The sequence below is a fragment of the Epinephelus fuscoguttatus genome, linkage group LG4 (assembly GCF_011397635.1).
Source record: "Epinephelus fuscoguttatus linkage group LG4, E.fuscoguttatus.final_Chr_v1".
NCBI lineage: Eukaryota > Metazoa > Chordata > Actinopteri > Perciformes > Serranidae > Epinephelus > Epinephelus fuscoguttatus.
Genome location: NC_064755.1, coordinates 41,527,338 through 41,671,516, shown reverse-complemented (window position 1 = coordinate 41,671,516; position 144,179 = coordinate 41,527,338). Strand labels below are relative to the sequence as shown.

The window sequence follows — 144,179 nt, the reverse complement described above, 5'->3', positions numbered from 1 at the left end:
GCAAATGTCACAGCATAAAGAATAGACATGAGTCAGATTTCCTTGGCTATAAAAAGTTGGCAGGGCCATTTAATTCAAAAATACTTTTTATCTTTCAGGGGACAATTTATGGACCAAATAACATGATTGTGTTAAAAGACTTCCATCCCCCTCGTGACCATGACACCTGGCCAAAATCATTTCTCTTTTCCTGGAAACTCTCTGCAGGAATGTGAGGTTTTCTCTCTTTTTAAAAGCAGTGGTGTCCTCAGAGTTTCCATTAGCTCTGACCATCCCATTAGCTCTCTCCAGGGAGACGCGGTATGTCGTAAACATCACCCCCTGCGTGACTGATGACATCATCGCCTTTCTTATCTGTCCGTCCCCTCCCTTGGCCTTCAGTCAAAACCTCACATCGTAATTATTACTTTGCTGAATCCATTTCACAGTGGAGACGAACACCCCCTGCAGACAGTAAACAAACAAGTGGGCTACTTTCATGATGCATCATCACAAAAGTTGATTGCTCCACAAAATTGGTCGCTGCCAACAGTAAACAGCAATTACTGCACCCACGCCTTTTTATCTCTTTCATACATATAATTCAAGAAGTTCTTCCCCACAAAAGCTTCATTTCTATTAATGTGTCTGTAAATATGAGTCTCAATGGCCTCTGAGCAGTTTATTATTGATTTGATATCATTTTGGAATCATCACAACACTGAAGTGACAGAGACAGTTAGAGGAGTTGGATAAACAGATACGGGAGACAAAGCCAACTGTCCAGGAGACGTAAACACTTCCTCTGACGGCCTGTACACAGCACAAAGGAGGAGTTTTAACTTTGGACTGATGATGCCAAACCCCCTTTGACAGTAGAACAATACGAGCCAGTTGCCTGCTGCTGAACAATGTGTTTAAAACATAACCCTTTCCTGTTGCCAGAAAATCTACTTATAGTCGCCTGAAACCTGTTTGTCACAATGAGAGAGCAAAGAACTGAAGCTGGAATGTAATCGCCCACTCTGATAAGGTGACAACGAAACAGATTAATCTTAAGAAACTTTCTGGCAGAGAAACTCAGTCGTACAGAGAGAAGTTTGGTTTCACTTTTACCTCTGTGTGTTTGGCCTCAGTGTTGTTTTGGAATGTGCCACAGCTTGCTTACAGCACTATCAGTGTGATAAAATGTTCCGGTGAGATTTCTACTTGAAGTGTTGTCACACTTTCACAATGTCAGATATCTGCATTTTATGCAGGAACACACTGTATATGTTGTTCCAGTTGCATGTCGGCCAATTGCATTATGCTTTCCACAGTAATGGCAGTTGATGTCTTCGGCCTTGTCTAAACATTACAGGTATTTTTGAAAACTGATCTTTTTCCCCTCCGTTTAAAAAATAATTCTGCCCACACAACCTTTGTTTTACAAAATGTCTCTGTGCACGCTACGATGCAAAAATGACTCCAAATGCTCATATATGTGTAACGAACACAAAGTTACAGGAGTGAGGCTGAGGAAAAGAAACACGGTGAGGACGTTCTTTAAAGGGAAATTTCGGTTTATTTCAGCCTGTCTCCTATCGTCCTAAATTTGTTTCAAGTGACTAGTGACATAAAAATAATAGTTAGCATGTTAGCCGTTAGCCTAGATACAGCCGGGGCGCATAGTAGCGTCAGACCTGTTAAAACGTAAGTGAACAGGCAACCTTCAAGTGCAAAGTTAGTCCACTAAACAAGCTTTTTTTTCCACAAAGACCGCCTCATATCGTTAGGATAAATGTCAGAGAACATATAGAAAATGACATGTAAACGTGTTGTCTTACCTAACCTTTAAATATTGTTAAAGAATCCCAGAGAACAGACGCGTGAAGCTCCGTGCTCGTCCTCTCCGCCTCTGCAGTCTTTACGCACCAAACTGCAAGTCTTTTTTGTGTGAATCAGAGACGTGTTGTGGGAGACATAGTATTATTTCAAGTTGAGTTTTGTTTTTTAAAGACATGTGGAAATGGGAAAGTAATTTGGCGTTTTTCTCTGCTCGGGAAGCTGAAGAGGGAGGGGCAGAGGTTTAAGATGTCAAATGCAGTTCAATCAGGAGAGACACGTTTTTATGGTAAAAGAATATTTATTAACATGTGAACGAATAAATAAGATTGTGGAAAGATTAGACCCCGTAGAGATGGTTTGATTTAAGGAGGGTGATGAATCCATAGTCGAATAGGGAACGCCTACTCCCAGGGATCTAGACGCTGGTGGTGGTCGCGGTGGTGAAGATGAGATGAGAGGAAGATGGAGGGTGCCGGTGATCTGGATGAGTAGAGGAATGAGTCTTTGAGAGCTTGTCCTGGACTCTGGATACGATGGCTGGAGGAGACCGGGGTGGAGGAGGGTGCAAAGATTCTGCCTAAAATGATGGCTGACAGCAGCAGAAGAGAGAGCAGATTTAAAATTTTGCAGTGGCATCCTGATTGGCTGTGTGCATCACTTTTCGTAGGTTTGCGAACAGTGTATGGGAACAGCTTACCTTGTGTGCTTTAAATACAAAAACAGGAACACATGCTTAAAAACATGACTCCATAGCACTACTAGTGGTCAAAAAGGACAAACTGCAATTTCGTTGCTAGAGGCAGATTTTATTTTATTACTGTCAAACTGGTTTAAGATCTGCTATATTTCGTTATATTTAACCATTTGTTTGAACCAACTGTTTGATAAGACACCATATGATGGGATATCTGATTTCTGCTGTTGGAGAAACATAATCTCTTTCCAGTAATGCATCAAACCAGACGCTGCCTTGAGACTGCAGCTACTGATGTTGGACAAACCAGCAAAATAAGGAAGATCTCAACATGTTGTCCAGTTCATCCAGTTCAAAAAAGGTTTGGCTCTGTGCCTGTGAAATCAAATCACTAATGAGATTGTTCGCCACATGTGTTTTCACCTCTCACTCTCACATTGTCTTTGCTCTGCTGTATTTGGCTGGAGTGCTGCGCTTTGGGATATGATGTCACGACAGACGTAGGGAGCACCTGTCAATTTACGCACAAAGCTGGGGAGCAAGCAGATAGGTTCACGACCTCTGCCAGCCCTTATGTGGAAGTATCTGGATGCTGAGATGCTCCTGCCGCCTCTTTAGGTACATAAAACCCCTGTATGTAACCACTGAGGCAGAGTGAAGCACCTCTCTGCAGCGTCAGGCGTTATTAAAGTGTGGCTCCTGCAGTCCTCCTTCAGTCTATTTCACACACTCCAACACTGCAGACACACTCCCTCAGCAATCAGAGGAAGCTGGTAGCAGAGGTGCTTTGATTCGAACAGGAAACACCCTCCATTGTTCTTCACTGGTAGCTCACCCACACCCACTGACTGGCCTCACATTAAAACGTCACTTTTACACCATCTTTCATCGCTCTGACAGGCTTCTGTGTTTTAATATAGCCTTCGTTTTCCCATTTCACATTCCATTTCCATTTTAGGTATTTAGCTGACACCATGAAAACACACCAGCTTTACAGAGATGCTGCAGCACCAGGTCAGCCATTTAAAAATGTCCATTAATGCAAATTTGGCTGTGGTGAGATCTACATTCAAGGTGTTTCTTTTTATCCATCAGGAATTGCAGTTTTTAGTATTAAAATCATTTATTTTTTCTCCACAACAGACAATAATCTTTGTGTTGTTCAGAGGACGGCACAGCAAAATCCATTCATCACAAAATGGTTGTGCTGAAAACCTGGTAATTTATACTTGTGCGTCAGCTCTCTGCAGAGCCTACACATGTGGCCTACACTGTAGTGAGCATTTATACTTGTGCGGCAGTGTGTCTGTGTCACTCTGCAGTTACACCTCCAAAACAGTTGCCTTTGCTGGACATGTTTTTCCCAGAAATACAACATGCTAACGTTATTAGCACAAGCCTATGGCATTTTACATTGTGTTAATTAGCCTAGCAGCTAGCAGAGATTGCCTCTACTCATATGACGCCAGGATAAATCACACACAAGACTTACAATGTTATTTTGTGGAGACTTTATTGTCATCACAATTTATTATTTCTTATCGGTGAAATGAAAGTAAATAAAAGCTTCATTTCCACTGAGGGGAATAGTTTTCATAGACAAGAGGTCTGCGTCGCTGCAACGTGTAGTTACCCTTGTGGAGATATGCATGCCACGCTACAGCATAGTTTACACTGTAGGTTACTGCGTATGTGCAGCATTGATTCAACACATAAGTATAAATCACAATTTATGGGGCTAATAGCAAGCTGCAAAGAACATCGCCAGGCTTTGAAGCTAATTTTACATAACGGCCAAACTTGAATTTCAACTTCAGGGTCAGTCACGTGATGCCACGGGGACCAAAAAGACTTTTCCCCAAACACTTACATTGTGAAAAAAAAACATCTGAAAATCAGAGGATGTATTTTTTTAATGTCACAACTCGTGTGAAATGATTCCATTCACTTTAGCGATTGGATCCATTCAGTCCAGCAACATTTTTACGGTCTAGAAGAGCCGCACAATCAAATAATTTTTCTCCCCATTCAAATTAGCGGAGCACTAAACCGAAAGTTAACCATTCAACCATAAGTCTCCAGTGTGCCAGCTCTATGGGCCCCACAGTGCAAAGATCTGGGGAGTTTTATAACTGCAGAAGTCAAAAGGTAAGGTAGTCGTAATGCTCTCTATTCTCCATGTTAGAGATATGCTGTGGATATTTTACATTACTTAGCATAAATAGAATTAAGATGAACACTCAACATCACTTCAAGTCTTCCTCAGTCGGTTTTCTTTATGCAAAAACTCAATCTTTCACATAATTTAATATGCTGGGAAGGAATATGGTGTATATTTGCATTCCACACTTGTCTTTAGGTTGAAATCAGTAAACTACATCTTGAAGACATCCTCCAGAGGTCCGGCCAATCAAGCAGCTTGATTCATCACATGAAGATTGCAAAGGACAGAGTGCCCACGCTGAGAATTGATTTACACACCACAAAACCCTCTACAGTTCATGTACAGTAAGTGGGTGAGTACGCTTCATGGAAATTCAGCTTGTGTAAAATCTTAATCAACTGGAGGCGGCAGTAGATTTACAGAAGCAGACATGATGAAGATGGAGCTGGTTAACATTCAGTTTTCTCTTTTGTTTGTCCATAAATAGCTGTCAGGTCGTCGAGCTTTAAAAATCATTTGACAGTATTTTACATATTCTGTATCTCGTTCCAGTTTTCACTGAGTATATGGAATATTCAAACACCAAGAATCATTTTTGTGGTTGAACCATCCATCAAACGAAAATATTCTATGTGCTGAAGTCTTGTGCATTATTTTATTGCATATCCCAAAAATCTAAAATAGCTGGCAACACTGGAAACTTAAGGATCGCCACTAAAACTTGAAATGCAGTTCTGTGGGTGTGATGGACGTTTTGAGTGCACAGCATGAGACTGAATAATGCCTGACTCACTGGCAGGTCAGTGCAGTTCAAGGGTTTTTATCACTCACTTACACATGCTGTGCACTGAAATATAAAAATGAGGTACAAAGGGTTAAAATCTGGAGAAGTGGGATAAATTTGATCAAGGACTGTTGAGCTGTAAAACAGCTTCCTAACTGAGGCACCCTTGATCGACACATCAGTCCAGCTAATTGTGTTTGCACAGTAAGAGCTTTTAGTTTTAAGGTTGCAGTTTGACCTTTTGCCGACCTCACGCTGAATGACTTTTCAAGCCATTTCACTGCTGCAGACAAATTTCCAATGTTGGAGTAAAATCATGACAGTTTTTCTAGAACTGTGGGGCCCTCCTGTGAGCTCCATCATTTGGTGTAAGATGGTCATAAACTCAGTCTGAGCTGTCTCCAGTCAGCCCTTTTCTCATATTGATTTTACGATACAATCAAACATGTTTCAAATTGTGAGTTTGTAGTCTTGGCTCATGACAGTAGTGATGTTCAATGACATGAACATGAAATTAGTGGAGTTGTGGAGTGAACAAAAGTCAGTGTTTAATTTGGTGTGTATCTGCTCACCAGCCAGCACTTATATTAGTGAGAAATCTTAATTTTTTATAGCAGATAACCTCTCATTCCCATGGCTTTTTCCCCACTAAAATTGTGCAGCTCACCAACAGAGGCTGGTGGAGAGTTGAAGCAACAAAATCCAAAATATAAAGGTTATATGCAAATACAGTTTTATATTCTTGGATTATATTGATGCTGAATTTACAAGAATATTGTTGACATATTTTTTTTCACTGGACAGGTAAGGAATTAAGGGGGCAGCAGTACCCCTGGGTTGGGAGCCAGAGGGTTCAAGTCCCCAGTTCACTTCCTGGGCACTGCTCAGGGCTCCTGTCCGTGGCAGCCCCTTTGCTCTGACATCTCTTCATTTAATGCATGTATAGGTCATGTTTGTGCATGTCTGTATTTCAGGCCTGTGTGTATGTGACAGAGTGAAAACAATGAATTTGCCATTTGGAATTATTGAAGTATATCTTCTTCTTAATGTCATATTTCTTAAAGGGAGTTTGGCTTAATATTTCCCGCAGGAACAGGATGGGAAATAATCTCTTGCAAAATGTGGCTCTGCAGGTCTTTGCAAAATCTTATACTGCGTGACTTAAAACTCACATTGTCTTGAGATGTGAGAGTAGTATTTTTCAAAGTCTGACCAGCTGACCTGGTGGGAATAAAAGCAAAAAGGTACACCACAAAGTCAGAGACTTTAGCTTCAGTCCTCTGACGTCTGTCAGTGCGTTCAAACCTGAGCAATGGTCACGGGTCTCTTTTATACATCCTACCACTGACTGGCTCATCAGCCACACCTGGAGGCCCTGCTGGAGTTGAGTTACCTCCAGAGTAGGTTAACTGAAGCAGCAGGAGGAGTCAATCAGCACAAAATGAGGGGGTGAAGCAAAGAACATAGAGAGAGGAAAAAAGTGGAGGCATAAAAATTTAAACAAACAACATTCCTTTAATGAAGAGGATTCCTCGGTGACTCTTCACACACTCTCACACCTTCATTTCACATTCTCCACATCTCAGCTAAGATTTGTCACTGTTGATTTCTTAAAAACAAACAGCATGCGGTTCATGCCTGAATATTGACACTTGTGGACAGACATCTGTCTCGATAGAGATGACAGAGCTGCATGTTTGTTTCTGGTGGGAATGATCACTGTGGGAATGTAAGGTGGCAATATAAGACACGAGGAAATGACTCACTTTAAATAGCTGCTCAGAACAAAACAGTAAAAATCTCAGTCACAGATTTACATCATAAAAAGCGAAGTAAACTAGTACACTGCTTATTGTACTGGCTCAGTGGATGGACCAGTGTGTGCTTTGTCAAAATGATGTCGGCCTAATTAACACACAATTTTGAAACTGCAATCCACCAAAACTGGTCCAGTGTTGCAAAAATAAATCATATTGAGAACAGGTGAGTACATGCAACATGTTCAGAACTAGAATTATCACTTTGTGGTTGTATGACTCCGCCCACCAGTCCAGTGTCTCTGACAGTCTCCATCCATGTCAGTGAAAACACGGATGCTTCACACACAGAAGATCTATACAATCAGCACAGTGTCAAGATTAGAGTCACCAATTCAGTATCTGACCAAATGTCTCCCCTTCTGTTCCTGAGATATGACGTTAAAACATGATGATGTCACAGCAAAGTTGACCGTCATCATTTTATCCTGTTAGAAATTTGTGTGAGGTCTTGTCAGAATTAGTGGAAGAACTCCTAGTCGAAGTGAACGTTAGTGCCAAATTGGATCACAACAAGACTGAGATGGATTCAAGGTGACAGTGACTTGACTTTTGACCTCTGACCACCAAAATCCACTTAGTTTATCAGAGTCTGTGGAAATGTTTGTGCCAAAATTGAATAAATTCCCTCAAGGTGTTCATTAGAAATCACGTTCACAAGAATGAGATGGATGCAAGGTCACTGTGATCTTGACTGTTCACCTCTGACCACCAAAATGTGACTCCCTGAGTCCAAGTGGAAGTTTGTGCCAAATTAGAAGAAATTCCCTCACGGCATTCTTAAGATATTGAGATACTGCGTTCACGAGAATAAGACAGACAAAGTCACAATAACCTTTGAAGCCCTAAGTCTGATCAGACCATTCTTGAGTCCAGACGGCCATTTGTGTCAAATTTGAGGAAATTCCCTCAAGGTGTTCTTAAATATGTCGTTCACAAGAATGGGAATGACAGACAACTCAAAAACATAATGATCTGGCCTCAGCTATCAACGGCACAGAGTCATAAAGAGGCAGACAGAGTTATCTCACAAACTTTTATTTTAATAGCAGTAGAATTATGATCATGTTCATGATGCCACTGTGTTGACATCATGTCAGAAAGCTGCATCAGGGAAAACTCAGCATATTTCATTTTCCTTGAGCAGACTCCCAAAATTTCCACCATCTCAGGAATGCAGAGACATTTTCCCAAATATTAAACTGCACAGAGACACATCCCCGACATGCCTGAGGGCCCTGCCCGGGGCCACAGCAGGTCGTGTGATAGTTTTGTCTAAAGGAGTCTTAATCTTAGCGCGGCTGAGGAGTATCTGGTATCTGGTTCAAGGCTGCGCCGTCTATAGGGGTGAGAAGGGAGGTCTTGTTTTGACACCGTGGGATAGCTCGCTTTGTTCTTACTTATCTCCCCCCTCTGTAGCTAACCCCCCCTACACAGTGTTTCCCTGTGATGTCTGGGTGTGAGATAGCAGACCTTAAAAACACACTCTGCTCAGCTGAGGGGGCAGCAGACTCTTCCTCTGGGGAGTGATTGGTAAGAATATGCTGCTCAGTGTTTGGTCACCTCACAGCTTTTTGACACTTGGTGATAAATGTGATACAGGGAAAAGAAAAGGAAAATACCAAAAAATGAACATATTGTGATTGTTTTGAATATGATTTACTGAGTCACACTAATAGATGTCACAAATGTAAAACTTTTAGAGCGGGTTGTACATTTCAGTTTTCCATTTTCACCTAATTATCTGGGGCCAGGTCACAGGGGCAGCAGGCAGAGCAGCACCCGAGACGTCCCTCTTCCCAGCTCCTCCTGGAGGATCCCGAGGCGTTCCCAGACCAGATGAGATATATAATCCCTCCAGTCTGTTCTGGGTCTGCCCCGGGGCCTCCTACCAGTAGGACATGCCTGGAACACCTCTAACAGGACACGCCCAAGAAGATCCTGATCAGATGTTGAACCACCTCAGCTGACCCCTTTTGATGAGAGGAAGCAGTGGCTCTACTCTGAGCTCCTCCCCCTATCTCTAAGGCTGAGCCCAGACACCCTACAGAGGAAACTCATTTCAGACGCTTGTATCTGTGATCTCACTAAAGTGAAAACAGGCATTTCAGTTGTTCCCCCATTACTCCCTGGTTCAAAGGGAGCAACCCAAAGGAGGCAACAAAGTGAATTTAAATGTAAAGTTTACTGCAGATGAAACGAACAAAGGAGGGAAGTGGTGAACAGCGACAGGTTTTTACTGTAAAAACAAGAATTTTATAACTGAGCCACTGCCTGATCTGAGAGGCGTGGCCTCCTGTTTGGGCTGATCCTGAACTTAATTAAAGTTAGTCTTATGACTCAACATGAACTCATCCAGAGATGGTGGTAGGTTTTCAATGTAGTGAGTTCCCAGGACCCACAGGGGGTCATTTGAGCGGGTCCCCAATAAAATCTGCGTTTCTTGGCGAACTGTAGTTTTAAACTCGTGTCTGATGTGATGTGGTTATAATTATGGTTACGTATATCTCAAAATTCAACAACACATTTCTTTAGGCCTACAACAACAATAACTGAAAGTTGAATTGTTAAAGAATAACATTATTCATTTCCATATAATCTAAAGCCACAGGGAGCCACAGGGAGCCACAGGAGAGGGGCCTCAGAGCCACATGTGGCTCCGGAGCCGCAGGTTGTCCGCCCCTGGAATAGCAGCCTCTGACAGTGAGGGAGACAGATCAGCTGAATCTTTGGATCAGCAAACTAAACTGCAGGCTTAGCTGAAGCCTGTGGTGCAGGAGCAGTCTTTAAAAGATCATCTTCAGTTAAAGGAGCTTTAAGGAAGTCTCGATACTTTATTTAGGGCCTTATCCTCAGGAGCAGGGTCCGGAATTAACTTATTGACTCACTACTGATTGATAGATGACAAAATCCACTGGCCAAGTTTTTTTGCAGCCAATATACTAAACCGCCTTTCTGTGTCACATACACATTTGTTTTAATACATTTCATTGAGATAATATGTTGAATACAAACTTAAAGTCGAGGACGGAGCAAAATTTCAAGCAAAATGATTAATATTTTTAGCAACTCATCAGCTCAGCCTCAACATGTGACTAAGTTCCTTCTGCAATAACGAGTTTGCCGTCTTGGTTCAGACTACAGAGCCTCCGTGTTAATATATTTAGATACCAGCATAAGTGTGAGCACAGCTCACAACCACTGGCTACACATCAGCCACACCGTATTGCAACAGTGATATCTGAGCCGATCAGCTGATGTCCCGTGCCATCAACAGTGCTGCAAAGCTAGGAGCGCTCGAGAAGATCAGCTCTTGGCACCGTTCAGACGTGTGTAACAACACACCTGTAGCGTGCGTCTGTGAAACTACGACTCTGACAGAAGTGGTGCGCCCCTAAATGACACCAAACATGGCAGAGTGTCTCAGCATAGTTTTTTTTATACGTGACTATTTTGGATCAAACATTTGCCGGAAGGCTAAATGTGGCACACAGCCCTCAGAGATTTACTTGTCAAATAGAAAAACTGCCACATTTGGCGCTTGGCAGGTGTTTATTTTGGACCCTGCTCAGGAGTAATCTTGATATATAATAATGTGCAAGTTTCAGCAGCTGATTTTTTTAAAATGATTTAGCAGCTCCTCAGAAGGAGCCTCAGTGAAGTAATGAAGGGCGGCCATATTTAAGGCCTCTCCTCCACTGAACCACAACTAAGGTCCAGAAACTAAAGGACACTAAATCAAACCTGTGTGCCTCATGCACATAATCAAAAGTGTCCATACAAACAGCTGCTCTAATGCTCTCTATTTAATGACCATTGAAGCTACAGTCACAAAAACAGGCTCAGATCGAACCCATCAAACCACAAACACAACACCAAAATGGCTCCCATATGGAGACTGCAGACGACCACCAGTGTCACCACAGAGATCCTCAACCTCGGGGAAATCTGACCGACCAACGGTTAAGTTAAAAACTGAAACCTGACAAACCAAAAGCTGCACAGCATCAATTCAGACAACTTGCCAAGTATCTAACTTCACTAATCTCCCACAGTACCACAGTGAGCCAGTGCTTGAGCGCACAAACAGAAGTGATCCCCTGGTGTATCTGCCTAACTTTCACTAAGCCTAAATATCTTCTGGAGTGTGCCGGGCTCGGGGCGACTTTGAAAGCAGAGCGTCAGTAACCCCAACCACATGGCCGAGGCTCTGACATGCTTATCCCCGCCAGAGAACCAGGTCTTCACCCGGGATTACTCCGAAAACAAAAAGGCAAAAAAACAAATGAGTGACCGAAGGAAGGACGAATGACTCAGTCCAGCTGGTCACTCCCTAACTAACCAGGGAGATCACTGAAAAACCAAACCAAAGGGAGCAAGAGGAGTTAACAAAGTGGACTTAATTAAGTAAAGATCATTGCAGATAAAACTAATGGAAGAGAAGAACAAAGGAGGCATGTGCTGGTGGAGGACAGCAGTGCTACTGGCAAGGAGGAGAAGGAGTGGGCGTGGCCTGGTGGGGCATTTATCAGATACCAGGGGTCACATGATCACATGGAGGGAGGTTCTCAGGAAGACCTGCAACACAGAGAACAAAAATCAGCTCATATGTATCACTTCAAAACCCCCCTTCTTACAGTGCTGCTGTCACAAAGTCGACTGGATCGCTTTCAGTTCTCCTCAGAGCCGAACAGCCACAAACAACACAGGACACACTGCGTTTAGTTTTCAACAGGTGCCTCTGTTGTTCCAACGTTCCCACTGCTGCGGAGAACTTACACCGACTATCTTTACATGCACAAAATATTCCCTTATTCTGAAAAAGACAATATTCCTGCTAAACTTGAAGACAACAGCAGATGAAGCGCTCATGTGGATTGCAGTATCATGGTATCCAGGAAGGTGCTCTTTGATCAGGAAGTGCAGTACATCTTGAAAAAACAGAACCCAAGGCAACTCTTCTCTGGTGCAAAAGTTAAAAGGCCTTTATTAAATGGCTAGTTCATGATGAAAATTAAAATCACCAACATGTTTCGGCCATGCTCACTGGCCTTCATCAGGGCATAAAGCTGCAGGGTTCACAGGTGGCCTAAATGAGGCCCTACTCAGACATTGGGTGGAGCCAATCAGCATATAAGCATATATGCCTATATTTATATATATATTTTATATATATATTTACACATATGTTTTTGCAGTAAGTGTGCCTCTTTGATTCTACCATTTAAAAAATGCAGTCATTAGCAACCCGAGAAGGTTAGTGGTGCGTTTGTTTTGTACTCGGAGGTCAGAAATTCCCAGTTCCCTGTCGGAAGATTAAACTCAAATGCACCCTGAGATTGGATTTCCAACTCGGAAACTCGGAGCAACCGCATCAGCCCCAACTTACGAATTCAAGATGGCTGCCGGTCACATACATTGGGTAAACACTCTGCTAAAGTACTGTTTATAGGAATTTTATCTTATTTGTTTCACATTAGGTCAGCCTCATCTGCGGCTGTCATCAGTTGGAGTGCATGATGGTTTTGAAGCTGTCTCTACTCCGAAAGTGCAAGGGCAACAAAGGCTTTCTTGCAGGCGTCCATGTTTTTTCCGATTTTTTTCCGTCGTCAACTAGAATGCAAAAACTGTTGTCAACTCAGAGGTGACGTCATTCCCACTTCCGACTTCCGACCTCCGAGTACAAAACGAACGCAGCATAAACCCTCAGTTATACTCCAGAGATTTGGAGATGGATGAAGATGGATTTTAATCTCCATTTTTTTATAGACAGAGAAGAAAAACATGAAAAATCTAAACCTCAATTTAGAGTTTTGTGAAGACAAAATAGACAGATACACTATGACTTGATCTTGAAGTTTATATTTTTACAAATATTATTATCATTTATACACATATATTTTATATTCCTTTGTTTATATATTTTCTAACATTTTTACTACTTATATTATCATCTTGATATTTTTATTTGTATAATTCATTTATTTTGTGTGTGTATTTTTTATAGGCCTATTTCAGTGCTTTTATTCATATTTTTACATTTTTTTTAATATTTTGATATATATTTTTATTTTCAAACTTTTGCTAATATATAATAATTTTCCATTTTTCATTTTTTATTTTTATTCTTTGGTTGTATTGGTATATGTTTTCATGTTGGTATACATACTTTTTACTTCTAATTCTTACCTGTGTTTCTATAGTTCTCTATGCTTGGCATCAGAGCGACTGTAACAAACCACAATTTCTACTTTGGAATTAATAAAGTATTTTTGATTGTGATTCTGATAATGAATATGATACTTTTTGGTGCATCCTAAAAAAAAAAAACAGATTCCAGAGAATTAAACCAACTGTGAGTACAGGAAAAACTCTCAAAATTACAAACTAACTAAAGAACTCTCAAAGTAAAAATCTGCATTTATGAACTGCAGACAGATTTGCTGTTTGACGCAGGACTGAAACAACTGTACTTGTATTTTTAAGGTCTGTTGTGAGGAGGAGCTGCTTTCAGGAGCATTTGCAGAAAGCTATTAACCTGAAACAAATTCCACTTGATCCGCGAGTACACAATCCTTCCTCTCATTTCAGAGCCAATATGACGGAGCTAATATATTGTTTCAATCCTGAAATTGTCAAAACCTTGCATGTATCTATTACAGTCCATACCATCCACTTTATCTTATGAGCGCTGGCCCCTCCACCCCCTCCCCACCATACAGTACCTGGGTGTATTGTTTCCCGGAGAGCCCATGTGATTTGCTGTGCAGAGCTCCAGATTATATTTCAGCCTGAGGCTTTGGAGTGGCTATACATCTTGGGAGAGCGAGAGTTGGCTCCACAGGAGGACGGCCAAACAAGTAACCACCGACCGGCTCACCTTCTAATCCTATTGAATGGCAGTAAGAGGTGAGAAACTCTATCGCACATAAAAAGACAGAGGCCTCATTTTACACGCTCTGCACCGAGATCCCAGCTTCCCACAGCCCGTCGACAACAGGAATTAATGGGTTTGTAGCTTTGTGCAACGTTTGGCCATAACACCCTGAGATTTGCATGAGAGGCTCTACTCTCAAAGATGGAGAGCACGACTTAGTACCCTATTTCCCTTGGCTGCGCTGAGCAGAGGATTAGTTCAACTCCTACTTTTATAATGGAGTTTGATACAGTTTGCTAGGTTTGACTCACAACAGCCACAACAATGTTCCGAGTAAAGCAGCGTCCCGATTCTTTACTTCATGATGTGGCCTTAAGTTTATTGTTTGTTCAAGTGATTGAATTAAATGTTAATTTGCTTCATTTTTGAGTCTGCTGTCGATGGAGTGCACACATGGGATGGAAGAGAGGCTAAAAGCTGTAAAAAATAAAACTCATAATAGAATTCATTGAGACTTTTGGAGAAATGTTTAACTTCTAATGAAGCACTGATGTAGTGATTTGCAGGTCAGAAGACATCTGCACATCTTCAGCTCAAATCTGGTTTTTAACAGAGCATCTTTATAATTGTGCAATACAAGTTTTGCCTCTTTAAGTGGAGTGTTCAGCTGCAGTAACTGTGAAAGCTTCACGACTGGCATGAATACTAACATGGCATCAGGAGCTAAATTTGTTTGATTTGAGTGTGCTAATAATGAACACTGTTCTTGCAAATGTAATAAAAAGAAGGAACTCCTCTCTGCTGCAGGAAATCTAATTAATTGTGGGTACAGGTGTGACAGCTCCAGGAACATCCAAAAAAAGAAGACATATCTGGAGAGCCTTGAGAAAGTTATTTTTGCCTCTGGGTAAACACTCACATGGTGAGTGACAATCAAAAATTTGGGGTGTGCTCAACATATTGTCATAGAACGGTTCGTATGATATCATATGAATTTGTGCCCCATGAATGATGTACAGTTACGTAATTAATATTAAGTTACAGAAGTTAGGTTTAGACAGGAAGTTCCTGTGGTTAGGGTTAGGAAAAAAAAACATGGTCAGGATGTACCTTAAAATTTCACATAGATCCAAACACAAGACTCCAGGAGAAAGTCCTGTGAGAAAGTTTGTTTTTTTGTGGCCCATCCACCACCCCAACCTGCCTCCCTACAAGCGCTCAGGCAAGCCTCCTTGTTTACTGTCGTCAGCGCATTGGTCACATAATCGCAGCCTTTCGAAATATGTGGGATATGTATGAATTTAGGTGCATTGCTTTTCGTCACAGGAAGCCAATCTTACAAAGGAGGACCACACTTGTTTGTTTGCTATGGAAGCTAACGTTAGCTAATGTGCTAAAAAGTTAGCGTACCAGAGAAATCCAATATTCCTCTTAATCCCTCCCCAGTTTCTGATGAGGTGGACATGATAACCCTTAACACACATAACGTTATTCATCCCTACAACAGGAAATACTTTTTCCCTAACCTGATATGAAGTGTGCGCTGCACATGTGAGCATTTTTGATGATGGCCTCCGTCCAGTCCTTTGGTCTTATCACATTTGACTATAGTTGTCTTTGTTTTTGTTGCCGGGCAGTGGCGGCTGGTTTTGAGCCATGACTCCTTCTTTACCTCCAGGTAACAAACTGACGTCATCGTGACATCGGCCCTGAAAGGGTCTATAATAAAAGAAAAGCTCAGAAACAGCTACAAAACCAACTTTGTTTTGAGACTTTTTTTTCTTAACTGCAGTTTCCAAAGTCAGGAATTAACTTGAATAGATAAATAAACGGATTAAAGTCCATGACAACTGGACCGGCTACATTGTTCTTGTGATTGTTTGAAGCCTGTGTTCTTCACAGTAAATGTCATGATTAGTGTGGTATCAGTAGGCTTCATGTGATTGTGACAGGAAATCAAACTAAGTATATTGTTGCTCTACGTAACTCTCCCAAACTTTACTGTTCATGTTAAACTGCAGTTTTGAGTCTGTTTTTTTATTTTCTAGACTTCTCACTGAGGTTTGAACAATGATCATCATCCCACTATGGCTGAGCATCTCTGCCTCCACTGAGAGGCACTGAGAACTGTCTTCCTCCTATACATCTCTTCACGCTCCGACAACAGCGCGTCTTTCTAATTAGTCGACTGTGCAATATAAGTTTTAAAATTGCCTCTGCGAGTGGAGTTCTTGACTGCGGTGACTCTCTGTGCTTCTCAGGGATGTGTGCAGTGTGTCTTCATAACGCACGACTGGCACGCTAAAACTGTATCCAGGAGCTTATTACTTCCACCTTATTAGCAACCTGAGAAAGCGCATGCAGTTCTTGTAGGAGAAAATTGATACTAAGTGGTGGGATTAACTCGGTGTTATGGTGACAAATTAGTTTTGGCTTTGTCTTTCTTCAACTCCATCCTCTCTGAATGATCAGGTCTGAGAAGCAGAAAATATGTTGGAGCTGCGTGAATGTGTGAAATGGGCATTGTGTGCTTTACCATGTGAACATGCGTCATGAATCAGTGGGGAATCGGCCCAAGCGCATCACACAACTGGTGTACAGGTCCGGACATATTCAAGGATTCTGATTTGCCTCTGGGGAGTTGAACTACTCGTTTATCAGCAATGCCAGCCAAGAGAGAATTTCTTCACTCTGCTCTTCCTCACTGTGGCTTTCAGGTCTTTAAAGGTTTAACTCTCTTCCGACTGGCATGTGGTTTGTTAACTTTTGCCTGGAACCAAATGTTCGATCACACCAAAGGCTTTCAGACGGGCCATAAATCACTGACAGACGTTCAGTCTGCTGCAAATAAGCTTCAAAAACTGCTCAAACCTGAAGTGCCTGTGTTTGTATATGGTGTCTGATCAATGTATCAGAGGTAGGAACAAGTCATTATTTTGCAAGTAAGTCTCAAGTCTTTGTACTCAAGCCCTGAGTCAAATCATAAGACTGTGGACTGTGTTATTCATGCTTCTTTAGACAGCAGAAAGTGGAGAGGTGAAGGGAAATAAGGGGGTAGAGAGGAGGGATGACATGCAACAAGTTAGCCGTATTTGTTCTATGATCAGTGGGCGGGACCAGGCTACTGTTGCGCAAGTCACAAGTAAATCTCAAAGTCTGCATTCAAGTCCCAAGTCCTAAAATTTGAGTTTTAAAGTCCTAAACAAGTCATAATGTACTCTTCACCAAATGTACTGCCATTATAACAACAGAGTCACAATATATTACATTTAAAACAATCATAAAAGCTTTTTAAAATCTGTAGTATGTCAAAAAGCGTTGAGCTAATGGGGAACTGCCCATTGGTCCGACCATATTAAACCCATTGTTCCGAAGTCCGTTTCGAAATCATCATGATGCCCTGTGGTTAAGGTCTGGTTAGGTTTAGGCACAAAAACCACTTGGTTAGGGTCAGGAAAAGATCATGGTGTGGGTTAAAATGAAAAAGAAAGTGACAAACACATAAGCCGTGAGCCTGCTCCGCCTCAAGCCTTTCCCAGCTGACCCAGAGCCAGTTGCAGCGCACCATCAAGGCAGAAATACGCCCGCCGGGAGCCGTTCAGCACCGCGGACCGTCGGACTAATGGGCTGTCAGACAAATGACATGGACCCAGCTAGTGTTAGCTAAGGATGATCTAACCAGTTAATATTAGTCTTAACATACAGTTCTTCGGGCTTCAAATGCTGAATGAAGTTGAATGAAGTTGAATGAAAACAGGGGATGGAAACAGTTATGTTCGAATTAAGTCTGACGTAGCGCACCTCTCTCCATGGTGATATCTACACTCCGGGTCGGGAAGACGGTAATGCATTTACAAGCTGGTTGCCAACCGCCAGAAAACGTAGAAGAAGAAGAATGCGAGACTTTTTGCTTCCGGTTCTGCGGAAAACTCGTGTGAGTTTGCAGTTTTCACCAAAGTCCGTACATTTAATGGAAACACACAGGATTCGTATTTCTTTTACTGCGCATTTCCCAGTGATTCAAATCACTTTTGGATGGAAACATAGCTAGTGTTAGTTTGTAATGCAGCCAGATGTTTGCAGCACCAGTCGGCTGGACAGCACCTATCCTGGCAGTATGATATGCTGCTAAACGTCGTCAGGTTGAAACGCTGCCAGTAACGAAATAACCTAAGGAGCAGGAAAGTCCCTATAGGGCGGCAGCAGTATGATTCACCACCAGGCAGCGTCAGTCTGTAATGCAGCCACACGTAACCTTCTACAGTGTTATCTATAGTGTTCATGGTTCTCACCTGCCACCTGACTAGATGCTGTCGGATCAGTTCAAACCACAGACTGTACATAACTGACTCTTTATACAGTCGTTGGTTCAAACAAAGTGGATCTGGAGACTTAGACGTCGACTTGCAGGGAATGAATAGCTTGAATGTTAGTTAATCCAGGAAATGATTCAGTGACACTTTTTAATATCATACTTTTTAATCTTTGGGCCTGGCTGGGGGAGGTATCAAGTATGTTCAGGTCAAAAGACTCAAGGTCAAATGTGAAGTCACAAGTCATTGGCTTTAAAGTTCAAGTCAAGCTGCAAGTCTTTTGGGATTTTGAGTCTTACCAAATTTATGACTCGAATCTGAGTCAAGTCCAAGTCATGTAACTCGAGTCCACACCTCTGCAATGTGCTGCACTCACATTTGTGGTTAGTGGGTGTTGGTTTCACAGACTGGAAGCCTGTAATTTGTTGCTGTGACTCAAAGAGCAACACTGTGAGTGCTCAGCCAAAATGGCGCTGTAATAGAATATGTTTTCATGCCCTTTACATTGTCCCGAGCTGTTGGCTAAACTGCCTGCTTTTGTTTCCTTGACAAAGACTCAAGATCTGACTGTAGAATAACAGCTCCACAGACTCACTTTCCTCCCTCTGGACGAATTACAGTCATTTTTCATCAGTTTTCAGTTCTGAGCTCAGCAAATTTCTGAGCACTGCGACCAGGTCATGTACATTTGAAATGCTCTGCCCTTTTAGACAGCAAACTCTGTGCATGTCAAGTTTCACTGAGAGGCGACTGACTACCAACTACAACCTCCACATTAAACCTAATCAGAAGACTCCATTACCTGCAGCAACAAACCTGATGCACGCGGAGCAGACAATTATTTCAGGTGTTTTTTTGTTTCAGCTTCAGTGGCAGCTTCAGCGACACACGACTGCACATTTCTTTCAGCTGTTGGAGCATTAAATCACCTCAGTCCTCACCTGCAGAGCTTTACTGTGCATTTTAAAAGCACAGTAGGAATTCAGAAGTTAAAGGCACATCTCTGATGTTGTGAGCTCATCACATGCGTTTGTCAAATCATTAACTCACACTTGTAATTTTAAGTGAGGCCTTTATTCTTAATTTACAACAGGATGTATGATACAATCTTTAATCTGTTTGCTCTCACGTAAGACTTCTTTTATTTCATAGAGGTGTTTATTTGTGACAAGATTCTTTCAAGTCAAGCATTCAGTAAGTGAAAATAAGACAACCCTAATTGTAAAAAATAATCTTGGGGAAATGTTCACAACTCAGGTCTCTGTTATAAAAGTTTAGTTAGGTGTGTGTGTGTGTGTGTGTGTGTGTGTGTGTGTGTGTGTGTGTTATGTAAGTACGTGGATGTCAAACAGTATTTATAGTAAATGTTGTGGATTGAAAAAATACATTCCTCGGTGTGTGCTGTATTGATTTCCAAAGCTGAGCTCTACTGCTCATGAAGATGCACCGGGCTTTCAGCTGACTCCAATGTAAAGCCATGATGCTGGGAGCAACAGACCTAATATAAAGAACGAGAAAGTCTGTTTAAGGCGGGAGGAAGAGGAGGATGATGGGTCAAACAAAACAAGACTTTCACCCAGAAGACAGCAGTTTGTGTCCCATGTGAAACAAAAAGTCAGTCTTGTTTTGACATAATGTGCAACACATTCTCACTCCACACGTCCACGATTGCTCATGGACTTTCCACATCCACATATGGCGTCCAAGGTACCCTGGGTGTGTTGGTTGTTGACGTTCTGGGACACCGTGTCAACTTCAGCCTGTTACATGCATTGTCTGTTTTCAAAATACACTTCTGTTTCCACAGGAAATGTACAGTTTGCATACAGTCTCTTTCAAAATAAAAGCACTACATCACTACAACAGCACCAACTTTTTTTTCCTTCAGTAACAAACACTCGTGGTTATGTTTAGCCAACACACACACGTGGTTGGGTTTAGGAAAAAAGAACAGAATGATTCAGTGTCTGTTGGCATCAGAGGGAAATCTGAGCAAAGGTACCGCCCGTTGGTATTTGCCCAACGGACATATCCTTTCGCATGGCAAATGCAGTCATACGCTCTGGCTGGAATTATTATGGCTGAAAATCGAAGTCAGCCAAAACACTAAAATCTATCCTCGTCCATAAAATCCTCTGCACTCATATTTTGGGATGCCATTTTCACTGCTGCAAAGGTTGGCATATTTGCAATATAAGCGAGGAGAACAAGGATGTTCTGTTTCTGAGCAGCACTTAAAGCAGACCCACCTGCAGCCTGCAGTTCTTCCTGCCTCCAACTACCTCACTGTCAAAAGACGATACTGAATGCAGGACACATTTACCATCAGCACTGATCGGAAATCCATAGAGACGTGGTGAATTTCCCCTTTAACACTGTATTTACACTGTTTTATTCAGAGTTCTTTCTTTCTTGAGCAAATCCAGAAAATGTGCTTATTTCACCGAATTATATGAGATTACCGATGAATCACTGTAAATCAGGCTGAACGCCTCTCAGCTGAAGGATACAGGGAAACTGTGGGCAACAAAAAAAACACAATTATATCATCAGTAATTTAAAGCCTAAACCAAAATCAACTGGCAGTTCAGTTTTGTTTAATTAACAAGATATGGATAGAAAATGATCGTATGTTTGGCCACAGGTGACTTCTGTGGTCAGGTCATTATAATCCGAGCCCAATGAAGGCAACTTTTTTGCTTTGAGAAATAAAAGCTTAGACTGACTTGGCACCAGAGCTCAGTGAGGGACGTGTCTCTCATCAGATCCTAATTACTTAAATAGATTTAACAGGCCAACTCAAAGGGAATGGAGGTTCTTTTTTTTTAACAAAGAGCTCCTGAGCTCGCAGGTTTGTGTCCATGCTCATGAAGGCCGCAAGTAAATCAGAGCAGCAATCAGGCAATGTGTTTCCACAGATATTAGGTTAATTAAAGCACACAGATGTGCGTTATGCAAAGTGTTGCTGCTAATTCATTTAATTGTTTGCTGAGTAGTAAAGGCAGGGGAGGAAACACTTTATGTGATTATGTTGTAATTTTCAGTGTGTGTCAAGACTGAAAGGGTGTTAATTCACAGCTTGGTTACCGTCATCATTTCATCTCCCCTGCAGGAGCCTGTGTGTCATACATGTTGAGTCTGAACATGTTCGCTCATATAGTGAATTCCCAGTAAGAGAAGAGGAACATGTTCAACAACACTCAGCTGAACCGTCCAGCACTGACTCAAACTGATGAGATCTGCCTTGGTGTTTTGGTGCATAACAGTAAGAGAAAATAAAATATTAAAGAACCAGAAAGCAACAGCCGTGGATGAGTGATATCCCTTATCCACTAAATTCACTCTGGTTCTTGAACCAGTTCCATTCAGGACTCTTGGAAGCTCGGTGCAATCCAGTGAATGAACCCTTGTTTCCAACATTTTGATCACAACCATTACAATCATGGACGTGTCATCACATCAGAGAGCTTCACCCAACACAAGTTAACAGTAACATCAAGATGGCCAATCGCATTGATTACCTGCAAACATTTACCGGTTACAGCATTATGACCAAAAATAAATTTCCTCAAAAGCTGTTTCTCACCTGGAACCAAAATAGATGTTTTTTTCTTGACCTGAAGGGCGAACCGTGACGTGACGATTTACAAGTCCTAAACAAGTCATAATGAGATGAGAAAATCACCTTTAGTGGTGGTATGGTATGGCGCACCAGTTTGTAACATGGGCAGGCGTAACCTTTTTGCGGTACTGCCGTACTACGTACGTATTGATTGAATCGCTGCCGGTAACGATGAAATATAAGGAGCTGGAAAGTCTCTATGAGGCAGCTGCGTCCAACAAACCCTGAACTTTCACCCAGGAGCCTGGTGTTTGCTTCCCGTATGAATGTGGAGCCAAACCATGATGTTTTTTTGTAAACCTGATCACATGCTTTTGTAGATGTTCTGGTGTTGGTAGCGGCATCCTGGAACATCAACAGCAGATGCAGGAGAACACCTGGGCCTCCAGTTTCGCAGACCGGGCGAGGCGGAGGCGCAGCGCACCTGCGCTTCGCCAACTGGGTGTGGCCAGGCGGATTTTGCAAGTTTGGCACACCGTGCGCGCTGGCGCAGCTACTCCTCTATCCCAACTCCGTCCCTCCTACCTGCGCAAGTCGGAAAGAGGGAGGAGAGAAGGCGTGGAGTGGGTTTTACACAGCCCATTCACATCACACCAATCAAATGAGCCCCTCTCCTCACCCTTAAATGCGCCGTGCGAAGGCGTAATGAGAGTTTACTCAATTCGCCATGGCAGAAGAGAGCAGCAGCGTCAGACGGCCAAACTTCTCCCAGGAGGAAACTGATGTTTTGGTCCGGGAGGTCCAAGCTCGCAGTGTCCGAATATACGGAACTGTGAGCAGACCTCCACAGGTTTCCATTATGCGTGCCAGACGTGCCAAACGGTGCCAATCCCCTTTGATCTGACATCAGATGTTACGGGACAGTCGATATAGAGATACATTTATGTGCTGATTGCAGATAGTTGCATTGAATAGTGGTTTTGTGGGTATTTATTGCATTGTTAATGTGCCTGATATTCTGGAAACCTGCCTGTGAGGTTTTGGTGACGTGTGCGCACTGTCCGCCAGTCAGCCAAACTTCAACTTACACCGGCTGCGCTCCGCCTGCGCTGACAGTAGACCTGGTTTCAGATGGCGAGCTTTTAGCGCACCTTCGGCGAAGCCTTTTGGCACAAAACTGTCACTGCGCCAAGCTGGATCTGTTGACACCTCCCCCTGCTGCGCCACCACACCCATCTCAGCGCACCTCAGTCTGCCAAACTACCAAACTGAGCGCGCCTCTGGTTGCACTGCTCGAAACTAGCTCTGCGCGGGGTTCACCACCCTGCGCCGCGCCGGGAAACTAGAGGCCCTTGTGTGTAATATGTGGACATGGAAGGGGATGTTTGATGACTTGGGTTGAGAACATGTTAGCCTGTCCATCCAGGAAGAGGGATCCCTCCTCTGTTGCTTTTCCTTAAGTTTCTTCCATTTATTTCCTGTTAAAGAGAAATACAAGACCTCTGACCTCAATCGAGGGTCTGAGGTCAGAGGGTCTTGTATGCTGTACATACTGTAAAGCCCCCTGAGGCACACTGTAATTGGTGATACTGGGCTGTACAAATGAAACTGATTTAACTTGGACGTACTTGTTTTCACCGTTTTAAGCGTAAATTGATTTCCATTAATTTCAGGAGTAAATTAAATTTGTTCTAACTCTCAGCAGCCACTTGCCTCAGTTGCTTCATATCCATAATGTAATTTTGGCCCCAATTACATTATGGATATGAGTTAACAAGGCGAGGACTTTTAAATCAGTCTACACTCAATCTGATTTGGTGTAAAATTCTAATGTAACACTGACCAAAAAATACTGTAGATTCAATGTTCACTGTGATTTATGACACAGTTTAAGCAGGTTTAAATATGAATTAATTTTAATACTGCACAGAAATGATTGAAAACCAATGGTTATTCAGCCAAAAGGAGTTTGTAAAGTTACAGCACATAATTCTCAATAAAGAGCTTGAACTTGCAACACACTGCTGTCCTGTCATTACCTTCATCTCACAGTGTAAAAGTGTTACTTCATCCTCAGTCTAACTGCTGTCTTTCAGACAGTTCTGCAGCTTTCACAGTCTCTGTAAAGCACAGATTCCTCTGCAGTTGGATAGAAACTTCTCTTGGCTCCAGCTTCCAGTCTTTAAGATGCAATTGAGATGTTTTGAAAACAGTGAGGTCGGCCAGAGGATCCTGAGATGAGATATAAACCACATAAACCTCTCACTCCCTCCCTCTGTGCCATCAGGTTTCAAAAGCTGCTCCTGAATGATTTCCAAGAGGTTTATAAGGCAGCTCCATAAATCTGTCACAGAGTGAAAGCGCCGCTGAAGCAGCTGTGCAACAATGGCCACATTTATATTTTACTTTTCACGCTGGCATACATTTCAGCCTGTCTGCTCCAGTGGGGACTGAATCTGTTCTTCATGCACCATTATCTATCTGAGCAGAAACTCGAGGGAGAGTCATTTTAAACAATACAGACACAAAGCTAATTAAATTAAATAATTACAAAGACACTTCACGTGACCAATGTGCTGACAGCAGTAAACAAGGAAGCAGTCCCGGGCGCTTGTAAGGAGGCAAGTTGGGAAGGTGGATGGTCACAAAAACTGAACTTTCCCCCGGGACTTTCCGGCCGGGGTCATGTGTTTCAGATCTGTTTGAACTTTTAAGGTTCTCTGTTTCTTTTCTGAGACCTAACCACACTAACTTTTACTGCCTAAACCGACTGTATTATGACTCCCATTGCCTGCCTGTGGCGCTCGGCCCCAAAATAAATCTCTTTGGGACTATTTTCAGCAGTGGATGAAAACATATTTGGTGATCTTGTTTATTAACAGCCTCGTTGTCAGTATAAATGCTGGTGCTGTACATTTCTGCAAATCACAGAATTTAAACATCTGTATATTTTTATGTTGCAGATATGTTGGATCTTTACCTTTCTTTATATGTCAACAACGCTGCAGTAATGTGTGGTTATGTTTAGGCACAAAAACCACTTGATTAAAGCAGCTGTGCAGAACTTTTTACCATTCATAAAACTGTCCCTAGTTCGTATCACCCCCCCTTGAAGATCCGCATATTTATTTGAACCCAGCAGCGACAAAAAAGCCTTTCTCTACATGGCTATTTAGCGTAGCCTCGGTTGGGTCGGACACAGCGGAAGTCAGCAAACCAGAATACAGCACCCGGAGGTGGAAGTAAGTCTGCACGCCTGCAGCGGCCCGCAGCCATTAAACCACAGAAGAAGGAGCCGTGTTTACAGAGTGTTCTTCGAGTAAGCGGTACGCAACGGGCATTGCTGAACACATAACAGTTTTACCAGATGTATCTATAAGGACTTGGTTGTACTTTCGATGTCATGGCGGATAAAGAAGGAGCTCCATCTCAAAGCAAAAGAACAGAAGAACAGAAGAAGGCTAAACGGGACAGTGATAGGGCTCGAGCCCAAACGCGTGTAAACCTCGGTCGGGCATTCACCAAGTGGAGAGAGCTGAGAGAACTGAAAGGTTTTAAAACTGATCCCAAGTTGGCCCTTTTCCTAATCGACAGGTATGTAGTTTTTGTTTTTATTTAGAGAATATACCGCAACTTGTTAGATGTTGTTTCACTTCAATATATGACAACATGGAAGTTATAAGCAAGCTAAATGTAACGTTAGCTGATGTGAACCACTTTTGTCTAGTAACGTTACAACAAAATTATCTGTGACTGTGACCATGAACACAAATATACAGCAGGCAGTTGTCTTCAGTTTATAAGAAATTCAGAGCAACACCAGAACATTTATGATTTTCCTCTCGCTCTCCAAAACAAATGCATGCGGTAATTGCCGGTTGCAGTTGAGATTTTACGACACCAGGCTGTGGGTGTCATACCGCTTCGACCAAAGGGGGCGCTATAATCAATGAAAACGTAAAGTTCTGCACAGCTGCTTTAAGGTCATTGATGTAATGTGACCCTGACCACTTGTGTTAGGATAAATAATGTTCCACTGACTTGAATTGAATCATTTTACTTTAACCAAAATGATTTGCTATGACCTCAAAAAGCTTCATTTAAGTTGAACCAATATAATTTATATTATATTGATAGGGTGGGGGATAGGGTGAGGAGCTCGGACATCTGGGAGGGACTCGGAGTAGAGCTGCTGCTCCTCCACATTGAGAGGAGCCAGTTGAGGTGGTTCGGGCATCTGGTAAGGATACCTTCCTTCGGGCATGTCCAACCGGGAGGAGACCTCGTGGCCGCCCCAGGACACGCTGGAGAGATTACATCACCCGGCTGTCCTGGAAACGCCTTGGGGTTCCCGCGGAATAGCTGACGGAAGTGGCCCAGATAAGCGGAGGGCGACAAGTACGAGTACGAGTACAATATAATTTAGTTGTGTTGATATTGAGTGGTCTAAGTATTTTATGTACAATACTCTAACCTATTTATTTTAATTCCATCCTACTCAAAAATGTCACAAATTGTTTTTGAAACATAATTTTTTATGCAGATAAACTTCGTTGTATTGAGCCTTATCCACCAACCCCATGAAACATTTTTAGAGTGTAAGTATGAAGTATCCTGTGTTGGTGCCACATTGCTTGCTAAAAAACACCCACTGTGCTGCTAAAAATATTTCCAATGTCTCGTTAAAAAACAACTGGTTTTGTAGTTTGTTGGTCTTGAACAGTCATCTGCAGCTTGGCAAATTTTAAAGTCAGCTGAGATACATGTAATCAAAATGTACAAATGTTATGTATGCATGATTTGCAGAAATGTATAATACCAACATATTCTTTTTGGTGACTGGGCTGTGAGTGGTTTCAAGTGTGGGATTGGTGCAAAATAAACCACAGTGTGTGTTCATGATATAGAAGGAACATGTCATCTACTGTAGAGCATCAGTGTGGTTAATTGATGTGTTTTTATCTGTTTTTGACGATATTTGAGCTCTATGGAACACAGGAACACAACTTTGTTGGTCTAACTTTTTTGGAGCTTTAGAGGTGGCCTTATAAATCTGCTGTTTGAGACATAAACATATTGAGATACTTCAGTGAGAGGGACGCCGCTGTCAGTCTCTCAGGGCTCAAATGATGTTAAAATGTATATGTGACTGTGGAGGAGGTGATATTAAATATGGTGAGAATTTACTGTATTTATCATCTGTTGGTGACATCTAAAGCAAAGGTTCCTCCGGACCAGCCAGTATTCATTAAAGCTGAGACAAGAAGCGTCAGTGAGCTCTCAGTGAAACTGATCACCAGCAGCTGTCAGACAGAACCCATGACGACACCATTATGAACCACAAACAAACAGAATAATTGAGTTGTTTGATAGTGAAACCGTGGAAACTAAGCATCATCTTATCATCAATAGAAATGCATATTTCCATAGAAAGGTCAGCGTGGAACAGACGGACCAGACCGAACAACCATGGTTATCAGAAGTGTCACACTGAGAACCTTTCAGTCGTTCTGATGTGCCGTGTGATGATAAACTCTGGACTTTAAACCCGCAGATGATCCCGCCAGTCACACTGAAAGCTCATTTTCTTTTATTTGTATCAATCTTTTTTACCGACAACATATATTGGCAATACTTGCCAAACATCATAACAGCAACATCTCCTTCCACAGAGCAAAACAAGGGATGGTCAACACTTCGTCCAACTCGAAGTAAATTGGGTAAGTCACAGAGCCTTTAGTGCACTGTCACAAAACAACCTTCACTTCCTGCACTGACGACGCTGTCCTTGTCAGGAACACATCAGGACGCACTAGACATATGGTTGAATGCGTCCCAGACCACCTCTGCAAGTGTCTGATCAGATCACAATGTGTCTTGGTGGCCGTTTGCACTTACATTTAGCGCTGTCCACCTATGATCGGATCACCCAAAGTGCACGTTGACACCAGGAGTAAACAAGCTCACGCAGAGGGAGCGTCACTTCATTCTCTGCTCAGGGCACCTGTATTTGTTTGCCGATATATTAATGATCTGAATGTCTTTTATAGAACCTTTATATATAAGCTTTAAAAGGTTAAAGTTTTGAAGGTTAAAGTATCGAAAGAGGTCGCAGATCATTAAAATATAGTGTGGGCATTTCATGTCACATTCAGGGGGCCGCACTGAGTGTCTCTGAGAGCAGCCACTGGCCTGCAGGCCTTAAGGGCTGAAGAATAACTGCTGGGTCAGGTAATCATTTCCTGTGGGTTTGTCTCTATGAACAGCCCCTTTCACAATTCACATATACTAATTTAAGGCATTGTTAAAGGATTTGATGAGCACAGTCTGATGATGAGAGCACATTCTAGCTCCGACTCCGTCACATATCAAAAGTTTGGTTGTGGGCTTTCCGCATGGACATATGATGTCACAAAGAGTCTTTGTATTTGATGTATAGAACTTGGTATCTTTGGTTTGCCACACCATTCTTTGCAGCTTCTGATGTATAATAAAGGAAATAATAAACATTTTCTGAACTTCTAGGAGTTGGAACAACATTGCAACAAAATACTGTTACAGGGATTTAAAATCTGTGTGATCCAGACTGAGGCCTGCATGACTTCTCTTCTGTGCTGTACTCTTCAGTGGCTGAAACTGTGAATCATCCTCCCTCTGTGATCTTTATCTGAACAAAGTGCTTCTATGAATCATCACCAATAGTGACGTCCACCGGTGACAGAATCATCTCTGCAATGTTAAAGGTCCCTCTCCATCCTAAACTCCATGATTATGGCCACAAAATATCTAGACTCATCGATGTCTGAAAACACACATCAGAGTTTTATGACACATTGTCACAGGCATGATTATCATTTGTATGGTAATGGAATGGTGGAAAGTATGACTCAAGTAAAGCACAACCTCCTGAAAATTACTATTTAGAGGTAGAAAGATCATCAGTTTATAAAATGTGATGCTTTGCTGTAGATTATACTACGAACACTAAGAGATTAACTATTAAAAAACAGCCTCTTAAAGGTCCAGTGTGTCGGATTCAGGGGGATATATTGGCAAAAATATAATCAGTGTGTTTTCTTTAGTGTATAATCACCTGAAAATAAATAAATAATGTTTCCATTTATATCTACATAAGGAGCAGGTCTTTGTCTACCATCATGTTGCACTGCCATGTTTCTACAGTAGCCTAGAATAGACAAACCAAACAGTGACTCCAGATAGAGACATTCACATTCTTATGTTTTTCACATTTTTGCGTCGGACACCTTAGGAGCCGTAAACCTGCTGCATTTTTTGCACCCTAAAATTCATTGTTTTTAATGTAGCCGTGCGACTGGTGTGCTGAAATGCCGGAGTGACGGAGTCGCGGCACGCAGGGGTTACTTAGCGCCTGTTTTTCAGGGTGTGGTGGCTGCGACCGAACTTTTGGAACGCAGCAGCATGCACCCCATGCCATGGGACAAAGACCAACCAATCACAGCCGACAGATATCTTTCCCTTCTTCAGTAAATATCAGTCTGTGATAAATATGGAAGAGAAGTTAATCATGTTAGTGCAGAGCTGTCAGAGCTTTACATCTGTCCCACAGACAACAGGCCTACACACAAATAGCACCTGGAAGATCAGCTCTGCACTCAGGGTTGAAGGTAAATAGGCTATACGGTGCCAGTTATGGTCGCTTAGCAACCTCAGATGCAACCTGGTGCCACGCTCTTGAAAGCTGGCACAGAAAAGGCACTAGAGTATTGCACTAGCACTCGACCATGCATTTCCCAGGCGATTAAAGACATGGCATGTGTACAGCCTTTAAGTTAGAAGCCTCTCTGCAACAAGTAGCATCAGAAAAACACTTAAATTTATTATGTGAAACTGTTTTGTTCAGTATTTTTTACTGGTTTAAATCACCTGGTTTGTTTGTTTTAGAGAGGAAGAGACCTCTGTGGATAATTCAGCTCCTGCTAAAAACCTCCTAAACATCTGGATCTTAAGTTATCAGAGGAAAAACATGAGCACACATTAGCGTGTGCTAGCTAAACAGTCCGTCTTCGACATGCCCCACGGCATCAGAGAAACACTAAATTGTTACATTAAACTGCGTTAGTCAGTTTAAGTAAACGTAAGTGTTCCAAGCTGGTTGCAATCTGCAATCATCACCGCCAGACACCACTTAATCCCCCTGAATCTGACACACCAGACCTGTAAGAAGTGAAATTAGCTCTATCCCGACCAACTGCAATAAATAAGTCCCCATCTCCACCAAACCCTTTCAGTGCAGTACCTCTGGAACCAGCAGTAAACCTTCAGACATGGTACCTAGACCCTCGGTCTGTTCAGACAGTCCTCTTAAATGTGGGCGGGGTTGTTGTCACTCACTGCTCTGTCCAGCACTCGCTGTATTTCCTCATCAGCGGTGACACAGATGGAAGTCTGCACCTGGTTTATCGTCCACAGAACGAGGCTGCACACCCACATTTTCAGAACAAAATAGAACAGGCTGCAGTGAGAGTCTCTCTCCATGAGATATTTAAAAATAGCAGCTTTGTGCATTTAGTCCTTCTCAGGCAAGCTCAGGGGTTTAGTGTTGCTGTAGCCCACAGGAAGTGAGGATTAGAATATATGACCTTCACATGATCCGCTCCAAATTAATCTATATTTTTTTTAAGTCTTGAAGATCCACTCATTAAATTAGATTAAATTAGATAAAATGTTAGTAGTTGTTAAGACCTCACAAATTCAAATGTAAGATTATTTGTTGACTTTTAAGACCTTATTTGTTGTGACACTGAATTTAAGGACCTTTTAAGAGACTTTTTAAGGATCTGTTTGACTTGTTGGTCATGGGAAATTTACTTTTCGTGTATTAAAACCATGCTTTATTCATATATATTTAATAATGCATTTCAATATATTTGCTTACTTTGCAGGAAAATAATCTCTGCAGTTCATATACTGTAAATCATGATGCATATACAGCACTTCTGAATGTAAAAACTAGTGTAACACTGAGCAGTGTGTTTCAATTTATTGTAATGTTTTACAAAGAGTATTCCATTTATATAGATATAATTTTATTGATCATATTTTCTACTCTATTTTGTATCCCCACAGAAATGTGACTGAGTGTTTTTGGCTGCTCTGATTTTAAAAGCCTTAACTCAGAGTCTCCCAGCAGCACTGTGCACGGCTGTCATCTTTGTTCAGTTAAATAATACCCATCCTCTCTTTACACACACAAGACCACAAGCAGCAGCTCGTTACCTGAGGGGTCGGCCTCAGACAAGAATGGAGCTTTTCAAGGATCACTGCAAAGCCACTCAGATCAAGAAAGGCAACACAGCCGCGGTGATTGCCGGATGCTTTGAGTGTATCACACACTGTTCCCTCAAGTAGCCTGGGAGATCTCTTATAATGGTTTTTCTCCATCTCGGAGTCTTTGACCTGAATGTGAAGCGAAGAAGCAGATTTTAATTTCCCAAAGACGGCCTGCGGTATTAAAGCAACAGGTTGAGCTCCTGAGGTTTTTAATGCATTTATATAAAGGTTTAGATTCATGAAGAATTAGCGCTCTGCTCTCTGACATGTTGATGCACATCGTGTTTTTATTTTCCCTGTTTGGCATGAAACATCCCAGCTGTCGCTTCACCTCTAAATCTATAAATCTATTCCTTGGATTGATTCCCAATTTACTGTAGATTATTCAGAATTTAAAGAAGTAGATTGTTTTTTCTGTTAAAGGATTTCTGTCATGACTTTGGCCCAATCCCAAAACACCCCTCGTCTCCACCTCTTCACCCTGACCCCTCCGTATTGCTTGTTCATGTCTCGGGGTAAAGTGTCCTGATTCTTATTGGGTCAGAGGATCAGGGTGAAGGTTTGAGGCAACACAGCCTCCAAACTGAGGTTTTTCAGATGCACTCAACACAAGTGTTAGAGAAATCATCAGCAAGATGGCTGTACAAGCAAGGTACTCACGTAAATATACGGAGGTTAGGTTTAGGTCATAAAAGTTACTGTGTTTAGGTTTAGGAAAAGAAACACAGTGACAACATACCTCAAAATGACTTAAAGTTTAATCTTCCTTTACTGCCATTAATATATTGGTCATGTGATCACAGCCTTTCAAAATACGTGGGATATGTACAAATTTGGGTACATTGCTTTTTATAGGAAAACATACGTAAAATTTGTGAGAACAGCCTCAACCCTTACTAACTTGAAATTAAAAGTCGTCACATATCACCATTTTGTCAGAGGACCTTCACATCTACATATTATGCACCAGGTATCCTCCTGCCTCTGCTCTAGATGTTCCAGGATGCCGCTACCAACACAGGAATGTCAACACAAGCACATGGTTAGGTTTAGAAAAAACATCATCTCACTCTAGAAGCAAACACAGGCTCTTGGATGAAAGTCCGGGATTTGTTGGACCCGTCCACCCATCCCATCCACCCTATAGGGACTTTCCAGCTCCTTATATTACATCCTTAGCGGCAGTACTTCAAACTGACGCTATCCTGTGGTGTATCATACCACCATGAAAGGTAGCCTTTAGCGTCAGCAGGGGCACCGCCAGGGATTTTGGGCCCCATGAAAAGAATTTTTACCAGGCCCTATACACAGCTGGCTGGGAGGCCGCCGAAAATTTTTGATGCTATTTTACATAAAACTATGCATTTTGATGGTATTTTTGACTATCATTCCCACATTTGTGAAAAAAGAACAATCTCTTCCTCCACTTCTACATTCAGGGCTGCCCCTGACCAAACTGGGGCCCTAAGCGAAATTTTATTTGGAGGCCCCCATCCCAAATGTATTATAGGTACAAAATGACCGTACAACAACTTGCCATTTAACTTGACAACCTTTATTGGCAATAACAAATGTACTGTAGATACAGTAATTTGGCTGTATGAGTCAAATAAAATAAAAAATTCAACCTGAAATAATTAAATAAATAAATATTAAATAAAAATAACTTCAAACTGAAATAAATAAATAAACAAATCTGAGTCACAAATAGCCATCAATCAAAAGAAAGTAACTTCCACCACCTCAATCCCTCTCCCCTCTCTGGGAGCATCCGACCTCCCGGCACGCACATACCCCCGAGGCTCGGGTCTCCCCCTCCGTGGAGCCCGTCCACCCTTCCGTCCCCGCACATACTCCTGAGGCTCTTTTGGGCGACATGTCGACAACTCTTCACCTGCTGCAGCTCTGCAAGTGCCTGCCAGCGCACCCCTCTTATTGTTCAGATGTCGAGCGCTGTCAATCATTGCAGCAACGTATGGGCGGTCAGGTCTCTTCTCTCCTTCCTCGAGCTGATTCTATGCACGCCTCACGGTAGCGCATGTGCGCATCCATTGCGCATATGCGCAAATGCGTCCCCTCGCGCAAAATGTGGCCCCCCATGGAAGATGAGGCCCTACGCACAGCGTGTGTTCTGCGTTTAGGGAGGGGCGGCCCTGTCTACATTCCTCCTTGACAAAAGAGGATCCTGGACCTGGCTCTGTAGAGTGTACGTTATAGGGCTGACCCAAAACATTCGAAGCTTCGTTCGATGGCACGGGATTCGATTGTGAAAAAAAAAAATGAAATATTTGGCCTTTTTTTTTCTCCCGTTTTTTGGGGGGACCTTGAACGCAACACCATCTCCAAAAAGGAAATCGAAAGCCCAACATGCAATGAATGGAGACCTGTTATCCAGACGACTAAATTCTTTCAACAATGTGAAAATAATGATAAAATAGATTTTATTGATGTAAAATAATATGCTGATGGTGACATTTTCCACCAGTCCGCTGCGCTCTGAGTCTGGTGTCAGTGACACATGCTGCTCTGAGTCGTGCATCTGTCTGCTTGCGCTGCAGTGCGCGCCAAGGGTTTTAATTTTTAGTGTTAAATTAAAAGTTAAACACTACTTATCAGCAACCAGAAGTGTTTATTCTGTTTATTTTTATCTTAATTCTAGGGTTGCAAGAAACTACCTTTTCGCCATAATTTGAAAGTTATTAGTTAGTTTTCGCTCAGCAAAAAAAAAAAAAAAAGTTGTTTGCTTGCTCATCCCTAACTAAAATAATCACCTTCTTCTGAGTATTAACTTTGTCCCTGGACTATAAGCTGCTTATGGACCAGGGACAAAGTTAATATTCCATAACGTTCCACCACATGAACCACTAACAAACCCACCTTGCTTTTTGAAATACTGGGTGACATACTGTCGACCCTTTGCTTCTTTCTCCTCTCTTAGCTTCCTTTCTTTCTTTCCGTTTTTGGCTACCTGATTTTTGAGGTGTATTGCCGTCTCCACCTCCTTACCCGCTGTCTGTGACAAATTACAGCGCACTGCAGCTGATCCAGTCGGACTGAACCATTTTATGTAAATAGAGGGGGGGGGGAGATTGTAAATAAAATATATTTGTGATTATAAGTTAGTTAATAACTTAGTGTTATATTATTTTTTGTCAGTATTATAATTTTATTAGGGGCCTCTCTGGGCCCCTCTTAATCATGGGCCCCTAGAATCCTTCTCCTTTTTCCCCCCTTATCGGCGCCCCAGAGCCTCAGATGCCGAAATCACAAAAAAAGTGGTGGTATTTGATGCCTTCAGAATGAGAATGAGTTGAAAATATAACAGTCACATCAGTGGGTTATTGTCACATTGCACACATATGTCACAAAGCAGCATGCGAGTCTGGAAGATGAAACATGGAAATATTCCCATGAACTTGATTTTGTCAGGAGGACAGATTCCAAGAATAGTGTTGTTCCACGTAGTCATACTGAAACTCTTTCCACTGTGAGAAACACAACCTCAAACCTCCGGTCTGAAACACAGTCAGGCGTTCAGCTGAGGAGAAGCACCATGTTCTCCCGCAAACGATGAACCAAGCAACTATTAATATCATTCCAAAACCAGGACGGGAGGGTAATCTTCCATCTGAATATCGACCTTTTAGTTTAACTAATGAAATAATTATCAAAGTCTTAAATAATCATAAAGCCAAGATACTCCCGAATATGATTCACTACAATTAAGCTGGCTTTACACCAAACAGAAGTCTTAAAACCAACATTAATACCTGTACATCACTGTCACAATACGCCCAGGAACAAAAGTTAGATTTGACACTTGTGGCAGTCAATGCAGAGAAAGATTTTGTCCTACTGAAATGGGCCTATTTTTTTTTAAATTATTAGAAATGTTTGAATTTGATGGCGAAATAATTTCCACACTGAAAACAATCTATAAGTCACCAGGGATATGTTAACGGAACTTTATCTGAGACATTTAGATTATAAAGAGGCACTAGACAAGGATGCCCGTTATCTCCGTCCTTATTTGTGTTAGCAATCGAACCTTTGGCCCAGAAAATCAGACAAACAGAAGAAGTGAGCGGCCTGAACATCGATAAAGAAGTATATAAACCAAGTTTATTTGCTGATGATGTGATGTTATATATAACTAATACTTAAAACGTCTCTTCCAAAGGTAACAGACATCAGAGAGGACTTCTCTAAAATATCAGGTTATAAGACGGATAGTGAGAAACCTGAATTGATTCAAATAAGTAAAGGAACTTATATTCCAGAAGAGTTTAAGAATCTTTAATGGAAAAAAAGGAGAACATGCAAACTCCACGCAGAAGAGCTCATCCACCCAAGGTTCAAACCACAACCCTCTTGCTGTGAGGCGAGAGTGCTAACCACTGCACCACCTTAATCTGATTTAACTTGATTTAAAAAAAACCTTCTCAAGGAACCTATTTGTCACTGTTCAGGCGTGGGAATTATAAGTGTGTGACACATCTAAAGCCCCGATTGGCCGCCAGTGTGACAGATGATAACAATCATAAGGGGAAAGCTGTGAGTGGGACGAAGGATCGCTTTATTTTTCAGATCAAATGACAACAACGCACCAGAGAAGACGACCTACCACCGAAAGAAATGAGAAAAACTGTCAGTAGACGGAATCACTACCTGCCTTATTTATCTTATTTTTATTATCTTATGTCATGATAAGACACGTTAAAGAAGCTGTTGTGCACAGATATAAATACAGGTGTCCTTTGGGCACAAAAAGTTTGAAAACCACTGCTTCAAGAGAAAACTTGAGGTGTTTTGTGCAGCAGGTCTCTGGACCTCTGCTCACTTTCTTTCATTCAGTTTAATTTAAGATCCTATCATACTGTTTGTTTGTTTCTGCATTTGACTTTGAGATAAACCCTATCAGAGCAGAAACACTATCTGAGTTAATATCACAACACTGAGCTGTATCTGTGCTGCTCTCAGTCGCACTGTTTGAGTTGCACATTCTGAGCATGCCATTTAAAAGTCAGTTACTGTTCTCCCAGTGTTGACGTATGGCAACAGTGAACTCCATAGAAGGACATCTAATCTCTCACCTCTCACTTGAGGTTTCTGTTAACACGTCTAGTACCGGTTCCTGCATACCTCAGATTCCACAGGGCTCAAAGTATTTACCTCAGACCATTTTCCTGGCTAAATATTACCTGGATGTGGTTATCTTAACTGTGCTCTGAGTGACAAAAATTTAAAGAGGGACTTCCAGACACCTTTTATTTGCTAAAGAAGGACTTCCTCTGTAGTGGAACATTTTGGCTGACTGCATGAAGAGAATATTTCTAGTTTTTCAGATGACATGAAGGACAGTTTGTCCTTGCAGACCGACTCTATGTGTGTTTTTTTCTTCTCTTTAGCGTGAGAGCATTTAGTGGGTTTTGAGGAGCTCATTCATCCCTTCCTGTGGCGACTAAGCTCATTCCTTACAAACTGAAAAGAAGCACTGAATGTGGTGGGAGAATGTTCAAGTGTTTATACCCACACATCCCCCCCTGGGCCTTCTTACAGTTCTTACAGCTAAATCTATTTCAAAAGCTTACGTAAGCCAAGCCGTGGCCGCCGTGCCAAGTCCCATCAAACCTGTGGGGGTGCCCGGTGTGTGAATAAAAATTCAGAGAGGAGACGGTGAATATGTTTGACCTTTTGTGAGGCGCGCGGTGAGGGCCTGCCTCCCGAGCTCTCCGGGGCATTAACCTTATCTCAGAGTCACATAATAGCCTATTGACTGCTGCCCGTATCTATCCTGTGGCTTCAAGTTCAATGGCTGCTGATGTCTTTTTCTCTGGGAGGACTTTCTCTGGTGCAGAGTGGCATCAACAGCACAAAGAGTAGGAGTTCATTTCTTACCGGGGACGCCACATTTCTGCATTCATGATGTGAGAATGAACCACATTTTACATTTTATACTACACTTAAATCTGATTTCATTTTGATATCTGCTATTTAAACTTAAATATCACATTCTTTCTCTTACAAAAGAAAAACTGGAATTCAAAGAAATAAAACACACCCGTGCTGAATTCCAAACACGCGGGGGTTTGCAGATACAACCTACATTGGTCTGGCATGATCATCCACATATTAAACAAAACATTCTCACTCCCAAGTCTTCAAATACTGACACCTGTTCAGTGGCCCTACACGTTTTCGAAGTGAACTTAGAACACAGATTAAAAAGACTTCATTTTAAGGTTTATTTCCTGAAGTTTAGGCATCAAAACAGGCAGTTCTCATAAACTCTTTGTCTGTTCCTATGAAAAGTAATGCATCTAAATTTTGACATATCCCACGTAATCATGAACCAGGAATACTTGCACAACCCAAGTATTCTGGAAGGCTGCAATCATGGGACCAGTCACAGAAACCCAGACTTCCCCAAGGACTTTCCCATGGAACTTGGAGTCATTTTAAGGTATGTTCTTATCACGTTTCTTTTCCAAAACCTAACCAAAGTAACTTGTCTTGCTAAACTTGACCTCCATAACTTTACGTTAATCAGATAACTTTATGTTACGAACGTATCATCGTTCGATGGGCGATATTCATAGGACACCAAACAGACTGTTGAGTCTGCAGTTTTGTGGGATATCATACAATAGTAACAGAATAACTGTGACCATTTCACAACTTCAACCATGTGTTTAAAACTGCGACTGTTAACAGTCATAAATGCTAAATTTGGCAATAACAGCAGTGTGCAATGTTTCTGTGCATAACAATTTTTGTCAGATGACAGATTAAAAAAAGACATGGGAATAATACAGATTTAGTGTGCAACGGCTTTTTCATGTTAAAATTACTTATCTAGACTCTGGGAAAGTTTTAGGAAAGTATAAAACCTTCATGAATTTAAACTTTGTAATACAAAGTTTAATAATTGACCTTATTTGAAGTAAAAGATGTTTTATAATAGTCTTCCTATGAAGAACGTCCTTTTTTGGACAACAGGGGATTTTTGGTTGCAGTACTGCAAATGGCCATTGGAGCAAACTGGCAGCAAGGCCGAGTGGTTGCACTGCATCCAGCTCTCTCAGGTCCATGACTGGCAGCATATGGTGGATTTTGACATTACAGAGTCAGTTTATGATCCGTCTTTACTCGTCACTACTGTCCTGCTACATGTTAGCATGTCACAGATGAACATCACAATGACACTCCCACAAAAACACAAAGACATGCTGATTAGTGCGGAAAGCATAAAGCAAAGTCAGATTTAGTGTTAATTTTGTTGACAAAAATTTTTCAACAACAACCTTTTTTTTCCATGACAAAAATAAGATGATGATAAGCTAAAAATAGATCTTGACAAAGGACAAAATCTATGTTTATTTTCGTTGATGAGATGTGATGAAAATGTTTGTGGTGGATCAGAGTGGAGGGCAATGAAAGCTGAGGATGGCCGTGCTTGTATCTTCAACTTGTTGACTAAAACATTTTAAAACATTGACTAAAACGTTTTCAACTTACATCAACGAAAACGTTTTGAATTTTTGTCGACTAAAACCATGAAGGATAAAAAATAACTGTAATGTGACTGAAACTAATAAACATTTTCATCTGAAGATTCAGACTAAATCTAAAATAGCTGTCAAAATGAAAACTGGTCTAATCAATGGATGGATTGAATAACCTTCCACCCAGGCAGCTATCAGTTTCCGGTTTTAGAAGGTTATTAGGAAAACCAACTGTTTCGGACCATGAACATTTGGCTGCCTCCATTTTTCTTGAGGTTACATCACAGGTTTATCACAAGCCATTTTGTCATCTTGGTGGTTTATTTCAGAACGCTCCAAGATCCAACTATGATCAGGCTTTTGTGGAAATCAAAACAGTTCAACCCATCAAATAATATAATTAGGGGAGAAAATTAGTAGAAGTTATTAAGCAGTGTAACATCACACTGAATTTTCCAAATGGGTGAGCCGAATGTTTCTGATCACATGTGCTCAGTGTTATCTCGTCTATCTGCCTTTCATCTTCTGCTCTGACATTTTCTTGGCTGCTCTTCTGTTATGCGCTCTGCAACATTAGAAAGTGCCACTTACGCATAATATTGTGTGTTTATCTTTGATTGTGTTATAATAGGATGTAAATCCAAGAACCAGTTTGAGCCAATTTAGTTTGCCTCGTGGCTACAGAACCATTTTACCACATAAATACCACAAATACTCCATAATTGCCTCATTTTGCCCACAGGCTCGTCTTCGCTCCACTACAACAAAATGACTTGGATTAAAGTTTCTTTCGGAGTTTGATACTAGTTCGTGTCACTTCTCAGACAGAGACACATCCACGTACAGAAGCCTGCATGCACCCCCCCATATCTGATTGCATATACAGTTGCATTATATGCTGGTGAGTGGGCAGTTCATGTTGTTCTCGTGTTTTACATGACACCACTGTTTGTCTCAATTTAAGATCCATGTCAACACCTTAATCCCAAAAGTCTTTTAATCCAGAATAAATAGTATAAAGAAGTATTCTCCTTATTTTCTGAATTAAAAAAAAAACTGTTAAGTCCAGGGAAATTAACCCTGAGGGCAGCCCAGTGGTCAGAATAAATGTTGGCCTTGTACATTTCTTCAAACCACAGATACTTTACATTTGCACATTATTTAATGTTGAAACTTTATGTTTCTTTACATTTTAAAAACGCTGTGGTTAACGTGGTTAGGTTTGACACAAAACACAGTTGGTTATGGTTTGGAAAAGATCATGTTTGGCCTAAAGTACCCGCTTTTGGTGGCACAATCCCAGGTAGAAACACAGCAATGTCTTAGTAAAAAGCAACCACTTTTTGTGGCACTACACGGACAGGAAACACAGCAATGTCTGGGTTTAGAAACACTGGCTTTTGTGGGACTACACTTGCAGGAAAAACAGCGATGTCTTGGTAAAAAAACATTTTTTTGCTGCACTCCCCCCAGTGGAAAACTGCAACAGTTTGCTAAAAAACACTCATGTCCTGTGGATAAAGTGCTGCTGGAGAAACAGTGACATGTCACTAAAACACAACTGTTTTTGTTGTTTGTTGGTCTCAAACAGGGTCTGCAGCTTAGGAGGCTTCTTGCCTCAGTCACATGCCATCCATCATCTCCTTCACCTCCTGATGACAAAGTCAGCTCACATACTACACACATATTTATATGATGCGTATGAAACATACAAATATAACGTATCTGTGGTTTGCCAAGATTTTCTTCTGGCGAGCGATCAGCTGAGCGATGATGGTCGTCTTCACCATAATCACAGACATGAATGAATCTGACTGAACTGAATCTGAACTGACGCCATCCATGTGCTTTTTTCCCCCAAACGCTTTATACTACCGCTCTACTAATGATCAGTAATGTGTGGACATTATTTGAGGAGCTGACCGGTCGTCTGTGAATCTCATGCTGAATCTTAATGGGCTGCTTTCTGCTGCTGTGGCTCCATGACGAGGAGGATCCTCTGGAGACCAGCGCTGCAGCTGAGGCCCAGCAGGTCTGGCATGGAATCGGTGCATGTGAACATGTGTCAAGAAATAATACTGCAGCCTTTAAAATGATAATCCACCACAACATTTTCATCTTAGATGAATCACTGGTGGCAAAGCAGCTCAGGAGGAAACAAACAAACTTTTAAACAGCGGCCATTGTCTCGTGTGTCTTTGATGAGAAAAACTGATTGGTCTGGAATAACTGTACTGTGGATTACAGAGCTTGGGATTCACTGGAGAAAAATATAAATGACAAAATCAACTGGTCCTATTTAGCGCTTAGAGGTATTCACTTAATTCCTTTCTTATTAATCAACTATAAATCACATTTGTTATTATTGGGGTTTTTTTTACAGGTAAAGGCAAAGTGATGGAGCTGTTTGCCCAGTGTAAGTCACATTTAGCATATTTATAAAATTCAGTATGTTAAATGAGCATATGTATGCAGGTATAGTTTATGAATAGCCAACTGCCTATGAGCTTAAATTAAAGAGAAAGAAAACTTGCAGTATAAAAACTCGTCGTTTACAGACAGTATATTTTAATGTTTACTTTTATTATTTTAAACTAAAAAGTGGGCGACAAGTACATACAGTAATTAGTAAACTAATAATATCCATACATATAAGTTTGCCTGTGATATACTTCACAGAATACTTTCATAAACTAAAAAGTAGGCTTGAAGTATGTAACTAGTACCTATTTAGTGTAGCTCCCAGTATCGTTGCAGTTGCAGTTGCAAACTTAGGTGTAAAGTATTTGTGTACTCAAAGTTTACTACTCTTACACTTCGAGTATACTATGAAGTGTACTTTTATAAACTAGATAACTATGGGGTGCCGTTTGTAAAGTGTCTCACGCTGAAAATAACATCAACATTTTGCCACATTTAGCTTCAAACAATGTTTAAAAAAGTATTGTGATTTTTTTAACGTCACCTTTTACCACATTTACAGCAATATTTGTTAACTTAGAAATATATTAAATAGTTAAATCTAAATATTAAATGTGGCACCTAAATGTTAAATGTTAAATCTAAATATTAAATCTAAATCTAAATGCTAAATCTAAATCTAAATATTAAATATAAATCTAAATCTAAATGTTAAATCTAAATGCTAAATATAAATATAAATATAAATGTTAAATCTAAATATTAAATCTAAATCTAAATCTAAATGTTAAATCTAAATGTTTTGGGTGAAACTAAATATTTAGCTAATATGCAAATTCACACTGCCGGTCACCGGAAGTACCAAAATAAAAGCTCGAGATGGTCAGACTGTTTATAGAATCAAATAAAGACTTAAAACCAATTTATCGGGGGAAATGGACACTTGAACATACATTAGCGTGATAATAACTACCTAAAATAACAAGAAACGTGTTTGGAGAAATTTTATTTGACGTGTACTTTGAGTTGTTAGTGTCCCTTCGGAGGGACTAACAACCTAAGCTAACAACCGTCAGTTCTTAGCCACGTTAGCAGTGTCTGTAATGACTCATTAACTCTTAAACGGTCCGTGAAAAAAATATTTTTTTCCAGCGGATGTCTTAGTTACAACATGATTGAGCTAGCAAAGCAGTTTTGTGTTGCGATGTGTGGTATTTATTCAGTTTTGGGAAATCACGATGTCTAGAAAGCACCAGTGGCCGCAGCAGCAGTAAAGCTATCAGGACGTCATCTGTTAAATGTCTCCCATTGTCGGATACGACATTAAACTACTCCAGTTAGCTCAATCATGTTGTAACTAAGACATCCGCTGGAAAAAATATTTTCTTCACGGACCGTTTAGAGTTAGTGAGTCATTACAGACACCGCTAACGGGGCTAACAGCTAACAGTTAGCCTCGCTAATCTACGATAACCATGTTATTAATTTCAGACCGTGATAGTAATGTTTGTTCAATCATTGTGTTTATAGACTTCACAAACACCAGATTAGTCTAAACGGTGATACAGTGACGTGAAAAACGTGAGATGTGCATATATATATATGTTGCTAAACTCCGCTGGACCAATCATTGCATTCGGATCGGATCATCCTGTCTGCCTTCCCCACGTGGAGGCCTCCGACAGACGTAGCAAATATGCTAGTAACAGGGACACTTGTGGATATAAACTAGTAACTTGAGATGACTATGGTTTCGCCTGGAGCTGTCCCGAAGTGAAGACGCCGGCAGCGCTATGACAGGACGCGGAAGCGGGGGAAGCGCGGAAGGGTTAGCTCTATGCTAACAGCTAAGCGGCATTCTGGCGAACATCACTGGACACGAAATGGATTACATCTGACAATGGAGATCCACTCTCCAAGGAGTGAGGGACTGCTGTGTCCTTGTGTTCACTGAGACATGGATGAATGGTAACATATCAGACTCCGGTGTTGAGCTAAGGAGGCTAACACTACACAGAGCAGACAGGACGGCAGCATCATCTGGTAAGCTCTGTGGTGTATACGCAAACTATTCATGGTGCTGTGATGTGAAGAGGAGCTCCCAGTTCTGCTCTCAGGATGTGGAGTTTTTGACTGTGAAATGTCGACCCTTTTCATCTTACTATTGCACTATATGTTCTTTCTTGTATGTTATACAAATTGTTTATAAATGTTTTGTTTCTTTTTGCTTGGGGTATGCCAGATGTCAGTTCGTTTTTGTGCTGCGAATAAAAATGACAAAGAAGTTCAGTTTAGTTCATAACGTTATATATGACAACACAGCATCCAGTTGCTAATGACTAACGTTAGCCTACTGTTGCGTAGCCTCTGAAACATAAACGTTATCATCCTTGTCCGTTTCCACTTACTGGTAACGTTAACACTACTATCTAACGTTAGCACTTATTTCTAAAACTCATCAGTCATCACTGACTCCGGTTGAGTTTTAAAACTCCGGGGTTGCATTTGTAACGTTACACTTGCCCTCCTCTTCCGTGTATCTAACGTTACCATGCCAACGCCTACGTCTATTATAGACGTAATGAGGACATAATGGAGGAGGGGGGAGTAGGCCTTTGGAGGGAGGTGGAGTTGCAGGAGGAGGAGGGTGGGACTTTGGAGGGAGGCGGAGTTGTGGATGTTCAAATTTTTTCTAAGTGCTGTGTGAAATGCAAGAAAGGTAAGAGTAGCTTTAAAACCAGAAAGTTGGTAACATGATATAAAAGTGACAAACTGTGTAAGAACAGTGTTCTGTGTTCTGACAGTAATACGTTTTAGCGTTATTACATTTTACCAAATTAATAGAAAGTGTCACCAACGGGATTTCAGGCAATATTATTACATTTAAAATGTTACATAAGGCGTTACTGTATATTGTTGTCATTTCCTTTCATTCATCCACTCTGCTCCACTTCCACCAGAGAGCCACCAGAAGAAAAAAAATACCCCCCTGAAGGTTGTTGTGTCATATTACAGAGCACATCATAGAAGGATGCCGATCAGGGTGGTAACGTGTCACGTAACACTGTAAATGTAATAATATCACCTGTTGATAACTTGTTTTATTACTTCAGTACTGTTAAAACATATATTACTGTCACCCCAACACTGTTGGTGCACATTCTGTTGCTCTTTATACTGTGTTACCTGACTGTCTTAATCGCTCCTAAAATTATGAGTTTAATCTTGGAACATTTCAACTTCTCTCTTGTAGATTAATGACTTTATTTTTTTCTTTAACATGGCCCTAATCCTCCTTTGCAGCTGCTGGCGCCAGCTATACTGACATGACATTGTTTCTCTCAAGGCTTCTGTGCAGAGGACAAACTAACAAGGATCACACCTAGTAAGACTCCACATATCCAACACCAAATCATCACTGCCACAAGCAGAAATGATTTGTGTGTTTCTGGCAGCCTGGGACCAGTAATGAGGAGGTCTGCTGTGCTCGCACTGATTCCTGCAGCTCTAACGTTTATAAAAAGAGCTGTTGTTTCTCTTCCAGTGAGAGTGGACACTAAACATCTCTCCTAAAAATAAACCTTTACTCCAGTGATTGAATAAGTCATATTCTACAAGTGAAATACCAGTAAACGCCTGTCATCTGTAACACCAGGGTAAAAATAACTGTGGAAACAGTGTGTATCGTCACGTGTCACACAGAGAAAGTAATTCAGCGAGGCTGCGAGGCTCAGCTCCGACTGGGAAAACTGATCCATCTTTCTGCTCCAGTTTGAAACAGAATATCATGAAACTTCCTTCTTACCGGACGGACTGCAGCCTTCATTAGCTTAATAAAAAAATACTCCTGTTATATTATAAGCCTCCAGAGGCTGCTTTAAAATTTCATTTGTGTTCATGAATCATCAAACTGCTCGACTGTCACTGTTCCTGGTGTCAGGCTGCTCTGATCAGACTGTGTTTCCTGTGTCAGTTTAAGAAGCAGGCAGGTTTGGGAGTAAGTTTACGTGCGACACAACAGAAACGATCTTCAGTGTGTTGAGCTGCTCGTTATAAAAAGATGCCCATCAGACAAAACCTGATTTACTGTGCGCAACATTTTGTCCTGAAACACAATCAGGAGCAGATGGAGGCTGCTGAACATGTTGCAAATAAGCATCCCAGGTACATGTAATGAGGAATGCAGACTATTGTTGTGTGACACCAGATACAGCCCTGAGGAGAAAGCCTTTACTTCCTATTGCAGGAGTTCACAGACGTGTTAGCATCTGTATGGGAGTATGAGCTGATACCCTGACACCACTCTGCTGTGGACCACAATACCCGCTGGGAGTGTTTCACAGATAACGAAGTGTTGGGTTGTTCTCCACACAAGTACTGAGAGCTGCTCCGCTCCGTCCCCCACAATGGGACAAAAAGTCCTCTTGACTAAGTGAAAAAATACATCATTGGTCACTGCCTCCACACAAACTGCAAATCCTTCAAAGTCTTTCTGGTGTCCTTCCATCTTTGTTCTGTCAACTTGATCATTGTATTGGTTTCAAAACATCCTGCCAAAGGACTGCAACAGTTAGCCAGCTGGCTAACACTGGCACATTTACAGAAATGTTGATTCATGTACATTGTCTTTATAAGTAAAATAAATAAATAAATGCGAAACCACAGGGCTGTTACAAAAGAGTTCATATAAATGTGCCAGCACAAGGCTCTGACCCCAACCATTCATCCACTGACCTCACTTAGAAGCTTTGTCTCCCTCTGTCACACTACTTACTAAAGTCTATAACGAGTAGATAAACAGCAAAAGTTTCCCAGAACTTAAAGTCGAGATGGAATTTAAAAATGTCTTTTAGATCACGTCCACGGCCATACTCTGCACCTTTAACAGAGAAAAGAGGGACGGAAGAAATTCCCTGAAGGTGTTACTGAGATTTGCTTTCACAATGATGAGGCAGACAAGGTCACAGTGACCTTGTCCACCAAAATCTAATCAGTTCTTCTTGAGATATCGCATTCACAAGGACGGGATGGACAGACAGACAGCCCGAAAACATAATGCCTTGCACATCATATGTGGACGTGGAAAGTCCATGATCAAACGTTGATATGTGACGAGGTCGGAGTGAGCGTGTTGATCCGTGACAGTGACAATGGACTTTTCACGTCCACATTTGACGTCCAAGGTACCCTGGGTGTGTTGGTTGTTGACGATATGGGACGTTGTGTCAACTTCAGCCTGTTACATGCATTGTCTGTTTTCAAAATACACTTCTGTTTTCACAGGAAATGTACAGTTTGCATACAGTCTCTTTCAAAATAAAAGCGCTACATCAGTACAGCACTGCCAAATGATATTTTTTCATTTAACAACACGCACATGGTTGGGTTTAGAAAAAAAGAACAGGGTTTGACTTCACAGTCTAACAGGAAGTGAACACCGGCATCCCGCGTGAAAGTGGGTGGTTGTTGGACCCATCCACCACCCTAACCGCCCACCCTACTCAGACTTCCACCTCCTTGACTTTTGTTGATGTCCCTCTGCATTTCCCCTTAAGGCCGCTGGGCGCCAATAAACACTTTTGCTGAACGGCTGTGTATCATGCCGACATGAAGACAGCTTTTTTCTTTGGTGTTTGACACCAGAAGTCACTGACTAAGCGCTGGTATTCTCTGACTTCAGAGTCAGACCCTGACATTGCTTGTTTCGCCCAACCAACAGTCCAAAAAAATAGATAAGATATTGAATTTACAATCATTTACAATCATAAAAAAGACACTCAGGAACACCTTTCATGCCCGAGCTTATCTGATTACTCAACGGATCAGCAAACTTTCTGTTGCTGGCTTAAGGTATGTTTTTTTCGCTAGAGACGAGTTTACATACAAAGTAAATGCAATTTGAGCATATATTCACCCGAGAGAAAAATCGCTCGGGCTCTGAGCGACAGCAACAGAGCGAGAGAGCAAAATTTCGCTTGTCGCTTGAGATGAGAAATCCCAGCTGGGGCTGTATTTCGCTTGCAGCTCAACGCTGATTGGCTGCCGTAATCCTAGAATCCCGGGGAGTTCTTGACTGTCATGACATGTCAGCTTCATTAAAAGTATAGCTGCAAATTAAAAGCAACAATAGATGTAAAAACACACAGACACAATACATCTGTGATTAGTTCCCTAATTTAATTTTAACAATTTTTTCAATCTTCTCCAATTTCTCGTTTTATTTCATGGAAGTGATCAGTGTAAGTTTACTTATCCTAGAGCGGCCACGACGGTTTTTATAATGCAAATAACTCTGTTTAGATAAAGCCTACAAGCTTCTCTTCCTATGACTTTTACTAAAAATGTGTCTTGTATGTTTTCTGAAGCCTATAAGTTACAAAAATGAAACACACTAGACTTCTGAGCATTTATACCTCTGACCGCGGCACAGGTCTTTACACAGGTTGGACGCAGTGCTGAAGGACCGTCTCCAGAGCCGCAGTCCTTGACCATCATTCAACATCTACCCAGTTATCATGAGCTCACACAGCAGCAGCTGTTAAATCTTCACAACAAACTCACACCAACATAAAAACAGTTCGATCCTGTTGTCAAATTTGCTGACAACGGTTAGGTAAAGTGATATCTGGTAAAGTAGAATGTGATAAACTTAAAGGAGCCAGTATCTGTGTTACACAGCATGTCTCCAGTATTTCCACCATTCAGCATCAGGCAAAGCAAACACCATAACCAGTGGCGATTGCTCTAAGACTGCAAGGGAAGCTCAGCTTCCCCTAAAATGTCAAAAAAATAAGTGGTCAAATATGTACTGTTGTGTTTACATTTCATTGACTAAATATGCACTAGAACGCGTTCAACTTTTGTTCAGAATCAGCTACTGATCACAGGTCACTGACGCGACTTCCTTCTCATTCATTCCCGTAGCGTCACAGTGCATTAAACAGTGGAAGCTCAGCGTCCAAAGACTTCGATGGGGAAGCATAGAGTGGGTTGTTCCACTGCAGCCAAACTAGACATTCATTCATTCATCTTCTAACCGCTTCATCCTCTTGAGGGTCGCGGGGGGGCTGGAGCCTATCCCAGCTGACATCGGGCGAGAGGCAGGGTACACCCTGACACATAGAGACAAACAACCATTCACACTCACATTCACACCTAGGGACAATTTAGAGTCTCCAATTAACCTAGTCCCCAATCTGCATGTCTTTGGACTGTGGGAGGAAGCCGGAGTGCTTCCGGAGAGAACCCACGCTGACACGGGGAGAACATGCAAACTCCACACAGAAGGGCTCCCACGCCTGGGATCGAACCAGCAACCCTCTTGCTGTGAGGCGAGAGTGCTAACCACCACACCACCGTGCCGCCCCCAAACTAGACAGTCATTGGATAAATGCTCGGTTTTGTCCTGCCCTTCGGACGCTCAGAGTCTCTGGGGGTCTATGGGGCAGTGGGCTGGCCTCGGCTGGCCTGGACGCTGGGCTTCTGCATGATGACTGGATGATCTGTCTGAGGCTGAATCCTTTTTTGATTGACAGCGAAATGAGCGAATCAGCGATCTTGAAATATAAACCACCGCCGGAGCATTTTTCAAATTTCATTCCGTTGTTCCGAGTTGATCTGGAGACTTTTCCAATCCTCTTTGTGACTTTTTCTTTGTTAAAAACGACTAGCGACAAATCTAGCATCTTTTTCTGGTGTTATTGGAGACTGTACTCGTGTTTGGAGACTCTGACTTCTGTTGCTCTGCAGTTACTGTCCCTAACGATCAGAGGGTGCTGCTGTGAGCCCCTCCACCGTCCCAAAGCACTCACAGGCAGTCACACTAGCCTCGCGCAGCAGCCCCAGCTAGCGAGCGAGCTAGCAAGCTGCACATAATGGCAGACAATTTGAATATTGTCGACTTTTGGTGAAGCCATTTGATAGTCTTCCTTATGAGGAGAAAACAGCAGGGCAGATCAACACCTCAACACTCACAGATTTGAGGTGTGTGTTGCTGTGGTTCTATGGCATGAGTGTGGTTGAAAAACAGCTTCAATTAAATGCTCCTTTTATAAGTTACTGCCTCGCTACAGTATGACAACTTTTATGATGTAAACTTAAAGTGAGCTTCCCCTGTTTGAAAGACCAGCAGCCGCCACTGACCGTAACATGTATTTTGCCTTCTACCTTTTCATCTGAGTATTCATTGACGATTTGTCTTCATCATGATTCAAGTTATTTTTATTCCTCCTCTGAGCTCAGTTAATGTTTTCCTCCCCCTTTGTTCATCTGGGCTGAAGATGCATTACGAAGGAGCCGCTCATCCAAGAAATGTACATCGATGATTCATCCTAACCTATTTTGCTGTACATCACGGCTACAAGCATTAAAACTAAATCCTTCAGCAGAACAGAAGTGATATACGAAGATGCCAAAGTGATTCAGTCAAATATGTCACACCGTAAGTAATCCCCTGTCTGTCGTGTTCCTCGATGGTTAATATCGTAGAATCATTTGACACTTGGACTCTTTACTGCTGCCTGCAAAGTGGAAATCTAGGAAATCTAACTTTCTGTGACTCTATCAGTGAACTGAAGGAGAAATTCATCTGCTTCTCTCTCAGCAGCGAGCTCAGAGGCTCTGACCAGCAGCAGCCTGAAGGCACAGCGCCTGGTTGTTGGATCCTTGGCAGACACACAATGAATGACGCACCAGAATTGGCCCAGATACATTACCACTTTCAGGGGCCAACACTGGGCCCAAATCTGGCCCAGAGTCAAACCTGGCAGCCAAATTTGGTTAAATTTTAGAGATGAACACAGCACGCTACCCAGAGAGCAATTTGGTGAGAGGAAAATTCTCTGAGGCCTCGTTTACACCTGCTGTTAACAAGCGTCTGATGCGGCTTTAAAATGAATGTGACTCCATCAACACACCTTAAATTTCAGCATGAAAATTTTGACCATTCCAATAGTTTTTATTGTCTCTCTTGGATGACAGACACTGCACAAAGCTGCTATTTTTAAATATCCCATGGAGAGACACTCTCACTGCAGCCTGTTCTATTTTGTTCTGAAAATGTGGGCGTGCAGCCTCGTTCTGTGGACGATAAACCAGGTGCAGACTTCCATCTGTGTCACCGCTGATGAGGAAATACAGCGAGTGCTGGACGGAGCAGTGAGTGACAACAACCCCGCCCACATTTAAGAGGACTGTCTGAACAGACCGAGGGTCTAGGTACCATGTCTGAAGGGTCACTGCTGGTTCCAGAGGTACTGGACTGAAAGGGTTTGGTGGAGATGGAGCTTACTTGTTGCAGCTGGTGGTTATGGAGCTAATTTCACTTCTTACAGGTCTGGTGTGTCAGATGCAGAACGAGCTCAAACTCCACACCCTGGTCTCTTTAAATGAACCTCAGCATAAGCTCAATCAGGAGGAATTTCTTTATTCTATATCCATTCATTCTTTCTCTATCCCACCACTTCCTCCAGTTAGCTGATTATGGTTGTTCCCTCTCCCTGTTAGCCAACCAAACTTTGCTTTTCAGCTGTTGTTCTGGATGATCACCGTGTCCTCCTCCACCTCATTCACCTCCAGTCACCTGATCCAGAGCCCAGGACAAGCTCATCAAAAGCCCACTCCTCTTCACTTCCAGATCCTCAGCTCCCGCTTCATCTCATCTCATCATCACCACCAGTTTCTAGACTCCATGGGGGGGGGGGTTATAATCTACTACGTCTTCACCACCCTCCTGGAGTATATACAAAAGACTTTTTCATACAAAGACTTCATTTTCAAAGACTTCTCATACTTGCATGCACATGTAGATAGATAATCTTTTCAGTCAGAACAAGTCTCTCCTGATAGAGGTTATTTTAAACTTAGAATAAAGGAAGTGGTGACAGCTCACTGCAACTGCTTCAAATAACAAACAAACTCTAGACTCCATAATGCTACCTTAATGCACTCTAATATCTGTTGCATTCTGACAGAGCAGTTGTCACTGTTGTGATTTGATGTTGTTGTCCTGTTGGTTTTTATGCTGCTATGTGACTCTGTCTTGGCTGTCTCACATGCAGAAGAGTTTTTATTCTCAATTTACTTATATATTGTACATTGCACGCTTATATCTGCACTACTCTAACTTTGTTTTGCAACTGCTGCACAGCAATTTCCCTCAGGATGAATGACGTTTTATCTTATCTTATTAACTGATGTTATAATGTTACATGACACTAACATTAAAGTGATTCAGGACAGGATGTTCAAGACTACAAACACATGTGAACCACATCTATTGCAGCCTGACGGTGCACAGCTCCAGTGTGAGTGTTACATGTCAGACTGAGACTGGTGGCTTCACGCCAGGTGAGACTTTCACACCTTTAACAAGACGAGGGGTGTATGGAAGAAGTGGTTTTCTCTCCTCAGAATGATAAAGTGTCACACCACATATAGACCCAATTCTCATCTCAGCAAGTCCACACAACAGTCCTGAAGCCCCTTATATTTCTGAGCCATACAGTTCCTGATGCAAACCTCTTAAAGAATACAAACTTTTCTAAGTAACAACAGGATGAGTTTTTACCTGATTTAACCTGACGCAGGTTCGAAAGTTGCGAGACCAGTTTAATCATACATTTTTGTCATAAATCAAAACTTTGGCTCAGAGTTGGTTTGGAGAGAAAACAAAATATGTGCAAAAGAAGCCAGTAAAACTGTGATTGCAGCAAGTTTCCCTCTCCGTCTGCATCAGATCATTGATTTAATTTTTCTCTTCAGCAAGCACAGTTTCCCTGAGATATCAATACTTTACTGAAGCCCTTCAACTCGTCTCTTATATAAAATATATGATTTATCCAGTACAGTATTTTTGCAGTTTTGCAAAGCTCAGTGGGAAGAGCATAACACTGATACTTTCAGGACTCCAAATCCCCTCATCATCCTCTTATATTAAAAATGTTTCCACTCAAAGCAGTAACATGAATCAATAAAAAGATGAACCAGAAAATCTGATGGATGTCAGAATATTTGTAATAAAGTGTGAAAGGGCCTCTGCTGTGAGCCACCTGCAGTGCACCGTCAGTGTTCAGGGCCAGAGGTAAAAGCATGTTGTCTTTCAACAAATATGAAATAAGTCAAACTGATTCTAACACAAATATAAATACATTATTTACTTTTTTTGCTCTTATCTAAAACTCATTTAAGTGATTTTCTTAAATGATCCCAGTCGGTTCCACCTTAAAAGTTGCCGGCAGTCGGCCCAGTGAATGAAGTTATTTTTTTCTCTTTCATTTTATAGTTGTAGTTTACTGATGTATGAACAGAGGTTACATAAAACCAGAGTGACCGTCCTCTACTGACCAATCAGACTGCAGGGTTTCTAGCTCCACCTTTTAGTGCCAGATCCCCCACCAGAGGGGGGACCAAACATGGGGACGCTAAGGAACGCTTCTGTTGGTACCATCCACAACTTGAACTGAACTCCTGAACTGAACTCAACTGCTTGGTGGAAACAGGGCTCATGTCAGATGCTGCTGGAAGTGTCACCTGATCATCACACTTGCAAAAACCTGAGTCAGTCATTTAGATAAAATGAGGTCAGAGAGATTTTCCCCTTGATTATCTGAACTGACAGAGTTGTTACCTTGAAGGTAGAACCTCTGAAGTGTCCCTGAGCAAGACACTGAATCCACACCAGCCCTGAGATCCCCATCTGTAGCCAATCATGACCTGCGAAGAAGAGCAAGAGAAAAGAGGACTGTCCAACATGGATAAATAATGAATTCTCCTGAAAGCATTTATGATGATGCTCCAGGTCTGCCTGTGTATCTTAAAGGCAGAATGACACACTGCATGGCTGACAAATACCACCCTCACCCTGTGTGTCATCACTGTCACTCTGTCCTGTCTCCAGGTGTTGGCGATGAAGTGCATTCATCTTTCCTTTTTAATCTTTGGCTCCTCTGACTAAGTGCCCCCTCGTCACCCCAGCGCTCTGCCATCTTCCATCTTCACTGATGAAAAGGTGAGAGAGTGCCGCGCTCAGTCCCACCTGATGCCCCCCCATCGTCTTTAAGTGGTTTTAGAGCCACTTGTGTCGTGTTTTAGGAGAAATATCACTCTGACAGAAGAAAAAAGGACGTCAGTCCTGACGTGTCCGTCCTCAGACTCAACTGACAGATATCACTTTAAAGTTACAGGGCGAGGAGATGACGGCTGCGTCTGTTCTGACCATGTTGGAAAAACAAGGGAAAAATCTGCACCGCTTTTTAACCCTTTGACCTCTGATTTACTCTGAGTTTTCTGGGTAATGGCTGTTATCACAGAATATACTACAGTCTCTGCCCTCCTCATGGGCTCATTACTGTATTAATATTATTCACAAATGTGTCCGCAGAGCTGTGATACTGTGTCTTGATCCACATGTGTGACCTCAGCTTTGTGAATGTGTACAGGAATCTGGAATGTGTATTCAGATGTGCAAGTTTAACAAGACAAATGTGCACACATCTGGAAATCCGTGCACCGATTTGTAAAACACCTGTACGTACAAGAATCTGCAAATCAGAGTTTTTTTTCAGGGGACACACTCTGACAATTCAGATCCAATGATAAGTCGAGAAAATGTTGGTACACCTGGCTCTGCTCAAGCAGCAAATTATGCTAGTACACTTCAATGTAGTACACTACGTGCACTACGTACTTCTTGTGTGGTGCACTAATTTCATCAGAGTAGTGTTGTCTCAAATCGGGCACTGCCGCTTTGCACTTACCCCAAGTGATGACAGCTTTTTTTTTAACTGCCTCTTCTTCCTCAGCGCTGGATGAGCTGTGAGTGAGACTGGGTTGCCGTTTCACTCTGCCATCATTGTTTTGGTCGCTCTCGTTTCCCTGTGGAATTTCTTCAGTGAGGAGTGTCAGCCTGGCAGCGTGAGCCCATGAGCCTACGACTCAAGTGGAACTGATGAATTTGGGAGCCCTGGTAGCTCAGCTGGTGGAGCACGTACCCTTAAAGGTTCAGTCCTTATCGCAGCGGCCTGAGTTTGATTCTAGCCCAGGCCCTGTGCTGCATGTCATCCCTTCTCCTCCTCCTCTCCCAGCCTGTCCTGTCTCTCTACAGCTTCAACAATCTAACAAAGGAAAAATACCACACAATAATAAGGGGCTGTTTTTCCAGATCTTAAAGCTACAGCAAACACTTCACACATTAATGAAAAGCCATTTCAGATTTTTGAGTACATGTTTTCATATTCTTTGTAAATTTAGAGAAGGCACACATTCACAACTCTGAGTACACACGCAATGATTGAGACACAGTTTTATAACTCTCTGCACACATCTGTATATGATATTGTTATAATCACACCACTGCATTTGGAAAGAGGATAAATTCACTTAAAGAGGCAACAGATAGCATCTTTTCCTAAAAATATCATTATGAAAATAATGTGGGTTGCACAGGGTAGTGGCCAAAAATCTGCTTTACGGCAGGAAACGCGTCATTTATTGCAAAACTGGTCGGTCAGCCAATCAGGGACTGGAGCTGGTCCTTATGAGGAGTCGGGCATGAGATAGTTGAGTCACGAGCACAATGGCAGACGGACAAAGTTTGGAGACAAGTGAAAAACGGCCTAGCAAAAGAAAAGGAGCTCCTCTGTGTGAGGAGGCAAAGAAGAGCAAAAAGGAGAGTGATACAAGAAGAGGAAAAACAAGAGTAAACCTCAGTCAGGCGTTCAAGAGATGGAGGGAGCTCCGTGACCAAAGAGGCTTCAAAACCCATGTCCAGCTAGCTTTCTTTCTGATGGATCAGTAAGTAACACGGCTAAATGTTAGCTAGACCAGAGAGGACTGGACTGTACTGGCTGCTAGTTCATTCCTAGCTGGCCAGCATTGCAAATCGCCGCAACCAGGGAGCGGGTAGCGAGTGTTGGTCGGCTGACGTCCTGGTTGGCATTCTACAGCAGCCCTCGGACAGTGATACCCCCCTCCCTTCCTTCTGTTCTCTTCTCACGGAGGCAGCTATCCACGGACATCGCCCAGCTAAGTTACGCCCAGCTAAGTGAACACTGGACTTTGTTATATATACATAGAGGTATACTGGTGGCTTTACAGCCTACATTTTATTTAATTTAGAGAGTCTAATAGAGTCATATTATTGATTATCTCTGATCCCCATGGTCAATTTGGTTGTTGCGACAGTGCGAAGCAACACCACTGACGCTAGGTGGCGCAAAGCTAAAAACAATAAATAAATAAATCCTATCTGTTGCCTCTTTATTTGGACACTCCTGTCCACTTTTTGTTTTGTTATGGTTTGGTGATGTTTTTCATTGTTTGGGCAAGGCTCCTTAATTCAATTCATTCATTCATTCATTCATGGAGCCTATCCCAGCTGACAGTTGGCGAGAGGTGGGGTCCCCCCTGTACAGGTCGCGGACCATCACAAGGCTGACACATTAGCCTGTTTTTGGTTTAGGGCCTGAATACATGTTAGACCAGCTACAGAATGAATCATCAGGACCTCTCGGGTCTTCAGGGACAGATCTGCTTCATGTCAAGAGTCGAGACTAAACATGGAGAAGCAGCGTTTAGTTTTTATGCTCCACATTTCTGGAACAAACTCCCAGAAATCTGCAGCTCTGCACCAACTCTCACTTCTTTGAAATCAAGACTGAATACTTTTCTGTTAGTTGCTGCCTTTTGTTAAATTGAATATTTATCTATTTCTTACACTGCGCTGTAACTTTTATTTGTGTATTTCATACCTGTTTTAGTATATTTTAACTTTTTATTTTCTATTCTCTAATTCCTTCATGCATTGCTTTTAAAAGCCCTTTGTTTCTTTTCCAGCTTGTCTTGATGCTTTTGTTGTTTTATGTAAACCAAAAAAATTGCTTAAATTGCTTCATTGTTGAAATGTGCGATGGAAGTAAACTTGTCTTGCCTTTTAAGGCCCTGACACACCGTCGGTGAGCAGATTATTTTTCTCTTTAGCAGAAACGTTGCCTGATGGTTTGTGTTATTGTTCACTGCCGCACGGTAAATATGCTCTGATTGTGTTGTTAATGTGCTAACTGGTTAACAAGCATCAAGACGCTCTCAGGACGGGAGTGATGTTTCAACAACATGTTGTGTCTGCGTCCCACAACAAGAGATAAAAAAAAAAGTAGCTGTTAGCAGTTAGCAGCTAACTCAAACAATGAGGTCCAGGTGCTCCTTAGCCTCCGAGCAGAGGACGAGATCAGCCGCCATATAACACTAAATGATTGTTATTGACATTTGATGGCATTGTTATTGTTTATAAAGAGCTGCTGACACATATGTTATATGTCACACTAGAGGCTGACGCTGTTGTGTTACATGTCACACCTCTTTGATTCTGTGTAAAAATGCAAAAGGCGGCGTAAAGATGGGACTTCATTGCAGCTCTATAGTGCCATCTGTGTGTAAAAGGACAGAGAGAGACAGACAACCGTTCACACTCACATTCACATCTATGGGCAATTTAGAGTCACTACTGAACCTACATGTCTTTGGACTGTGGGAGGAAGCTGGAGCACCTGGAGGAAACATAAAAACTCCCTTTATTTCAATGAAGGGAAATTGTGTGTAATATTTTAGACGACACTGTACGTCCAGTTTTAGGAATACTGCCTCCTGTTTCAGCATGACAACATCTTCCCAGTTTGGTGTTGAAAAATTTGAGTGGCCTGCAAAGAGCCCTGACCTCAACCTCCTTCCAACACCTCTGTGGTAAACTTGAATGGCATCTGCAACAAAGTCCCTGCAGCCATGTGCAAAATCTTGTAGTAAGCCTGAACAGAAGCTCAGAGGTTGTTGTGGCAGCAGATTAATGCCCTTGTTTTTAGAGATGTGGAACAGTCAGTACTTTTGGACATGTGATGTACGACCTTAGCTTATATCTCTATTAAAGCTTAGCAACGTATCAACATGTGGAGAGACAGAGATCCCTGTGGTGTCAATAAAGGCAGCGTTAATTATTAATTATCACCCTTGTTACGTAGATATCACACACACACACACACACACACACACACACACAGGATGTCGGTAAAGACACCAGAGAGTGTATGATCCATACGTACGTACATACAAGCGCATCTGCTTTTGTCTAATTTTGATCAAATAAAGGGAGTGTCCCTTCAGAATGTTTTGCACTTTAACCAGCAGATGGCGCAATGACCCAGCACTTTATTTCTGATTTCTGTTTCTCTGTAGAAAGTCAAAGTCTTGATGCACACCATTTTGCCAAACTGTGTGGACAAGGCTGGGCACAGAGTTTCAGTTCATCCCAGAGATGTTGGAGGAGGTGGAGGTCGGGGCTCTGTGCAGACACTCAGGTTCTACTGAAATAAAGTGGGAAACCATTTCATGTTCACAGTGAGAGGAATATTACTGTGTATGCTATCACTTGTGCTGCAGCATTTAGACCTCACTCAGGGGCTTCCACATGCTTTTGTTATGTCAGCAACGGTTGTAGTGTTGTGTGTGTATGGCAATATAAAGAAAATCTCATGATCTAACATCATTGTATGTCATAAATAAATAAAGTGTGTGTGTGTGTGTGTGCCTCTGTGAGAAGTGTGTACTTAGTGTCGCTGTCACTGAAGCAAATGGTCCTGTGCTGCCATCTAGTGGACGTATGCAGAGTTACCTACTTTTAAATCTTAGGCCTCAAACTTTTTTTTTTATCATTTTACCAGATTACACATTGAACTCAGCTACATATTCATATGTCAGCTACCCTGTCGGCACGCAAACAGTTTGGAGAGACAGGCTGGAGTCCAATATAGAAGTCAAGCAGTCTGATGCTGTGAAGGTGTTAACAATAAAATGTATTTTAGCCACCCAAAGAAGTCCCACCTGGTGCCTCCACTAGCTCACCTGGTAAAGCAGGTGCCCCATGTACAAAAGGCAATGTCCTTTGATTCCAACCTTTGACTCCACTGAGAAAGACAGTAATTTAAGCTCGCTGAACACAGGAGCAGCTGGTCGACTGCTGCCTCCATCAGTTAGTCTGTCTTATTCTTTGACTTTGGTGTTTCTCCTCTGTTCAGCCAGGATGTTGTGGAGAGGGTGGTTGACATTGTCCTTTATGGCTTGCAGCTTTTTCCATGTGCACCATTTCACAACAGCTCACAGTGAGTCCAGTCTCCTGCCCAGCACTGAGCTGGCCTTTTTAACCAGCCTGTCCAGATGTCTGCTGTTTTTGTCTGTTATGCTGCTTCCCCAACAGACTGCAGCATAAAACAGGGCACTCGCCACCACAGTCTGATCGAACATGGACAGCAAATCCAAATCCTCCTGAGGAAGACAAAGCGGTTCTGCCCCTTCTTATGCAGAGCATCTGTGTTCACAGACCAGTCCAGCTTGCTGTCCAGGAGCACACCAAGTATTTCTAGTTCTTATGCAGACTGGCTGGCAGGGTGGTTTTGATCTTCTTAGTCTTGCTCTCAGCTCCTTAGTCTTGGTGGTGTTCAGGAGGGGGCAGATCTTATTGCTCCGGTCACTGAAGGCCGCCTCCAGGTCCCTATACTCCCCCTCCTGTCCACTTCGCACACATGCCACAACAGCTGCCACAATAAGCGTGCACTTAAACTGATATTGATTATTTTCAGGTGGGACTTTTTTTAAGTAGTTAAGCTAGATTTTGTTGCAGCCGCCGTCAACAGCAGTTCACTGTTTAGCTTCCATGCCAGACTCCAAACTGGGGGCATGCTGCCTAGTGTATGTATCACACTGACTAAGGATAAGTACCTCCTACAACCTCACTCCAAAAAATCCAAACTATCCCTTTAAAGTGAGCAAATACATGATTTAGACAAACTCTTTCTGTATTAGTCAGACACTGGATGACACTTTCTTGTATCCGCCCCTCTCTCAGCCCTCGTGCATGTGCTCCCGTATATATTTATGGTGTGTATGAACTACCTGGAGGTGTAAGCCAAACACAATCTTGTCAGATATATGTTCCACTGCGGGGCCTGCCGGGGCCGCCGGGGAGCCGGGCTACAGGGCTGTAGTTTGGATTGGCCACCTCGCAGCAGGAGCCTTCTCCCTCCCTGTCAGCTTTCATGTGGAGGAGACATTCATCTCTGTGGAGGCAACAGGATTACAGCTCCATGAATACTGTCTCTCTGTGGTCCCATTTCCGAGGCTGAGAAAAAAGTAGCTTTTCATACGCAGCGCTGTTTTTATGAGATTGTTGTTTGATGTTAAAGTGGATGTGACACCTTTGAAAAGCTGTTTGTTTGCTCCGGGGACAAAACAGAGCTCTGAGATATTTCAGTGCAAACTAATGTGCTGTTATCCTCAGACTTCATCTCAAACTGAATCACACCTTCATTTTTCTCTTGTTTTGATAAAAGTGAATAAAACAGCAACAGATAAATTTTGATTATTTGAGACAAGCTAATGTGAATTTATTCATTCACTTCTTCACACAGACTTTTGTAAACAAGAACATTTTAAATTAAACTCTTGTCATTCTTCCTCAAAATCTTACGGACCACTGCAACAACATTAAAGGCCTCTGTTAGTGAACTGTATTTATTATGTTACACACAACACCAAAATTGTTTTTTGAGGGTAACTTTGGTGTTTTTTAACCTGGTCTCGTTTTTCCCATATATTTGTGTCTGCGTGACTGATTGGAATAACAGTTTTGAAATTTGGTCGAGTATTAAGAGAGAGCGCCGCAGCCGACAGCAGTGAAACAGGCTGCAATGTAGCCACCTGGGGCATTTGTGCACCATCAATTTATGTCCACTAACAGTGTTTGTTTGACTGAGATTGTTATTCTGAGTGTCTGACAACATTATGAAAGGATCTCTACAGAGATAAAGCTTTGTGTTAAAGACTAAGATCCTTTTTGTTTAACCAGAAACAGCCCTGAAATCACCATCACCAAACCCACCAGACTACATTTAAATAAACAGTAGTTCTATCTGCGTAAAACATGCTTCATTCAAAGTTGACAGAAACAAAATGAAACTCACAAAAACATCTTGGTTCCTCTTTCCACTGTTCCAACAATCACCAACTCTACTTTGGTTGAGATTAACCCTTAATTCACCCAGTTAGATGTGAACACATGCTGCCTCTATACACGTTTAAATTATTGTTAATTTAAATGGAGTCTGGTGGGTTTGGTGATGCTGATTTGGAGGCTGATTCTGGTTAAACAAAAAGGATTTCACTCCCAAACACGTCCATCTCTGTAAGGACCCTTTCCATAATGTTGTTGGACACATATAATCTGAGTCTGTCAGTGACACAAACAAACACTGTTGGTGAACATGAATTAACAGTCAAACGTCCTGAGTGGTTAAATTGCAGCCTGTTTCACTGCTGTTCGCTGCAGCTCTCTCACTTAGTACTAGTGTAGTTTCATTGTTGTTCACATTCGTCACTTAGAGACAAAATATGGAAAAAAAAGGGTCCGGGTTGAAAAATACTGTAGTGACCCTTTAAAGGGATAGTGCACCCAAAAATGAAAATTCAGCCATTATCTACTCACCCATACGCCGAGGGAGGCTCAGTCCTCACATCACTTGCAGAGATCCAAGGGGAGAGGGGGTAGCAACACAACTCCACCTAATGGAGGCTGATGGCGCCCCAGATTCAAACGTCCAAAAACACATAATTGAAACCACAAAATATCTCCATACTGCTCGTCCGTAGTGATCCAAGTGTCCTGAAGCCCCGACATAAAAAGTTGTTTGGAAAAACGTCATTTCAACTCTGTTTTTAGCCTCATTGTAGCCTGTAGCTCTGACTGCCTCTCTGGGCACCGTGCTCACGTGTGCACGCTTACCAGCAAAAGCACATGAACACACATGAAGGCAGTGCCCATGTCTCACGGTCTCGCGCAAGCTCTGTGGCCTGCACAACTTTTTATGTCGGGGCTTCAGGACACTTGGATCACTACTGACGAGCAGTATGGAGATATTTTGTGGTTTCAATTATGTGTTTTTGGACGTTTTAATCTGGGGCGCTGTCAGCCTCCATTAGATGGAGTTGTGTTGCTACCTCCTCTCCCCTTGGATCTCGGCAAGTGATGTGAGGCAGTTTGTCCAATAAAGGCAAAAATGCCAAAAAAAATAAATAAATAAAAATACAGAAATGTCCCACAAATTGCAAAAGATATAATAGATTTAGAATATTATTTAAAAAAAAAAACAGGTAAAAAAGAAAGTGACAGAGAAAAACTATGTTTATATTTATTACATTTTAAATTATGTTAAAGAATTATTAAAATCTTTAAGCACTCTGTCCAGGTCATTTTTTGTTTGTTTGTTTGTTCTTAACTTGATTTATTTTTACTTTTACTTATTTCTTGATAATTTTGAGTAATTTCTCAATTAAATCAAGTGTCTCACTGCCCTCTTCCTATGTTTTTAAAAGAACTCTACCCAGTTTGCTCAGGTTTCAAAGGGTTAATGCATGTTTAGGTCCTGTTTGTGCATGTGTGTGTATTTCAGGCCTGTGTGTGTATGTCAGCAGAGGGAAAAATAGAATTCCCCCTCTGGTATTGATAAAGTATATCTTCCTCTACTTCTAACATCACTTGGTCCACCAGGCGACAGCAGCCTGCTGCACAACACAAAAACCAAAGACTTGAAACAACAGTTATATTCAGTTTCCCTCTAATCTAACTAACAAACATGAAGACAACTCTCTGCACCTCAGCGTGTTGAACTAAACAAACACTAAGCAGAGAAAAGAGCTCTGCTGGTGTCAGTTTGAGGACAGTCAGTGAACAACATGTAAACATACCTGCAGATATCACTCTGGTCCTTTTAGATGCTGCTGTGATCCTCACTCTTTTACACCACCGCTGACACCACAGTGTGCACACGGCTCGAGCACTACAGCAGGTCTGTGAGTGTCTGGTGTCCTGCAGGGGCTCAGCCTGCCAGCTGCTGTCAATCAAACACCAACACAGCTGGTCTGATGAAAAAGGAGCACTTCTGATATTTTCCCAAAGACCTGTCTCTTTGTTTTAATCAATACAAAACTATTAACAACGCATTTGAAACAACTGTGACGACATATAACCAAAAAACCAGCATAGCAGCCGTGGCAGCTAGTGATCAGGCAATGTGCATATTAGCTGCCACACATTAAGAGAAAGCTCTGCAGGAAAAGAAGCATAAAACGTCACATATTATTAAAAAAAGAAGTCATGTAGCTTTTGCAATAATTTATCTTTTTCGTGAAGTCATGAAGTCCAGCTTCATTTTACCCCCATCAGTGGAGCTTTATGATGAATCCACCTCAGCTGAAACAGGCAGAGGACAACAGCAACAGACCTCTGCCTCCAGTGACATCACTTATCAAGAGAAGAGAAGGCCCACAGGCAGGTTGTGCAGGGCGTGAAAGGTAATGATGAGGAGTTTGAGGTAGATATGTTGGGGGACGGCGGGGCAGTGGAGGTTATGAAGGACAGGAGTGATGTGGTCACGGGTGTGGGAGTGTGTGAGAAGACAAGCGGCAGAATTCTGGATAAACTGTAGTTTCTTGAGGGTTTTGGATGATGAGCAGTAGAGGAAGCTGTTGCTGGTGTCCAGTCTGGAAGTGATGAATGCATGAACTAGAGTCTCTGCAGCTGAAGAAGAGAGGGATGGACGGAGGAGGGCGATGTTAGGGACACGGAGGGAGGAGAGAGGAGCAGTTGATGGAGAGGGAGAAGTTCTGGGTGGATTTTATAAGAGATTCTGGACCAATGATGACGACTTCTGATCTGTCACTGTTAAAGCAGCTGTGCGGAACTTTTTACCATTCATAAAACTGTCCCTAGTTCGTATCACCCCCCCTTGAAGATCCGCATATTTATTTGAACCCAACAGCGACAAAAAAGCCTTTCTCTACATGGCTATTTAGCGTAGCCTCGGTCGGGTCGGATGCAGCGGAAGTCAGCAAACCAGAATACAGCACCCGGAGGCGGAAGTAAGTCTGCACGCCCGCAGCGGCCCGCAGCCATTAAACCACAGAAGAAGAAGAAGAGCTGTGTTTACAGAGAGTGTTCTTCGAGTAAGCGGTACGCAACGGGCATTGCTGAACACATAACAGTTTTACCAGATGTATCTATAAGGACTTGGTTGTACTTTCGATGTCATGGCGGATAAAGAAGGAGCACCATCTAAAAGCAAAAGAACAGAAGAACAGAAGAAGGCTAAACGTGACAGTGATAGGGCTCGAGCCCAAACGCGTGTAAACCTCGGTCGGGCATTCACCAAGTGGAGAGAGCTGAGAGAACTGAAAGGTTTTAAAACTGATCCCGAGTTGGCCCTTTTCCTAATCGACAGGTATGTCATTTTTGTTTTTATTTAGAGAATATATCGCAACTTGTTAGATGTTGTTTCACTTCAATATATGACAACATGGAAGTTATAAGCAAGCTAAGGGCTTTTGGCCTTAGAAATGAAAGGGCAAAGATCAGCGCCCACCTTGGCTCTATGTCATTGACAGCTACAAATCAAGCCAGAAATCTTGGTGTTATTATTGACTCAGACCTGAACTTCAACAGCCATTTAAAGTTTATTACTAAATCTGCCTATTACCACCTGAAAAATATAACTAGAATTAAGGGGTTTCTGTCTAAACAAGACATGGAAAAACTTATTCATGCATTCATTTTTAGTAGGTTGGATTATTGCAATGGCTTATTTACAGGCCTTAACAAAAAATCAATCAGACAGCTGCAGCTGATTCAGAACGCTGCCGCCAGAGTCCTTACAAACACCAGGAAACTGGACCACATTACACCGGTCATTAAATCGCTACACTGGCTTCCTGTGAGTCAAAGAATAGATTTTAAAATCTTACTGTTGGTCTACAAAGCCCTAAATGGTCTCAGACCAAAATACATGCTTGATCTACTGGTTCCCCACGAAGCATCCAGACCCCTTAGGTCATCTGGAACAGGTTTGTTGTGTGTTCCAAGAACAAGAACCAAGCAAGGTGAGGCAGCATTCAGTTATTATGCTCCTCACCTGTGGGACAAACTTCCTGTAGATCTGAGGTCTGCTCAAACTGTCAGCTCCTTTAAATCAGGGCTAAAAACACTATTGTTTACTGAAGCGTACTCTTAGATTAAATACTTACCTGCTGTATTCTACTGCAGCGTACTTTTTAACGACACACTGCTGATTTATGCCTTTTATTATTCTACTTCTTTTCTTATCCTGACTGTTCAATGTATTGAGCCTGTTTTTATTTTATGTTACTGTATTTTATTATCACTATCATTCTCAATTTCTATTTCCCTTTTTAATCGACTGTTTTTATTGTTTTAAATTGTCTTGTTGCTTTGAATGTCTCTGTAAAGTACTTTGAATTACCTTGTGTTGAATTGTGCTATACAAATAAACTTGCCTTGCCTTGCTTTGCCTAAATGTAACGTTAGCTGATGTGAACCGCTTTTGTCTAGTAACGTTACAACAAACGCCACAAAATTATTTGTGACTGTGACCATGAACACAAATATACAGCAGGCAGTTGTCTTCAGTTTATAAGAAATTCAGAGTTACACCAGAACATTTATGATTTTCCTCTTGCTCTCCAAAACAAATGCATGCGGTAATTGCCGGCTGCAGTCGGAATTTTACGACACCAGGCTGTGGGTGTCATACCGCTTCGACCAAAGGGGGCGCTATAATCAATGAAAACGTAAAGTTCCGCACAGCTGCTTTAAGTTTGAGGAAGTTTTGATGTCTTGTTCTGTCTGTCTTCAGCCTGCTCAGACCAGGTCAACAATGCACTTTGCACTTTAATTGGTAGACACGCAGCAACAGAGATTACAAATAAAAACCGGAAAAAAGTTCCAAGAATTACTCAAAGACAACACGGTGAATTCTGATGTGAATTAAAAAAGGGCCACAGTCTGCCCACAGCTGTGCTGTAAACTCTGCACATCCTCAGATGAGTCTCCTGTCGGGAAAAACTCCTGTGGATTCTCTGCTCTCACCAGACTGTCAGTACTTAATGGGGAGATGACTGCTCTGACAGGAAATGTACGGAGCCATTGTGATTGGCTTGTTACCAGCTTCTACTTTACCCATTATCCATGTCTGAGAATAGTTTTTTCCACGTTCACTTCTTTGTGTCCGTGTTGAACCTGCGTTCATAACGCCCCCGCTGCCCCAAAAATAACAATAAAATGTTTGCTGCTGCTCCGAACAGACCGACCTGAGCACAGATCTATACAATCAGCACAGTGTCAAGATTGGAGTCGCCAATTCAGGATCTGACCAAATGTCTCCCCTTCTGTTCCTGAGATAAGACGTTAAAATAAAGTATATAAAATTAAATTAAATTAAATTAAAACATGATGATGTCACAGTCAAACTGACCTTTGACCTTCGTTATTTTATCCTGTCAGACGTTTGTGTCAAGTTTTGTCATAATTAGCGTATGAATTCTTGAGTTATGGCCAAAAACATATTTCATGAGGTCACAGTGACCTTTGACCTTACAGCCAAAATACACAGGGCAACGTGAGACAGCAGTCTCCCGTCCTCTGTCAGATAATGTCTCTCACAGTTGGATGGTAGTTTTGTCGAGCTAAGTGTGTCCAGTGTTTGAATTTTCAGCAGAGTGGGTTTCGCATTTGCTTGTAATAACAGACTGATACCTGGTATTCGTGTATCACTACAATATCACCAGGCAAAATATTTTCAGCATATCACCAAAAAATATTTTTCCTCCACCTCTAACAGTTAATAGTTTAATGACACTGTCGCAGCCGTGGGTCTCTGACTTTTTGACACTCCTTCAGAGCGGCAGCCTCCGAGTGATGTCAGTCAAAGCTTGCGTCCAGCAGGGAGATGACATCAGTTATTAGGTCATAGTCAGTTAGATTCTCCATTGGTCACGGTGGATTGGACTACATTTACCAAGGGACCCGGCCTGCAGCGCTCTCACTGCTGACACATGTGCCCCAGACGTGTTTGAGTATATTCACACACACATTTTAAAATATGCTGTATACAAACACATGATGCACATTAACACACTTCAGACAGAGGGCACACACACACACACACACACACACACACACACACTTATGTTTCGCTGTGACGTCCGTGGTAACTGGACACCTGCTCTCTCCTGCTCTGACTGACAGGCAGCAGTCGAGTCCAGATTCGCTCCCAGCTCTTCCTAATTGGATTTGTGAGGCATCCTGCCACAGGCCTCTAATAGCCTCTCGTAAGCCGCCTCGGGCCTGCTGTGGACCACTTTCTCCCCGCGCTGAGAATAAGGGACCTCCTGAAAGGCATTTTTGGCTGCACACCCTGATTCCTCAGAGCTATTAGGCACTTGTAGATTTTGAGGGGTTTTGACAACAATGTCAGAACAACAGAACGTGTGGTGGAAAAAAGGAAACAAAGAGGGGTACGAGGTTGAAGCTTTAGGACGGGCCGAGCCACTGCCAGCTGATTATGGTTTGAAATTTTGGAAGTGTACCTCAGACGCTCCAGGACATTACTTCAACTGACTTCCTGTACAAGCCAGAGTTTAACTCTCAAACCCACATCAGGAAATCAACCTTTTCTGAATTCACCTTGAGAAATATGCAGAACCCTTCAGAGGCCCAAAACAATCGGCAGAATAAATGTTGGGATGAACATTTCTGCAAAACACAGATACGTTACATTTTTTATGTGGCGGATATGTTGAAACTTTACAATTCTTTCAATAACTGTGGGGTTAATGTGTGGTTAGGTTTAGGCACAAAAACCACTTGGCTGTGGTCAAGAAAAGAACCATGTCCTGGCTTAAAATACCGCTTTTAATGGCACAATCTCAGCAGGAAACGAGCATTGTCTCAGTAATAAAACAGCCTCTCTAAGTGGGACTAACCGGCCAGGAAACACAGCGATGTCTCAGTAAAACACAACCTCTACTTGTGGCACTATCTCGGTGGAAAACAGCAACAGGTCACTAAACAAATACCTACTTGTGGTGACTAAAGAGCCACTGGGAGACCAGTGACAGGCCGATAAAACTCAACAGGTTTTGTCGTTTGTCATGTCTCGAACAGTGGTCTGCAGCCTGGCAGGTTTGGATAATGTAGCTGACATATTATTTTGTCCGGTGGCGGCACCGTGGTGCAGTGGTTGGCATTTTACACACACCATACATATACATACACATATACAAGCAATATTATGTCTACACAAATATAAAACGATTGAATACAGCAATAAAATTATAAAATATAAAACCACTGCAAGGACCCAAAGGCCATTAAAAAAACGTACATTTTGAGATTTGTCTTAAAGTGTCAGTGGAGTCGGAGCATTTGACTGACAGTGGACTGTTAGTCCAAAGCTTTGGAGCAGCTACTGCAGAGGCACAATGTTCCCTCACCCACCAGCCTCGATCATGGGACAGTTAGAAGACAATATTCTGAAGAGGTGGAGAGCTGGAGCAGGGGCAGAGAAGTTCAGCAGTTTATTGAGGTGTCAGCCCACGTGTGGCTTTAAATAGTTTCACAAAGGACAGTGATATTCATTTAGTACTTCAGAAAAATAACTGCCACCGCTGCACATCAGGTTTTTCTCATGACTTTAACCCAAAACAAAGAAGAATGATAAAATAAACTACAAATATTAGAGAAAAATCTATTGTGAGACAGATGGTGCTCAGTAGTGGGCACTGAGGTGATTTTTGCAACAAGAAACTAAGATACGACCTGAAATGTGTGTTTTATGTTTGTGTCTGTGTGACCCACTGTGTGATGAAACACACTGTAAAAGTCCTCACTGCTGTGGCCGTATTATACCAACACTACATTGTCATTATGACAAAATAAACCTCTTTATAGAAGTATATGCACCAAGTGTCACCGTGCACTTGCACCGCAACAAACCACCAGAGGGCTGTGGAGGGCAAACTATCCACTGACTTTCAAACTACCTCCATGTTTGGACTTTTACTTTGGATTAGAAAAAGGAGACAGTCTATATTGACATCAGAGTAGTTTTATATCCTTGCAGGAAGTTTGACTGCTTCATATGAAAGTTCAGATAAAGTCCTGTGACATACAGCAGTTTTACTGAGTCGGGCATTTTCCTTTCAAAACTTTCTTAAAATATAAAAATCGAGCAGCTTGTTGCTCAGAGTACAGATGAGTAACAGCCTTCAATATTGTAAAAGGAAAAAAACAACAATCCAAAAGCAGAACTGTGCATATAATGTGTTTTACAGTGAGCTGCACTGAGGTCAGGATTAATGTTCTCCAAACATGCCGAACAAGAGAAAAAACATCAAGCTCTTTGTTTTATTACAGTCATTGATTTTCTTGTGAGTCATCGGCCGAATAACTGAACACACAAGGTGTGTCTGCTCTGACTTATTTCGATTTTACTGCTGCAGGATTTCTGAAAGTCCAAACTGATCATGTTTCTACTTTCAGGCCTCAAAGTCATTCAGAAGATGAAAGATGAAAGAGTCGTCTTTTCTGACACTTTATTCAGACTTTTTCTCTAATTTTTAAGTCTATGTTATGGATGTAAGTGAATAAAACTCTGTACATGTAGACCTCCAGCGTCTACACGTGTGCAGTAGTTGTAGGAACTGCACATGTTCATCCTTCATTGATGGAGTCTGCCTTCACCACAGCCTGACAGGAAAGTCTTGTGTTAAATTATCTCTGTAAAGAAACACGAATCAGTCTCTGAATATTACACCGAGCCGGGGAGAGGGTTTATGAGAAATAACTGCCCCTGTAGAAAAAAAGAAGACGGACCGGCGGTGAGCTGGTCGATCCATTCCAGAGGAGGAGAAGAAGAAGTAGAACATCAGTGTTGAGTGATGAGAATAACAACAGTGGGCAGACAAGTGTAGATCTCTGCTGTGGAACATACGTGACCGCCGACTCCATTTTTCAGCCGCCCGCCGCACACATGTTTGATCTAGCTCTATTTCTTCATGTCAACAGCTGTGTGTGTGTGTGTGTGTGTGTGTGTGTGTGTGTGCTTCTCTCTCTCTCACACACACACACAGAGGCCTGTCCTCCCCCACGTGAGGTAGAGCGGGAAGTAGGGAGGAAGGGGAGGGAAGCTCTTATATTAATGGCTGCGGTTAACCTGAGAGGGTCAAACCCATTGGAGCTGTTGATGGATCTGGTCTGCAGGAGCTTTCTCTCTCCGTATTGTACACACACACACACACACACACACACACACACACACACACACACACACACACTTGAACACACATGTGCAGGCCTGGCTGCATCAGTCTGTGGCTGTGTAGTCAGTGTGATGATGAGCGCTGTGCAGAGAGATGAAGATAATGGAGAGGAGAGGGCAGCAGGGACGCAGAGATGGAAGAATACATGACAGATATAAAAGATATCAGAGTTTTAGTTACATGTTTATCAGAGGACGAGGAAGAAGAGGTCATGTCACTGCATGAGGTAAACCTCAGTGGGTGGAGCCACTAAACCAACGTTTCAACATGGCTGGCTGGAAAGAAACTAGAGTTGCCGCCTTGCGGTTGTACGCCTTCAAAAGCCAGTGAAGTTGCAGTTACAGTTTCCATCATGTCTGTCCAGAGTCATATGAAGTCATGACAGTTGACAATGCTTGAGATAGACTCTGGATGTTGCTACAAAGAAGCTACAAATTCTAAAACTTGGATGCTCCACACACAGAAGATCTGTACAAGCAGCAGAGTTTACAACCCATCCTCACTACGACCTCGTCACATGTCCACGTTTGGTCATGGACTTTCCACGTCCACATATGACGTCCAAGGTACCCTGGGTGTGTTGGTTGTTGATGTTCTGGGACGCCGTGTCAACTTCAGCCTGTTACACGCATTGTCTGTTTTCAAAATACACTTCTGTTTTCACAGGAAATGTGCAGTTTGCATACAGTCTCTGATATGAAAAAGAACCTGCAACTCAACTTGGACTTCAACACCAATGACTCATGACTTCACTTCAACTTGAGCCTTTTGACTTGAAAATACCTGATACCTTCAACCGTTATTTAAAAAGTTTGTCACAATCCATTCTTTCGTTTCATTTAAATCAACTGACGTTATCATTCCCAGCAAGTTGACACTTAATTCTTCAGATCCACTCAGTTTGAGCATCTAATGAAGCTGCAAGAGAGAACCATGAAAAACTGACGTTATGTTACTGAACAAAGCCAATTTTGTTCACACACAAAAACTTTGTGGGGGTCAACAAAAAAGAAAACAGCAGTATTCAAAACATGCGCGTTGAAAATTACAGACGGAGGAAAAAAAACTTAATTTCAATCAGGAGAGACACGTTTTTAGTTTTGGAGAGAAAATGTTTAATTACAAGTGCACCTGAGAATGAAATGTGAAAAATGTGAAAAGTCTTTGGCGATTAGACCCCTTCAAGATGGTGAGCTTTAAGGAGGGTGATGGATCCGTAGCCAATTAGGGAACCCCTGCCCCGGGGTCTAGATGCTGGTGGTGGTAGAGGAAGTGAAGAAGAGATGGGGTTTTTTAGAGATGGGTGACCTGCTTTTCCAGTTGATTTTGTGCTTTCAAAGCTCAGTGCTTTTTGGCAACCTGTATCCACTTCTCTAACAGCTTCAGTGCTGCCAAACATTGGTGTTTTTTAGTGACCTGTCACTGCTTTTCCAGCGGCTTTGGTGCTACCAAACGTGGGTATTTTAAGCCAAACGTGATCTTTTCCTACCATAACCTAGTGGTTTGTGTCTCAACATAACCACATATTCACCACAGCGCTGGTGAGGTAAAGTTTATCCTGTAATAGAATAAGGGCCAATGTTACATGTCTGTGTTTTGCAGTTTGGGTTGGTGATCTAAAAATGTTTAATGCTTTAAATAAACTCCAAAGACATGTTTAAAGACTGGATTACAAACCCGGCAAAACTGGGCCCTGAAGTCCCACATCGACGGCACATCCATATTATCAGTGGATTTTGGTCGTTTGAAAAAATGACTTAAGTACATCATCAATTCATGTTGGTCCTGCAGTATCAGCTGATTTTATATCCCTGTCTTATCAATTATATTATATCATATTTATGTTTATATGTTGTTTGAGTTTCTAACATTATGAGTAACTGTTGAACATAAAGTCCCTCATTAGGGAATTTTTCATGTTCAATACAAGATGTGTTCAAAGCTAAGTGAGAACTACGAACGAGGAATGTAAAGACAAGTTTCCCCTCACCTACTGCACAGGTAGATATTAAGTTAAAATATGATAATATAGTTATGATGCAGTGACTACACAGTTATTGTGTGTTGAATAAGACAAAGACTGCAACATCAGGAAACACATCCAGCACTGTTTCCATGGATACCTCAGGATCAAAGCCTCCATGTTGTGATGCGCCGTGCAGATAACGCACTCGGGTTTGTATTTTGAATGGCAGTAACCAGGAAGTACCCCGAGGAAACAAACTGGTTTCCAAACCGAAGCATCTGACACAAGTTAGAGTCCTAATTGAATCAAGCCTACCGTTCCTATAGACGGGGTTTCCCTGAGATGCTATCCGCCGCCGACTGTGATCTCAGAGCAAAACAAAAGGATGATGTCAGAGAGGAAAAAGAAGACAAAGAAGAAGATATGCTCCCAATTACATGACAGTGTGACAGATTAAAGAACACGTACTGCGTGTGTTAGCAGGAACATGCAGTGTTAGGGCCTCATGGAAACGACTACTACTGATGAATGAAGAGGTTAACTGTGTTTAATGAGCTGACCCATCTGTTTCCACACTACAAAGGTAAGACCCAACGCTGGACGCAGTTTAAAGGATGAGGTCACTTATGTTGTTTATTTTTCCCTGTTGTCAACGAATCCTGTGTAAAGACCGAGTCCAACAATGAACTGATCTCACTTACAAGTACTGTGTGTATCTGCAGCCTGATACATCTTCCTCCTCTGAGCCACACAGCTCCATCTAACACTCATCAGTGAGCCACACTGTTGCTAACATGTTCCTTCATTATCATGAACACACATTATCACTTACATTCGATTAATCCCACAAACACCACCTCGCTGTAAAGTTTCACTGGAGCACCAATCATCATCATGACTAAAAGGCTAAAGAAAAGAGACCAGGTGTGAGTCCACGAGGAGCTTTACAAACCAATTAAAAAATGTTTCCAACAGGGAACTCGGATTCCCCGACTAATTACTGAAGCCTAAATGTGATCACCAGAAGTGAAAAGCTAACGTTAGGCTATAGACAAACTACACCACAGTCCTGCCCGTTCTCATTCTGAAGTCATTAAATACGCTGCTTTTACTGATTTTAGCATCAAACACAGAAGAAGAGGGGTCAGATGACCCTGGCCCAAGTCCAAGGGGAGCCATTAACAGGTCTATGTTTGACCCTTAAATCAGATCAAGTAGAGCAATTTAACTTAAATCACTGACAATACAAGTTATATGTATTTACATGATAAATAATTGTATTTTTAGCACTAAAACACATTGTAACATGCCAGCTGATGTTCCCACCCCCCCACAGGTATTGTGACATGGTGCGGCCCACCAGACAGACAGAGTCAGGTGTACGATGGGCAGAACTCACAAGCTGCTACTGTAAACAAGCGAGGTGGACTGCAGCCATACTAGCTGCCTCCACAAACATCAGCGACTCCTAAAGAAAGAACTCAGGCAACATAAAGAACAAGAAAGTGAAAGAGGCAGAGAGGTGATGGACAAAGGTCTGACGAAAATGTGATGAAAACCTGCCGTATCAGCTCAGTTCAAAGGTATCATATTAAACTAGAGGACCCGAGGCATTCGTCGGTACCAACCATGTTATATCTTGTTGAAAAGAAGGGGCAAAATAACGCTCCACATTTCTGCCACATTTTGGTGAGGGAAAAAGGAACATTGCCATTTTTCAAAATGGTGGATTTAAATATTTCTTTTTTTTTTTTTTTAGATTTTTTTTGGGCGTTTTAGCCTTTAATTGATAGGACAGCTTAAGTGTGTGTGTGTGTGTGGGGGGGGGGGGGGGGCGACATGCAGCAAAGAGCCACAGGCTGGAGTCGAACCCGGGCCGCTGCAGCAACAGCCTTGTACATGGGGCACCTGCTCTACCACTAAGCCACCAACGCCCCAGATTTAAATATTTCTGCATACTGACCTGAACTTTCTTTAAATTTCATAAACTGGGTTTGACTGGAGAAAACAGAGCTGACAGCTGCATACTCTCTGCGCTTTTTCAGTTCTGCACACAATGTGACCAATATTTGATTAAAGTAGCCTCAAGACCACATGAATAAGTTAAGTATTTACTCACTCATGCTTTGATCTTATGATTTAATACCATACACTAATTTCTACATTCAATGTTAGATTTGGCTTTTCTCTAATTATTCATTGGAGGCCATTTTTAGGTGCGGATGTTGTCCCCCTGTCCATATTCCAGCTGTCCTGGTTATGATGCGCCGCCAGTTGGCCCAACGACACCTGTGGCAGTGGCACGAGACGCCACTGAACGGCATCAGTTTGAAATGCTGCCGGTAATGACATAATATAACAAGCTGCAAAGTCCCTATCCCATTAGGAGGTGTGGTTGACTTTCAACTGTTCACTTCCCATAAGAATGTAGAGCCAAACAATTATGGGGTTTTTTTCTAAACCTAACCACCTGCTTGTGTTGTACAGCTTACATTAACCATCCCAGAATGTAAGCAACAAACACAAGCAGATACCTAGTGCGTCACATGTAGATATGACCAGCACTGACCAAGAGGCAATATGTAATGCGCTGCCATGAGAACGGCTTGCATGACTTAAAGGCACCACCTTAACGAGGCTGTAAAGCCATGTTTGGCGTGATGACGTTCTGTAGTCTCATTTAGTCACTTGTTAGCATCCATCTTTTTTAAGACATGCGAAAGCTGCAGAGTTCACAGTGGACAGGAAAGTGCGTGTAAACCACAGACCTTATTTCAGACATCTAACCAAAAACACATAAAAAAAAAAAATACTTTGACTTTGAAACCATCGAACAGGAAGTGCTAACATGCTAACTCATGTCTGAGTTTTAGGAGTCATTCCTGAACCACTCCATATCAAGCTTTAGATACACACACACACACACACACACACACACACACACACACACACACACACACACTTGTTGGCTGGTTAAGTTCACTGTTGGTTTTGCTGCTTCTGTGAGGTTTGATGACAAGAACGTGCAGCCATGCTTGAATCAAGTGACATCCATTTATTATACTTCCAACAGATAAATTTACAACACAGTCATATTAAAACCTTCCTCCTCTGCCTGCGTCATGAACCTGTGAGACACAACGGAGGCAGATGACAGAGATTACAGAGCTTTGCTGCAAAGCACACAGACACGTCAGTACGTCAAGTTAGTTTGTCTCCACGCTGCTCGTCTTCAGTCCTGAGCTGGAACGAGGGAGGGAGACGAAAGGCGCAGGTAAAGAAAGCTTATTCACAGTGCTTAGAAAACGCTGTAGTGGTTCAGGACCCTCCCTCTGGATCCACATGTCCCCACACTGGGATCAAATCCCACCGGAGCTTGTTTGAGTTCTTCTTCCTTCACCTCCGTCTCACACTTCTGTCCGTCTCAATAAAGAGGAAACTCTGAGGACACCCTGACCCCCCCCTTTAAAAACAACAACAAGGAAAGCTTATTCACATCACAGCTGTCACCTGCACAGATCACCACACCACCTCTGAACACAGAGGACTGTAACACAATGCACTGGACATCACCCTGAAAGCCTCAATGATATGAATGTATTGCTTGAGTTAAGCTACATAAAGGTTGAGACCAACTCCAACTTAAAGGGACAGTTCACCCCAAAATCAAATCTTTTTCCTCTCACCTGTAGTGCTGTTTGTCAGTTCAGATTTGGTGTGAGTTGCAGAGTGTTGTAGATATCAGCCGTAGAGATGTCTGCCTTCTTTCCAATATAATGGAACCAGATGTCACTCAGCTTGTGGTGCTCAAAGTGCCAAAAAAATAAATACATCTGAAAAACGAAACATCAATTTCGCCTTACCAGAAATCATTGCTCAAGATAATCCACAGACCTTGTTGTGAGCAGTTTGATGTCCATACTATTTTTTTGTACTGAACTACACCCACCAACCATATCACTGAAAGTGTGCATCTACTGTTAGCTCACCTAGCACCACTGAGCTAGCTAATGTTACAGCTCAGCTGAGGAGGACGCCATTAAGGAAAAGTATGACGAAAAATGTTTGTTTTTTTTCCCATGACAAAGATGATACGTCGGTGAGCTAAAAATAAACCTACACTGTTGTTTTCTTTGACAAGAAGAGATGGGACTAAAATGTTAGTGGTGGGTTATCGGACATTCAAAATAAGAGCAGAATGATAGATTATTATATAAAACATATCAAAAAATGTTTTAAACTAGGAAGCCCAAAACGATCATGCTTGCAATTATTTCCTGATGCAGTATGAGCTCAGAACGTTGACGGGCTGGCTAAGGGGCCGTACACATGCCATGTTATGTGAGCCCTCTAATCCATTGGTTTTAAAGGGAAATTTCGGTTTATTTCAACCCGTCTCCTATCGTCCTAAATTTGTTTTAAGTGACTAGTGACATAAAAATAATAGTTAGCATGTTAGCCGTTAGCCTAGATACAGCCAGGGCACATAGTAGCGTCAGACCTGTTAAAACGTAAGTGAACGGGCAACCTTCAAGTGCAAAGTTAGTCCACTAAACAAGCTTTTTCTCCACAAAGACCGCCTCATATCGTTAGGATAAATGTCAGAGAACATATAGAAAACGACATGTAAACGTGTTGTCTTACCTTACCGGTGTGCTGCCATGTTTGTTTACCATTTAGCTCTGCTTTCCAAAGCGCGGCCGAAATATTGCAAGAACAAGCAGCAACAGCTGGAAGGCAGAACCAAACAGTAGCCTGAAAGTTCATTCATTTATTTTATGAAAGATTTATAGAATAATGGCGGACTTTTTGCCAGACTTCAGGCACGGTATGAGATCGCTGCTTGTTCTCGCGATATTTCGGCCGCACTTTGGAAAGCAGAGCTAGATGGTAAACAAACATGGCAGCACACCGGTAAGTTTTCTATATGTTCTCTGACATTTATCCTAACGATATGAGGCGGTCTTTGTGGAGAAAAAGCTTGTTGAGTGGACTAACTTTGCACTTGAAGGTTGCCCATTCACTTACGTTTTAACAGGTCTGACGCTACTATGCGCCCCGGCTGTATCTAGGCTAACGGCTAACATGCTAACTGTTATTTTTATGTCACTAGTCACTTGAAACAAATTTAGGACGATAGGAGACAGGTTGAAATAAACCGAAATTTCCCTTTAATGTAGAAGCACGGCAGGTGCAATAAAGAGATAAAGGCTGAGATAAATTCTGATGTGTTCCAAAAGTTGAGTTCATTTCAGGGTTCAGTTGTTGGGCCCTGAATAATAGGCGCTTGAGAACACGTGGGCACCATGACAGTTGTCACGCAGGCATTTGAGCGTGCCCAACAGCTTGTCTACATTGAAAACAATGAAGCAATTGGGGATGCAAACAATGTGGCATGTGCACAGACCCTTACACAATGTTCTCCAGGTACAACAGTAAGCTCCAAATTCACAAACACAGCCTGAAAATGAATGAAATCTAAAACAACCGCATGTGAGGGTAATGCTAATGCTATGAAATGATTGGCCAGTCTGCATTCAAGGGGCGAGACTTAGGAAAGGGTTAATTAAAACTGCTCACTCCCATGAGTAGATGCACACTTCCCTCTGCGCGGTCATATGGTTGGCGGATGTAGTTCGTTGAAAGAAAATAGTTCCCTCATCAAACTGCTCACAACACAAGTCTGTGAATTAACTTGAGTAACCACGTTATGATTTCTGGAAAGAGACATTGATGTTGAGTTTTTAAATATGATTTGTTGGCACTTTGAGCTCCACAAGCTGAGTGACATCTAGTTCCATTATATTGGAGAGAAGTCAGACATCTCTACGACTGATATCTACAACACTCTGCAACTCACACCAAAACTATCTAGACTGATAAACAGCACTACAGGTAAGAGAACTATGTGTTTTTGATTTTGGGCTGAACTATTCCTGTAAGTGTCTTTGACCACATGATTGTCTGAGTAATGTGCATACCTCCACCCTGCTGTAGATCTGCCTCAGAGCAGAAACACAGCTGTATATCTGTCACACAACACTGTGGCTGTTTATTAACTTTTGTAACAAGCTGCAGCGTTTGAGTTGCAGATTTCAGAAAATGCAGAGAGACAAAAATCCTGACACATTTTCTATTTATGAACGTTATCCAGACACTATTTTCTACATTGATGTTTCTAGATCGAGTTATGGTCAGAGCTGCATATGATGCAGGTTTAAATAGCAGGTCAGTTTCATGGTAAAATTGTCCACAGCTGATTTTTTTCTTCGCAACAACAGATAAGTGACATCTCCATCTGTAGACGACAAAAGAAGATTTTGGGTGACAGGTAGTTTTGAATATGATTTCAGACTCTTTGGGCAATCGCCACACTTTGCACAAACTGTAAATTCTAAAAAATATTTTTCCATACATTATCCAGCCTTTCCAGACATGCACAGGAGAGTTGATCACATGGCCCAGGAGATGTTGGCTGTGTGCTCCTTGGCCTTCATGCGCAGCACGGCTATGCTGGATGAGCGCCTCTCAAACTCAGGCTTGGTCTCGAAGGCATGGTGACCGTTGGCGGCTGGCGTGAGGAGCGAGTCTGCGCTGAAGAAGTTGTTGAGGGAGACGTGACCGAACTGGTTCTGCTGGTTGGGGAAGCCCACGTAGCCGTGCTCGGTGGCACCGGCTGCTGAACGTGGGGAGTGGGAGTAGGATGTGACGCAGGGAGGGGAGCCTCGGGGCAGCATGCAGGAGGAGACCACAGAGCCGCCAGGAGCAGGGCTCGGCCACAGGTTGTTGGGAATCTGTTGGGTGAAAGAAAGTTTTAGAAACAGGGAGAAGGACTTTAAAGGGACGGTTCGGATTTTTTGAAGTGGGGTTGTATGGGATGCTTATCCACAGACAGTGTGTCATAGACAGTAGATGTCAGTCAGCACGCCCCCAGTTTGGAGAAGCAGGCAGGAGTCCAACACTGAAGCTAAACAATGTATTGCTGAGGAGGGAGGTCAGCAACAAAACATATTTTAGCCGCCTTAAAGACATCTAAAAACATACTATCAGTTTAAGTGTTCGCTATGTTGAGTGTATTTTCAGCACTTTCTCTTTCTATCAGACAGCCTGTTCTGACGAGGAAGCCGTTAATGCCTCAGCTCCCCATCTATACTCTCAACAAAACCACCAAAGCCCATTGACAAATACAGTAATTTAAGCTCTCTGAACACGGGAGCTGCTGGTCTACAGCTGCTCTGATCAGTTAGTTGGTTTGTGTTAATGTGTGACTTTGGTGAATCTGAATTAACCCTTTAAAACACCAAAGTCAAACAATAACACAAACATGGACGGAGGCAGTGGCAGACCAGCAGCTCCTGAGTTCAGTGATGTTAAATCACTGTTTTTCTCAATGGAGTCTGGCATTAAAGAGAGCGATATACTGGTGCTGACCTTCCACAGCAGGACATAGGTTAGTTTCCATGTCAGACTCCAAACTAGTAGTGTGCTGACTGACATCTACTGTATGTAACACACTGACAATGTTAAAGTACTTCATGCAACCCCACTTCAAAAAAATCTGAACTATCCCTTTAATTTCATGAGGCTGCATCAGAGCAACTACTCCAGAATTATTTTTAATAGACCGATAGTTTGTCACATACAACATTTTTAAACTACACAGATGCTTTTGAGGATTCATCGAAGGATTTAAACTTCACACATTTGTAGTAGAGGAGTCACGATACACTGTTACTGACGACAAACGTGATATTTAAAAATGAGATACTGATATCATGTCAATAATACACGTGATAATCAGGGCTGCAACATTAATGAAATATTACTGAAATCACAAAATGGCCAAGGTCAATATCCAGAATGCAGGAGCTGCACTTTTTTGATGAAGGTAAAATGTGTCACAACAATTATAAATAAAGAACTGTGGTGCTGCAGAGAGTCATAAGGGAACATGCTTGTTGAGCAAATATCACATCATCATAATTTTGTTTTATTGGTTAAAATGAAATGAAAAAAAAAAAGATGTTTTTTGGTTGTTGTTGTTTTTTTTTTTTTGCATATTGTGGAGCCCTGATAATATCACGTAAATAATCCAGCTCCTCTTTAATCATTTAACTGATCGACTGCTCACTCATTTTACCAGATCTGTGGAAATCTGAGGAAACACCTATAAAACCAATTTATATACACTACACATATTAAATATAGATTTAAAAAAAAGCCATTAGGATTGTACATGATGTGGGATGTCAGCAGCAAACCAACACACTGTTTTTAAAGTCACATGCATTTGAATTCAGGGATCTGGTTGAATTTAAAACAGAACAAATAATGTTCAAAACAAGAAATAATCTACTTCCAGGCAATATTCAAAACATGTTTTGTGACAAGGAGGGGAGATATAATTTATGAGGAAATCTAAAGAAACATTGTGTTTGAAATACACACACTTTTCAAAGTTGTACAGTGTGTGTGTGTGTGTGTGGTTCTGTTCTTGCTTTGCTTTGTTTCCTTTTCACTGTCCTTATAGTGTAATCACTATTTTTTTGTACAATTTCATTCAGTTATGATGACAGACTGTCTCCACCTCCCCTCACTCGTATTTTGAGTTAAATTCATTTGTCAAAAAAAGAGAAGAAACACACAATAAACAAAGTTAAAGATAAACACCACTTATAGAATCATTGTTATGTTTTACTTTTATTTTGTATAGATAAGCAGATAAAATCATCGTGGTGAACTCATTTGGCCCCGATCATCATAAAAATCTATTATCTTATCAGCCCTGATACGTTAATGACACCTGCATCGTTTCATCTGCTGATGAAGACCATGAGAGTGCAGCTAACACTTTTACAGAAGGCTCGTTAAATGCACCTTTTGATTATGTCACTGCACAGACGTAGTTTAGACGAACATCCTGCATTAAAAATATAAAGACATCAGTCACACAATCTGAACAGAAACTCTGCCATATCTACGGATCTTAAAAAAAAAAAAATGCTCTGGTGCAGCGGCGAGTTCGATCACTGATAAGTTGAACGTGCAAAGCAGCTGTTAAAATATTAACTTGTTCATGTTTTAATCAGTGGACAATAAATGCTAATTTCTTACAAACACATAGAAAACTGTGAAGAGGCCATTTAACCCATATTACAAAAAATATTTTCTAACTTAACTCGAGTGATGTCAGGGCTGCAGAAGGTTTCAGTTTTATTTGCCAAAGAATTGAGATATCTGTCTTTCAACACACACACACACACACACACACACACACACTGGAGCGACTTCCTACAGAGGAAACAGCCCCTGTGAACATAGGGGTGGATTTCAGTGGTAGGGAGGGATGCAGGGGACACGTCCCCCTCAATATTTAGGACGTGTATTTGTCCCCATCTAAAAAAAAACCCCATAAAAGCAGCAGAGAACTTTTATTCTGATGAAATTTAAAATATTTACACAATAAACTGATAAAAATGCACAAATTGTTGCGTAAAAATTCACCAGAATGCAGGAAATTACGTGTTTGAAGCTGAAACTTTTCCAGCAGACGACCCCACGCCCCCATTTTTAATGTTTCCCCACTAATGTTAAAACAAAGCTGCGTCCTCGCCTGTGAAACCTGTCGACAGCGATGTGTGTGTGGATTGTCCAGATTAATGCAAACACTGTTTGTGGACAGAGATTTTTTTAAAGGTTTAAGTCACCAAATACACTTTCATTCAGCTCAGTTGTGTTGGTGTGGAGGCAGAAATCTCAGAGACAGATATCACAACACACCAAAACTATCAGCACGGCTTGACAACACTGGAAGTGAATGACACATTATCTATTCAGGGGGGATGAAGTGAGCCTTTAATGTCTGAACCGACGTCTGAACACACACAGATCCAAACACTTCCAAAAACACACAACATCTCATGATTTTGAAGTTCACATGTTCCTAAAATTCATCCCAAAAGTGTCACGCAGCCTCTGTTGGCATTTCATTAGAGTCTGAGAGAACAAAGAGATGGACAGGATGTATAATCCCATCTGCTCAACATACAGTAAACATCACGTGACTGATTTTAAAGGCGGGAGCTGCGGCCTACAGAACGCACGACACCGACTGAACTGACAGCTCCATCACATTCAAATGACTTCATTCACTCTGAGGCGGTTCATTTGGTTTCATTCGCCAAGATTTCAATCAAACTCAGAAGACACGCCAGCGTAAGTAAGTAGCATGTGAACAGCATGCAAATTCATTTGCTCCTAATTGTATCTTGTCAAAATGAAGCTACTGAAATGTGTCTCTAAAGTTTTCCTCCACACAGCATAAATTCAAGGCTATATTTTAAGAAAATTTTAAATATATAATTTAAACAAATAAATACACCAAAATTAAATTTCAGCATCTTCAAAAATTTTTAAAATTGCAGAACTATAAATTGAACCAGGACAACACCTTCTGCCAAAGTACAGCTTACAGAATTTTTTTCAACAAACACCACAAACCAGCAGCAGTACACAGTAAAAATCATCTTCTCTGACAGTTAAATAAACTTCTTTTGGTCGTAGCGGGAGAATCAGCTCTGCCAACATGTTCCTGACAACATGTGCCATGGATCAGCAGGACCTCAGCCTTTGCCCAAAAACAACAAAACCCCTCACAGTCAACAAAACAAAACCAAACTCTTTAAAACCCACAAGAATGCAGCCCATGTCCACTGCGTTTAGGGAGACAGAAACACCCTCTGCCAGCACAGTTCCATGTAGGACGGTCCATTTAATGACAGTAATCTGGATCAGCTGGGAGAGACGGGTATGGCTGGTGTCCAGGCGGGTCTATCAGAAACATGTGCGGGGAAAATACGAGACAGTCCAACAGAGCTCGGACCTGGTCCTCAGCCAGGGCGAAGACGATTCTGTGACTCTGACTATTTTTTTTTTTTTTTTTTAAACAATGCTGCCTCTTTGGATTCAATACATAAGCTGCTTTCTGTACACTCCAAATGTCCACACACACACACACACACACACACACACACACAGCCCTCTGAGGAGCTGCAGACTTCCTTCTTAAAAACCTCAGAGGCCCAATCTCAGTTTGTGATAGAGGAAGGACAAACTGACAGTGTGCGTCTCCTCTCACCTCATCTTGTACCTGACCTTTGTCCAAGCGGCAAGACGAATGTGCAGCGAACGTGAAATCTGATATAAGGCCATTAATTCAGCCGTGACACCTCACAGAGGCTCTAATCAGTGTCCCGCCTCTTATCTGAAGATGGCCTCTATAATAAGTGATGAATAGAGCTGCAATGACATGAAGTGATTCATGCAGATAAAAGCGCTCATTCAACAGTTTCCTGTCGGTGTTGGGGAGGACATATATGACACTGAGAGTCTGAGGGTCCGCCAACAGAAAAATCTTGAGCATTAAACACTTCATTTCACTTCATTCTGGTGAACTTTTGTGCATCTATTTGTGCCTTTTCAGTATCAATTTATCATGTAAATATTAACTTTGTCAAGTCCTCTGCTGCTACTGCTACTTCACGTTTTTTGTTTTGTTTTTTTTTTTACAATTTGCATTGTCTTTCTTTTCCTTTACAATTTTGCATTTTCTATTTACAGTTGTTGTTATTTAGATATGCACCCTCTGTTAAACATTTCATATTTTTTATATTTTATATTTCCCAGCAGTCCTTATTTAATACAGTCTTTACTTTTATGCATCTTCTACAAAAAAAATCTGTATCTGCATTGGTATGTGTACATTTGTTTATGTTGTATTGCTCATATCATCCATAGCAAAGTATTGATTCCTCCTGCACTGCTCTTATGCTTTAATTTAATCACCTTACTATGAAATACCTGCACCTTCAACCACCTAAATCTGCACCACCATCACATCTGCTGTAGTAACAGCTCTCTGTAGTTGTCCTGGGACCTAACTGTCATTTCACTGCTCTGTGTTTTTATTCTTACGTTTCTATTTTTTTACTCTACTCTATGTGTTGTTGATGCGTGGTGTAATGACCTGCTGAGTGCCTTAAATTCCCTCAGGATTAATAATGTATGTATGTATATCTCTTTATATTATTTAAATATTGAGAGGACATGTCCTCTGCGCCCCCGTGAGACTGACACCCATGCATTCATTTATTTTGTCTTAAATTAAGAGGACTTAAAAAGAAGAAATGAAGCTGACAGGCCGCTGTGAGCATTACGCACCAGCGCGCTCTGATTTTAACAAATACACGAACGCTCCCATCAGAGGTTCATTGGACACCAACAATAAAAACATTAATAGTTATAAAAACAGAGGAAACAACTGGCCTGTGTGTAGCTGTCAGTCCTCGGCAACACTGATAAATCGTAGGTGGCTGCGAAGTGAGTTTTGGCTTGTTGGATCTGCCCGTAGCGCTCTCTCTTCCTCCACTTTGCTCTTCTGTTCTGAAACCAAACCTGGAAATAAAATAAAATGAGACGAAACAAAATCAATTAAAATAAATGTGACAAAATATCATTCGTTTAGAAAATAAGTCCAATAAATTCTGGTAAAATCATTTGTTTAAAAGGAGCTGCAGCAGCCTGATTAAAATGAATCCTGACTTGGTTTAGAGAAAAACACAAAGTGTGTATTTAATTATTTGCTTTAAATTTTGTGGTGTTTTTATTTTACGCAAAGCGGCGCAGCTCCACGTTCATGTTTTGTCGTCTTTCTTTATTTTATGGCCTCTTCTCTCTCCATCCCTTAAAGTTAACAAAATAAGAGCGCGGTGATAAACTGTACCTGCACTCTGGCCTCTGTTAATTCCGTCCTCATGGCCAGCTGTTCCCTCACATAAACATCTGGATAGTGAGTTTTCTGGAAGACCTTCTCCAGCTCCTCCAGCTGCGCGCTGGTGAAGGTCGTCCGGTGTCTCCTCTTCTTGCTGCTGGACACATTACTGTCGCACTTGTCTCCCATGTCGTCCAAATCCGTTTTCTCCGGCCCGGTTGTCACCGGAGACGCGCGCAGAGTGCAACAACTGTCCATCGACCTCCCGAGGTCCGAGTGCAAAGTGTCTTCGTCTGTTTTTGGCACGCCGTAACCGGCTGGAGAGAGCAGATGGTACATGAATAAATATACAGTTTGACACCTGACATGGCATTGCACTCTTACTGCAACTTAAAGTATGAAAATAAATCTGGACTATACAAATCAGGCTACTTTTTATGGTCTCTGGGTGATTAAAAATGTTTAAAATTATAGGCCAGCTTTGATCACACTAAATAATCTACGTGGAAAATTTACACACACCAGCGATCTTTCAAATTTTAACAAAAAGTGGCAAAAACATAAAATAATTCCAAAAGAAATCACATCTACTGACACTAACTGAGCTCCACAAATAAAACGAGAGGCAAGTTTACAAAAAAAGAAACACTCTGTAACTCCTCACACACGCAGACTAACTCCTGTAAACCTGCACAAACAGTCAAAGTTACAGAAACTGTAGTTCTTACGCACCGGTCTGGTCCCCGCACGGAGAGGAGCGGTGCTCGCCGCTCTGCAGCCCGAAGGCCTGCACGCACTTCGGGGAGGACTTGGTGAAGTACTGCGCGCTGTCCAGGCTCTCCATGACTTGGTCCATGTAATAATCGCTGGCCTTCATCGCTTGGCTTTTCAACGCAAACTTATCCTCCATATACTCCATCATCTTCACCCAGCTCCGCTCGCTTTAATCAGATGTCACCATTAAAAAAAAGGAAAGTAATCTCCGTCGCGCACCGATGAGCGGCGTCTCGTAATGCGATAATTCGCCAATGGAGTTAATTTGCTGTGTCTTGAAGGCACAACGTCTTTATAGCCCCAAAGAGAACGAGCTCCTTAAAGAGCTCCCCTCCTCTCAATATGAAACAACTCCTCCCCTGCGCAGGCTGAACCCAAACCAAACAGCAGTTTGATTCTGGAGCCACACAACCACTCTGAGAGGAAACAATCAGAAAGCACTTTAATATACAACATGTTGAGACGTTCATGATGAGGAGAACATTTATCTGCAGCAACTGGGACTTAACCTGAGTCTGTGGGTCCTGAGGGTCGCTGCTGATCAGTCGGTTTATTTTGGGGCAGTTTAACCTGCAGGGATCCAGAATATAAGAATATTTTTTTTATTATTTTATTTAACTTATTGTTTCAAGGCTTTCATGTTGGGGCAAACTGATTTGTTGCCTTACATTTCAAGGCCCTGCCACATTGACAGCACCACTTGTGCTGCTGATGGAGAATTTTAGCCACATTCGTTCGCACTTCGTTCTTATGTGCACTGATGGATTTCTATCTATCTATCTATCTATCTATCTATCTATCTATCTATCAACCTGTTCGTTACTATTTTTCAAGGCGCTGTCACTAATTTAACATCACATTTACAAATCTGCATAAAAATAAGCAAAAATATTTTCATGTTCAATAAGGGTTTTTTTTTTCAAGATTCAACAAAAGAACGTGTAACTCACAGAAAATATTAAATACTGTGGAAAAGGGCTCCAAATCCGTTTTTTTAAAATACTTAAGTCATCCTAAAATGCTCAATTTAATCGTTATTAACACGTGCAGCAAGTTTTAGATTTAAATCGAAGATTTTAATCAAAGACCTTTTACATTTGGCATTTTGACAGACGAGGACAAAACACACGGCTCACAGTTTTGCAGGTTGCATCAAAATGTTCAGATAATTTAAACCGAGATCTTTTTTTTGTTCATGTCCTGAACGACCTGGAATTAATTAAACTGAGTTGCTCCGAAGATTTTAGTGAAACTGTTCCGTTTTATTTGGATTTATTTAGTGTGAATTTAATGTCAATGATGTTCGATAGTGTGACGCATGTTTGCATAAACTGCGGGAAATACTGTCTGACATTCGCGTCGTGTGTGTGTGTGTGGGGTGCAATATGTCGGTGTGGGGCACCTGTGCAATAACTGTGTGTGGGACTTTAGTGTAATTCCTCTGAGTGGGGCATCAGTGCAACACCTCACTGTGAACTCAATTCAATTTTTACAGCTTTCATCCAAAACTTTTAGTTTAGTACAAACACACTAACATAAAAGTTTTGAGTTCACCAGACACAAAATCAATGTGTCACATGACCCCTGCCTGACAGGAAGTTTGTCAATTTAACATTGTTGTTGTTGTTTGAGCATTTAATTCTGTATCACACGAACGTTAGAACACTGAGCGCACAATCTACCACCATTTCTTACTAAATTCATTAAACTATAAAAATATATTGAGGTGAGCTGAGGCTTCTAGAATTAGACAAAATGATGAACTCTGAACCAGAGAGTGCTCTTTATGTCACCTCAGCACAGCCTTATATAGGTGAATACGACTGACCTCATGCTGCGAAATGTCTCTTACCACAACATTAACTGTGAACTGCAGGAACATTCATCACTGTGTCACCTCAGCGATTTACAGCATATTTAAACACAGTTTTCTTGAACACACTGTCTCATGGCATGCTGGGAAGCTCCGCCCATTTAGCCCCAACACGCCACAATGTGTTCAGTGTACAGTGATAAGTGTTGTTTATTGGCTGCAAACTAATGAGGCGAAATCAGATTTTTAAATTTTAGTCAAATGAACTCAAAACAGAAAAAATGTTGATTTAACATAAAAAATGATGTCGAGCTCACAGTGATAGGTTTTGTGTCGAGTGAACATAATGTTTCTTATTGATAATCTGGGGCGTCTGTGTGGTCTTTACATTAAATTAAGTGTCATGGATGGATCAGGGGGTTTATAGTGTTGGCTCTGCAGAGTATTTGTGCACCACTCTACATTTTACGTGTGTGTGTGTGTGTGTGTGTGTGTGTGTGTGTGTGTGTGTGTGTGTGCATGTTGCCTCTGGAATATAAGACAAATTTGTCCTGAGGAAGACAATAAAGGCTAATCTAACAGTCTTATCTTCTATTTGCAAAATTATCAATATGATTTCGTCATGAGAGCAAGGTACCAAGGATCCTTCTTTTTTGTATTGCAACAACAGCATGCTGTTAAATTCTACAAGACCACTGCTTTTTCCTCAGTGAACATTCAAAGTGTATTTCTCTGAACTTTGGCAGTTTCTCCTTTTTGTAAATATAGTAAGAATAACATCAAATTAGGATTTAATTTGACATTCAAAAGTCCCATAGAGGAAGTATTGACCTTTTCTTGCTTGAATTAAAGAGCAAACATCCTCATGCAGCAAAGTTCCACTGAACCCTGCAGCCGTCAGAGGAACACAGACACACAGCTCTCAACAGGGAGGAGAAGAGCTCTTCTTCTATTTCTCCTTACTGGAGGAATTGTGTTACCACTAACCTAAGCCCATCTCCCACCTCCACATCTCCACCCATGAGCCACACCACCTGCCATGCACACCATGTGTAGCTTTGGTTCGCTCTGGGGTCAGTGGCAGTTACCTGCAGCGTCACGGTGCCACAGGAGAAAAAATAAAAATAAATAGAGGTGCTCTTAAGTAGCGGGGTGGAGGAGGAGGAGGAGGAGGAGGAGGACAGGGGGCTTATTGGGCTTCTAAGATGACCTCGCACACACCGGCTCACGCTGAGGAGAAAATGTGAAAAGTTCACTGTGGTTTGTTTGGTGGGTCCTCGGCTGCTGCGTGGGCTTGTAAAGTTGGACGGCTCGGTCACCTTCAGGACCGTCGCTCACACTAATTCTTTAAGTGTCATGTGAGCCACCTGGAAAGATCTCCACTCTCACTTTTAATAAAAAAACATGTACTGCCAGTTTGTTACAACATCACACACGCGCTCATCACGGTCAAAATATGATTGAACTGAACTAATTATCTTTCATTTCAGTCTTAATGTGACTGATCACAGTCCAACACAACCAAACCAGAGCCCGACAGGCCAAAACGTGCCACTTCAGAAGGCAGGAACATGACATCATGATGCCCGGAGCCACCCTCGCCTCTAATTCAATCTGTTGAATGTCTTCAAACTCTGGCTCGCCACGAAACACAAAAACTTTATTTTCCCCAAAAGCAGAAATTTTGTGGAGCTTGTGAACGTCCTCTGAGTCTGAGTCTGCACAACATTTGGCTCATAATGTCAGAAAGTGAAAGCAGCGCATTCGTGCTTTAAAAGTTTGTTTCCATTTTGTTTGTTTGTCTTTTGTTTTCTTCCAGGAGTCGACATTCCCGAGCGCTGACACAGCTCTCAGTCACTTGACTTCAAGTCATCTGGGTTCAAGTCGACATGTTATACAAGTCACCTGAAACCAGAACGAACCGGGCAGCGGGTCACTCAGACTGAACCCAGACGCTGTGAGACGAGACTAAAGATCATTTTAATAACAATATAAGAAGAAGATTTTCAGCAACAATTTAACATTTTAAATGATCATTTAATGTTTTCTTAACATTTTGCATTTTAAAATACACCACAGATTCAGGTTGAACCTAAACACAGACAGAAAACAGCTGGAAGTCTCTGAGACCACTTTGTTTCAGCTTTGATATTTTTCATTTTAAAAGATAAAATTAGTCAAAATAACATTTATACAGAGATGCACAAACACATAAAGTCGCTAAAGCAGTCCAGGGTCATAAATAGTTGATGCATAAACAATTCTTTCTTTATTTTTTCACTCCAAAAAGAAAATGCTGTTTATCATTTAAACACCAGCGACACAAACCTGGAAGTCTTTTAGCTGCAGATACAAAAGGCCGATAATCTCAACTCTCACTGCCATGGAAAATGTAATGTAATTATATGAACAGACTTAATCAAAAAATACATTTTAAAGTATAAATTATCATAAAAATGTAGATTTAATAAATATTTGTACATTTCATAATGTAACTTTAAGTTCTGCATATTTTATACCATGTGTATATATATATATATATATGAGATACTGTTTGTAGACATGTAAGCATGTACTTCCATAAATGTCCTCTGTAAATCTTAAAAATACCAGATACCAGTTCTCTAACACATGACACATTTGAACGATTCTGCTTTTACTATAATTAATTTACAAACCTCCAGAGATTATTTTCTCAGCGCTGGCTCGCTGTGACATCAGACCTGTCCTTACATTTTTATGAAAGCAGAGTCTCTGAGCTGTTTTCATCTCGCTGATATTAAACGCCAGCAGTTGTCGTTGGGGGAATAAATTAACTTTGACTTTTACCAGGATCCAGTGCAGAAAAGTTTCTGCTTGTGTGACTTTATTCCCAATTTCTTTATAAGTTGGTTTCACATTTCCAGGAGAGCTTGCACATTCCTCACAGTTTATATCCATTTCCTGTTTCTTTACTTTGGCGACAGGAGCCGGCTAATTGTGTCATGAGGCAGAAATAAATAAGGAGAGGCCGTTTTTCTTCATCAGTAAGTGTTTGTAGGGTTTGGAGTTAAAGATACTTTACATTCTTAAATGTTTTATAGTGCTGATACTTAGTTAAGTCCTACAGCTCTGAAAACTTACCCGACTTTATTGTTCCGATTAAAGGACTTCCCTTTGATCCAAATCCCTGTATTAGTGTTTTTATGATTTAAGATTCACTGAGATGATAAATATAACCGCACATTTAAATCAGCTTCACTCCTACAACCACATCTCAGTTAGTGTGTCGAGCTGCTCGCACACACATGTAGTTTAGGTCTGCTGTATGTCCTGCACTGCGTTATAGAACCAGAGTACAGTGGCCGCGGGGGATCAAAACACAACATTTCAAAAATGTAGCGTTTTGGTAAATGTTGTTTTATTTTGTGAACTGTTGTAGTTTTCTGAAATGTGTTTTTGTGAAACGTAGTTTTTTTTCAAATGTTTTGTTGTGACCATACTTTTGTTAAAATGTCATGTGAAATTTTGTTTTTTTGTGAAATGTTAAATTTTTTGTAAAATGTGTCCTTTTCCTGCAGTATTATTGTATTTTGTGAAACGCCGTCATGTTTAATGAAATGTAGCGTTTTGCAAAATGCAGGGGTTTTTTTGTCATTTTTTGAAAGGTCATATTTTGTGAAATGTAATTTTTTTTTCTGCAGTGTTAATGTATTTTGTGAAACGCTGTTGTGTTTCATTAAATGTAGTGTTTTGTGAAGTGTTGTTTTTTTATGTTGTAATTTGAAAGGTCATGTTTTGTAAAATGTTGAAGTATTTTGTGAAACGTCATGTTTTCTGCAGTGTTATTGTGTTTTGTGACATTTTGTAGTGTTTAGTGAAATGCTGACCCTCAGGGCCACCGTACCAGATGCACTGTCCTCATCACAATATGCGTCAGTATCGTATCACCAGTCTTCTTTTTACATCTCATCAGGTCATCATCGTGCAGGTCAGACTGTTGTCCAGGCAGCAACTTGCTTTCAATAATTAGGTATAAAAATCAATCACTGTAGAAATTAGCTTGAGCCGTCAGTCTGTGTTCATTCTGTCAGTAACATCCTTTTGTGTAACGTAAAATGCATTCAATGTTAATATAAAATTTACAAGAAATAACAGAGAGCCGATGTTCACTGTGATTAACTACACAACTTAAACAAGTTTCTCGAGTCCGCTGATTTATTTTTAAACAGAAATGAATGGAAACCAGAGGCTGAAATTGTTTACAAAAATCTAAAACTGTACAGCGTGCATTCAAAAATGGTCAGCAAAAATGATAGTATGCAAAATCTGTAGCTAAAACCTGCAGGCACACAGTTATGGTTCCTTAATGCACTTAAAGAGAGCACTTGGAGAGATTTAGATACCAAACCTCTCTCAGCCAGACTCCATCTGACAGCATTTGCTGACTTGAGGTCAGGCTGGCAGGGCAGACTGAGCTGAGAGGGACATTCTTCATCTTATCTAAATGTGCGGTGAAGCACTCATTTCACCAGGCAATGAATTTTGGATGTCTTAAGTTACATATAATTTACCCATAACCCAAAAATAAACAAATCTAATGAAGACTGCTGGACGATGCTTTAACAATATCATTTCAGAAGCAGTAGTTGTCGAGCAGAGCTCTGAGAGCCTGAGCTAATCTGAACTTGTGTCAAACAAAACAACACCAGCGACAGCACTTCTCATTGTGCTTTTCTGTCACCTGTCTGTTCATGTTGTATGTGCAATAAAAAATCTGAACTCTCCAGTCCCGCAGCTGTGGAACGACAGTTTGATGACAGAGACCCCCCCCCCCGACGTCCCCCAGAGAGCCCAGAGAATCAGTCTCCCCCTGAAGGAGGACGACGCTCTTGGGTTTCACAACAGCGCCCGAATGGGCAGGACCACCACATCTCTGGCATACGCTGCTCTCCAAGACAAAAATCCCCCATCAGCTCGCGTACAGTCAAAACACACCCTCCAGACATGTGCAAGTGAAAGATAGGAGGAAAATAAATAGGCAGACGTGCATTTCCTGCCAGGGAGCCACTCTGCAGCTCTGACTATTTGTTTTGACATTCATTAAGTTATCATTTCCAGGCGGCGGAGCAGCGAAGAACCTCCAAACCTGAGGTTCACCGCCTCCGGTAGGGCAGTGTTTGCGGACGGACGCCTTAGCTCTCCAAATTCAAATACACAGACAAGGCCATTATAATCCACGACTGAAAATAAAGAAAACATCGTTCTAATTCTAACACCAATGTTTGTGCTCAGCTCATAAAAGCAGTAATTTCAAGCCCACTGTTGGCGAGCCGGAGCTAAATTTAGCCACATAATGGGGAAATTGCACTAAAATCTCTGGGCTTATTAAACTTTACTCTTAAGAGAGCACAGGAGAAGTGGAAAAAGCAAGTCTCTTCCCATGGATACAAACTATAATTACCTTTTTTTTGTCAGCACAGAAACAACAGTTCAGCATCCAGAGAAACATGAGTCCGTAGGTATTAAAGGTCCTGGTTCTGATTTCCTGCCATCATTTGCATACGAAGCGTGTCATTTTGTTCCATGTGTTTTGGTGCTGGTTGGCTGCGATCACGTTCAGGCGGTGATACTCGAGCTGAATCAACAGAATGGAAGTGCCTGAAGATATTTGGGCTGGTCCAGGTCCTATTGGTCTTAATTAATTTTCAGGACAGGGAGCTCGAGTTTTCAGCTGAGAAGAACAGCTGCAGGCCGATTCGGGGCAGGCGATAAAATAGCATTAAAAATAAAAATACAGAGTCGTCTTCATGGACGGAAAAAAAATAAGCTTGTGAGACTGAAATCTATTGGTTTAAATCCTGAGTCATTACATCTGAATACATGTTAATACCACAACACAGGCTGTTAGCACTATACTGCAGCCAAGGAAAGAATAAATATGATTTCCTGAACTAGATGAACATATATTTTGAAAATGCCACATTCTTTGTCAGGATGAGAAGAGGGAAATATAAACGTATCTCCCCTTAAGTTGCTCTGCTGTTGGGTTAGGACAGCAAAGCAAAAATAGATGACGTGGTCGTGGAAGCGTTTGTGTTTTACTTGTACACTCTGTCCCTCTTCTTGCCCCCTCCCCAGCCGCCGCTCAGCTCAACAGGGTTGTCTCGGAAGGAGATGCGCTCCTTTTTGGACGGAGCAGACGTCACTCGCTGAGGAGATGGAACTTCTTTCCCTTCAGACACAAAAGGAAAATGTGTCAATATCTCATACAACGTAAATCGAGCAGTGTGACAAAGCAGTGTGGCAATTTAAATGACACATTTGATGTTAAGCACTCATTGTTGTGGAGTTCTCGCTCTGTACTTTGTGCTCACACGTCAATCCTGATTTTACTGAGTGATTTTTGCTGTAGTCACAACCACTCTGAGAACACTGTCAAGGAGTCACAGCTAAGGAGTGATTTAGGAAAGTTCTCAGAGCAACTCTGAGCAAGGAAGAGACAGAAACTTTGACCTTAGTGAGGAGGTGTGGTTGACCCTGTTGCTAGGTACGATGCTTTCTTTTAAAATATGTGATTGGTTGCCCTAATGTGAGCCTGTAAGGTGTGGACACACAGTGGAGATGAAATGAACTACGTCACAATATGAGCCTGTGAAAGCGCTGTCACTGTCAGTGTGATCACTCTGCTGATGGAAAATTGAGACAGACCAGCAGAAGTCATCACTGCTGCTTAAATATCTAAGTGTTGTGATCATTTTCATTGCTGGTTTTACAGTGTTATTGCATTGGGTTGGAGGTAAGAGAGCATCTCTGATGAGATGACCACAAACACTGGGCCTTATTTACTAATATGTGCCTAGAAATGTTTTTAGTCTTAAGTGCACTCGCAAAATTAACGTCAGATTCATGACACCAGCTGCTTTTGTTCTTACCGCCGTGCAGATGTTGGCAGGCACAGACTGCTGAGCGAGGTTAGATACATAAACCACCTTAACACCTGCTTGTAGGTCGATCAAAATCTTTTACATACCTTGTTAAGCTGATTGTGGGTGTTACCTCTTCTTGTTATCCAATCAAACTTCGCCACCATCTCTATCAGCCAATCAGGATGTTATTGTCAAATTCTAAATCTGCTCTCTGCTGCTGTCAGCTGTCACTGTAGGCAGAACTGTCCCGCCCTCCTCCACCGCGTTCACCTCCATCTTAATGGGCTCTAATCGCCAAAGACTTTTCACATTTTCAAACTTATGAAGTATTGTGATACTGTCGTATCATGGAGCCTCTGGTGATTCCCAGCCCTACCATTAAGCAAAGCATTAGGAGTTGTACGCTGAACAACATAGTGTGATGTTGGGTAACTACATCTGGAAGCTTCTTTATTGATTTCAAGCGAACACAGATTGTTGTTGAAACCAAACAATAAGGAATCTGCAACTTTTGACCTTGACTGAATTAAATTTGGACGTTGGTCTCAGGAGACTCACGACAACACAATGTTAAATCTGACTGTAAAGTTTTAAGTCTGAGCAGGTGAGTTTTGTGTTTGTGTCTCCGGTTCCCAGGAGCGCCATGCTCTGTATCAGAGGCCCATCCATTTCACCTGGGGATCAGTACAAAGCCTTTCAAACACACAGTACAAAGGCAGCGCCTCTATCCGGCATGATGCATTCCACGTGTAGGGCCCAGGACCGCGGTCTCCACGGCCGCCCCACACAGGGAGCTGAGCAGCGGGGAGGCCTCTGGAGGAGGTGGGGGGCCTGGGACGCATTGCAGACACTGACCCAGCTCCAAATATCTGCACAGCTGGCACACTGTATAGAATATCCCTCCACTCACCAGTCATACCTAATCGCACCTCCCGAGTTTTTATTTCACTCATGTCAGCAGTGTTCCTCCTCCTCGTGGTGTGTGTAATGTAGTTTAAAGAGAAACCACCACAGCCTTTTCTGCTTATTTCTCAGCTCAGCTTTGGTGGCTGCATTTACTTTATTAAAGACTTTTGTCCAATTATCTGTTCTAAATCAAACACAGAGAGCACAAACCTGACGCACATGTTGCCAATTTCAACGCAGGTTGTGTCGTTATGCTGTTAAACGTACGGAGATAACAAAAAGGCCACACATTTGACCCGACCGCTGTGACCAAATAAAGTGTTTTCGATCATTTTGCTCCTATTAGAGTCGAACAGCGGACAAAATTGAGGTAGCAGATATGCAACTTAAGTGGTTTCCTCTGCAAAATATTTTGTGGGCCTGGAAACGCATTTTATGGCGCCGTCCCAGCGAGTGGTGAGTATCGCGTTGCAATAGGTTACAGAGTATTTATGTAGTCTTTACTGCGATGGCAAACTAAGTGAACCTTTTCACTTTAAACCTTCACTTTGATGTGTGTGTGCCACTTCAGCAGCAAAGGACAGACAGCATTCTGAGAAATAAAGTTTTGTTTTCAGAGTTACTGACTCAGGAGGGCAGACGATGAGAAGATTTGTCACAGAAGCTGCGTCCCTGTTTTCCTGATTTCACCTGAGTAACTTATTTCCTCTGATATGATGGTTTGTTGATGATAAAGCACAGAGACCATTAGACGCCCTTTCCAAGTTTATGAAATATCTAATTGGCTTTTTAAGAAATGCTCCTGCCTTACACACACATTCATATTTCAATTTGCCCCAAACAATTTTGGATAAGTGGTGTTTTCATCAGAGCAGACAAAGAGGCTTTCTTTCTCCCAACTGAGAACAACAGTCTGCCTGCCGAGCCAGACGACACTCGCTCCTGCTGCTGCACCTCGTGGACATCATTTTGAAAACATCACCGGAATCCAATTTGGCTTCGTTAACGGGGACAGGGATCTCCTTCACTCGGATTCCTGGGCTTGTTTAATGTGGTCATCTGCCGTCAGCCTGTCAGTAGCATCTTTGTCACTCAGACTCCTGAGCCCCACGTCTCCTGACAGAAGGGCCAGTCATTCTTCACTGAAAGGACTTTTTTTTTTTTTTTTTTTCCTTTTGCTGCCCGTTTCCTGTCAGAGGAGAAATTCACGGCACTCTGTCCCCGGCCCGACCTTACGGCTCCCCTCCCTCCCCTCCCGGCCGGTGGACTCAGTCTGGGCTGAATAAGCAGCAGCCTTTATCCCTGGCTCGGCGCTCAGGTCTGTGTGACCTGAGACTCGTGGGTGCAAGTGTGCAAACATGGAAACATCTGTACATACATGTGCTTAAAGTACAGGTATACACACACACACATGTGTGCACACAAATACATAAAATCACAATCTATGATTCCTCAGGTTAAAGTTTGACTTTGGCCCAAATCTCTGCTCAGCGCCATAAATATACATTAACATATAACAACACTGTCATATATCCAGTACATGTGTTCAGCTGTCTATACTTCAAATCATACATACAGTGTGTGTGTGTGTGTGTGTGTGTGTGTGTGTGTGTGTGTCTGTGTGTGTGTGTGTGGATGCATGTAGAGCTGCAACCATTAACCCTTTGAAATCCGCAATAGAAATGGTCCAACAGTATCTACACCGGTATTTTTGCTTATTGTCATTTCCTGGAGTATCTTCACATGCTTCATATCCCTAAAATCTGCACAACCTGAGCTAAAAGGTTATGGAAGTCAACAAATCATAATAATTGATTAAAGTATTGGAATAGTGTTATTTAAACAAATAAATAAATACAAATTTGACATGTTTTGTCATCTGATTTCACAAATTATAAACACAAAACATTTTGATCCAAAAGATTTCTAAATGTAGAAACATGATCAAAATATTTTTTTAACACTCCATAAGTTGTTTGAACTATGTACAGTATTTAATTTTCAAGATATGCTCAATTTTATGAGTGGAGTGAAAGGTGTTGTGACATATTCATCATTCGTTCCTCTGTGCCACCGTGCATTTTTGCATGGTGTTGTGCCACATATAGGGCAGTGTGATGACATCATCAGGAACACACAACGTGATGACACAAAAGACAGAAGTCTCAGCTTTCTGCTGCAAAAAGAATAAATATTCTAGCTATTATGTTTTTTATTTTAGATTGAGATGTACATAGAATTAAGCAAACACCGATCCCCTGTGGCCATTGTGGGAAAATACTGGCGTAATTAAGGCAAAATACCACGTTTGCACAGCATATAAGGTGAGGTAAGGTCATGATGTGATGAAGGGGAAGATGGAGGTCTTAGCTTTCTGCTACAACAAGAATGGATGCTCTCATTATTATGGTATTTATTTTAGATCAATTTAAACAGGATCATGCAAACAATGACCTCCTGCAGCCGTCCACAGGAGGGGGTAATCGATTGACTGATGTTATCAACTATCAACTAACTGAATGAACTGCCAACTAATTCAATAATCAATTAATTGGTTTGAGTCATTTTTTAGTCATTTAAGGAGAAAAAGTCAATTTTTTTGTTTACAGCTTCTAAATGTGAATATTTTTGGTTGCTTTACTTCTCTATGACAGTGTAGTGAATATCTTCGTAACAAAGACCTTTGAGGACGTCTTCTCAGACTTTGGGAAACACTTATCAACATTCCTCATTATTTTCTGACATTTAATCAACCAAACAACTGCTTAATTAATCGAGAAAACCATCGACACATTAATCGACAGTGAAAATAATTGTTGCAGCCCTAGATGTATGTTTGTATGTAAAAAAAATATATACTTAATTTTCAGTGTTCTGAGTGGACACTGATCAGAAATGACAGATTAGTAAAGCAATAAATGCCTCTGTTATCATTTATCTGGACAGCAGTTATTGTGAAAGGTACTTTAAACAGTCAGTGACAGAAAGAGTTTAAGAGTGTCACTGAATTTGATTTTATGAATGTTTTTTCACATTCTGTTCAGAGTTCAGTGTGGTAAAAATCTGCAGTAACAGGATGATTTTGTGAGAAAAATGTCTGTGAAGTTCACAGGACTCACTTGCACAACCCACAGAGTTTCTGCGAGGATAACTATTCTCTCTGCGAAGCTGAGCAGCTAAACTGTTGTTGGCCCACAATCCTCTGGCGTGATGTCGGCGTTCTGTGTATCCTTGGTCGGCCTGCACGCACCACACACAGAAACACACAAACACACACATAAATGAGGCCCAACATGACACGTCTCACGCAAGCAGTCCAGCATTTTGAAAACATTCAACAAGCAGCGGCTCTGCAGTCTGAACGTATCTAAGAAACAGGAGGAAGGGGGCGGCTCCTCTCGCCAGTGATCGTAACTCAAACTGCTCTATAATGGCACAGGGAGACCTGCAGTTTCTGACTTCAAAGACCTCACCAGCATCAGTATCGTTCATGAGTCCAGGCAAACTGCTCCAAAGTGACACTGGGATTTCTGCGAGTACAATGAAGAAATTGCAGCCAGTTGATCCAATTGAAAGTGTCACTGTGGAGCTGAGCCTCAGACCAGCCTCCCCCCCTGCCTCCTTTAAATGGAAGCTGATGAGACAGGCTCCAGGAGAGGGAACCTACAGCGTGGGACATGACTCTGACTGCTGAATGTAAATACTGCTTCACATACATGCAGCTGCCCCCTTTCTCAGAAAAGATTTAAATCAAGATCCACTGTTATTCTGTGAAGTGAGTGAGCTGCGGGGGGGAGTGTACTCACCACGAGCTGCACTCTGCCTCCGTTCAGAATGTCTGAGCTGATCTCCGGTAAGAAATGCACACTGAGGATAACAAAGAAAAAAAACCCATCTGGGCTGTAAGCTCTCTGCATATTTGAAATCAATACAGCAGTTTCCCCTCTTCAGTTCTTTACAATTATCTTCAACATATCATAAAATAAACACAGATGCAAAGTATGATAATCTTAATGTCTATTTGTTAGGTGGGGGGAAGCACAGGCCTGAATGCTCTCTGCCTCTGTTACACACACTCTGTTGGTATATGTTTCATATACAGTGAAGTGAAGTGTCAATTGTTTTAAGATAAGTTGCCCCTTGGCATTAAAACAAATCAGAACTTTTTTTAACCCTGTTTTCCCATCTTTCTGTGTCTAAGTGACTGATGGGATTAACTAGAGAGCACTGAAGCCGGCAGACACGATACTGCAATGTAACCACTCAGGGCATTTGTGCACCGTCACTTTACGTCCACTAACAGTGTTTGTTTTGTCACTGACAGGCTCAGATCATTGTTTTAAGAGTCTGACAGCATTATGAAAGTCATTTAGTCAGCATTAAAACACGCTTCATTCAAAGTCGACAAAAACAAAATAAAACTCACAAAAACCATCTTTGTTCATCTTTCAGCTGTTCCAACAATCACCAACTCTAGTTTTGTTGAAATAAACTCTAAATTTACCCAGTCAGATGTGAACACATGCTGCCTCTATACATGCTAAAATTGTCATTTATTTAAATGGAGCCTGGTGGGTGAAAGCGATCATGATTTCGGAGCTTTACCTGGATAAAAAAAAAAAGGATCTTATTTTTAACACAAAGGTCTGTCTCTGTAGGATCCTTTCCATAATGATGTCAGACACTTAGAATAATAGTCTGAGCCTGTCAGTCAGTCTGTTCACGTGACATCAAAGAAAATGGATTTATTGTGTCAGTCCGACTAAAACCAGGCTATTAAAACCCATGTAAACATGTTAGTCCGACTGAAATCATACTAAAGTGAATTTCTCGCACAGATAATGTGACTGGGAGTCGAATTCCTCCTGCATGTATACAGTCAATCAGACCCAAACTGGCCGAGGCGCTCTGAGCATGCTCCACAGTTTCCGCCCCGGGCTTTGACCCAGAAGTCCAGTAGCATTAAATGTGTAAGAGAAGAAGAAGCCGGAAACAACATGGAGAAATCTACATCCAGAGCTGTGACTTTTTGGACGGACCAAATGTACAGAGCTGTAAAGTTGTCCACCATGGTACCAGTTAGCAGCTAGCTAACCGTAGCTAACTTGTTTGTCCATTGTTTGGTCTGTGACGTAATAGGTCAACAGGAAAAAGGTCCAATACTAACAAGCTGAAAGGGGGCATATCTCCACCTATTGTAGAGGAGTCGCACATACTTGGGTCAATACATGGATTCCCATCCCGTGCTTGTATACTGGGACAAGGACAGTAGTCCAGTTACCGTAAAACTCGCATATAAGTCGCATTGGCATATAACTCGCAGTCTATTTTTTAAGGTCTCAAACAGGTAAAACAAGGTTTTATATTACTATTTGTTAATAAAAATGTTACACAAGTTATTCCTACACTGTTTCCCTTTATTTTTAATTTGAAACACATTCAAAACACAATAACCTCTTAAGCAGCTTTGGTTACTTTTCAGATTGCAATTTTCCAAACAACCTCCTCAGGAAATAAAATTACGGTATAACAACATCTGAGCCATAAAAATGAGTTTAAATTAACGTTAAACTTCTTTTGTGTGGGTCAAATTACCTATGTCGGTATTTATCTTGGTCTATAGGTCGCACCGGTCTCTTACCCGCACCCAACTTTTTAGATGAAAAAAAAGGGGAAAAAAGTGCGACTTATACACCAAGTTTTACGGTAAATGTCCTTGTCCAGCTGGAACTGTAGCTGCACTTCACTGTGACTGGAAACATGCTGAGTGGCAAAACAGACACTTTTAGTTGATGTATACATGGAGCGTGCATATTGCCCAGAGTGGTTACATTACAGCCTGTTTCGCAATGGCAGCTGCAGCCCTCCCACTAAATACTGGATCATTTTAAAAAATATATTGTTACCATGAGTCACTTAGACACAAAAACATGACAAAATATGATCCAGGATGAAAAGTATCAAAGTGACCCTTTAAGTAGAGACACAACTGACAGTCTCTTTTGACTCTAAAATGTGTTGATGCCATCTCCATAAACACACACACTAAGAATGGACTTCTCAAATGAGTTCTCATACTTCACCAAAAAGTACTGTCTCGCAGTTAAACTTTTGAAATGATAAATATTTGTATATTCATAGATTTTGCATTATATCATGAGGCAATTGATTTTTTGTAAAAAACAAACAAACAAACAAACAAACAAACAAAAACCTGTTGGACAAATTATTACATAATTATGAAACATATCTAAAAGAAGTCTTCAAAATTATGCTAATAATGAATGAATTAATTAATTAATTAAAGGATACATTTTCAGAAATTACAAAAACCTATATATCTGTCTGTGAAATTACAGAGACAGATATTTAAAAACCTGAACAGATACAAGCAAAAACTCTGTTTGTCTGGTTATCACCAGGGTAAACTAGAAAATACGTTTGTTTTTTTTTTGGTGAAGCGAACCTTTAAAATATAATTGTAGCTACACATCACACCGCCCACACCTTATGACCACTGCTCAGTGCCTCACCTCTCTGAGTCCCTGTCAGAGTGAGCAGCCTGGGTTTGCAGCCACTGCTGAGCTCGTTCCTGCTTCACTCGCTCCACCTTCTCCGCCTGCTGAAGGCCCGGCTCAGCCTCGCCAACTGCACTCGACAGAAAACATCAAATAAACGTCACAGCAGATATTTTTTCTCCTACTTCTCTTGTCAGTTACATTCTTGATGACGATGGTGGCTGAGAATGAGCGCGCAGCCTAATCAGCGAACACTGCGGTGAAGGTGGCGTGTTTCTAAATGACAGGAGGTGTAATCAATACTGCAGCGAAGGAGTTGTGTTAACAGATGCTCACCAAAGTACAAGCTTAACAAATAAACAGCTGGTGGGCCTGATGTGTAGCAACATCTGACATGTTTCACTGTAATTACAGGCAGCCAGGGTTCCCAGCGCCGGGGGAGATCAGCGGTCAAGGCTCCCAGCATTTATGTTTGGGCTTAAGGTGGTGTATTTGTTTGCAGGACTCTGGGGCATTACTGTAATACAGTTTCAGTTGCTGAAAGATGCAGTGGGAGGAGATCTGCTTTTCTCCAATTGTTGGGGCTTGTGGTTTTTTGTAAATTTAATCCAAGCAGTTTGTTAAAGAAATCTGAAAAGCTGCTGATTTACGAGTTCTGCTGAAATCCCATAATAAGGTCGTAATTCAAAGTAAACATTTATGTTGCGCTGACAGTAATGCTGCCGTAGATGGGTGTAAACTGATAATGAATTTTGACAGCCCAATGCTGGAACTAATGATGCATTTATTTAAGCCATTTACTTGCTTTTGCTGGGCTGTAAAAGGGGAGAGAAAAGCTTTACAGTTTTCATGGGTTAATTGAGGAGCCCCACTAAAAATGTCAAGTGATAGATGCTTCCCCCCGGGGCAGCAAAGGCCAGGAAATGGCTACTCACACGTCCCAGAGCTGAAAATACAGAGAGACAGAGAGAAACAGGGCACAGGCTGTCCTGAAAAACACTCAGAGGAATATGTTTTCTAAACTGCAACATGCTCATGTACTGCACTAGCAGGCATTCTGCCTTCATTCGTCATACATCATGACAGGATCTTATATGGACACATCAAAAGTTGTAAGGGAATACTGGCAATGAATTTGCACTCCTGAGAGATGAATGAATGAACGAATGTGATACAAGACAAGCACCAGAAAAAAGTTCACATTTCTGTTTCACTGCAGTAGCACGGAGAGACTCTCCTCTCCCTTTTCCCCTCTGAACCCTCCACCAAAGCCCCCTCCTGACCCCGTCCAACCTCCTGAATCCCCCTCCAGGAGTCCTCCAGGACATCAGGAGGGGGCCTGGAGGAGTCACGCCTGTTAAGAGGGGCTCTTAAGCACATTAAGCCATCTCGTCTCTACTGAGGAGGGGAGAGCTCGGACTTAGTATCAGTGAGATGGGGAGGAGGAGGAGGAGGAGGAGGAGGAGGAGGAGGAGGGTGGAGGCTTTGGCCTGCAGCAACCAGAGCTGAAGGAGAGACACAATGCTGAAAACTTGGAGCTTCCTCCCCTCGAACGCCACCGCAGAAACAAACAACACAGGGTCAGGCAGCAGATCTGGGCCAGAGCAGAGCCTAATGAGAAATGAAACTGTGCCATGAATGAGTTGATGACCCTGCGTTGTTGTTGTGAGGAAGCATCCTGAACAGTTGTAGGCAAAGTAACTGCTGAGATACGGAAACAGGAGGGGGCAAGAAACAAGCAGTGAGGCAATCAGACTGTAAGTAAAGCAGAGAATGAGTAACTGTAATGTTGGTCATAATTAACAGTTACAGCAGGTACGGTGAACCACAGAGTCAGTTTGTAAGAGATGCTCACAGGTTTTAAAGTCTCAGTATGTTTGAGACAAACCAGTGTGACATTACGACTGGGCGATATACTAATATTAGATCAATATCCTGATGTGAGACTAGATATTTTTCTAGATTATGGAAAGTGTAATATCGTAAGCAGGGCTGTTTAAAAACCTACAGTATGATACCCATCACGTGAATGGGAGCGTTCAAGTGCATAAATCATTTTACTAAAATGCCACCAGACTCCACAGGCAGGGGGAGTGGGACTGATTACTCAGGGCACCAGCAGGAGGGGGGCCCTTGAAGAGACTGGAATGAAAAGTTTGGTTTTGTTCGCAATCTTTTATTTTGTACTAATTAGTGCCATAGCTAAATTAAAGCTGGCTGAATAAATCGATGACAGACTTACACAATAAAGGCAATCAGCCAAGCATCATGCTGACATGAAAGGATGGCTTTTTTCGTGGGTGTCTGATGCTGGAAGTCACTGAACAAGCACCGGTTTTCAACGACTTCAGAGTGAGAATGGGTTGCAAAAAAAAAGAAAGATGGACTTTCCCCTGGAGTCGCGTGTTTCTTTTCCTAAACCTAACCACAGTAACTTTACGTTAAATACATAACTGTATGTTAAGGTCTTAACATCATTTGTGGGGTGCTAATTCGTAGTATATCATACAAACTGTTCTGAGGATACGTTACTTAGAAAAGAAAGTGTTCAAATGCTGTCTCATGTTAATGGTCAGCATTTACAGACTTGAAAGACTTGTGTCTTGGCCTGCTACATCAGGTCTTGTACGAAACCTACCCTAAAGAGCGTGAAACTTGACTTTAGACTCTGACAGGCTTGAAACTTGCCCCATAAGATTAAAAACTGCTACGCTAAAAGTTAAAAATGAAAATCTTAATCTAAATTTATTGAATCATGAAAGTCGTTTTGAGAGCCTGTTTTCCTGGCACTCACAGAGTGGAAGAAGAATCAGAGCATGTCTGAAATTTGAGGATTCTGACTGTTTTAGTTGTGTGTTTGTCTCTGTGAGCGACGCAGACGCAGCTGCCCAACTCTACATAAGATCTGCACGTTTCTTCCTCACATGTGCCCCTGCATCTCAAACATATATACTATGAGGAGAGAGCTGCACTGCCTGAGATAAATAGAAGAGCTGAGGTGAAATTAAAGGCATATGAATGCTGGTAAATATTCTGACATGAAGCTATTTTGGATGATGGATGATAAACTGGATGATTGTGTTTCAGTCAAACTTTGTAGATGACTTGAAGTGTGAAATTGAGTTAAGTGCTCAGGAGGTAGGGGTTCCAGGCTGAAATAAAAATATATACCCTCGTGTCCCTCTGACATGAGGACGGATGTTTGGTGGGGTTGGATCGCAGTTTGGATGGAAGACGGAGGTTGGACGGGTGTGTGTGCCTGGGGGGGTTGAGTGGAAGGCGTTGGTGGAAAGTAAGAGGAGAAAGAAGGAGAAACGCTTGGAGGCAAACAACATCTTCAACATCTGCAGCACTTGATGATACAAAGCATCTAAAAAAAAGAGGGGAAGCGTATTTCTGTATTTTTTGCCTTTAAAAGAAAATGTCTTGTGGCTCTGCTCCATTCTCTCCCTCTCTATCTCCCTCTCTGGGTATGTAAGCTGATACCCATTTCAAGTGGGTTACTCATGTCCAGCACATCCACACAAAGAGCCCGGATAAAATAAACACGCCGCGTCGGATATCTTGGAAAGAATCTGTCATGGGTTTGGGGCTAATCACCTCCAGAAGGGGCTTGACTCAAAGCCTGAAACGTTAGCCCCTGTCGGGGAGCGCTGGCTGGGCCGGGCTGGGCTGGCTAGTCCCCGGGCACTGGGGATGGATCCGGAAGAGGGGTGCCTCCCACAGGTCAGGACCAGGGGAGCAACAGGAGAGGCTGGCTTGGGCCCGTTTACAGAGACCCGCAACACACCACCTCTGCTGCCGCCGCCACCACAGCCTCACGGTCGGCCTATAAAAAGGCAACAAGAGCTGTCTCCTCCAAAACTGAGCTGGTTAGAGTTACACATTTTACAGGAACACTCTCAGTCGAATCAGAGAATCAACTGAGGACACGGGACGTTACGCAGAGATGGGAGGATGATGTTCTAACTGGTGACCCGTGTTACTTTATCAGCTGATGTAGCTGCTTCACTTCATTGCTCGAAAACACCAGTACTGTTGGATGAATTATCAAGACAAGGGTGGAGAGGAGAGATAAGGACACTGGAAAGAAACAGAACTGGAAATATTGTTGTAATGTAATAGGTCATTTGGATGGAAGCGGTCCTCTACTGCCAGTTGGCTGAGAGCTTATCCACAGCTTTACTGTGCTCACACACGATTTCAGTGTCAGTAATCACAGTGTTGGATAGTTGACATAATACACCTGCAGCTCAGAATCAACACGTGATAACATAATGATGCTGTCATACACACACTCACTTTTTCATCTTACAAATTAATTACCGGACAAAAAGTTATTAGTGGGAAAGAAAATTAACTGCCGTCATCGCCAAATACTAAAGTTAAGTTTGTCCACCATTGTTTGATGAAAGTATCTTGTAAGTTTGGCAATCTACTCACTGCTGACAACTAGCGGCAAAATTCTTAAGAATCTTTGAAAACATCGAAATAAGTTGTTGCTGGATCTTTGGCTGCTCAGCACTGAATCAGTTTGAAGGAAAACAAGGCGACTCCTTCACAATTATTCAACAAACAAATTACTAAAGAGATCCACCCAGAAGAGATAAAGAGGAACTAAAAACATCCCAAAGTTGAAGGTATGATTTGTTCCCTTTTTTTTTGACTGTAACATGAAATGACAGGCAAACATGGCGTATTTCTCCACAGCTAATTAAGGGCTATTTCATGCTTATGGCAGCGTTGGACATGGACCAGAGTCACTTCACTGCCTGTTGGCAAACGCTACTGCTGTCGTGTCTCCTCTGACTGCTGGATGACCGCGAGCGTCGTGCTCTCTGGATGTGAGGCCTTGACCCCAGTGGGTGGGGTTGGGGTTCAGAGGAAAGATGGAGACAGACATGATAAAAGTCCACTTCCCCCCGTGTCCTCCCTCCTGCCCTCCCTCCAGCTCTTCCCTCCCTTTTAAGTCTGGCTGTGGCCGTCACGATGCCAAATCATCTCTCCACCTCAGGGCACGAGGCCACAGCACGAAAGATGGAGAGAGAAGTTTGCTTCTTCCAGGACTATCAAACTACGTCACACCACAGTCAACCTGTGGAGACTGTTTTATTATCCACAGCAGTGAGAATTAAGTCTTGAGGAAGAAAGAATGTCTTCTCTCATGAGTAAAAACCAGCTCAGTGATGTGAAACATCACAGACAACTTCAGAAGCATACAAGTACACGGCCAGTGAAGTCATTCTTGTCTGTGGGTGGAACATTTAAAAAGAAATTCAGGATTCACAAACTTGAGGCTCATTTTTAGATTTGTGCCATTTTGGCAATAATTTCTCTTGATGATTAAAAAAAAACGAAACAAAACAAAAAACTAGAAATGTACGCCTTCGTGCAGAACATGATGATGTCACAGTTAAGTTGACCTTTGACCTTTAGGATAAAAAATGTCATCACTTCATCATTTTATCCTGTTATCCATATGTATGCAAGGTTGTCATAATTAGTTCATGAATTCTTGAGTTATGGCCAAGTATATGTTTTATGAGCCCACAGTGGCCTTTGACCTTTGACCACTAATCAGTTCATCTCCAACTGGACGTCTGTGTCAAATATAAAGAATTACCTTACGGCATTTCAGAGATATTACAGTGACCAGAATGGGATGGACCTGAGGTCACAATGACCTTGACCTTTGACCACTAAAGCCTAATCAGTTCATTCTTGTGTCCAAGTTGACTTCTGTGCCAAATTTGAGGAAACTACCTAAAGGCCTTCCTGAGACACTGCGTTTATGAGAATGAGACGGATGAAATGTTGATGAGAGCACCACCAACGTCTAATCAGTTCATCATTAAGTCCAAGTGGACGTTTGGGTCAAATGAAAAGAAATTGTCTCTAGGTGTTTCTAAGATATCGCATTTATATCACATATGATGTGAGGTCACAGTGATCTTTACCTTTGACCACCAACATCTAATCAGATCATCGTTGCGTCCAAGTGAACGTTTGTGCCAAATTTGAACAAATTCCTTCAAGTCATTGTCGATACCGCATTCACAAGAATGGGACGAATGTACGGACGACCCAAAAACATGATGCCTCCAGCCACAGCTGTCACCAACGCAGAGGCATAAAGAAAAGTATAATTACTGCTAATGTTTGTCATTCAGAAATATTTCATACTTTCAGCCTTGGTTGTAGTGATGTCACTGTGTCGCCAGTCTCAAAGCCCATCAGTGATCTGTCAACAATTTAAGACCTTCACACACCAAATACATATTTTTCGTCCAAAACTGTCACACCTTTGAAAATAAATATGACCTCCCGTTGTGTCAATCACATTCACACACTAAACAGATAACAGAGTAGGAATATAGCTGTTACAGAAATACATAACTTAAGAAGTTCTCCTCTTAAGAATCCTACGTTAGGATGGCATAGACCGTCCTAAATTCAAAATAACTGCCCAAAATGGCAGCAGCATTTTACTCTAACTGCATAATGACACTTTAAATTTCAAGAAATAATTCAAATACATACATAAATACATCTACTTATCTATTTATAGATTTAATTAAAAATTAATAGAATAATTGAGGAGAAAATTAGGTTTCCTCTCACCGATAAGATTAGTACCTCAGAGTTCTTGTAGCTAAATTTTAATGCTCAGGAGGGGTTTGTTTGAGCAAGTTCACTGTCCAGTGACAACTGAGAGCCGTGTCCATCTGAAGTGGCCTACAGGTACTTTCAAATCAATGATTCAGGCAGTTTGTGTGCGCTGTCAACACAGACACAGGCATGACAGGACAAGTCCCATTTGAAGAATTAAATTTACAGTTTTAGTCATGACCTCTGAAGTCAAGATAAAACAGGAGGTCTGAGACAGGACACAGCTATGATTTTAGGAATAGTTTCTGTAATAGGAAAATTGGATTTTTTTTTAATATTTAAAACTTGAAAACAGTCAGGACATTTTCCTGTAACAAGACCTCTGGTCTGTAGATCATCATGTCAGACTGAGAAATGATTTACAGGTGTTACTACATGGTTACAGAATGTGCAGCAGGTCTCAGTTCCTACCTTTTATATCATTCCTGTTGTGTTGTGCAGGCCTGTTTCGAGCCTCCACTGGACCCAGCTGGTAACTGCAGTTTCTGAACATGGCAAGACGGACGGAGGGATCTATGAGAGGGAGATGGGGTCAAAGAAGGACAAGGCGGGCCCAAAACCAGAAGCAGAAACCAGGACCTAACCTTCGGAAAATTTTAGAGCAGCGCTCTGGTTTCACTGAGGCAGATGCCATTAGGAGTTAGAGCAGACATTGACCTGTGTGTCGGTGGAGAAAGATGACAAGAGCCCTGCTATTGGAATCATGCACTCGCAATTGTGATCAAAGAGCAGCCTCCCTCTAACACGACCGTGGCATGATAATCGTGGCAGAACTACTGTTTCTTGGTGCAGAGCGGAGGTGAGGTCACCTTTCACCACAGTTGCACTCAACCACTACAATGAATCGGAATGAAAGTCATCGCGGGACGACTTGTCGAGAGCTTTCTTGGCAGTCGTTTCCGTTGCAGGCTCTCAAATAAGGCCCAATCAGAGGCGACAGGTCCTGGCCTCTGCTGTCTGTTATGGCTCGTTAGCGTACACGGGGTGGAAAGGTTCGCCGCTGAAGCACGGCTGAGGGAACAAAGACGAGAATGAAAAGAGGCAAAAATGAGTGTGGATTTTTTTCCCTTTTAGAAAATGGATTTATGTCTGAACAGCAGCTCCGTCCATAAAGGGGGATATTTGGTGTTAACAGAGGAGTGAGGAGACAGGAAGACACATTAGTTCAGGTGTAGAGGGGATACTGAACAAAGGAAGCTTTGTGATTTAAGAAGAAAACCACAGAATTTCTGATCTGCTCTCATAATCTTCGTATTTCTCCATACAGCATTATGTTAAAAATATACAAACATGTTTCTGAAATATTACACATGCACACCAGAAATAAATGCAAATAGGTGACTGTGTTATTTAGCCCTAAGACCCTAAATGATATAAATGACAGTGGACAAAATGACAGAAACATGTCAGTACAACACAAATAAACTGCAGCCTCCAAAGTGACAGTCATATCAACACTTCTTTAAAACACTGTTAGCAAAGACTGAATAAACAGAATTTTTTTGCACTGATCTCAGCCTGTGGACCTTTTTGTGGCTCCTAGCCCAGTTGGTCTGCGGGGTTTATCCTCTGCTGTCAATTCTTGTTTAGAAAAGCAGAAGAATTAAAAAAGACAAAGAGGCTTGAGTGTGTTCTGTTCTGACACAGAATGTATAAATCCAAGCACATTCAATGACCAATGTGTATTTACAGTATGTCTATTTTAAAAATCTTTTATGGTTTTTTCTTCAAATTCAAAAACTTTATAGGATTTCAAGGGCCATTGGGAACCGATTGCAACCTTCATGGAGGTAGGATTTATTGCAGAAAAGATGCATTTTATGAAGTAGACTGAGACAGATACGCCTGTTGATTTGCTTTTGCCACGGGCTGCAGTCAAAGCAGGACTGTTCAGAGCTGGTTTACACACTGGACTCTTTTAACAAAGACATTTTATCTCCTCTAGGAATGTTTTGATTCTCCTGGGAGACTTGTATGTAGGCATAGGCAATATGGCCCCAAAATAATATCACAATATCCTTGACAATATGACAAATAAGATAAAAAATGTTATATCATTAATTTAAGAAGATAGAATTGCAACAAAATCAGTGATCTGGTTTTACAGTTTGCTTCAAATCTTGAGTAAAAACTAAATAAAAATGATGATGTCATTTCTTTAACAGTAACTCAGACTCAGATTCAGATTCTGTTACAATATAAATAGTTCAACTAATTACACATTTAAACAAATGTCCCCTGGGATCTCTATATATAAATCATCTCTGATCATCAGGCTGTAACCTGTGACAGGCTGTTTGGAGACAGAATCACTTTGCTGCTGCCAGAGGAGCCGCTGAATGAGTTCCCTCTGAGCGGACGCCACACTTTATTACACGCTACTGAAGCTCCTCCTCTTTTTGGAACCACCGCACAGTCCATCATCATTTCACTTTCACATAGGTAACAGTATGACGTCAGTATATCAGCAAGTCGAAGTACGGAATAAGGATTTTTCATGTCATGTAAAAAATGACATCAGTATTATCGTGAGTGAGATGATATGACACAACCCTGACACACCCCTGTCTGTCTGCATGCTGTTTCAGGTCAGCACAGCTTCTCGGTGGAAGTGACTGGATTTTTCTTTAAAGTCACACCTGTGACATATAAACTCTGTGTATGTATAACTCTTCTGTCACACACACGCTCACCGCTGCGTCTCTTCTGCTTCGTGGGCTTCATCTTCTGAGCCCTCTTGAGCATCAGAAGAGCCGTGTTACTGTCAGTGAAACCCCTGCAGACAAGGAGGACAGAAGCCTAGTCACACACAAAATAACATTCAAGGAAATAACACACACACAATATCAAAAGACATAATGTGTGATGAGATGATGATTTACCATTCTTCCAGAATCTTTTCTGATCTCTCAGAGAGACCGCTGAGCACCGACACTGAAGCAGGAGATTTGCTTCTGAAATCACAGAGATTATTCTCCTTAAAAAGACACACAGAAATTTACAAATTCAAAATTATATAATGTGACCACACTTATTTTCAAATCAGATAGAATTCATATAGCACCAATGGAAAAAAGCAGAACTACTTGTGATCAAAAGAGATCAGCACAGAAAGTTTCTGTTGCTGACGTCCAGTCTGGTTCAGTGAGGTTTGAGTGTTTTGCTTAAAGACGACATGAAGTTTGAAATCTGGATGATATTAATCCAACCATGACACAAATATGTTAATAAGAACATCATTTGGACATGAGGTATCCTGTTTGGCTCTACACTGTATCTGGAATTAACATGAGGTACCTTCATTCAGGAAGAGAAACATATTTTATTTTTTATTTCTTATTTTTACTTCCCCTGTTTGTGAGTTTTGCTTGTTTATTATTAAGTGTTTAATCTTGTGTTTTTGATACTGCACTTTAATACAGACTGTTTGGTCACATGTTGTTGTCCTGGAACAAATACTATTTCATGTCCTCTGCACATGTATACTGAGAAAACAACAATAATCTTGACTCTAATGTCACTCTTAGTCATTTTAGTAGTCATTTAGTAGTATCAGTGTCACAAGAATGTCAGAGTAATCCAGGGACAGTATATCAGAAGTGAGAATATAAGGGGTTCAGGTAAAGGGTCAGTTTTCCTCCAGGTGCAACAGTTTCCTCCCTAAAAGTCTAAAAGTATGCAGGTGAGGTTAACTGGAGACTGACCACACATGGTACTATGAGTGTGAATGTTTGTCTGGCAATGTGTGTTAGAGATAAACAGGTGAAGGCAATGGATGGATGCTTATGTTAAAGGGACAGTTCACCTCAAAACCAAAAACACCTATTTTTCCTTTTCCCTGTAGTGCTATTTATCAGTCTAGGTAGTTTTAGTGTGAGATGCCAAGGGTTGGCGATATTGGTCACAAAGATGTCTGCCTTCTCTCTAAAATAACGGCACTAGATGACACCGAAAAAATATTTTTAAAAAACTTAACACTCTCCAGAAATCGTGACCCAGTTACTCAAGATAGTGAGCAGTTTCATGTAGGAACTATTTTCTTTCTACTGAACTACACTCTCCAACCGTATCACAAAGAAGTGTGCATCTACTGCTAACTCTCCTAGCACCACTGAACTACCTAACTTTACAGCTCAGCAGAGGAGGACGCCATTAACGTTTACATCTCACACTGTCACAAGCCTCTCCTCCATGAGTAGATGCACGCTTCCTTCTGCGAGGTGATAAGGTTGGTGGGTGTAGTTCGGTAGAAAAGAAAATAGTTCCTACATGAAACTGCTCACACCACACCATAATCTGTGCATTATCTTGAGTAACCAGGTCATGATTTCTGGAAATGTATTTTTTTTGGCACTTTGAGCACTTTGAGTGTTTTCTAGTTCCATTATATTGGAGAGAAGACAGACATCTTAACGGCTGATATCTCCAACACTCAGAAACTCGCATAAAAACTAGCTAGACTGATAAACAGCACTACAGGTAAGAGAAAAAATGTGTCTATTCACCAGCTTGTTGTGACTCTGTGTTTCCACTGTGTGTAGACTCAGACAGCCAGTCATGATGCTGTTTCGTTCTACCTGTTGGAGCTCTCTGGAGAAACTCTCCGCCCTGCAGAGTCCACCTGTTCTCCAGACACCCAGGCCTGTTTTGGCCTCTGTACGGCCGGCGGGGGGAGGATGTACTGGAAGGATTCAGAAAAGTGCACAGGAGGCTGAAACACATACATGAATCAGTGTTAGCGATCACTTATTTCTCTTCTCACTATATTTGAGTACGTTTTAATTGCTTTTTAGACAAACGTGTGCATGGCAGCCAAAATATATGAGATTCTAACATGAAATTCACAAAGTTCTTAATTTACTGGAGTGTTTCTTTACATTCAGATTCTTTATTTATTTTAGAAAAATCTTTTGCCAAAGTCAAAACATTATTTGATGTGTGTTCAGAAGCTTGAGATGCTGAATCTCTAGATGGAAAAAAGAGTTTAAACTCTGTCTAGACACCATACAGTACTCAGTTTATGTTAAATATATGACAATATGAATGATAATGTATACAAGAATGTCCACTAACATTAAACTCAAGTGGGTGTTTTCTTTTGAGGCTATTTGGCTGACACAGTTTGAACACTGGAGGAATGCTCATATGTAAGTCAAACTAACAGCTTAATTACTCTCCAGATCCCATTTTCTCTTTGTGGAAGCGCTAAATTGTTCATCTCCGCCTTTGATGTGTACCTCAGTGTCAACACATCGAGGCCCGGCCACGACAGCAGCTGCACCGCATCAGCTGGCCTCAACCGGCCACCATGATGTACAACGCTGAGCACGCTCCAAAGAAAAGATCCAACGAGAGGTAAATGAAGGGGAAAAAAACAGGACGACAGTCCACCAGCGTGAAAAATGACATCTGCTTGTGCGGAGCAACCCTCAGCCCTCCAGGAAATAATCTTGTTTTTCAAGAGAGTAAATTTAAAGATCAATCAGGGAGGGTGAGACAAATCCTGGAGGGGGTGGTGACCAAGATGAGAAGAGGACGAGGCAAGAAAATAACTCTTATGTTGACATCACACAGCGCCTGGTAATTCCCGAAATTCACTGACTGCTTTCACGTTAATACCAGCCCACCAGGTTTTAAAGGAATAGTTCAGATTTTTTAAAGTGGGGTCGTACGAGCTATTTATCCTTAGTCAGAGTACTACCTACAGTAAATATACGTTAGTGTGCCCCCAGTTTAAAGAAAGGGCAGGAGTCCTCAAATAGAAGCTCAACAATGTTCTGCTATGGATCAGAGTCGGCAGCAAAATGTATTTTAGCCATCTATAAAAAGGCCCACCTTAAAAACAATCATTATCAGTTTAAGTGTATGCTGCATTGAGAGTATTTTCACAGTTTTATCTTTCCATCAGACCGCCTGATCTTACGGGGAAGTTGTTAACGGCGTCAGTTCCACATCTATGCTCGCCACCAGACTCCATTGAGAAAATCAGTAATTTTGGCTCGCTGAACACAGGAGCTGATCATATACTGCTGCCTTCAGAGGTTAGTTAGTTTGTGTTATTGTGTGACTGTGGTCAATCCAAAATTTTAACCCTTTGAACACTGCCACAGAAATGGTCCGCAAGTGCATATGTTGATATATTTTGTTTGTTGTGATGTCATTTCTTGGAGTTATCTTCGTATGCTTCATATCCCTAAAATCTGTACAACCTGAGCTAAAAGGCTATGTTAGTCAATAAACTGAAATATTTGATAAAAGTACAGAAATGATGTAATTAATTTAAAAAAGTACAAAGAATCGAACGTTTCTTCATCAAATTTAAAAAAAATAAATAAACACACAAAACATTTTGATTCAAAAAGATTTCTTAATGCAGAAATATGATCAAAATATTTCTCCACATGCCATGAGTTATTTGAACTATATTTATGGGCAGAGTGCAAAGCGGTTGTGATAGATTCTAGGTCGGTCTAAAAGTTTGCATTCACTCGCAGCAGCTGCTCCTCTCATCCATCGATCTGATCTGATCTGCTCTGACTGGATCGACTGATCAATTATCCACCAGTGCTGCGTTCATGGGCTCACAAAAACCTCCAAATTTAGAGATGGGACACAGTTAGATACCAAGGAACACACAGGCATTAAAAGTTGTCGTCCCACCGACCCATTATCAGCTGCCATCACACATACACCCTAATTCTGTGGGAGACACTGCTAAAATACATTTTATTGCTGACCCCACCCACAACAGGACATTGCTGAGCTCCTATGTCAGTAGTCCTGCCTGCTTCTCTACACTGGGAGCACACAGACTGACATCTACTGCAGGTAATTCACTACTTTTAGACTTTCACAGTTTGTCCCAATACAGTTGCTTTACCTTTACAGATGGCTGCTGCTCAGACACAGGATAACGTCTGGGAGGTGAGTCCTCAGAAAGCAACAGCATCCACTGTTTCTCCAGCGCTGCCTTTTTAAAAATAAAATTACATCTTTAAATATAATATTTTTTGGAAGCAACAGGTGAAGGACAACAAAGACAAGTGTCCTCAGAAAAAAATTCACATATGTATATAGTATAGAACAGTTAAGAGTGTGTGTGTGTGTGTGTGTGTGTGTGTGTTTGCGTATGAGTGTACATGCCTGTGTATCATTGTGTGTCCTTGTATGTTCCTCTGTTTTTGTGTATTTTTAAATTTGTGTGCATGTTTCTGTGTCTGTTTTTGCAGGTTTGCATGTGTGTGAATGGAGTAAACACTGGGTATGCATTTATGCATTTTTGTTCCGTCCTCTCTGCAGCTTTGTGTGTCTGTTTGGGCGTGGTGAGGAGAGAAATCACTGAACCATGAACGTGAGGAACCCATGAACTTGTGTGCATACCTCATCAAAGACAAATTCATCCACATCCACCTCCTCAAAGGTGTCGTCCTCTCCGGAGTCGGAGCATGTGACGGCAGCCAGAGCAGATGCGAGCCTCCTCCTCAGAGTGAAGCCCCTCCAAAACGCCTGGAGGTACCCAAAGAAGAAACGGTAGAAAAGCCTCCATGAATCACGAGGCAAACGTAAATATTGTGCGTTATCCCATTAGAGAGATAAAACATGTTAACCTCTCTTTTAATTGCTGAGTGTTCTGCTGTCTGAACTCTGCGTGACTCCAGGCTGCTCCGAGACAAATGGAGCTCCAGTGCGCCTCTAAATCCTCCAATTCCCAGCGGGCTGCGGGGGGCACACTTCACTACAAGTTGAGCCGAGCAGGAATCCTACAACTCTTACTACCGCACTTCTCTGGAATCTGATTAATCACTCATGTACCCCCCCAAACACACACACACACACACACACACACACACACACACACATATTCTACTACAGCACCACCCCCACCTTCTCCCTCAGAGAGCCCTAAAGGACTCATCAAACACTTTTTGTGTTGAGAAGGGATCTGGGAGAAGTGTTGAGTAGCATGTTTTTCAGAACAGCAGCTTATATGCAGAGGATTAGCCCAATAAGCCGCAGCAGCACGTACGAGGCCTGAAGATAGATGTTCAGGGCTAAAAATGGAGATCTGTAGATATTCACTGTGTGAAAGTGACTTCAGTCAATACCTGAAAACTCTAGTTGCAGCAGTAAGGTCCTTATTTACACATCGAAAGGTTAACAGGAAGTCTCTTGTCTATGTTGGATAAGTTTTTGAAACTAGCGGGCCCACTGATCAGACTGGTTTTATGCAAACTGGTGCTAAAACAATTGATGAGATTAACAGAAAATGAATCGCCAACACAAGTTTTTTTTTTCAACTAATCACACAAGTGGCTGAAATGGGTTTCCTCTGTAGGGTGTCTGGGCTCAGACTCAGAGATACAGTAGGGTGAGCAGCTTGGATATCCGGAGGGAGCTCAGAGTAGAGCCGCTGCTCCTTCGTGTCAGAGTGGGTCACTTGAGTTGGTTTGGGTATCTGATCAGGGTGTTACCTCCCTTCCTCCCTTAGAGGTGTTCCAGGCACATCCCACTGGTAGGAGGCCCCGGGGCAGACCCAGAACGCACTGGAGGGATTACATATCTCATCTGGCATGGGAACGCCTCGGGGTCCGCTAGGAGGAGCTGGAAAGCATCGCTGGGGGAGAAGGATGTCCGGGGTGCTCTGCTTGGCCTGCTGCCCCTGTGACCCAGCCGCGGATAAGTGACAATGGATGGATGGATGGATAAATCATTTCAGACATTTAACATACGCTGATTTCACCTTCTTGAAGAGTAACTGAGCCCATTTTCCTAACTGGTTGCCATGCGATGGAACATCAGACTGTTTCACTGTTTCCTGATGAAGACATCCTAACCTGCTGCATCAGTGAACAAGTCAAACGTGGCTACAATGATGGTGCAGAGGTGCAGAGAGAACAGATTAGGAAGACTCGGAAACACCAAGAGCAGAGCAGACTGGGCTTATTTAGGAGGGGGGGCTTAAAAAGGTGCTAAAACAGAGTGTTTCAGACAGACATGGAACACAAGTGCTCCACACAGAAAGTATGAGGGAGGAAAAAGTGTGTATTTTAATATTAAAGCATGTAAAATACAAGTGTTATGGGTGAAAGGTGCATGCGCCCTTTTTCATTGCTTGGTTCTTCTTCTTCTTTCTTTTGTTTTCTTAATCATTTTCTTCACTTCTAACAAAACTAGTTTTTGTTCATATTTTGAAGACTTCATGTAAACTGTTATTTCTTTGTTTTTTGTTTTTTATAAAATAAATCCACAACTGTTGATACACCCATCTCCACTTGCCTTTTTCCTTTTCTCTCAGTTTCATAGTTACTGTTACTTCTCTTATCCCCTGAGCCTGATCAGAGAACGTAACGGGAAGTAAGAACCTAAAAATGAGCAGAATATGGGACCTTTAATTATGGCCTGACTCACAGTTGTTGGTCTTTACCTCCTGCACAGTAAGTCAAACAAGAACATCTGACAAAACTCCAATAGTTTTACCTGGATGACAGTTGCTGCGTAATCCTTGCCAACGACGCTCCCGTTAATATAGGAAGGTCCTGACTCTGGCTTTCCTCCATCTCCTCCTCTTCCTCCTCCCTTCTCAGCTGTGGAAGAGCTGCTGGAGTTCCCACATTTCTGTCTATATTTCCTCCACAGCTGCTGAATCATGACTGCTGCTGTGCTGCTCCAGAAACACACACACACACACACACACACACGCACACATACACAAAGTGAGGGATATACTATACATGATGTCATAGCACCTTCATCTTTCAAAACATGAATTTATTTGTGAGCAGACATCTGGAGAGCAGGACTCTGGAGAGTTTCAGCCTGTCCAGAGCCACCCCTCATATCAAAGATCTATCGTCCTCCCAAAGATAGTGCGGTGTTAATGATGAAGCTGCGTGTTAAAATGAGTAAGATGTTCAACATCTTTGGCTGTAAATCACACGAAGGAGGCTCCAATGATGACATATGCTCTGCAGCAGAAACTAATAAAATTCTGAGCAGCTATAAAAAGAATGATATAAAAAAGAGGGTGTTTGCTTTAAGTCAGCAGCGTCCACGTGTGGAACAGGAAAGAATTTGGAGGATTTCATTACAAACAGCAGCTGATGTCTTGTTGACAGTGTGATGTGAGATAGTATGGACACACAGAAGTGGACACGACAAACTCAGAACATTTGGTGATTTACCTTTGGAGGTTTTGATGGTTGGACACAGGTACCATGTCAAGACTGGAGGAAGATGTCTTTCCCCTCGTTGCAGATGAGTGAACGCTGCCAGAGTTATCTTTGCCTACTGTCAGCCCTGTCTTTGGACCAGCTGTAACAGAGTGGAATCCATTATGTTGACTCTGTGCAGCTGACTTCTCCTCAGAGCTCCAGTAGCTGCGACTGTCCCCGTGTGGGACGAATTGTGGAACTTTTCCAGTGGACTCCATTCCTGGTAGCTCAGTACTCTTCTCAGTGCTGTTATGGTCCACGTCAGGTGTGTCCTCCGGTGTTGTTTGGCTTGTAGCTTTGTGTTTATCAGTCACAGTCGTGTCACCATATTCATGGGCAAATCTCTGTTCCTCAGCCAGCTGCAGAGCCTCACTGGAATGTGTGCAGGAGGTCTTGAGAGCATCCAGGGAAGATGAGGCATCACTGTGAACATACAAAAACACTGTTTTAGGTCTTGATGCACACAACTCTTTCCAGAAGGTCTGTGTGTAGTGTGGGTGAGCAGTAGCTCTGGTAACATTGTGGGTCCTGTGACAAACACCTACTCACTTACACACTACAGTTACATTCTGTCCTACTGTAGCTCCAGTCCCTATGAATAAAAAACAGACCAACTCAATGGACCTATGTTGTGTTTCATAACAACTGGACACTCCGTCCTTTAAATCAGGAAAGCTGACAAGCAGCATTAATTTAACATTATAAAAAGGCTTGGGCAGTATCAGGTATTACGGCAGCATATCTAGAAATCCTGACAACATATTCTCACTCCCAACTCGTCACATATCGGCGCTCAGTTCAGTGGACTTTTGATGTCTACAAATGACGTGCTAGGTATCCTGGGTGCATCTGTCTTTGTTGTCTGTTGTCAGTTTACACCTGTTAACATGCACTGTGTCTTTTCCAAATACACTTTCGTACAGTTTCTGCTCGTTAGGCATATACAGTCTTTGACAAAATAAACGTCAGTGAAACACCTCATATTTATTTCCTTGTGCAACAAAAGCACAGGGTTAGAGTTAGAAAAAAACATCATGGTTTTGGCTCTACATTCATAAAAGAAGTGAGCACTGGACTCCTGGGTGAAAGTCCAGGGTTTGATAGACCCATCCACCCCCCTGCTGCCTGCCCCACAGGGACTTTCCAGCTCTTGACAGGTGCCAACCAGCTGCGTTATTAACTGACACCGCCCGCAATTATATCATAACGCCAAGGATGGGATCATTACACTGTGAAAGGTTCCCTTTGGCCGCATTACAAACTGATGCTGCCCAGCAGCGTGTCACATTGCTGAGAAAGGTGGCTTGTGGTGTCGGTCTCTGACGCCGAAATTACTGACAAGCATTTGATGACTTGGAATGAGAACGAGTTGGTAGTTACATTTCGCATGAGGTGGATTCTGTACAGTTCGGACTAAATCACTAAATTTACACTTGAAAAGAAAATCATAGCTCATCCACAGCAGATGTATCTTTGCCTACCAGACTTTAAGCAATTTTTTTTTTTTTAAAAAAAATCTGCCATCTGTGGCATTGATCATTTTAATCATTCAAACACATAAATGGGGTTCAGAGTAATTTAGTTTGGAGCAGACAGTTATGAAATAATATCAAAGAAGCTTAATTCAGTATTATTAATTTATGAGAAGTTCAATCACTCCTGTCACCTCAGAAAAAATGTGACAGTGAATTAATGGAAAATCAGATTTAGCTGACATTAGTTCTTATTCTGACCAGTTTGTCTGAGGTAAGGTGAATGAACTGAGTATGTGTGTGTGTGTGTGTGTGTGTGTGTGTGTGTGTGTGTGTGTGCCCTAACACCATATAATGTCTCTTTCACTGAGGGGATAAACTGACTACAAAGCCACCTCAATGGAGACTTAATGAATCTATTAGCAGTGCCTGGCTCTGCACCCCTCCCCCTCCCTGTCCTCGACCCTGAGGGGGCAGAGACGCTTCAGTCCCCCGCCAGTCTGCATGGCCACTAGCCTTAGGTAGTACAGCTTCTTCTCTACAAAGACCTAGCTCTTCATTCTCAGCGGGACAAGAGAGAGTGGAGTCGGGAGGTCCAAAAGGATTGTGACCCCGCTGACCCCCCCACCCCGTACCTGCTGGTTCACTCCAGGGTCACCGTCAACATGTAGACCACTGATGTAAGAGAGCAGGGAGGATTAAAAGATGTTTTACGCTGATGTAGCTGCAATATTAAATGTTTTCCACAGATAGATACTGACTACAAGACACACATATAACACCAAAGGTCCCCATAGTCCCTAGTTTCAGTTATCTTTCAGGACATTTGGGGACTTTGCTGAGCCTGTGTCTTTTGGGTTCTCCCAGCAGAACTCGTAGCTGCAATAACTGCTGCAGGAAACTGAAGACCAGCAAAGGTCAAGAAAAAGCCAAAGTAAAGTATAATGAATCTAGTGTGTCGTTTATCTGCTCTGACAGCAGTGGATACACAGATCCAGTTTACATCAACCTCAGGAAAAACACCAGCTCGCCAAGAAGACTAAAAAGTGGTGATGCGTGAAGAAATACACTTTAGACACTAACAGCTAAAGTATTTAAGACTGTAGCTCACTCACTTGATTTGACTCAGACACTACTGTTTTTTGTAACAGCCAATCAAAGTGCTCGATGCAAAGTGCTTCACAAAGAAGACAAAGACTGATTGATTTTATAGGTATTTTAAGAAAAGATAGTAAAAAGAGCAGATTTATAAAGTTGCAGCCATATTTTAGATTCAGCTGAATTTTGAAAAGCATCTTTACACAGAACAGGGACTGAGAATATTGATCTCCATCTCTGACATTACACATTGACATTACTCTTGGCTTTAGAGACCGGCAGGTTTAATGCCATTCCAGAGGAGGACAGACTTGTCAGGTGTGTGAGCTCGGCGAAATTGAGAGTGAGGTCCATTTTCTGTTTTACTGTCTTGTTTACGAGGACTTGAGGGATGTACTTATTATTAAAATGTCTTCTATTTATGCTATTTCTTTTGGCTGGACGAGTATGAGAAAATTGACTTGTGCTTTAGAAAGGGAACCTTTTTTGTTGCAGATTTTATTTGTAAAGCGTGGGAGAGAAGGCAGAATATTCTGTTTAAAGCTTGAGCCGTAAAAGGGGCTGTATTTATGTATGAAATGAAAAATAATAATAATAATAATAATAATAATGTACACTGCAACTGTACTTTCTTTTTGGTGTCTTATAAACCCATGAGGGTTGGGCACTTTGTGCATAACACCTAAATAAAAATAATCAATCAATCAATCAAAATAACGGTGTTTGAAAGAGATCTTTTTGACAAGAGGAGCAATTTCAACCAATGACTCTTTCAATGTGCATGTGGGCATGTGAGTATTGTTTTCAGGTAAGACTTGGAAAAATGTGGGCCGGCGAGCAGCTCACCTGGTAGAGCAGGTGCCCCATGTACAAAGGCTACGTACCTGCTGCAGCAGCTGCAGGTTCCATTCAGATCTGCTGCCCCTTGCTGCATGTCATCCCCCCTCTCTCCCCCTTCACACTACCACTGTCCGATCAGTTAAAGGCCAAAAAAGCCCAAAAAGTAATCTAAAAAAAAAAAAAAGAAGAGGTACTGGTGGTAGTGGTTGCTGGATACCCAGAGCTATACGACTTTACAAACCACAGTAAGCACCATCTCAATAGAAAACAGCAGACGTGGAAGCAGATAAGTGCAGTACTTGAAACGTCCATGATGGAGGAGAAGCTCCTGGACCAACTGGTGGTACTCCCCATGATCCAGCCTCTTTTTTAGGGTCTCATGTACCCACACAGATCTCTGTTTATCTGCTGACAGCCTCTCATCCTCAACCAGAGCTACAGACAGTACCCTCTGCCTCAACATGTCAGGAGCTACACACTGATTACTGCAGGATAGATACAATAAATGAACTGTAGATTGATGACACGGGAAGGTTAGGGTAAGGAGATGATGGGGTGGTTGCCTGGCAACAATAAAGAGATGCATCAAGATTTTTTTTACCAACGGCATTCAATTAAAAAAAAAGAGGCAGTGTGGTGCGCCTCATGCTTTGGAACCTGTAAAATGCTTTTTGTGTGATTGGGGCCTGTTTGAATTCAGAGAAAGAGATTTTGTTTGCTTGGTAAAATCCATAAAAAGTACACTTTAAGTATAAAATAGAGGCATTTTGTAGGGAACAGAGGATTCAGCCTCCACTCTACACCCTGTAGAGAAAACTTGTGAAACCATACCCCTGATAAACCCCATGGTTTCCCACCTTACAGTCACCAGTGGAGCGGCGTGTGGCACTCCTCTCACCTCCTCTAAACCTCAGTCAGACACAAGGTCAGGCCAGGGGTTAAATGGCTGTGTTGGTCCCTGCAAAGCCGGCAGAATGGCTCATTGTCCAGAGGCCGGGGGAGTAGAGGGCACATGGTGAGGGGTGAAGCAAAGGGAGCGCCACGCTACCCCCCGAGCCATAGGAGTCCTCGGCGTGACCCGCACGGATAGCCGCAGCCACGTTTCATCTTTTGTGCTGTGTAATTTGGGAGGGTCACGAAGATAAGCAGAAAGCTGACCACTGTTTTAAGTGTTGGTGGTCCGTCTCACAGAGGAGCGTCGACGTGAGCAGAGGCCAGTGACATCGAAGGACTTGTGAAAATAGATGGACGTTGTCTTTAGGCTCACTACGCCCCAAGTATCAGACATAACAAGAGGATAGCTGACATTCCTGACTGCTTCATGTCTGTCTGTGTGACAGGCTGATCAGCACAAGAAAAAAAAAAAAGTAACACGACCTTTTGTAAAAAGGTTTGCGGTCATTTATAACTTATTCTGTTAAGTTTGACTCTGGTTTGCCATTTGATTTGATTTTTCTTTTTAAGTGTGATATAATCCCTTTAAGGAGTCCCCTCTCACCTGCATGTCTCAGTGCCTTTTCTTTTCTTTTGTCTTAACTGGTAGAAAAGATTTATCTGATCTAGTTGGTGTTTCACTTTACTGACGAGAGAGTACAGTATGTATGCTGTATGACGTACGCTGTGATGAAGGTCTAATAGACCGAAAGCTCAACAATTAAGTGAGTAGATAGATAGATGTAAGTGTGCAGAAATATTTTCTACCAGTTTGGATTTTTTCCAGCACCTTGCCAGCACTAAGCTGGATGGAGCAGTGGTTGTTCTGCATCTTTTTTCTTTTATGTCTTAAAAGTACTGTAGCTTAAACATACAGCACAAGTTTTGTTGAGGAAAATTGCGATTTTCTGGTAATTTTCTGGGTCATTTGGTGTGGAATTAATGAGAGTTTAGTGACAAGTTCAATAAAAGGGAGTGAGAACTTTCCGTGTCATTGGAACGACAGTACATGGTACATTCATTATCCTTTTTTTCTATTAGGACACCTCAAAGCCAGATTTTGGTGTCAAATCAGAGCTGAACATTTTCCTCCCTTAGAAATCAGTTTTTCACTAACACAGATGATGTATATGTGTTATCTAAGCAGCACTGCATACAGTTGACTCCTGGTGTCAGTATAAAACAAATAGATCATGATGAAAATGTTGTTATATGAGTTAACAATGAGCACACCCGATCATGTTTTTTTGTCCTTAATGGGTTCATGACAGCTTTAGAAAGGATGAAGCTACACTCATCCACAGTAGACAAACAGCACACTGACATTTGTCATTTGTCTCTTACCTGAGCTCCCTGCTGTGCCGCTGCTGTAAATCCTGAGTCTGCTGAAGCTGAGCCTGGCAGAACATCAGGAAGCTGCCTGAGGCCGAGCTGAACTGCTGAACAACAGGGGGCGTCGGAACAGTGTCTGTCGGCTGGTCATCGATGAGCCTCAGGCCGGGTACTGCTTTCTGCAGAGTGGATCTGAAAGGAGAGCAACCTGGATGTAATATCAGAGGTCATTAAAGGGATACTCTGCTAATTTTCAAACAGCATTGTATAAGAAACGTCTGGGTAGTGTGAGTGAATGAACTGTGGTAAACTGCCCTCCGTCTTTCAAGCATCCAGATCTTTGTGCTCATTTCTCTTTCTGTCACTCACAAAGTCAGATCAAACTAAAACCAAGTAGCGCTGATTAAATATAAACCAAGATTCTAGGGATGCAGAATAATATCGACACATCATCAGTATTGGCCAACATGCTTTTTCTTATCTTGCACAATGAATGAATATTACATACACTGAAAAGTATTTCATGTCTCCATCTGCTGGTGGGCCGTTATGATAAGAGTATGTATGTATAATATGATGTGAATTCCACTACAGGGGAGACTTGATAATCACTAAAATTTTATCTGCCAAATTAGTTGTTGGATATCAGCATATTGGCTATCGGCAAAAATTTCAATATTGTGCATCCCTACAAGATTCTGTTACTGCATTGCCTATTTCTCACTTAAAATGTCTTTTACTTATTTATTCATTTATTTAAGCCATTTTTAACACCTACAAGAACCAACCAATTCATTCATCCTGGTACTTATGAGAGCTTTAAAATCAGGCAGAGACCGGTTTGTGAAGTTTCAACTCTTTTGAAGGTTATTCCAGGTGAGAGGAGCAGAGCACAGAGAAGCTTTCCGTCCCAGCTCAGTCTGAGAACCAGGAACAGACAACAAAACTAAAGTGTTGAGATCTCGGACTGTAGCTACAGTCAGATCTGTTCAATCAAAGTTCAGATGTACGAAGGGAGTTTACTCTGTATGGCTTTATAAATGAACAAATACCAGTAACTGAACCCTCTAAAGGTCAAAGATGGCCGACCAGCCCTGGAATAAAACCTACCATGATGAGTGAGGCCTTTACAATCTGTAACAACTCTCAGTGCACTATGATATGCAGTATCCGATATGTGCAAACACTGTGCAGATGCATTAATGTACAACAGATCACTGTAATCCAGAACCAGTAAAAACGTAGCAGCAACCAGAGAAAAAGGACTCATTTCTGAAATAAAACTTCAGCTTCAGCTTTTTAAGATCGTCAACCTGAGGTTTAAAAGAAACGGAGTCATCAAGCCAAATACTGAGATATCTGTAAGAAGTGACGACCTCTAACTTCTGTCCCTGAGCAGTAAGAACATGAGGAGCGTTCACAGGCTTCTTACTAACATTTGAGAAATGTGTGACCTTAGAAACATATTTCATCTCACTGTCCCAAGCCAGCTACCATATTGTTTTCAGACAAAGTACTTGGTTTATGTCACCCACCAGCAGGAGCATTTATTGGTCCGGTGCGGCACAGTGCACTCTGGTAGTTGTAGGTCTTTCTTGAGAAAAAGTGAATGCCACAGTGTTTTATTTCAGTTTTCTCTGGTCATGTGGCACCAATTTCAAAAGTATTTGCACCTTTCTGCTGCACAGACATCCCAGTTTGATGAAGAGACCATCTTTCCTGTAGTGAAACACGTCTTTATGGCGACACTTTAATGGCCTTCATTTTTAGTTACGGTGAAAAGGATTACAGCACAGGTGGCCTATTTAAACAGAAAACAGTTTTTGTACATTCCTTTTAAAATTATTGTATTTAACCAACACAAAACCAGTGTGGTTTGTATCACTCATACATTTAATGTGTACATATTAAAATCAAAAATAAAACTATGACATCAGCTTTCATATTGGCAGCAACACTGAACAATACCACTGCATCTATTAGACAAATGAAAGCAACGCAATTGTAATTTAGTAGAATATCTATCATCTGGTGAAGCCTTTTCAGTTGACAGGCACATCACATTTCAATCTTTTTATATAACCACACCACTGCTGCTATTCTGCATAATAACGCAGCATTCTTCACTTCTGCATTGAACACAAACAGCTAAGCACGTCCAACTCTTTGTATACACACCTAAATATTCACAGACAACAAAGGCCTCTTAATGTGACATTAACAGAGTCAAAAAAGAAGGAAATTTTAGCTCATAGATTTTGAAAATGATACTCAACTTTAAGAGAACGGTTCTATCGATGAGAAGGAATCAGACAAAAAAGCTTTTTTAGACCGTCTCACTGTAAACTGACATTTCTCTGAAGTTCAGTGGGTAGAACGTTTCTTTGACAATGAAGGTTTCCAGCAGCCATTCTGTGTTTAGTTTGACTAATAAGAGTTTGAGGAGTCTGTTTCGAGTCTCTCTGAGGCCTCTCATTGTACATGCTGTTCTGTAAACTGCACATTTTGTCCTCTACACTGATCTAATTACAGTAAATACATTTTAACCTTATTGTTAACTTTATATTGTTTTGTAAGACTGAAGTTACTCTGGATAAAAACTCTCCCCGCGGTGTGTTTTAGGTAGTTTCAGCCTTTAAACTGGAGGGGAGCCCTGAGTGGCTGAGAGTCTGGGGGAGAGGTAACTGCTGCCTGAGGCTAAGGATGTACAAGCAGAGGAATCCCAACTATCTGCCAGAGAAACAGACTCAGAGCATCCACTAGTGGAGGCCAAATGTGGTCTGTGTTCAGTGGGAAAATGTGGAGCTGGAAACTCTACAGGACACAAGGGAACAGCAACAATAAAACCCGTAAAAATACAAGCCTTCGGGCTACAAAGTCAATTTTTTAAAACATTTTTGAAGGACTGGGTTTTGCAAAATTGATTCCCAGAGCACCATGTGCTCTTAAATTGTGTCTACTGTGTCACCAGAGGAGGATAAAACATATGCTGAGGGCAAACCTTTCATTTCACCAGCTCATAATGTGGGGTTTTATAAATATTTGAGCATTTTTTATTTCATACTATATCTCTTTACGTGGATATCTCAAGATGTTTTACCAATCTATGGCTATAATAGATTTTTAAGGGTAGATCTTGTTGGATCATTTGAAACACAGCTTTATTTTACTGTTTTAAATGATAAGTTAAAGCACAGGGTAAAGTATTAAATCCATTTAAAAAAAACAGCTGATGGTAGAGTCATTCTGGTGGCTTGACCCTTTTCTTCAAACCTAGCAGAAGATTTAAACCCGTATAAACGGTTCATACTGAGCTCTGATCGCATGCAGTTTCACCGAGCCTGCTGCCACCCTGAGACCAGAACTTGACCGCAGAGGACAGGATCTGTGTTCTGTCAGAGGGTTACGGTTTTGATGTGGCCCACTTGCTCTCTCTGACACAGATCAGGATTAGGTTCCAACCCTTCAGGCACGTTGTCGGGAAGGCGCTCTTCAAATGAAGCTCTAAACCCAAATAGGACCTTTGGATGGTTACATGAGCTTGTTGAGGTGGGGAACATGATCCAATTCAAGAGTGGACGCCACTTAGACACATTTGAGAGAACGAAGAGAAGACCTCCGTACAAATAATTGGATGCCAACAGTCGTGGATGTTTACAAAGGATGATTCTCATTAAATAATTGGAGAGTTTTGCTGGTTTCAGAAAGACGACTCTCTCTGATCTGTAATAACCTCTGCACAACACTCAGCGATGGTTTTGAAGCACAAAACATTTTTCTGTTGGAGCAAACTGTGTATTTGTACAGACCGGTCACATTCAACCAAACAAATAAGTCTTTTTTTAACCCTCTGTATTCTGCAACAGAAACTGTGCATATGTTGGTATTGTTGCTTATTATGATGTTAATTCTCAGAGTATTTTAGAAAGCTTCATATCCCTAAAATCTATACATCCTAGGCTAAAAGGTTATGGAAGTCAATGAACCACAACAATTGATAAAAGTATTGAAATTATGTCAGAAATTTAAAAAAAAAAAAAAAAAAAATCGGGCGTTTTTTTTCATCAATTTTGAAAAAACACAATAAATATTGATCTGAAACATTCATAAATGTAGAAACATGATCGAAATATTTCTAAACACTCCAGAAGTTATTTATTTATTTTATTCTATTTTTTGGTTTTAGATCATTTTTTTTAGGGCTTTTGCCTTTATTATGCTGAAGAGTGACAGGAAAAGGGAGACAGACAACGAGGATGACACGCAGCAAAGGGCCGTGGGTTGGGGAAGAATCAGGGCCGCTGCCAAGGCCTCAGCCTGCATAGACCGCACACTCTACCTGGTGACCTCGAGGGCACCCCCCACTTTTCACCTTCATTTGGCCTCCTTGTTGCGTAACATAATGACGCCACCACACACAGACAACATGATGGCCCAAAAGAAAAAAGCTTAATTTTAGATCCATTTTAAAAAGGATCATGGTAACAACACCTCCATAGCCACACGTGGGAGCTCTATTTCCAGATGGTTAAAAGAAGGCGAGAGCATCACAGTTCAGATGCCATGAATCTCTTTCTCTCCTTACAGCTTTATCTACAGCGACTATACTTGGACTTCAACCTGAACCTTTCCTAAACTGATATAAATTTCACCCTCCTTTCTGAGGGAAACACTGTTCTTGGTTCACATTCCTTCATCCTCCTCCAGCCCGTACGAGCACAAGTCCGTATTTCATTTAGTGAAGACTTCCTCCGAACCACATGCTCTTAAAGTGGCCCTGATTAATCAGGCGCAGTGTTTTCTTCTTCCACGTCTCCTGGATCAGGGGCTGCCTACAGGGAGGGTAATTCCCAGCGCTCGCCTTTTGGTACTTTAATTTAGCTGGTGTTATCACTGGCTCAGGATGAAAGGGCCAGGGCATGAGAGTGGAAATACAGAGGGTTAATTCCACTGTTGGCATTGGAGGTTAGGTAAAGTTCAATGAAATATTAAGGTAATGTTTCAGTTAAGGCTTAAGACGGGAAAATGTCCACAGGTAACCCATGTTTTTGGGAATAACCCACCGAGCAAGAAAATGTATGAACATAAAAAATGTCCATATTTTTGAACCAACTGGTCAGTAGTATAAAATATTTTACGACACTCAGCCCTTCCCTGTTATGATGTTATGAAGTCATTTTCAAGGCTGAAACATTCGGGGCTGTTTGGAGGGGCAAGTGAAGTATAGTTTTTCATATTTTGGTGTTACTAAATGGGTGTGAGGAGCTCTGAGGAGCCAAACAACTTTATGAACATGTAACAGCTGACATCATAGCCCATGACAGACCAATACAAGCACGAAGAGTATGAGTGGTCGTTGCATATTTTTCACATAAACTCACTGCAACTGTCTCAACTCGGGTAAAATATTTAGGCACGTTAAGTGAATGAGCAAATTGACACTGAGAGGATAATTGATTTTTCCGTTGTATCAATATTTGGGGAATTACGAGCACTTAGTGCAGCGTACGTAAGCGCAGATGTCGGTGGCACGTCGCAGTAATCTAATAGCGGACGCGGATCACAGTGCTAATCCTGGGAAGTGGACAGGAAGGCCTGTGTTCTGCTGGAATGTTTAGACTACCCAAGCCAGTAGACCGAATCTGTGATAAAGAAACACTAGCTTTTCACTGGTATGTTCCTTTGAGCATCAACACGGCGAGTGATATTTCAGAGAAAAGGAAGCTGAAACTGAAACTTCTGTCCAAAGAATTTACAGAAAGAACGACGGAAATTTCTGATTACACGATCTTGATATGAAACTGTGTGGCAGGTACGGCAGAGGAGAAGGTGCTAAAGTTCGAGGTGAACAGGCGTCCAGAAATTTACAGGATACAGGGCACCTGCAAATCAAATTAAAGAGACAATTCACCCCAAAAACAAATGAACATATTTTTCCTCATACAGTGCTACTACTGAGCCATTCTCTCCAGAAGCTTTTTTGCCATCATGTGACACAGATGGAGGGTAGGAAGTGAGGTCTGGTAGAACGCTGTCAGGATAACATTACCAGCTAACTTTAGCTATCTTTAGCTACAGTTTTCTTCCTATTAAGTCAACTGTTCCCAGAGGTCAGGTGAAACACTGTCAGGCTAACGTCACTAGCTATGGTTAGCTAACTTCAGCTACTTTCCTCTCCTATCTACTCGTCCATCAGTGACAGGAAAAATATGTCTTTTCGATTTTGGGGTGAACTGTCTCTCTAATAGCACAGCCTGGTCTAAAAAGCAGATGCATCATCAGTTGAATTTAGATCCTAGAAAAGAGTAGCCCATGTGATTTGCTTTAACTCTTCCATCCAGCCATCACCTTACCTCCAGCCCGTCTCTTGCTGAAGAGGATTCCCCGTGAGGTGGACCTCTCGCAGGAACTGACATCCCTCCAGACTCTCACACACGTTCTGGATCTCTGAGAGAGAAAAGCAACTCTGCCTCGTCAGTGTCTATTTCTCAGTCTATTCCTCACTTTCACTCGTGTCTCATCTGGTTATGCAGAGCTACATCAACTTGATGAAAGAAACAGAGATGTGTTTCTGAGACTCGTGGACTAATGCGTCTTATTTCCATGGAGTCATATACTGCACTTGGACAGGCAGCATAAACACTGCAGCATAATAGAAAATAGAGTCATGAGTGTTTTTGACTGAAGGTGTGGTGCAGGTAAATTTAGAGCTATTGTATCGTCTTTTGTTAAGTGAAATTAATGTGTAGCTGAGTGGGAGTGAGACACTGGAAAGATGGAGTCAGCAGACAGAAGCTGAAACACCACCAGGTTTTAAACTGGTCCACATTACACACATAGCAGAGGTTGGTGAGCATTTATGGTGATTAAATAGACCAATTTGGAGTGAACGTCACAGTTACGTCACAGCGGTTGCGCGCACATCATGGTGCAGAAATACAGCGGCAACAGGACAGAAACAGTCACGATACGCAGAATAAAAATGTCTTGTTGTGGCGTTGGAAGTCAGAACAGGAATACAGAATAATATAACCTTTGTTTTTATAGAACACTATCACTGAGGACGCCGTTTGAAACTAAACAAAGACCTTTGCAGTTGCTATAATTTGATGTAAACAAACAACCTACATAATATTCACATATGTAATTCATAGAGCCCGACAGTTAGAGCATGAAATAATATTTGGGCCTTTATTTACATCCACCTGGTGGCAGCAGTATTTACATTGTTCTACAATACATTAAACAATGAAAAGAAGTTCATGAACAAAAATCATTTGATACAGTAAATCTCGATATTACACATCCTGGACATGACGGAAAAGTACAAAACTGTGTGCATCATGAGATTTGGATGGCTTGAGTTATTGTTTTGTACAGACGCTGGGTTTTAACACAAGGTAGACGAAGATTTTTGGCCGTTGTCACATTGGCCTTTTATTTGGATGTCTCTACAACAATTAATTAAGAACAATAAGACAAATCCATGGTTGAAAAACACAAGTTTTTACAGTTCCTTATAATGGCAGAATATCTGTCACCACAACATTAATTCAGTTCATATAAACTGAACACAAACTCCTCTACTGAGTGTCCAGCAGTGATTACAGCCTAAATACTGAGATTATAATTAACTGGAGACAATTTTTTTCTACTACATGTAGGTCTTGAACTCAGAGCTATAAAAATGGCTTATTGCAATCAGTTTAGAAATATAAACGTTGTAATGCTTTTTACGTTTTATCTGGCGCTCACACCGACACCACTACTGTCCCTTTCTGCCACCAGTTCAGCTCCGCCCACAAAATATGTCATCGCTGTTTACAAACACAAAAAGGGTCTATAGGATTTATATCATCTGTTTAATGAAGACAATCTGTTACCTGACATGCAGTTGAATCGAAGATCCAGATTTGTGAGGGACACAGAATCAGACATGGAGGGCAGCTGGGTAATTCTAGGACACACGGAGAGACAAATTAGAACCCATTTTTATGGACACACTTTATCTTAATTCAATATAAAAGTTGATGTTAAAAAAAGGATTACAGTTTGTGTAATTTTCTCATCTGTGTTTCTATCACATTCAGGTCTGATGCAAAGACAGACATGGAGTCAGACTGGAGGACTGAACCTGTTTTGGGCCACAGAGAGATGTAGCATGAGTGGAAGCCAGCACGCAGTGAGGCTCTGCAGGGAGGAGATGCTGTTGTCGTCAAGATGCAGCTCTCTGAGGAGAACCTGGTTGTTCAGATTCGGGGGCTGATGGGAAAACAGGGTGCAGCTGTCAGTGAACACTGGTCACACTGTGGGGTTAGACTAACTTTGTGCTGCTGCTGCTGGTTCAGCTACACCTAAATGACCTCGTCCATCACTGTCAGCTGTTTTAGTCCTGCTGTGTTGGCAGACATCAGTGTCGGCCACAAGTTAAGTTCCGCTGTGATCAAAGGGTGCATTCAGAAATACTGGAGCTATATATGTTATTATAATAATTACTTTTGTTTGTATGTACTTTTATTTTGCATGTACTCTCTCACCAAGCAGTTACCACTGAGTTACCAAAGAAAGACCAAGATAAGCTTCAGTAACTGGACATTCTCTCCAGCTGTCTCTTACAGTGTATTCTCATGGAAGATATTTTGACTAGTGTAACTGTGATGTAACTCATAACATCAGTTAGTTCCCTTTCATTGAGTTCTACAAGTGACAGGGCACTGGTATTGTGCATGCTGAGCAGCAGCAGTGACCCACCGTCTCAAGTGACTTCTGAACACTGAACAGTGACATCAGAAGCAGTTCTTTCAGTGATCAGCTGCAGCTGTTTGTTTGTACATTTGTTTGTTTGTTTGTACCTCCGTCAGGCTGTTGGCTCTCAGGTCCAGTGTGTGGAGCAGAGCGCTGTTTTCTAGCCCCTCCACACCTGCCAGGTGGTTGTGTGAGAGGTTCAGGTGCAGGAGAGTGTAAATGTCCCTCAGTCCTTTGGTGCTGATCAGCTGGTTGTGATCCACTGACAACCTCTGCAGTCTCCTCACAGACTCCAGACCAGCTGGAGACGAGACGGGAAAATGAGAAGGTATTTATTCAGAATGGAAAACAGCACAGGGTGAGTCTACATATGAGCAGGAAACAAAGCATGAGCAGGTCTAAAAAACGTAATCTAAAATGAGACGGTCCAAAAGTTCCCTCCTATGAGATTCAGTTTCACAGGTGAGTCACAACACAATATTACAGCAGCTGAATATATGATTCAATGCGTTTAACCTCTCGCCTGGCCAATATCTATTTATGACTTCAGCCTCAGCTCAAGATCACCTCAGTAAATAAATTACTCTTCAATGCATATTGTAGTAAAGTCAGTGAAGTCCAGGAGCTATGTGAGAAGAGAGCTGCTGCCCTCTTGTGGAGTATTTCACAAACATCTCAAACTGCCCCACACACACACACAGACAATAATCAAACTACAAACAGTTTGAGATCTCAGATGTGACACAATCTTGTTATAATGGCAACAATCTTATTCAATCATATTCCAAACGTCACAATTATATTTCACAAGGTTATAATTTTTCAATTCTCACCAATGCGAGTGATGGAGTTGTGTGCGAGGTCCAGAACATCCAAATTTTCAGCACCAGTTAAACCGTGGATGGACGTCAGCTTGTTGTGGCTGAGATGAAGAACCCGTAAACTGGTCATATTTTCACAGTCGACAAATGAGATGTCATTTTCCTGTGACAAAACAGAAGACTTTAGGACACAACAAAACATGCTTGTATTGATTTTTACTTTCAGAATAAAGAGATAATGATATTTAATTAACAATAATCCAACCATACAACAGCACAAAACAGCTGGAAGTAAAGATCATGGATTATTTAACTTCCCTTGAAAAACAAGAGACACTAAGAAAATAAAGTCATTATATATGGACTGAAAATCCACCTGTACGTCGATGTAGCAGAGTTGTGGTAACTGCTTGATGCCATCCAGAGATCTGAGGCCGCAGCGTCTGAGCGTGAGGGACCGAAGCTGAGAACACTGAGTGAGAGTGGATAAGCTACAGCCAGGTAAGTCCTCCAGGGTCACTGTGGTCACCTGGAACAGAGGTGAAGATGTTTCAAGGCTCAGAGGTTTGTCTGGATTTTGAGAGGTTAAGCTGGCATCTGTGACATGACAGAGATATGGCATTATCATATCAAGTATCATATTAGGACCAGTCAGAAATGGATTACTGCTTTTTCAGTGCAACCACTCTAAAGCTGGAGTACAGAACCGTTGTCTCCCTCCTGTGGCACTGAGGGTAAGTACATAAACACTGTAGACATGCAATATGATGTATGCCTGCAGGTGAGTTTGCAACATCTCCCCCGTCCCCAGGAGCGCTATCGTCAAGACTTTATTCTTTTTACTTTAACCTTTTGGGCCCTAGGCCTTTTTGGGATATTTTTACTGCCTTTACTTTTAAGCTCATATCACAGTTATTATAAATGCTACATTCACATGCTATATCTTGTTTTTTCAGGACAATCTGGGCTAACCAGATATACCATCATTCCATGTCCTTCTATGTGCCTGTATTTTATATTAATTTTTATATCAATGAAAAAAACAAATCTGTGTCACTAAATTCTTACATTTTTGCATGTATCTCACCATAGCAAGTTGGAAGTAGACATATTCTGCCATATATGAAGAGGGGAGACTCTCTGGAATCAGATATGTATATGGTGACTACAGCCCTGTCATGCATGCATAATTAGGCTGCAGTTGTCTGGGTACGCAAAGGTGAAGTGCGCTTGTCTTGTCATACAAAGTTTGATGGAGTGTCAACTGGACAATATGGAGATATTTGCATCTTGAAAGCCGGACTACAAATGTGGATAGACAGGGAGAAACACACGCAAGCCTAAGACGTGGTAAGATACGATATTCCTCACTATATGAAGTGACTGATAACAAGATCTGTATAATGGGTTGTAAAGAAATTCGTCAGGTTTTTATTTTGTAGACAATCAATCTGTATTTATAGCGTGATGGGATGACAGCACAATGATGTGTGTGGTATCACTGGAAAGCTCTGCTCCTGCGCTTTCATGTGATACGTGTGCATTCGTGAGTAATCCATCCAAGAGTAATGTGTGTGCAAAGCTGTATGAAAGCTTTGTTATACAATTTTAGTGTAACTTTATCTTCGCTGTGAAAACATTGGACTACTGACAAGTGCTTGGTCTTGTTGGTTCCGCTGTTTCACGTGATATGCGTGGCTTCTCGCTATGAGGGTCGTAGAGAAAATCAATAGAGAAGAACAGGTGTGAATTTGGACGCACTATGCATTGTTCGGGCCCACAGGGTTAAAGGTATACTATACAGGATTTCATAAAAAAAAAAAAAAAAACGTACACAAGGTAATTCCTCTGAATCATCACTTATGACCTGATAAAAGTCTTTGTCTGTATCTGCAGAAACTCTGCCCTCTGAGTCTCATCACTGATCAGATAAGTTAGCAAAACTGTAACCTAAAAAGTTGTTTATTAACTAAACTGTTTCCCTGACTACAAGATTAAACCTACAGGACACCTCGCCCCTTACTGTAACTTCAAACACAGTTGGTTTACAGTTGTCATTTATTCCACATGTCGTTTTTTTTATTTAAAGTTATTTAATTTTCTAACATATCTCATGATGTGCCTGCTATCTGATAGCTCTGGTGGGTGAATGTCTACTAAGCCACCTAAACAGGATTTCAGAGTTTTAAAGTAGAGATTACAGTTCATGTGTCAGTGCTGTTTCAGAGAATTTTCCACAGTGACTGCTCACCGTATGTGCTTATGTCCCGCCCACACACACACCATCATTGACTGATGAATTGGCGCTGGTTATTTATATAATTGTGGCGTACTAATTATGAATACAGTCCATCTGATGCTTGTTTTGTTTAAGAAGCTACAAATTATATCCAGCCACAAAATGGCAGCTTTTTACAATGTTGCAGAATGGAGTGTTAATAGTAGTTGTGTGTGTCAACTCGTCTTGTCGTGAGTCTTTTGTCTGACCTGGCCTTTATGTCTGAGGGATTCGACCTAAAGCTCCAGCACTCTCATGGTTAAACGTGTTCAAACAGCTTCATCCTTTATAAACAGTTCTGTAAATGTGTCTGTGTCATGGTGGAGTATTTGTGGTAATCTTACCTCCTGCAGGGATTTCCAGCCTGTGGCCCGCAGCAGAGAGTGTGGACACAGAGGAGGCAGACTGCTGGCCTCAGCAGCTCCTCTCAGCCCTCTCCGACCCCGGACAGAACCTTTCTGCTTCCTCCTGTTCCGGAGGGACAGTTTGGACCAGGGGACACAGTCTCTCATCCATGACAGCCTCTTCCTCTCTGTGTGCTCTGGGAGACACACAGGTGAAAACACAGACACAGTGGAGTCCACAGTTTGATCTGTGGAGGTCTGACTGATGTTCTCCTCTGGGTCATGTTGTGGTGGTCTGGTTTCAGTACTGGTGGGACTGGTTGTGGACTCAGTGTGTAAAGGACCAGAGCTGGAGGAGGTCCAGGTGGTGCCGTCTCCTCGCTGTGAGGCCAAAGTGTTTTCTGTTTTATCTTTATTCTTTTTCTCATTTTCATCTATCAGGCTGTTTTCTTCATCCTCCACCTTCACCTCCCTTTCCTGCACCATTCTCTCTTTGCTCTTCTCTTTGAGTCTTCCTCCTTCCTCTGTCTTTTTGTTCACCTCTTTCTTGTTTTTGTCCACCTCCTCCTCCTCCTCCTCCTTCATCTCCTTCTCTATTCTCACATTTTCCTCTTCCTTCTTTTTTCTCTCTTCCTCCTCTTTCTTCTTCAGGCTAATTTCTTCCTCCAGTTTTCTCTTATCTCTCTCCATCTTCTTCCTTGACTCCTTCAACTTTTTTCTTTCCTCCTCCTCTTTCCTCTCTCTCCTCTCTGCCTCTTCTTTCTTTTTTCTCTCTTCTTCCTCCATCATTCTGATTTCATCCTCCAGCTGCTTTTTTTCCAGTATTATCTTGTGTCTTTCCTCCTCCATTCTCCTCCTTTCCTCCTCCTCATTTTTACATTTCATCTCTTCTATCTTTCTCTCTTCCTCTTTCTTCCTCCTCACCTCTTCCTCCATTTTTTTCCTCTCTGCCTCCATCCTTTTTGTCTCCTCTTCCCTTTTCCTGTCCTCTTCACCCTTCATCCTCTTCTGCTCCCCTTCCCTCATCTTCTGCATTTCCTCCATCTCCATTTTCCTCTTTTTCTCCTCCTCATTTTTACGCTTCACCTCTTCTATTTTTCTTTCTTCCTCCATTCTTTTCCTCTCTGCCTCCATCTTTTTTGTCTCCTCTTCCCTTATCCTTTTGTCCTCTTCATCCTTCATCCTCTTCTGCTCCTCTTCTTTCATCCTCTTTTCCTCCCTCTCCATTCTCCTCTTCTCTTCTTCCTCTTTTTTAAGTTTCATCTCTTCTATCTTTCTCTCTTCCTCTTTCTTCCTCATCTCTTCCTCCATTCTTTTCCTCACTGCCTCCATCTTAAGTTTCTCCTCTTCCCTCTTCCTCTGTTCCTCCCTCTCCATTCTCCTCTTCTGTTCTTCCTCTTTTTTAAGTTTCATCTCCTCTATTTTTCTTTCTTTATCCATTCTTTTCCTCTCTGCCTCCATCTTAATTTTCTCCTCTTCCCTTCTCCTTTTGTCCTCTTCATCCTTTATTCTCTTCTGCTCCTCCTCTCTTATCTTCCTCTCTTCCTCCACTCGTCTCTGTAAGTTACTGATCAGTTCCTAATTAGGGAAGACAGACAGGAGAGTCAGAACAAAGCAGGTTGTCTCATCTCATTAGAAACATTTCATTATGAGAACATAAACCAATAAACACATAAACAGCCCAAAGCCTCGACACCTGCAGAGGAAGACGGAGCTACGACCTCTCAGAGTAGATTCTAATAATCTGATGTTTGAGGTCAGTGAACTTCTGATTCATGTTTTTTCCACATTCTCTCACTGTTTCTGAATAATGATGAATTAAGATTAATAACTTCACATGGAAGTCCCAGCACTGAATTAACTCATTAACCAGGGAGGATGCTGACACCCCGCTGTGTCTGTGCAGGTTGAACATCTGGTGACAAGTGACAACATGAGGATTGAGCCATACCTGCTGAAACAGAAGCTCTTGTTCCAGTTTCTCCTGAGCTCTCTTCCCCATCAGCTCCAGTTCCTTCTGGTGGAGCTGGATAAAGAAATAAACATGATAATGGTATATATATTATGATATTTTACATTTTTTAAAATCTGGATTTTCTCTCTGATATCTTTCCTCACACAGTGTACAGGCCTCACTGTCTATCAACTATCTATCTTGTTGTCTTTACTTGAATTCTTCAAAGTGTAGGAGGCATTTTCCTTCTTAAGAGCACCTGAGTGATGCAGCAGTTTTCTCTGGTTGTCTGTTTCCTTTATTATTTCATATATTATTCTTGATAGATAGATTCTTCTTCTTCTGGGAGGAACAGTAATTCATATTGAGTTTTTTATATGTGTAATACACAAGAAAATAGCAAACAAAATCTTGAATCTTGAATATGTTATTACACAAATGTGAAGTACTGGATTCTATTTTTCCTTTTTTCAGGAAGATGTATATGATATAAATCCCAACACAGAGGGGGATTACAAAGTTGCTCATCTGAAATATTTTCCAAAATCTACATCTGCTATATTTAAGCAATATCACACGAGACGGAGTGATGTTGTACTGTATATCTTCACAGCTGTGATTCGGTCGTAGGCACTCGGCCTATGGCCTCATGCCGAAGACAGTTACAGCCGTGACGATATACAGTACAACGTCACAACCCCGAGTGTGATATTACTTTCATACAACAGTTCAACAACAGCTTAAACAGCAATGCTGAGTCAGGAAATGTTAACAAAAGGTGATGAAATAAATTATTTAAGTATGTCATGTTAATTAACGGTTGTATTTATATTTATAACACCTGTGAGCGGAGTGATTTTATTGTTACAAGTCCCAGTGATGTTATACTCTATATCAGCACTCACAGAGAGAATGCCTCTCATCCAATCAAATTACTCGGTCGGAACTAACTGTTGTATAATAAGAATTCTTATGAGAAGAAGTCCTGAGTAAGACTCACCCTCTCTGCCTCCATTATCTTCTGCAGCTCCTCCTGGAAGTCTCTTTCTCTTTGTCTCCTCCGCTCCTCTTTTTTCATCTCCTCACAGTGTCGTTTATTTCGCTCTGCCTCGTATTGCAGCGTCAACTGCTTCTCTATGTCCACATATTCATCTGTGACAAGGACAAAAATGTAAGGCATCATTAACAGTTACGCAAGCAATGAGGAAAACGTTGCAGTGGTTCCATTATAGGTTTAACTTGAGCTTGTCATCCCCCCCTCATTGTCTTCCCTTTTACCATTTTTCATTGCAGATTACAGTGTGCAGTGAAAACAAAAATAACCCTCAAAATAATGTCTGTAGAAACATATATAGCTATTATCATAAATGAATGATGCGGCAACACTTGGACAGGTCAGCAGGAATATACTGTATGTCATGCTTCAAATATTGTCAGAACTATACAGGTGGTTTAACACCTGGTCTTTAAAATGTTGAATATATAATTTTAATTAGAGTATTTCCATCAGATCAAACACTACGTACTTATGACAAACACATCGTCAAAAAGATTCAACCACTGACAGGATTTAAGGAAATTATAGATCAAGTCATGCCTTTAGAAAATGTAACCTTATCCTCTGTCCAAAAGGTTTAATTATGTACAACTTTATCACTGAATCTCCCTACGGTCACAACTGAGAACAAAAATGAGTCAACAGTGACCTCTTGTGGTCAACTGTTCTACCACTATCAGTTTCAGAATATCATCAGAGCTTCAGCAAGGCCTCAACAGTGCAAACAAAAAGGAACAGAGAGGAAAGAGATGTAATGTAGCATCAACATCCATCACACCTGTGCCATTAACTACAGTGTGTAACATCTGAACTTTGAATTACCATCGTGCTGTCACTCAAACTGTACTTTTGATCCTGTGAGGTTTACACTGCACTGCGTCAAGCGTTTTCACCTCATACTTCTAAATATGTACCTTCGTTGTTGGGACACACTGAAACAACATCGGTGAAAAGTGCTTCTGTCTCTATGGGTGAAGGAAGAACGAAAGGATCAGTGGAGGTGTTGTTCTCCTCGTTCTCCTCATCACAAATGCCCTGCATCAGGAAAATAAAAATGTAGATCAGTTTGTCACAACGTGTATATTCTGGATGTGTCATACAGAGAGAAGACTGACACTGGACTGTACAGAGAGACATTTACCTGCTCTTTAAGTTTCATCATGTCCTCATCAAGTTCAGATGGAAAGTTCATCATGTCCTCAGTGTGATGTGATGGAGGGGAGGCTGAGAGGAAATTCAAAGAAAACACATCCATCATCACAAGAAACACGCTCAGCCACGGGATCACCTGTCGGTCGTTTCATTGTACATACTGATACAGCACAGCTAATTGACAGATTCATGAATGATGATTAGATGAGTCATTTAGTGTCTATTTTCCAAACACAAGAGCTGACTTCGTACCCTGGTTCACCACAGAGAAGGAACGCCTCTAAAAGTATAAAGTCACATTATGTGCTGCTGTTTACCTTCAAGATCCTCGAGGATGAGCTTCTCACAAACTGCTGCTCTGCTTTTAGAGGCTTCAAAGTAGCAGAGCAGAGATGGGGGGATATCATCTGAGTCCTGCTGTCAGAGAGTTGGTTTGTGTTAGTTTGATACGTTTAAAAGTGAAGCTGAGGTTCTGTCTGCTGTTGTATCTGCATAAACATCCAAATGTGTGTATTTAATAAGCTTGTAGAGACAAAGTGAAGCAAAGACTGGCTGGTTACATGAGAAGAAGAAGTCATAAAATCATAAAATCGTGCCGTGACTTGGCCAACAGACATGACAGACATGCGGACACCGTACGTTGCTGCGTCGGGCTAGAATCGGGCTGATATTGTGAAGTGTGTACCAGGCATAGTAAGACCTGTGGTAGGTCAGCTGATGTGCAGAAAATACTCCCAAACTGTCCGTTTACTCCTCGTTGGTGTGTTTTAATATTTGGCTTCCAAATTAATTTCCTTGATGTTTTGCATTTATCACTTTTTCTTGAGAACTGGAACAAAACCTCACTTTTTGGGGTGTTTGATTTTTACTTTTCAGTTGGGCTGGAAAACATATTTCATTTAGTTCTATAGTTTATGTAAACATATCATTTCATTAGAGTGCTACTGACCTTTTCACAAAACAAAAAAGAAATCATGATGGAGATGGGTTTGTCTTTATGACAGCATATATAACAGTTGGCCCCACCTTTAAATTAAATGTGAGTTCTTCTTTGAACATGGGAGTATTTCTGAGGTGGCAATCAGAATATAAGAATCTGCTCTCTGGCCAACATGCTATGGGCACCCTAGTTCTATGGGCCCCAATGCAACCGCACTGCCTGCACTGTCTATGTTTAAGCCCCTGGTCCCATTTCTCTAGAGTGAATGGCAGCCCTGCAGGACAGTAGGGTTGGGTACCGAAACTCGGTACTTTTTGTACTTGGTTCTGATTCACGTCGGTACTACCAAGTACCGATTCACTTAAAATGAATCGTGCCAAATTTAGGTACCTGAGGTGGAGGCGGAGCGAGAGCGCATGACTCGCACCTCAGACACAGCAACAATGGTGAGCCGAAAGCGGTCCAAAGTCTGGCTGCACTTCACGCCAGTCGACGGAGACAGTGCTCGCTGCAATATTTGCAACGCAACGTGCAAGGCAGGCGGGGGGAACACTTCCAATTTAAGGAATTGTATTTATTTCTATTTAAATCTTTTTATTGAATTTTCAAAATAAATGCATGTGCAGACAAAAGTTAACATGCAGCACTGTTTCTAAATGTTCTCAATAAAATGTTGAAACTGAGAAGTTTAGACTTTAAAAAGTACCAAAATAAGGTACCATTTGGTACCGGTACCGAATTCCAGATACCGGTACCGTATCGGTTCAATCATGAACGGTACCCAACCCTACAGGACAGTGCTGTGTAAAGAAGTCAGCTTTCAACTTTCACCTTTGACTAATTGCCGCCCAGCCAGGTGAAACCAAACACACAAATACTTAAACATAAAACATGATGAAATATATAAAACACACAGCAGAAATATGTTAAACATGTGCTCAACCCCACCTGTCAAACTGACATAACTTCCTCACTAAGAGAAAAAGCAATGGAATTTTTTTCTTTGCATTTTTTTCCCTTGGGTCTATAAAACAATAATCAGTGTTCATGTTAACAGACTCCATGAGTTATCAAATACAGGCCTCTACCAAACGTTGATATAACCTCTCACGGTAACGGTGTATGATGTATTCTAGATATTTACCATGACAGTAGCCTACTTTGAAAACATTTGAAAAACAGTGAAAAAATAAAATTCATATAGATTTTTTTCATCATGTCTGTAATGGAATAACATTAAATTTAAGGTATTAACAACAGTAACTATTCATCCTTATTTTGTTTTACAAAAACAGTGAATTCAACAGTTTGGTTGGCTTTAGACAAAAAAAGTTTTGTTTTATTTCTTCGTCCATTTTAGTCACATTTGCTTGTCTTAACTTCCTTTACCTTAAAAGGCCAAATCAACACTTTAGTGGAGCCTCATTAGATTTTACCTTGTGTATTAAGTTACATAAACCCATTCAGTGAGACCTCTGGTTCTGAAACATGTCGAATACACATGCCTACCTCTGAAACCCACCACACACAGAGCCCCCACAGAGCCCACATGTCTGCTGTCACTGTTTATGTTTCTAACTTCCTGTAGAGACAGACTGTTCAGAGACACAGCGACACCTAGAGGATTATATTAACATTACAATCCCAAACAAGTTCAGTCAGGTTAAATTAACTTCAACACATTTTTCATTACCATAAAGTGACTCAAAATGTCTTCTACCAAGCTGTTAAACAGCACGATAAAGGGTTAACTGCTAGGCTACTTAAGCTAGCTACTAGGCGACTATCCACAGTTAGCTTGCTGTCAAAGAGTTAATTTAATTTTATATTACAGTGTCGTCACCTCAAAATGAGATTGACGTTACTCACCGTCTCTTCATGGAAAGAAAAACTCTCCTGCTCTTCACTTCCATCAGCATCAGAGAGGATCTTTTCATTTAGCTCCCGCATCATCGTGTCAAACATCTCATTAGCGTCCATTTTAAAACGTCAGCGACTCGTTTGCGTTTAACGTTTACTTTTAATTACGCCCTTTTGACGTCACAAAGTTATTTTAACTTTATAATATTACCGCTGATACTCATACTCGCTGTTTATCTGGATAATATGCGGTTCATTTCAGTATTTGGTGGCATGTAGAACAAGTCCTGTTCGCGTCTAGGAGAGACTTCCGTCTCCATGGAAACGACGCTGTGAGCTACGAAACCTCGCGAGGGTCAAACCGTACAAAAGCCAAAGGGGAAATGTCCGTTTCAATTCAATTCAATTCAACAGAACTTTATTTATCCTGAAGGAAAATCTTGTATCTGAGAATACTTCACATTACAGTAACAACAACTGACATTCACTAGCAGAACAACCAGTGGGTTCCCTGGTATTCACTGGTCCCAGTATTAAAACAATAGATTATTAATATCTGCCAATATATACACACATCCTCATCTCTGACACCTCCACTCCCAGGACAGAACCAGCTTTCCTGATGAGCTTATTGAGTCTGTTAGCATTTCGTCACAATAAATGTCTTTACAACTCATATTTAGCAAAATGGTTATTTCTTTCAGTTACATTTATTTATATTTATCACTTTTATTTACATGTATTTTTTAAATTCATTCTTGCATCTGTATTTTTTTAATCTGTCTCTTATATTGATAACTGACATTAACTCATTTTGATTTAAGAGCACTTTATATATCCCAGAGGAAATTGTTGTGCCACAGAATGCTTCAAGTACAATAACATAAACTGCAGTAAAAACAGTTAACGTTTGGGTTATTTTTGGTAATTCAATGTATTTTGGTGTCTTTTTGTTGTGTTGTAATCATTTTTTGTGTATTCTTGTGTTTATTTTGTGTCTCCTTGAGGTAAATTAGTGTCTTTTTTTAGTCATTTTGTGTCACTTTGTAGATTTTCATTTTGTCTCCTTGTGGTTGTTTTGTATCTTTTTGTAGTTGTTTGGGTTTATTGAGGTAATTTTATGTATTTTTGGGGTCTTTTGTTAGTTTGTGTATCATTGTGATTGTTTTTTGCCTCCTTGAGATACTTTTCTGTCTCTTTTATTTATTTAGACGTTTATTGATCAGGGACAAATGCATTAAACATTATTTCATATAAAATACAAAACAGATGTCATGCATACAAGTTTCTAGCTGAAGCTAATTTGCAACCCCTGTCCCTGTTAGTCTTGTTTTGCCTCCTTGTGGTTGTTTTGTGTC

General features: G+C 41.6%; 2 protein-coding genes across 2 annotated transcripts; both read right to left on the bottom strand.

The window, feature by feature from the left end:
* Positions 1–76,532: 76,532 nt before the first annotated feature.
* On the bottom strand, positions 76,533–85,267 carry alx1 (ALX homeobox 1). Its single transcript, XM_049575246.1, has 4 exons — positions 84,929–85,267; positions 84,209–84,513; positions 83,752–83,880; positions 76,533–78,221 (listed from the first exon to the last, which is right to left on the bottom strand). The coding sequence occupies exons 1-4, from the start codon at positions 85,116–85,118 to the stop codon at positions 77,880–77,882; spliced, it is 966 nt and encodes a 321-aa protein (XP_049431203.1). The 5' UTR covers positions 85,119–85,267; the 3' UTR covers positions 76,533–77,879.
* A 5,052-nt stretch (positions 85,268–90,319) lies between these two features.
* On the bottom strand, positions 90,320–143,128 carry lrriq1 (leucine-rich repeats and IQ motif containing 1). Its single transcript, XM_049575241.1, has 26 exons — positions 142,831–143,128; positions 140,339–140,438; positions 140,011–140,093; positions 139,784–139,904; positions 138,813–138,964; positions 137,810–137,884; positions 135,859–137,436; positions 133,613–133,765; positions 133,249–133,399; positions 132,523–132,716; positions 131,805–131,932; positions 131,554–131,627; positions 130,024–130,117; positions 123,683–123,862; positions 117,966–118,418; positions 117,262–117,445; positions 115,165–115,290; positions 114,665–114,754; positions 112,362–112,495; positions 110,667–110,738; positions 110,478–110,560; positions 108,196–108,297; positions 101,131–101,245; positions 98,404–98,464; positions 97,717–97,837; positions 90,320–92,997 (listed from the first exon to the last, which is right to left on the bottom strand). Exons 1-26 carry the CDS (start codon positions 142,939–142,941, stop codon positions 92,864–92,866), a joined length of 4,869 nt encoding a protein of 1,622 aa, XP_049431198.1. The 5' UTR covers positions 142,942–143,128; the 3' UTR covers positions 90,320–92,863.
* Positions 143,129–144,179: the final 1,051 nt, after the last annotated feature.

Bases quoted from the DNA above. Each gene is read 5' to 3' on its own strand.
- lrriq1 (XM_049575241.1), bottom strand. From the start codon at position 142,941: ATGGACGCTAATGAGATGTTTGACACGATGATGCGGGAGCTAAATGAA. The intron at 130,118-131,553 runs GTAACAGATTGT...TTTCTCTCTCAG, and splicing joins TCGATTCAACTGCATGTCAG to AGATCCAGAACGTGTGTGAG. The intron at 112,496-114,664 runs GTAAAGCAACTG...TATGTGTTTCAG, and splicing joins AGCAGCAGCCATCTGTAAAG to CCTCCTGTGCACTTTTCTGA.
- alx1 (XM_049575246.1), bottom strand. From the start codon at position 85,118: ATGATGGAGTATATGGAGGATAAGTTTGCGTTGAAAAGCCAAGCGATG. The intron at 84,514-84,928 runs GTGCGTAAGAAC...TGCTCTCTCCAG, and splicing joins TCCGTGCGGGGACCAGACCG to CCGGTTACGGCGTGCCAAAA. The intron at 78,222-83,751 runs GCCAGTTGTTTC...TTCACCCAACAG, and splicing joins GGACTGACAGCTACACACAG to ATTCCCAACAACCTGTGGCC.